Here is a 144179-nt window from a genome sequence, read left to right as displayed (position 1 = left end):
AAGTTTGGTCATTCTGCACCCTTGTATCATCCAGAGGCGGCGGGCCCGATGATACGCGGAGATACCTTACGGTTATCCGTATAAACTTTCTTTTGCTATCTGTAAGACAGAACGCTTGATAGCATGCAGAGGCTGACATAGTCTTCTGCACCTTTTGTTCCTCCGGGAACAACAAGTCATTTACATGCGGAAATTTCATGGTCACCCGCGACTCTCGTCAACCGAGAGGAGCGAAATTAGTGTCATACACTGATTTTCGTCCGGGGACCTTTGCTTGGTGACATGCGACCATTCTTTGGTCCTTGTGAGGTGCTTGGCATCCATCATTAGGCAATTTGTGAAATTCTAGGAATGACAAGTCATGGTCACCCGCGACTCTCGTCAACCGAGAGGAGCGAAATTAGTGTCATACACTGATTTTCGTCCGGGGACCTTTGCTTGATGACATGCAACCATTCTTTGGTCCTTGTGAGGTGCTTGGCACCCATCATTAGGCAATTTGTGAAAATCTGGAAACGACAAGTCATGGTCACCCGCGACTCTCGTCAACCGAGAGGAGCGAAATTAGTGTCGTACACTAATTTTCGTCCGGGTACCTTTGCTTGATGACAAGCGACCTTTCTTTGGTCCTTGTGAGGTGCTTGGCACCCATCATTAGGCAATTTGTGAAATTCTGGGAACAACAAGTCATTTGCATGTGGAGATTTTATGGTCACCCGCGACTCTCGTCAAATCGAGAGGAACGAAATTAGTGTCTTATCTTTACTTCCCTTTTATCTCCAATAAAAGACAAGTAAAGAGGGGCAACTGTCATACCCTAATTTCGTCCGGGGACTTTTGCTTGATGACATGCGACCTTTCTTTGGTCCTTGTGAGGTGCTTGGTACCCATCATTAGGCAATTTGTGAAATTCCAGGACATGCCGAAAAACCAAAAAAAGATATTGATGCACAATCCGTAAGTTTCCGTGACACACCGGAAATCAAATGGAAGCATCGTTGCATAATTAAGTGAGGTTCCGTAACATTCCGTAAGTCAAAAAGGGGATGATTATGTAATCTGCAAGGTTCCGTAACATTACGGAAAGAAAACAAGTATCGTTACGAAATTCGTAAGTTTCCGTAACTTTACGAAAAAAGAATCACCAAAAAACAGCAAAGGGGGGTGTACTTAGTAAAAATGGGGGTGCAAATAGCACCCAGGCTCACTTGGGCCCTCCAGAATATTCCTCCAGAAGGCTGTTGCTTCTGGAGGAAGCAACCTGGCTCGCCTGGGCGAGCTGAGCTCGCCTGGGCGAGCTGGGCGGCAACCACCTCCCCTATTTTGCTATAAATAGGGGAGGAAGTGAAGAAGAAAAGGGTTCAGCCCCTTTGGCACTTCTCTCTCTTTCGAATTTGCTTGGAAAAATCGTTTCCGTGAAGAAAATCTAAGCCGAGGCGCTTCCGAAACGTTTTCGTAACGTTTTCCGTGAAGAATTTCGCGAAGGTTTCGACCGTTCTTCGACGTTCTTCATTCGTTCTTCATCGTTCTTCGATCTTCAACGGGTAAGTACCTCGAACCAAGCTTTTCGATTCATTCTATGTACCCGTAGTGGTCCACATTGTGTTTCGTGCATTTTTATTCTCGTTTTGTTTACTTTTTATACCCCCTGTTGACGTGCTTAAGCCATTTTACTTAAGTCATTTCTCGCTTAACTTAAAAATAAAATAAATTTCCACCGAACGTTTGAATTGTATTATCCATTAACTTCGGTTAAAATAAATTCCGACCGTTCGGTCGTGCCGTAACCACGTTGGAAATCAAAAAGAGGTAAAAAATAATATAATAATCAAAAAGACATCTTTTAGTAAAATAAAGCGGAAAATCAATCGGACGTTTTCTCTTTGGGATTTCTCATTCTTAATCGAATTGATTAATAACTAAAGTGAAACTAAAGGCTAAAATCAATTCGCCTAGTCAAGCTCGTCCATAAAAATAGGCTTTTGAAGTTTGTCATTTCATTTTCTCACTAAGTAAAATGGATCATTTTTAAGGTCCAACGCCTTAAAATGATCACCTCTTAAAGTAAAAAAGAATCACTTGATAAAAAAGAACTACGTAGGTCTGATTTTCTCATCCCAAATTGAGGAATACGTAGGAGCAAAGGGAAACACCCTTGTCGACCACAAAGAGAGAAAATATAAAAAGGGTATAAAGGATATAGAGACATAAAAAGGGAACATAAAAAATCAAAGTCATGTTTGCACATTCGATTAAAGGCTGCCGTCCCTTGGGGCGGACGTATGGGGTGCTAATACCTTCCCCGTGCGTAAATACAACTCCCGAACCTTTCACTTAAAAGTTCGTAGATCGCGTCTTTTCCGGTTTTTCCGACGTTTTCCTCAAATAAACGTTGGTGACGACTCCGCGCGCATTCCTTTCGTGGAACACGCATCCCGCGAGTCACGCGTCGCCCTCCCGCCGAAGGGTAGGTTGCGACACCAAGAAAAAGGCTAACAATGTTTTTAGGCACAAATGAAGGAAATAAAATTCAGAATTTAGGAATTCAAGTAACAATCCTTCATGCAACCAATATATTACCTTAAAGAGATTTTTTTTTTAAGTTCTTCAAGCATGAACCATTCAGCCCAATTTTTTTTTTTTAATTTTGCTTATACGAAATTCTGCTTCTTTTTTTTTTTTTTTTACAACAAAGAGATCAAAAGGCTTAACTTTTGCAATGGTTCAGCCTAAAAATATGAATAAGAAGGTAATATAAATGGCAAAGAGAATAAAGAAGGATGTTACCCAATATTTCCAGCAAAGGAAGTGTTGATCCTAGAACCGGAGCTCTGATTACCAAATGATATGAACCCTCATGGCACAAGGGCTAACTTAGGATCGTCTAGGATTAAACCTTGATGGAAAATGCGGAAATTGATTAAGGAAAGGATGGAAAATAAGGTGGTTAATTTCGTGGGTCTTAATAAGGTGGTTTCTGGCATAAAATGGATGAATGGGATGGTAAAACGTAGGTTAAGTGGTGGCTGGACAGAAATATAGAAATGGCAATAACGGAAGCTACAGGGCTCCAAATGAGGTGATTCCAAAACGAGGTGAAAGGTCTCGTTTTGAAATTCAATTTAGGCTTAAGAATCACTTAATTTGAGTGTGTAAAATGGGAGTTATGGTCACGAGATAATTTTGGGCAGAGGTGGATTTTCTGGAATTGTGGTTTGAAAGAACAAGGGTGGAGATGATAGGAAGGAAAGAATCACTCTTTCCAGCGAGGGCAACACACAAAGGTTGTGAAAGTCCTTTGATACAGCCAGGATGTTCTTGAATCACTCAAGAATTTAGGAGAATCACTCTCACTAAGATAAAAGAGATAAACTCTAATTTTCTAAATAAAACTCAACTTGTGTTTATTGATAAAATGGTTCAGCTTATATAGAAGCTTTACAGCAGATTTTAGTAATGACCCACTAACCTAGAATTAAAATAACTTAATGCCATTAACCTAGGGAATTAAAAAAAAAACTTAATGGCTGAGTGTAACTGAAATTGTGGCAACCAAAAGTCACCCCCAACAGCCAACAAGTCAGCCACCATTTGGTCTCCCAAAAGGCTGATGCCTAGGTTGCCAATTGGGCCCTTATTACAACTTGAACTAAACCTAACTAAAGCCCTTTTAATTGATTAACCCAAAACATATTTTTGGTCAGCCAACTTTACAAGGATTGTGCCATTATTTAGACAAACTAAACACTCTAAAAATTGAGACAAAGTGGTGTCATTTAGTCCTCCTCCATTTGGGCCATGATACAACTCACAACCTTGGACTTTTCTCCTTGAAACTTGGGCTTGTATTCAAATAGTATGGACAACACTTGTTGAAGAGCTTCCTTGGCTTTCCTTGCTCTAGCCCTTGTCATAGGTCCTCCAAGTCCTTCAAGTGGATCCTTGCCCTTGCTCTTGGTCATGTCCTCATCATCCACCCACGAGTTTGGAGCCGTGCGTAGTGATTTCTTAGTGCAATTCTCCATTCTCAACCCTTTTTCGTTCATGCGTCCTCCACCCACGAGTTTGGAGCCATGCGTAGTGATTGCTTAGTGCAATTCTCCATTCTCAACCCTTTTTTGGAGCCCCATGAATTGCGTTTTCGTTCATGCGTCCTCCACCCACGAGCTTGGAGCCATGCGTATTGATTGCTTAGTGCAATTCTCCATTCTCAACCCTTTTCCGGAGCTCCATGAATTGTGTTTTTGTTCATGCGTCCTCCACCCACGAGCTTGGAGCCATGCGTATTGATTGCTTAGTGCAATTCTCCATCCTCAGCCCTTTTTCGGAGCCCCATGAATTGCGTTTTCGTTCATGCGTCCTCCACCCACGAGTTTGGAGCCATGCGTAGTGATTGCTTAGTGCAATTCTCCATTCTCAACCCTTTTTCGGAGCCCTATGAATTGCGTTTTCGTTCATGCGTCCTCCACCCACGAGTTTGGAGCCATGCGTAGTGATTGCTTAGTGCAATTCTCCATTCTCAACCCTTTTTCGGAACCCCATGAATTGCGTTTTCGTTCATGCGTCCTCCACCCACGAGTTTGGAGCCATGCGTAGTGATTGCTTAGTGCAATTCTCCATTCTCAACCCTTTTTCGGAGCCCCATGAATAGCGCTGTTCATGTGTCATCCACCTTCGAGTCTGGAGCCCTGCGAATGTCATTGCCTAGCGGTGTTCGCCAATTCTCCATTCTCCACTTTTATTCGGAGCCCCATGAATGTCATTGTCTAGCACTGTTCATGTGTCCTCCACCTTCGAGTTTGGAGCTATGCTTCATGATTGCCTAAGTGTGGACCCTCTAGTGCAATCCTCCATTCTCCACTTTTTTCGGAGCCCCATGAATGTCATTGCCTAGCGCTGTTTATGTGTCCTCCACCTTCGAGTCTGGAGCCCCGCGAATGTCATTGCCTAGCGCTGTTCGCCAATTCTCCATTCTCCACTTTTATTCGGACACCCACGAATGTCATTGCCTAACGTTGTTCAAGTGTCCTCCATTATTAAGCGCGGAGCCTCTGGTGACTGGGAAATATGTTTTTCTGTTATTTTCCGGATCGGTTCCTTCGCCAAACATATGTATATGTGTATATGTATATTATATTTGTTGTTCTTGTTGTTGTTTGTATTTTGTTTCGTGTTGTGCAGAAGAAAAAAGAAGGAGTAGAGACGAGAGTCGTCATCATGCAAAGGGCAGGACGGACAAAATCAGTGTCTTATCTTTGCTTTCCTCTTATCTCCGATGAGAGGTAAGTAAAGAGGGGCAACTGTCATACCCTAATTTCGTCCGGGGATTATTATTTGATGATATACAACCTTTGATTGGCCGCTTCAAGATACTTGGCACCCTTTGTTGCATAATATGTGAAGTACCGAGACGTGCCGAAAATCAAAAGGAAGTAGGCTTACGCAATCCGTGAAAATTCCGTAATGTGACGGAAATCGAAAGGAGGTGTTTTTCGCAATCCGTGAGTTTTCATAACTTCTTCGAAAGCTAAAAAAGAGTAAATACATAATCTGTAAGGATTCGTAACCTTGCGGAAGGAAAATAAGTATCATTACGAAATTCGTAAAGTTTCGTAACGTTACGGAAAAAGAATTACCAAAAAAAGGTAAATGGGGGTGTATTTAGTAAAATAGGGGGTGCAAATAGTAATTTTCGAATATGGGCCCTTCTAGAGGTTTCTGGGCAATTTCTTGCTTAAGGTTGAAGCAAGGCGAGCTAGGTGGCCACCACACCCCCCGTTTTGTTAAAAAATGGGATTCCGGGACACCCGTAATGCTTCTGTAAAATTCCAATAATCCTAAATAAGCATATTTAACTTAATATGGGTGGGAGGGAAGAGAAAAAAAGAAGAAAATCAAGTCCTATATGCTTCCGTAAGGCTTTCGTAACTTTTCCGTAAATTACGATAGAAGGGGGTGAACTTATCAAAATTGGGGGTGCAAATAGCAATTTTGAAATTTTGAAGTGGGTCTTCCAGAATGTTTTTTTTGAAGCTGGATTGCTTCTGGAGCTGGGCGGCAACCTCCTCCCCCTTTTTCCTATAAATAGGCTGAAGGGGGCTGTTCTAAGGATCCCAGATGCCCCTGGTGAGGTATTTCAGCTGTTTTGGGTGAAAAAAATTGTTTCCGTGAAGAAAATCCAAGCTGAGGTGCTTCCGTAACGCTTCTGAGATGTTTCCATAAGCAAATTCGTGAAGGTTTTCCTCCGTTATTCACCGTTCTTCATCCGTTCTTCGTTCTTCAACGGGTAAGTTTCCAAATCGAGCTTTTCAATTCATTCTATGTACCCGTGGTGGTCCCCATTTGTTTTGTGTATTTTTATTCTCGTTTTCATTCGCTTTCTATACCTCCTTTTGACGTGCTTCAGTCATTTATTTAAGTCATTTCGTGCCTAATCTAAAAATAAAATAAATTTCCACCGATCATTTGAATTGTAGTATTCATTAATTTCTGTTAAAATGAATTCCGACCGTTCGGTCGTGCCGTAACCACGTTGGAAATCAAAAAAGAGGTAAAATAACAATATAATAATCAAAAAAATATCTTTTAGTAAAATGAAGCACAAAAATCAATCGGACGTTTTCTCTTTGGGATTTCTCATTCTTAATTGAATTGACTAATAACTAAAGTGAAACTAAGGCTAAAATCAACTCGCCTAGTCAAGCTCGTCCACAAAAATAGGGTTTTGAAAGTTTATCATTTCAGTTTCTTACCAAGTAAAATGGATCATTTTTAAGGTCCAACGCCTTAAAATGATCACCTTTCAAGTAAAAAGAATCACTTGATTCACGCATAAGAAAGAACTACGTAGGTCTGATTTCCTCTTTGATAGAGGGTACGTAGGAGCAAGAGCCCCGCTTTTGTCGACCTCAAAAAATAAAAAGAAATAAAAGTTAAGGTAACGCAATTTCCACAATTCTAAAAAATAGGCTGTTGTCCTTTGAGACAAACGTGAGAGGTGCTAATACCTTCCTCAAGCGTAAATACAACTCCCGAACTTAGAATTTTCATTTTGACCGGTTTCCTTTGGTTTTCCCGACGTTTTCCACAAATAAACGTTGGTGGCGACTCCGTGCACCTTTCCTCCTTTGGAAAGCGCACCCGTGAGCCTCGCCTTCGCTCGCCCGCAAAAGGGCACGTTGCAACAGATACCTTTACAAATAAGTTAACTTAAAACACCCTCATTCAGCCACAATATAAAACTCGTTCAAGTTACCCATGTCACAAAAATTAAAGGTGTGTGGTTAAACAAAGGTGACAACTATAAGCAATAAGCAGACAAACAAAATATTTTTCATTAATAATCAAGGAACATAAGACAAAGCCATATCGGGCAAACAAAATGGCACTAGTGGCCGAAAATTACATTCATGCTTAATGATCAGTTTCGTTCATGATTAATTGGTGTATGTGTTGCTTAATCACATAATGACAGCCTTATGTTAATTTTTGCTTAGTAATTTAATTTAGGGTTGGATTAAGTGGTTGAACTGATTAAGGATAAATTCTCATAACCTAGTATAAGAGACTTACTTGTGAATCAAGGGGAAACAACATGTTTTAATTCTGTTATTTTCTAATTCAAAATTTCTTGTTGTTTAATTTAGAAAAACAAACAACCCCCCCCCCCCCCAATTCGTTACTGTTTTATTATTACCTGTTATGAACGTTTGGTTGACCATTGCTCGTTGGGAGACGACCTAGGATCACTTCCTAGATACTGCATTTTTAATGTTTATTTGATTTGGGTATGGCCTTGATCAAATTTGGCGCCGTTGCTGGGGAGCAGTTGTGGCGTCCCTAAATAATGACTGGTTTAATAGTAATAAATTAAGTAGCATAAACTGTTAGTGCTTAGCTCTACTGAGTGTTTAAAAGATTGGCTAAGATTTTGTTAAAACATAAGCACTTAGACAATGAAGGAAAGCTGGAGTTGCTGCACATGATGTCCAACGTTATGTCAAGGAATCAGGTCGGGCTGCACAATGCACAAGGCAAGATAAAATGTCAAATGAAGAATTGAAGCTGCAGGATCCACGATGTCGGATACAATGTCCAGGACATCCTGCCCGAGAATACTGGACACATAAATCTGTTATATCTTTAACAGAGTGTGCAGGATCCACGATGTCGGACACGATGTCCTGACATCCGGCCCGAAAATACTGGACACATAAATCTGTTATATCTTTAACAGATTAATGTGCAGTTAGCAACAGATTTGGCGATCTATCTTTAGGAACGAATTAAAAGATAATTAAAGTTCGAATTACAAACTTGAATAGTTCGTTCAGGGATTAAAGATTAAAGATAAAAACTAAAAGATCAAACTGTATCTTTTAGATCTTTAAGTGCAGATTTTCAGGAAAATGATAGATCTCATCCAGCACAAGTAGTTGCAGCCCAGAAACGCACACTGCTATATAAACATGAAGGCTGCACGAGTTTTCAACCAAGTCCGGGATTGAAGAGTTATTTTGTGAGTTTTGGGACTTGAGTGTTTTGTGAGCCACCTTGATGTCATCCTAACATCAAGTGTTGGACCTGAGTGTGTAGAGTTGATCTCTATAGTGTGTGGAGTTGATCTCTATTGTTCAGAGAGCAATCTCTGGTGTGTATTCGATTGAATTGTAAACACGGGAGAGTGATTGAGAGGGAGTGAGAGGGGTTCTCATATCTAAGAGTGGCTCTTAGGTAGAGGTTGCACGGGTAGTGGTTAGGTGAGAAGGTTGTAAACAGTGGCTGTTAGATCTTCGAACTAACACTATTTTAGTGGATTTCCTCCCTGGCTTGGTAGCCCCCAGATGTAGGTGAGGTTGCACCGAACTGGGTTAACAATTCTCTTGTGTTATTTACTTGTTTAATCTGTTCATACAGACAAATATAATCTCCATGTTCTGAAGCGTGATGTCGTGACATCTGGTACGACATCTGTCCCCAGTATCAGAATTTCAATTGGTATCAGAGCAGGCACTCGAAATCACTGAGTGAGATCTAGGGAGATAAATTCTGATGAACATGGAGAAAGAAGGAGGACCAGTGAACAGACCACCAATTCTGGATGGAACCAACTATGAATACTGGAAAGCAAGAATGGTGGCCTTCCTCAAATCGCTGGATAGCAGAACCTGGAAAGCTGTCATCAAAGGCTGGGAACATCCCAAGATGCTGGACACAGAAGGAAAGCCCACTGATGAATTAAAGCCAGAAGAAGACTGGACAAAAGAAGAAGACGAATTGGCACTTGGAAACTCCAAAGCTTTGAATGCTCTATTCAATGGAGTTGACAAGAATATCTTCAGACTGATCAACACATGCACAGTGGCCAAGGATGCATGGGAGATCCTGAAAACCACTCATGAAGGAACCTCCAAAGTGAAGATGTCCAGATTGCAACTATTGGCTACAAAATTCGAAAATCTGAAGATGAAGGAGGAAGAGTGTATTCATGACTTCCACATGAACATTCTTGAAATTGCCAATGCTTGCACTGCCTTGGGAGAAAGGATGACAGATGAAAAACTGGTGAGAAAGATCCTCAGATCTTTGCCTAAGAGATTTGACATGAAAGTCACTGCAATAGAGGAGGCCCAAGACATTTGCAACATGAGAGTAGATGAACTCATTGGTTCCCTTCAAACCTTTGAGCTAGGACTCTCGAATAGGACTGAAAAGAAGAGCAAGAATCTGGCATTCGTGTCCAATGATGAAGGAGAAGAAGATGAGTATGACCTGGATACTGATGAAGGTCTGACCAACGCAGTAGTGCTCCTTGGAAAACAGTTCAACAAAGTGCTGAACAGAATGGACAGGAGGCAGAAACCACATGTCCGGAACATCCCTTTCGACATCAGGAAAGGTAGTGAATACCAGAAAAGGTCAGATGAAAAGCCCAGTCACAGCAAAGGAATTCAATGCCATGGGTGTGAAGGCTATGGACACATCAAAGCTGAATGTCCCACTCATCTCAAGAAGCAGAGGAAAGGACTTTCTGTATGTCGGTCTGATGATACAGAGAGTGAACAAGAAAGTGATTCTGACAGAGATGTGAATGCACTCACTGGGAGATTTGAATCTACTGAAGATTCAAGTGATACAGATAGTGAAATCACTTTTGATGAGCTTGCTATATCCTATAGAGAACTATGCATCAAAAGTGAGAAGATTCTTCAGCAAGAAGCACAACTAAAGAAGGTCATTGCAAATCTGGAGGCTGAGAAGGAGGCACATGAAGAGGAAATCTCTGAGCTTAAAGGAGAAGTTGGTTTTCTGAACTCTAAACTGGAAAACATGAAAAAATCAATAAAGATGTTGAATAAAGGCTCAGATATGCTTGATGAGGTGCTACAGCTTGGGAAGAATGTTGGAAACCAGAGAGGACTTGGGTTTAATCATAAATCTGCTGGCAGAATAACCATGACAGGATTTGTTCCTGCCAAAAATAGCACTGGAGTCACGATGTCACAACATCGGTCTCGACATCATGGATCGCAGCAGAAAAAGAGCAAAAGAAAGAAGAGGAGGTGTCACTACTGTGGCAAGTATGGTCACATAAAGCCCTTTTGCTATCATCTACATGGCCATCCACATCATGGAACTCAAAGTAGCAGCAGCAGAAGGAAGATGATGTGGGTTCCAAAACACAAGATTGTTAGTCTTGTTGTTCATACTTCACTTAGAGCATCAGCTAAGGAAGATTGGTACCTAGATAGCGGCTGTTCCAGACACATGACAGGAGTCAAAGAATTCCTGGTGAACATTGAACCTTGCTCCACTAGCTATGTGACATTTGGAGATGGCTCTAAAGGAAAGATCACTGGAATGGGAAAGCTAGCCCATGATGGACTTCCTAGTCTGGACAAAGTACTGCTGGTGAAGGGACTGACTGCAAACTTGATCAGCATCAGTCAGTTGTGAGATGAAGGATTCAATGTAAACTTCACAAAGTCAGAATGCTTGGTGACAAATGAGAAGAGTGAAGTTCTAATGAAGGGCAGCAGATCAAAGGACAACTGTTACCTATGGACACCTCAAGAAACCAGTTACTCCTCCACATGTCTATCCTCCAAAGAAGATGAAGTCAGAATATGGCATCAAAGATTTGGACATCTGCACTTAAGAGGCATGAAGAAAATCATTGACAAAGGTGCTGTTAGAGGCATTCCCAATCTGAAAATAGAAGAAGGCAGAATTTGTGGTGAATGTCAGATTGGAAAGCAAGTCAAGATGTCCCACCAGAAGCTTCAACATCAGACCACTTCCAGGGTGCTGGAACTACTTCACATGGACTTGATGGGGCCTATGCAAGTTGAAAGCCTTGGAGGAAAGAGGTATGCCTATGTTGTTGTGGATGATTTCTCCAGATTTACCTGGGTCAACTTTATCAGAGAAAAATCAGACACCTTTGAAGTATTCAAGGAGTTGAGTCTAAGACTTCAAAGAGAAAAAGACTGTGTCATCAAGAGAATCAGGAGTGACCATGGCAGAGAATTTGAAAACAGCAAGTTTACTGAATTCTGCACATCTGAAGGCATCACTCATGAGTTCTCTGCAGCCATTACACCACAACAGAATGGCATAGTTGAAAGGAAAAACAGGACTTTGCAAGAGGCTGCTAGGGTCATGCTTCATGCCAAAGAACTTCCCTATAATCTCTGGGCTGAAGCCATGAACACAGCATGCTACATCCACAACAGAGTCACACTGAGAAGAGGGACTCCAACCACACTGTATGAAATCTGGAAAGGGAGGAAGCCAACTGTCAAGCACTTCCACATCTTTGGAAGTCCATGTTACATTTTGGCAGATAGAGAGCAAAGGAGAAAGATGGATCCCAAGAGTGATGCAGGAATATTCCTGGGATACTCTACAAACAGCAGAGCATATAGAGTATTCAATTCCAGAACCAGAACTGTGATGGAATCCATCAATGTGGTTGTTGATGATCTAACTCCAGCAAGAAAGAAGGATGTCGAAGAAGATGTCAGAACATCGGGAGACAATGTAGCAGATACAGCTAAAAGTGCAGAAAATGCAGAAAACTCTGATTCTGCTACAGATGAACCAAACATCAACCAACCTGACAAGAAACCCTCCATTAGAATCCAGAAGATGCACCCCAAGGAGCTGATTATAGGAGATCCAAACAGAGGGGTCACTACAAGATCAAGGGAGATTGAGATTGTCTCCAATTCATGCTTTGTCTCCAAAATTGAGCCCAAGAATGTGAAAGAGGCACTGACTGATGAGTTCTGGATCAATGCTATGCAAGAAGAATTGGGGCAATTCAAAAGGAATGAAGTTTGGGAGCTAGTTCCTAGACCCGAGGGAACTAATGTGATTGGCACCAAGTGGATCTTCAAGAACAAAACCAATGAAGAAGGTGTTATAACCAGAAACAAGGCCAGACTTGTTGCTCAAGGCTACACTCAGATTGAAGGTGTAGACTTTGATGAAACTTTCGCCCCTGTTGCTAGACTTGAGTCCATCAGATTGTTACTTGGTGTAGCTTGCATCCTCAAATTCAAGCTGTACCAGATGGATGTGAAGAGCGCGTTTCTGAATGGATACCTGAATGAAGAAGTCTATGTGGAGCAGCCAAAGGGATTTGTAGATCCAACTCATCCAGATCATGTATACAGGCTCAAGAAGGCTCTCTATGGACTGAAGCAAGCTCCAAGAGCTTGGTATGAAAGGCTAACAGAGTTCCTTACTCAGCAAGGGTATAGGAAGGGAGGAATTGACAAGACTCTCTTTGTCAAACAAGATGCTGAGAACTTGATGATAGCACAGATATATGTTGATGACATTGTGTTTGGAGGGATGTCGAATGAGATGCTTCGACATTTTGTCCAACAGATGCAATCTGAATTTGAGATGAGTCTTGTTGGAGAGCTGACTTATTTTCTGGGACTCCAAGTGAAGCAGATGGAAGACTCCATATTCCTCTCACAAAGCAAGTATGCAAAGAACATTGTCAAGAAGTTTGGGATGGAAAATGCCAGCCATAAAAGAACACCTGCACCTACTCACTTGAAGCTGTCAAAAGATGAAGCTGGCACCAGTGTTGATCAAAGTCTGTACAGAAGCATGATTGGGAGCTTACTATATTTAACAGCTAGCAGACCTGACATCACCTATGCAGTAGGTGTTTGTGCAAGATATCAAGCCAATCCCAAGATAAGTCACTTGAATCAAGTAAAGAGAATTCTGAAATATGTAAATGGCACCAGTGACTATGGGATTATGTACTGTCATTGTTCAGATTCAATGCTGGTTGGGTATTGTGATGCTGATTGGGCTGGAAGTGCAGATGACAGAAAAAGCACTTCTGGTGGATGCTTCTATCTGGGCAACAATCTTATTTCATGGTTCAGCAAGAAGCAGAACTGTGTGTCCCTATCTACTGCAGAAGCAGAGTATATTGCAGCAGGAAGCAGCTGTTCACAACTAGTTTGGATGAAGCAGATGCTCAAGGAGTACAATGTCGAACAAGATGTCATGACATTGTACTGTGACAACATGAGTGCTATTAATATTTCAAAAAATCCTGTTCAACACAGCAGAACCAAGCACATTGACATTAGACATCACTATATTAGAGATCTTGTTGATGATAAAGTGATCACACTGAAGCATGTTGACACTGAGGAACAAATAGCAGATATTTTCACAAAGGCATTGGATGCAAATCAGTTTGAAAAACTGAGGGGCAAGCTGGGCATTTGTCTGCTAGAGGATTTATAGCAATTACTGTTATCTGAACGTGCTCAAACGTTAATAGCGCGTTCTTTACTGGGCCAAGACAAATTCGACCGTTGCTTCACACGTCCCTTTACATTCCTCATTCAAACTTATATTGTCGTGGTAATCCCGTCTTCAGCATTTCCCAACAGCTCTCAGAAATTCACGAAACCATTCCAAAAGCTCTGCTTCTCCATGGCTACCGCACCAAAAGAAACTTCAGCTCCTGGTTCACCCTCTGTACCATCATCTCCATCATCCACCAAAGCACCATCACACCAGGAACGACCTGAATTCACTATCCAACCCATACAAATGATTCCTGGTTCAGCCCCTGTTCCTGAGAAACTGGTCCCCAAAAGACAACAGGGAGTGAAGATTTCTGAAAACCCTAGCCCTGCAACAAGTCCTAGGGAAGTAGACCCGGAGATGGATAAGAAGATCCGCAGTATTGTGAGTAGCATTCTGAAAAATGCGTCTGTCCCTGATGCTGATGAAGATGTTCCAACATCCTCCACCCCGAATGTTTCTGTCCCTGATGCTGACAAAGATGTTCCAACATCTTCCACCCCAAATGCTGAAGTCCCCTCTTTTTCCAGCAAAGAGAGATCAACAGAGGAAGAGGATCAAGCCACAGAGAAGACCCCTGCACCACGGGCACCAGAACCTGCTCCAGAAAGGTTACAAAGCAGAAAAGGGAAAACCCCCATTACTAGGTCTGGACGAATCAAAACTATGGCACAGAAGAAGAGCACACCAATCACTCCTACCACATCCAGATGGAGCAAAGTTGCAATCCCGTCCAAGAAGAGGAAAGAAATTTCCTCATCTGATTCTGATGATGATGTCGAACTAGATGTTCTCGACATCAAGCGGGCCAAGAAATCAGGGAAAAAGGTGCCTGGAAATGTCCCTGATGCTCCATTGGACAACATTTCTTTCCACTCCATTGGCAATGTTGAAAGGTGGAAATTTGTATATCAACGCAGACTTGCTGTTGAAAGAGAACTGGGAAGAGATGCCTTGGCTTGCAAGGAGATCATGGACCTCATCAAGGCTGCTGGACTACTGAAGACAGTCACCAAGTTGGGAGACTGTTATGAAAGCCTAGTCAGGGAATTCATTGTCAACATTCCCTCTGACATAACAAACAGAAAAAGTGATGATTATCAGAAAGTGTTTGTCAGAGGAAAATGTGTTAGATTCTCCCCTGCTGTGATCAACAAATACCTGGGCAGACCAACTGAAGGAGTGGTGGATATTGCTGTTTCTGAGCATCAAATTGCCAAGGAAATCACTGCCAAACAAGTCCAGCATTGGCCGAAGAAAGGGAAGCTTTCTGCAGGGAAGCTAAGTGTGAAGTATGCAATCCTGCACAGGATTGGCGCTGCAAACTGGGTACCCACCAATCATACTTCCACTGTTGCCACAGGTTTGGGTAAATTTCTGTATGCTGTTGGAACCAAGTCCAAATTTAATTTTGGAAACTATATTTTTGATCAAACTGTTAAGCATTCAGAATCTTTTGCTGTCAAATTACCCATTGCCTTCCCAACTGTATTGTGTGGCATTATGTTGAGTCAACATCCCAATATTTTAAACTACACTGACTCTGTGATGAAGAGAGAATCTGCTCTTTCCCTGCATTACAAACTGTTTGAGGGGACACATGTCCCAGACATTGTCTCGACATCAGGGAAAGCTGCTGCTTCAGGTGCTGTATCCAAGGATGCCTTGATTGCTGAACTCAAGGACACATGCAAGGTGCTGGAAGCAACCATCAAAGCCACCACAGAGAAGAAAATGGAGCTGGAACGGCTAATCAAAAGACTCTCAGAAAGTGGCATTGATGATAGTGAAGCAGCTGAAGAAGAAGAAGAAGCTGAGGAAGAAGAAGAAGCAGCTGAGGAAGAGGAAGATGCAGCAGAGGATACAGAATCAGATGATGATGATTCTGAAGCCACCCCATGACCATCAGACCTTTATTTTTGCTTTTTACTCTTACTAGTTATAGGGGCATGTCCCTTTGAACAATTAATTTGCTATTGGTCTGTAATATTTGCATGCATTCTACTTTTGTCAAATTCTGTCTAAAAAGGGGGAGTAATAGTATTATGCATGACTTATAATTTTGAGTAAGTAGGATACGATGCATGCATGATTCATGATTTTGAGGGGGAATTGTATGTATGTGATTTTGAGGGGGAGACTGCTGCTGCTGATGACTGATGTAAGCTACTGTGACTACTAGTAGCTGATAGAAGATGCTACAGTAAGAGCATGGAGACAGGGGGAGCAGAACGCTGATGTCACATGAGTTGTCTTGACATCCTGGAAAAGACTAGTAGCTGATAGAAGATGCTGCAGTGAACTGCTTCACAGCAGTAGGAGCATGGAGACAGGGGGAGCAGAAAGCTGATGTCACGTGAGATGTCTTGACATCCTGGAAACGACTTGCAACTTGCAGAATTTTGCTGTCGCCACTACAGATACCGCTGTGCTTGATTACTCTGATAAAGAAAGTTGCTGATCCCACTTGCATAACTGCTCGTACCTGCTCAGGAAGTGTCTAAGTATGTTTTAGACAAAATTTGCCAAAGGGGGAGATTGTTAGTGCTTAGCTCTACTGAGTGTTTAAAAGATTGGCTAAGATTTTGTTAAAACATAAGCACTTAGACAATGAAGGAAAGCTGGAGTTGCTGCACATGATGTCCAACGTTATGTCAAGGAATCAGGTCGGGCTGCACAATGCACAAGGCAAGATAAAATGTCAAATGAAGAATTGAAGCTGCAGGATCCACGATGTCGGATACAATGTCCAGGACATCCTGTCCGAGAATACTGGACACATAAATCTGTTATATCTTTAACAGAGTGTGCAGGATCCACGATGTCGGACACGATGTCCTGACATCCGGCCCGAAAATACTGGACACATAAATCTGTTATATCTTTAACAGATTAATGTGCAGTTAGCAACAGATTTGGCGATCTATCTTTAGGAACGAATTAAAAGATAATTAAAGTTCGAATTACAAACTTGAATAGTTCGTTCAGGGATTAAAGATTAAAGATAAAAACTAAAAGATCAAACTGTATCTTTTAGATCTTTAAGTGCAGATTTTCAGGAAAATGATAGATCTCATCCAGCACAAGTAGTTGCAGCCCAGAAACGCACACTGCTATATAAACATGAAGGCTGCACGAGTTTTCAACCAAGTCCGGGATTGAAGAGTTATTTTGTGAGTTTTGGGACTTGAGTGTTTTGTGAGCCACCTTGATGTCATCCTAACATCAAGTGTTGGACCTGAGTGTGTAGAGTTGATCTCTATAGTGTGTGGAGTTGATCTCTATTGTTCAGAGAGCAATCTCTGGTGTGTATTCGATTGAATTGTAAACACGGGAGAGTGATTGAGAGGGAGTGAGAGGGGTTCTCATATCTAAGAGTGGCTCTTAGGTAGAGGTTGCACGGGTAGTGGTTAGGTGAGAAGGTTGTAAACAGTGGCTGTTAGATCTTCGAACTAACACTATTTTAGTGGATTTCCTCCCTGGCTTGGTAGCCCCCAGATGTAGGTGAGGTTGCACCGAACTGGGTTAACAATTCTCTTGTGTTATTTACTTGTTTAATCTGTTCATACAGACAAATATAATCTCCATGTTCTGAAGCGTGATGTCGTGACATCTGGTACGACATCTGTCCCCAGTATCAGAATTTCATAAACCATGGGAAATTTTTTTTTTCCTTTTCTTTTTCTCTTTTTTTTCGTACTGTTATTCATTTCACGATAATTAAATTCAGAAGGAAAATTATCACTATAGAGTCCTGAATGGCCAGTTCACAACTCTATTTGGATTCATTTTTTTCTGATCATTCATAACCTCTAAACTATTTTTCTCTTTCAAAAACATACCATTCATCATTTTAGGTCGTCACGTGAAAGATAATAAGATGCGGTCGATAAACTCTTTTCAAATAAAGTTTGTTAACATTTCCTTTTCAAATAACAAGATTAAACATAATTATATTTATCATCTAATACTGTCCAAAATATGGGAGTTTGCAAAATAACATAGTGACATCCAGAGCAAAGGTAACAACTGTGGTGGCTTCAGCCACGATATATACAACCATCAAAATTTCTATACAATAGGTCTACCCACCCAAAAATCAAAAGAGTAAACCTCGCAGTCTGAACTAGATACACCCACCCACAAAAAGTATGTACGCCTAGTCTAAGGAGCCGTCTACTACTATGAAGAGTCGTCACTATTCGCTGTCCCTCCAGGGCCGCTCTCCTCTGTAGAGTCTGCCTCAGATGCTGACATAACATCCTCTGGAGAATCAACATCAGGGAGTGGGTCCTCATCATCCTCTGGGGAGTCAAGGGCATCCATAGCAGGTTCAGGAGGTAACTCCTCTGGGTCCTCTTCAAGATCCTCTTCGGAGGATGACACCTTTATCACTTGAACTGGCTCAACTAGTCGATATGGAGTAGGTGTAGGTAGTATCCACTCCACAGGCTGCTGAAGTGTGCGTACGGGTTCCTCCGGATGTACTAATGAAGTAGCAGTAAGTCGAATTGTGCCACGGAATCGGCACCTCTCATTGCCTTTGAGGGTCTCCCAAACACCCTCTAGGCACTCCATCACATCGCGATCATGGATCAACTGCGCTGCCATCGCGATCTACAAGAGATAAAAGAAAGAGGGTAGACTCTTTCACAAGAAATCTAATTACACAGGTAACATACAATGCATCCCCTAACGGCTACGCATAGTCAGGATGCCTTTTTCAAGGGATTTCCTCTCTGGTAATCGATTACCAAAGTATGTAATCGATTACTAGTGCCCCAAAACGAATTACACAGCTTTTGCACATTGGAAACTAAAAATTACACTGTGTAATCGATTACACCCAATTGGTAATCAATTAGCAGTGCCCTATCACCCTGTGTAATCAATTACACACCCTTGGTAATCGATTACCAGAGGCCATTTAACGTCTTGTCTCCATTTTTAAGCCCTGTAATCGATTAGCTACGAATGGTAATCGATTACTGTAGAAAAAGGATCAAGCTGAATGTTTTGATGATGCCAAAGTTTCACATGCGTCTCAAAGCTTTATTCAAGACAAAGAAATTAAAGATATTCAAGATGGATGATCAAGACAGTCTCTAGAGTCTTAGAAAGGGTATATTAAATAGGAAGGGAATTCCAATTGAATTAGCAAAAAGTTTGGCCAAGAAATTTAAGTTAAAAAGTCTTTTTTCAACAAATTTACTCTCTGGTAATCGATTACCAGAGGATGTAGTCGATTACTAGTGGCCAAAACTGATTTACAACAGCTATTAAAATTTGAATTCAAAATTTGCACTGTGTAATCGATTACACATATATGGTAATCGATTACCAGCAGTTTCTGAACGTTTTAATTCAAATTTTAAAACTTGTAATCGATTACACACATACTGTAATCGATTACCAGAGGAGTTTTTTAGAAAACATTCTCAACAGTCACATCTTTTTATCTAATTCTTAAGTGGCCATCAAAGGCTTATATATATGTGACTAGAGACACGAATTTGATAAGAGTTTTGAAGAACAAAAAGGTCTTATCCTCTTAACAAGAAAAATTGTTTTATCCTCTTACAAATTCCTTGGCCAAAACACTTGTGATTCAATAAGGAATTATTTGAGTGCTCAAATTGTTCAATCTATCTCTTTCAAGAGAGATTTCTTCTTCTCTTCATCTTTATTCTGAAAAGGGATTAAGAGACCGAGGGTCTCTTGTTGTGAAAGGATTCTAAACACAAAGGAAGGATTGTCCTTGTGTTTTTAGAACTTGTAAAAGGAATTTACAAGATAGTGGAACTCTCAAGCGGGTTGTTTGGGGACTGGACGTAGGCACAAGGGTGTGGCCGAACCAGTATAAATCTGAGTTTGCATTTTCTCTTCCCTTAAACTCCTTTATTTATTATTGTTTTATATTCATATTCGAATTGTTTTTTTGAATCATTATTTAAGAAATTCATTATTAAGGGAATATATAACTTGAATAGAAAGTTAAATAGAATTTTTAATTGGGGAAATAATTTGTAATATCTTAATTCAACCCCCCCCCCCTTCTTAAGATATCTGAGGCCACTTGTCCAACAATTACCAGAGGCTAAATTAGCATCCTGTCTCCATTTTTAAGCCCTGTAATCGATTACCCATGAATGGTAATCAATTACCAGAGGCTAAATTCCAGATACCACCAAAGTTACATAGCTGGCCAGCCGCCACACAAGCTTCCTTGCTTCGTGGACTTTGTTCTTTTATTGGTTGACTGCCAGGAGCTCGCCTGTTTAGGTACGTCACAGGTTCTCACTGACTGACTATGCCCGGGTTGGGTCGGGATTAGCCAAGCTTGGTTTTGGGCAATAGCACCCACCTGACATCCCCAAGGTCTCCTGACCCCCGCAACATATCTCCAGGTACCACTCTGTGGTCAACAAACAAAAGTAGGAAGATTGACTCTTCCACGCTTTCTCACATCAAGCTTATTGGATTATGGGGCACCCGTCATATGTGGTACTAGGTGGCGATCGGGCTATGGCGCAAATCAACTCTCCCACTTCCAAAAGTCAAACATAAACACACCATCCCCAGTTGCCCACCTTTCAACTGAGCTCACGCACTCCTACGTAACCCTCATCCTCGTTCCTCTCAGCACCGGGTCCCCATCAACCCCTCCAAGCTTCCACAATATCCAAAAAATTCGATTTCATTTAACATGAAACTAACCTAAACCAAGAAAACAGAGTAGAGGCAGAAAACTCTGTCCAAAACTCATTCAATTACCACAGCTTTCCTTACTCATATACCCCAGTAACATTCTCTTCGTTCTATTTCGTTAACCGTTGGATCGCCTTAAAAATTTTACTGGAGGTTCCTAGTACATAAATCTACATTTTGACCGTTGAGATCTGCTAGAAAATGCTTAGAACACGAGATGTACTACTCTTCCCATGACTAGCAATGCACAACCATTTTTCTGCACTATGTTAAAAAAACTGCTGCACAATTTTGACAGCATTTTTCTGCATAATATGGCAGATTTCGAAATCCAACTTGTCCACATCCAATTTTTCTCAAATTGGATCCTACAAGTCCTAAATCATGTATAAATCATATTTAAACCAAAAGCAAACTTCAGACCAAGGCAAATCAAAATATAGGTATCCAAAACCCACCAATTTAGTGAATTCTCAAGGTTTGAAAAGTGAAAATGAGAATTGGGTAATTTTGGGGTAAACTCTCCTCTCAATCAAGTCTATAACATTGATTTAAACTTGCTCAAACTGGCTTTAAGGTGAAAACTCCACCAATTCAAAATTTGACCTCTCAACACTCAATTTACCCTAGAAATGGCTCTTTTCTTTCACATTTGTCACTCATTTTTCTCATTTGCTCTGCCCAAGCTTTCCTACAAGTCCTAATTGTAATTCTAAACTATAATCAACTCACTTTAGACTCCAATTTCCACTAACCCCAAATTTGGCTTTTCTAACCCTCAGAATCTCACACTTTTCCACTCCCAACACTACCATTCTCACATTTAACCCTAAGTTAACTCTCCCCATCATCTCTACCAGTTTTCTATCAACATTTTCAGCATACAAATATCACAAAGCATCATCATAAAACCCTAAATCAGAATGGGTAGCTTTACTCACATCAAACATGTCAAGTTTAGCATGATTTCAACAAATTCCTTCACAAATAACTACCCTAAGGCAATAACCTAGTAGAACTACCCATCATAGCTCCCAAAAACCCAACACCCACGAATTTCAAGTGAGAAGAAGTCCACCCATACCTGAAATTTGAAGCCCCACAATGTAGAGGTGTGCTCCAAGACTCCGAAAATGGCTTCTCCTTGCAATTTGGAGTAGAAATGAGGAGGAATTTTGGAGCTTTAATGGAGGCTTTGATGGTGGAGAAGAAGAGAAAAGCAACGTGGGAAGGAGGGAGAAGTTTCTGAAATTTGTTGAAGAAAGAGAGAGAAGAGTTGGGCTTTTATAAAAAAATGATTTTCTTTTCTTATTTTTTAAAAAAAAAAAAGCAATGCCACATGTCCCATTCTAAGTGGAGCAAAAAGGGCCCACCTTTTTCCCTTGATTTGACTTCATACTCAGCCACAAAGGAGAGAAAATTTTGACCTTTTGAATGCTGAATTCCTGTCTCGGTTTGCGTGTCGCCTCTCTGGTTCTAGTTCCCCGCGTTTCTCTGCACCCGTCGGGGGCCATTTTCGAAAGTAGGCAATATATATATCAAAACGCTCAGAATGAGACCCTGAGCGTGGTTCAGAGGTTGGTTTTGTTAAATTTTAAGTTGCACCCAAAACGATAATTTTTAGACTAATTAATTGTGAATTACTCTATAACCATTCGGTTATGGGTTACTCTTTGTTAATTAGTCTAACTCGCGTATCATTCCCCCAATGTACATACTTCTACCAAGAATATATATATATATATATATATATATATATATATATATATATATATATATATATATATATATATATATATATATATATATATATATATATACACACTGAATAATACATAGCAGTGGGTCAAAGGTTCATAATAGTGTTTAGTTGTTTTGTTTTGTGTAGCCTTCTGTTTTGCATTTCAATCGCATCCCCTGTTTAGCGACTGTTTTTAGCGAATGTTTTGTGATTGTTTCAGCTTTGTGTTTTGCTATGAACAATGATTAGCGACTGGGAACTAGCAACTGATTTTTCAATTTAATTAGAGATTTTTGTTTTGATAGTTAGAGTTGTTATTTTTGGCTGATTTTTTGTATGGTAGTTTCTTTTGGGTCCATATTTTGTACGGAAAATACCAGAAGCACTTGGTGTGGCTGAATTTGAGAGAGGCAAAAATTTTGGGGACTTGTTTTTAGCAAAACTTAAAATGGCCATAACTTTTACTCCGGTTATCAAAATTGCTCTATTGTCGTTTTAAGCTTGAAAAATCAGTCGTTTACTAAGTTTTTTTATTTTTTAAGTATTATTGTCTTATTTTTCTAAACTTTCCTTAGGCAGTTTTGATAGTTAGACTTGAGTTTTTGTCTGAAAATTTTTGGGCTATCTTTTCATGATTTTAGGGTGTTTCTCACAAAATTTCAGCTCATTTGGATATCATTTGACTATAGTTGTAGTTTTAACCCTCCCTTAGTGCTTGTTGCGAACCACATGATTTGCTACATATAGTGCATGACTAGGGGCAATCCAGGTGATTTACAACCCTTTGATCCTGAAATAGATAGAACCATTCATAGATTAGTTAGGCATAGTGTGCATCCTGATATTTTTGTGCATTTTGACCATTCTGAGTATTCTGTTGCTGGTGACTCTGAATATTCTGATTTTGAGCATTCGACTACTAATTTTCATACTGAGAACATGGCTCAACCTCCACCTCGTGAGACGAATCTTAGGGAAATGGTTGCACCTAATTTCACTTATGAAAGCTTGTGCATTCAATATCCTGATAAGGGTGTTCCATATGTTCTCAAGACTGGACTAATACATTTGCAGCCCAAGTTTCATGGTCTTGCAGGTGAAGATCCTCATAAGCATCTTAAGGAGTTCCATATTGTTTGTTCCACCATGAAGCCCCCTAATGTCCAAGAAGATCATATCTTTCTGTTGCAACCTACCCTTTTGCGGGCGAGTGAGGCGAGGCTCACGGGTGCGTATTCCATGGGAGGAAAATGCACGGAGTCGCCACCAACGTTTATTGAAAGGAAAACATTAGAAAAACCAAAGGAAATCGGTCATAAAGAATATTCCAGATTCGAGAGTTATCTTTACGCTTGAGGAAGGTATTAGCACCTCTCACGTTTGTCCCAAAAAGACAACAGCCTTAGATTAGAGTTGTGTGAAATCATGTATCTAAACTTTTTGTCTCTTTTTATTTTTGAGGTCGACAAAAGCGGGGCTTTTGCTCCTACGTACCCTCCATCGAAGAGGAAATCAGACCTACGTAGTTCTTTTCGAAGGCAGTGAAGTGATGTGTTGATTTTGCGCTTTCGAACGGTCCATGTTAACCGATAAAAGCAAAGAGGATCGTATAAGGCGTTTGACCTTAAAACGGTTTTCAGTGATTTTTGCGGACGAAGCTTGATTTTCTGAGTTGATTTTAGCCTTATTTTCACTTTAGTTATTAGTCAATTCAATTAAGAAAGAAAAATGTCCGATTGATTTTTTTGATTATTTTACTAAAAGATATTTTTTTATTATTATATTATTATTTTGCCTCTTTTTTGGTTTTAAATGTGGTTACAGAATGATCGAACGGTCGTATTTCATTTTAACAGAAATTAAAAGATGTTACAATTCAAATGATCAGTGGAAATATCTTATTTTTTGATTAGGCGAGAAAATGACTTAAATAAATAACCAAAGCACGTCAAAAAGGGGTACGGAAAATAAGTGAAATGAAAAATAAAGCACGCGAAACAAGTGGGGACCACTAAGGGTCCATAGAATTAATTGAAAAGTTCGATTTCGGGAACTTACCGGTTGAAAACCGAAGAACGACGAAGAACGGTGGAAAATCTTCGCGAAATCACCCACGAAAACGTCTCGGAAGCGTGACGGAAGCGCCTCGGCTTGGATTTTCTTCACGGAAACAATATTTCTCACTAATTTAAAGTGATTCTCAGATACCAGGAGGGTTGAACCCTTTTGTTCTGCCCTCCTCCCCCTATTTATAGGGAAAAGAGGGAAAAGCTTGCCACCCAGCTCGCCCAGGCGAGCTAGGTTGCTTCCTCCAGAAGGCACCTCCTTCTGGTGGAACTTCCAGGAAGGCCCATGTGGGCCTGGTTGCTATTTGCACCCCCTGTTTACTAAAAAAAAACCCCTGCCTTTTTTCCTGATTCTTTTTCCGTAACGTTACGGAACTTTATGAATTTCGTAACGATACTTGTTTTCTTTCCGTAATGTCACAGAACCTTACGGATTACGCAATCATCCCTTTTTTTGCTTCCAGAATGTTACAGAACCTCACGAATTGTGCAACAATGCTTCCTTTTGACTTCCGGCATGTTACGGAACCTCATGGATTATGCAACAATGCTTCCTTTTGACTTCCGGCATGTTACGGAACTTCATTGATTGTGCAACAATGGGTTCCAAGTACCTCGAAGCGGTCAAGCAAAGGTTGCATGCCATCAAACAATGGTCCCCGAACGAAATTAGGGTATGACAGTTGCCCCTCTTTGCTTACCTTTTATCGGAGATAGGAGGAAAGCAAAGATAAAACATGGATTTCATCCGTCTTAGCCCTTTTCCGTAATTAATCTATGATGACTCCTGAAGGCCGTCCTTTGCCCATCATGGAGATTTAATTGATCTTAATCACAATAGTTCCAACCAAAACGATTTGAAATAATTGACTCCCGTCTCTCCTTCTTCTTTCTCTGCACAACACAAAACAAAACAAACAAACAAACAAAAAATAACATAATATATACGTATACACATGTTTGGTGAAGGAACCGAATGGGAAAATAAAAAAAACCGTATTTTCCCCTCACCGGAGGCTCCGTACTTGATAACGGAGGATGCATGAACAGCACTAGGCAATCAATTCATAGGGCTCCGAATAAGACTTGATGGTGGAGGATGCACGAACAGAGCTAGGCAATCGATTCGTGGGGCTCCAGACTCGATGGGGAAGGATGCATGAATGGAAATCAATTCATGGGGCTCCGAATAAGATTTGATGGTGGAGGATGCACAAATAGCGCTAGGCAATCAATTCATGGGGCTCCAGACTCGATGGCGAAGGATGCATGAATGGCAATCAATTCATGGGGCTTCAAATAAGATTTGATGGTGGAGGATGCACGAACAGCGCTAGGCAATCAATTCATGGGGCTCCGGACTCAATGGTGGAGGATGCATGAATGGCAATCAATTCATGGGGCTCCGAATAAGATTTGATTTTAGGACCGAATGGTCCACCGGGTTCTTTCACCTAAAAGGCGAACATGTTTTAGCAAGGAAAAATAAATCATTCACGAGAGCACCATATTTTAGAGAAACAATATGCTTATGCCAAAATAGTTTTCCTTGTAACCGAAAATGAAGGGTAGGATGTCAACGTTTAGCTTTTAAATGAACATTCAATGTGTGCAAGCTGCCCTTACCACCAGATTTCTGAGCAACTCCTTCTTCAATATTTCTATGAGGGACTTAGCAACATGGAGAGGAGTATGATTGATGCCGCCAGTGGTGGAGCCCTTGGTGATATGACTCCTGTTGAGGCTAGGAATTTGATTGAGAAGATGGCTTCCAACTCCCAACAATTCAGCGCAAGAAATGATGCTATTGTCCTTAGAGGAGTCCATGAGGTGGCCACGGATTCATCTTCCTCTGCTAAAAATAAAAAGCTTGAGGGAAAACTTGATGCCTTGGTCAACCTAGTAACTCAGCTTGCCATGAATCAGAAATCTACATCTGCCCCTGTTGCAAGAGTCTGTGGTCTATGTTCTTCTGCAGATCACCATGCAGATCTCTATTCTTCTTTACAGCAATCTGGAGTCAATGAGCAACCTGAAGCTTATGCTGCAAACATTTATAATAGACCTCCTCAACAGCAAAACCAACAACAGCAGAATAATTATGACCTTTCAAGCAACAGATACAATCCAGGTTGGAGGAATCATCCAAATCTGAGATGGACAAGTCCTCCATAACAACAACAGCTTGTCCCTCCTTTCCAGAATGTTGTTGGTCCAAGCAAGTCATATGTTCCTCCTTCAATGCAGCAACAGCAGCAGCAATCACAACAAAGACAACAAGCAACTGAGGCTCCTCCTCAACCTTCCTTAGAAGAGTTAGTGAGGCAAATGACCATCTAGAATATGCAATTTCAGCAAGAGACAAGAACCTCCATTCAGAGTTTGACAAATCAGATGGGGCAGATGGCTACTCAATTGAACCAAGCTCAGTCCCAAAATTCTGACAAATTGCCTTCACAGACTGTGCAAAATCCGAAAAATGTGAGTGTCATCACCTTGAGGTATGGCAACCAAATGCAAGTGCCTCCACCAGTAGCAGCACCTGCACCTGAACTTGTCAAGCTTCATTCTAAACCTGAAAAAGAAGATGAGATATTTGCACAAAAGAGGAAGCTTCCTGATCAGGGAGCTAACAAAAATTTTCATGCAGGTGGACCTTCTTCTAGTAGCTCTGACTTGCAGCAGCCCCCTATCCCTCTTCCATTTCCACATAGAGCAATTCCCATCAAAAAATGGAAGAAGTGGAAAAGGAGATCTTGGAGACCTTCAGGAAAGTAGAGGTGAACATACCTTTGCTAGATGCCATCAAGCAGATTCCAAGATATGCCAAGTTTCTAAAGGAGATGTGCACCCACAAAAGGAAGCTCAAAGGCAATGAAAGGATTAGCATAGGCAGAAATGTGTCAGCATTGATAAGTAAATTTGTTCCTCACATTCCTGAGAAATGTAAGGACCCAGGTACTTTCTGTATACCTTGCATTATTAGGAACAGTAAATTTGAGAATGTCATGCTAGATCTAGGAGCATCAGTTAGTGTCATGCCTCTATCCATTTTCTATTCTTTATCTCTTGGACCTTTGCAATCTACAGATGTGGTGATTCATTTGGCAAATAAAAGTGTTGCTTACCCCGCAGGTTTCATAAAGGATGTGCTGGTACAGGTTGGTGAACTTATTTTTCCTGTTGATTTTAATGTTCTTAATATGGAAGAGGGATTTTCCCATGGTTCAGTTCCAATTATTTTAGGTAGGCCATTTATGAAAACAGCCCGAACCAAGATAGATGTTTATGTTGGCACATTGTCTATGGAATTTGGTGATATTGTTGTTCATTTTAACATTCTTGATGCCATGAAACATCCATCTGAGGATCATTTTATTTTTCGTGCTGAGATAATTGATCAGATTGTTGATGATTATATGTTTGATTTTGATTATGTTCTTCATGGTAGGAAACATCCATTTTTATCTGATCTGCATACTTGTCACTCCTTATGCATTGAATCTGAATCTGAGTTTGAATTTGATCCTATATCTGATTTTTATGCTGAGAGTGAATTTGAATTTGAGTCTGGTTCTGATTTTCTAGGTGTTGTACCTCTTGATGTTGATTTTTTAGAGTCAGAATGCACTAACCATGTTGCAGGAAGTACATATACTTCTGACTTGCTTTATGAGGTACAGGTTGAGGAACCTTCCTCTTCTCCTACCCTGGTTCCTCCCACTGTTCAGCCACCACCCACACCAGAGTTGAAGCCCTAACCAGCAACCCTCAAGTATGCTTACTTGGAGGACAAGGAAAAATTTCCAGCGATCATCTATGCATCCCTTGTTGCTGAGCAAGAGGAGAAGTTGTTGCTAGTGCTCAAGAAGCACAAGAAGGACATTGGATGGACTTTAGCAGACATTCCTGGTATTAGCCCATCTACCTGCATGCATAGGATACTTTTAGAGGATGGAGCTAAGCTAGTGAGGCAGCCACAACGGCAACTTAACCCTATCATCCTAGATATGGTGAAAAAGGAAGTGACCAAGCTCTTACAAGCTGGAATCATCTACCCCATTTCTGACAGCCAGTGGGTGAGTCCAGTCCAAGTGGTTCCTAAGAAGACAGGCCTCACAGTAATTAAGAATGAAAGGGATGAGCTTATCCCCCACAAGAGTGCAGAACAGCTGGCGAGTCTGCATTGATTATAGGAGGCTGAACCAGGTAACCAGAAAAGATCATTTTCCCCTGCTATTCATTGATCAAATGCTTAAGCGCTTGGTAGGTAAGTCTCATTACTGTTTTCTTGATGGTTTTTCTGGTTATCTACAAATTCATATTGCTCCTGAGGATCAAGAAAAGGCCATATTCACCTGTCCCTTTGGCACTTTTGCCTATAAAAGGATGCCCTTTGGCCTATGCAACGCCCCTGGTACCTTCCAGCGGTGTATGCTTAGCATTTTCAGTGAATTTTTAGAGAGTTTCATAGAGGTGTTTATGGATGATTTTACTATTTATGGATCCTCTTTTGATGCATGTTTGGATAGTCTGGATAGAGTTCTTAATAGATGCATTGAAACTAACCTTGTGCTGAATTTTGAAAAATGTCACTTCATGGTAGAACAAGGTATAGTTTTAGGGCATATCATATTCAGTAAGGGCATAGAGGTAGACCCTGCAAAAATAGATGTTATTTCACAATTGCCTTACCCCTCTTGCGAGCGAGAGGTTCGTTCTTTTCTTGGTCATGCAGGGTTGTATAGGCGTTTTATCAAGGATTTTAGCAAAGCGGCTCTTCCACTATCCAATCTGCTGCAAAAGGAGGTGGAGTTTATTTTGATGACCGATGCAAAGAGGCTTTTGATTGCCTCAAGCGTGCGGTGACTACCACCCCTATCATTCAGGCACCTGATTGGACAGCCCCATTTTGAGCTAATGTGCGATGCATCCAATTACGCATTGGGGGTTGTCCTTGCTCAAAAGATTGATAGGTTGCATCGGGTGATCTACTAGGCTTCCAGAACTTTGGATGCTGCTCAAGAAAATTACACTACCACAGATAAGGAGCTATTAGCGATAGTTTTTGCTCTTGAGAAATTTCGTTCATATTTACTTGGTACTCGTGTTATTGTTTATACTGACCATGCAGCTCTGAAGTACCTGTTGAAGAAAGCTGAATCAAAGCCTAGATTGATCAGGTGGATGCTTTGGCTCCAAGATTTTGATTAGGAGATCCGTGATCGGAGCGGTACACAGAACCTCGTGGCTGACCATCTGAGTAGGATTGAGCGTGCGTCTAAGGACTCACCCATTCGGGATGATTTTCTGGATGACCATTTGTACATTCTATATAATATTTTTTATTCCTTCCCCACTCCTTGGTTTGCTAATATTGTGAATTATTTGGTTGCTTCTATTTTTCCTCCCTTAGCATCTAAAGCTCAAAATGATAAAATTAAGAGCGATGCTAAGCATTATATTTGGGATGGCCCCTATTTGTGGAAGTTGTGCAGTGACCAGGTTATTAGGAGATGCATTCCAAACCATGAGATCGACTCGGTCCTGTAGAAGCAAAGCTTCATGGTGAATCAAGAGTGATTCAAAGATGTTTTGATGATAACAAAGATGATAACAAAAGATGATGACAAAGGTGATGACAAAAAGCTCAAAGGTCAATCAAAGAATGAGTTCAAGATGTTCAAGATAGAATCAAGAACACTTCAAGATTCAAGAGGAAAGTTGAATTCAAGAATCAAGATTCAAGATTCAAGAGATCGAGGTTCAAGACTCAAGATTCAAGAATCAAGAAAAGGCTATTCAAGAATCAAGAAAAAGCTTAATCAAGATAAGTATGAAAAGGTTTTTTCAAAAACTGAGTAGCACATGGATTTTTCTCAAAACATGTTTACCAAAGAGTTTTTACTCTCTGGTAATCGATTACCAGATTATTGTAATCGATTACCAGTAGCAAAATGGATTTGAAAACGTTTTCAAACTGAATTTACAACGTTTCAATTAATTTCAAAAAGTTGTAATTGATTACAATGTTTTGGTAATCGATTACCAGTGCCTTTGAACATTGAAATTCAAATTCAAATGTGAAGAGTCACATCATTTCACATAAAAGCCTTGTGTAATCGATTACACTGATTTGGTAATCGATTACCAGTGATTGTTTCTGAGTAAATCAAAAGATGTAACTCTTCAAAAGGTTTTTGACTTTTTCAAATTGGTTTTAAGTTTTTCTAAAAGTTATAACTCTTCTAAATGGTCCTCTTGACCAGACATGAAGAGTCTATAAAAGCAAGGCTTTGTTTTGTATTTTAATTCATTCATTCAATCAATCTTTCTAATACTAATCCAATCAATCTTATACAATCCTTTACAAGCCTTGAATCTCTTTGAACTTCTTCTTCTTCTTTGTGCCAAAAGCTTTCCAAATTTTTCTGGTTTTCTGAACCTTGAAAACTTGTGCTATTCATTCTTTTCATCTCTTCTCCCTTTGCCAAAAAGAATTTGCCAAGGACTAACCGCCTGAATTCTTTTTGTGTCTCTCTTCTCCCTTTTCCAAAAGAACGAAGGACTAACCGCCTGAATTCTTTTGTGTCTCCTTTCTCCCTTGTCAAAGAATTCAAAACGACACAGTCTGAGAATTCTTTTGATTCTTCCCTTTCCCTTATACAAAAGTTTTCAAAGGACTAACCGCCTGAGAATTCTTTTGTATCCTAATTCACAAAGTATCAAAGGTTTAACCGCCTGAGATCTTTGTCTTAACACATTGTAGGGTACATCCTTTGTGGTACAAGTAGAGGGTACATCTACTTGGGTTGTTGACTGAGAACAAGAGAGGGTACATCTCTTGTGGATCAGTTCTAGTGGAGGGTACATCCACTAGGTTCAAAGAGAACAAGGGAGGGTACATCCCTTGTGGATCTTTGCTTGTAAAAGGTTTTTTACAAGGTTGAAAAGAAATCTCAAGGACCGCAGGTCGCTTGGGGACTGGATGTAGGCACGGGTTGTTGCCGAACCAATATAAAAACTCTTGTGTGTTTGTCTCCTTATTCCCTACTCTTTTACTTTCCGCTGTGCATTTTAATTTCCACTTTTACTTTTGGTTAAGTTTCTCTTCTACTCCTTATCCTCTTAACAACATAGTAAAAGCCTTAGAAGAGAAAATTTTTAATTAGTAAAGGTTTAGGAATAATTAATTCAACCCCCCCCCCCCTTCTTAATTATTTTGAGGCCACTTGATCCAACAAGTGGTATCAGAGCAGGTATCTTGTAGAAAGTTTAACAACTTCAAGATTCATGGCCTCTTTAAATTCTTTTTTTTTCAAAATCATTTTCTGGAATAGGTCATCTCAAGATTATGATGAAGACCAAGCCAACTTGTGTCTCATGACAAAATCTCATGAGAACAACAAAGAAGAATCTATAAGGAAGAAGTGGTACGTCGACAGTGGTTATTCAAAGCATATAACGGGAGATGTATCCAAATTTACAACCATTTCCCCCAAGAAAAGTGGACATGTTACATACGGTGACAACAATATCAGTAAAATCACAAAAGAGGTAACATTTAAGCCATCTCTATGAATTAAGGTATGATTAGTATTTCCAGTTAAGTTATTTTTGTGGCAAATAGAAAATAATTGTTGAAATTGTTTGATTGTGTTTACAATGTTTAAATAACTATATTTAGTATGTATGATTGATTGAATTTTGTTTGAATTGATTAATGCTTGAATTGCTTATGTTTTGTTTCTAAGACGATTAGATTCTGTTAAAAAATTAAAAAATGTTTTGACATGTTAAGATAATTGAATAATTACCATGATATGTGTTGATGATTGTTATTTGATTATGTTAAAATTTATTATGATTAATTAACTATATTTAGTTTAAAGAATTTCAATATACATGATTGATTATTTTGTCTTTGGTAATTGTGTCCAACTAGTTGGAAGTTTGAAAATTAAAATTTGGAAGTTATTGGAAGTTTTAAAATTAAAATTTGGAAGTAGTTGGAAGTTTGAAAATTAAAATTTGAAAGTTATTGGAAGTTTGAAAATTAAAAGTTGGAAGTTGGAAGTGGAAGTTTGAAAGCTGAAAATGGAAGTTGAAAGTTGAAAAAGGAAGTTACTAGAAGTTGAAATTTAAAATTTAAAATTTAAAATTTGAAATTTGAAATTTTTTTTGAAATAGAAATTTTTGTGCATAGTTAGTTGATTGTTAATTAAATTTAATTAATTCGAAATGTTTGATGATTGATTGTGTTTGAAAGTTATTATGATTTTTATATTTAAAAGTTATGTTGATTATTTTGATAATATATATTTTTTAAAATGATTATGCATGATTTTTGATGTGATATGTGATTAGTCATTTATGAATTGTTATGTATGGTTTTATATCTCTTGTATGATTCTTGCATAACTTTTAATATGACATGTGAATTACTTGCTTAAGGTTCATTCATAAAGTTTTCCAAAATCCATTGTTATATTTATTTATTTTTTCATGTATAAAGTATCTTTTTGATTCTGAAAAATGTGTTATCAAGCATGAGCATGATAAAGATATTGAGCATGTAGGTTTCAAAGAAAATAATGATTACATGATTGATTGAGTTCTTGGAACTTTCTAAGTTTTTAAATTATCTTTAACAAATTTGAATGTTTGATAATGCCTGTGATCTATATCCTTCAATTCTTGTATAATTCTTGTTTGATATGTTTGAATTACTTGATTGATTGTTCAAAATATTTTTTTTATGCTTTTCAAAATTATTATATTGTATTTCAAATAAAATTATTTTGATATGATAGAACCTTCTATGTTAATAAAAATTCATCTTGGTAAGTGTTGATAGTCAATTAGCACTTAGTCTTAGGAAAAATGTGACTGTATTTTTAAAATTTGTAGATACTAAAAACCAACTTGCAGACATCTTCACAAAACCACTAACCAAAGATTCTTTCTACACCATTAGAAAAGAATTAGGACTTCTAGATGCAAGTGACTTAAACAAATGATTTATGTTTTGATGACTTATGACTTATTTGCTATTTATGAACATATGCTTCTATTATAATGTGAGGATAATTTATTATCTTGTTTGATTTCAAGAAGCTTCTCTCTTTTCTTGTTTAAATTATTATATTTTGTTTTTAAGCCTTGTATTTTGCTATGTTTTTATGACATTTGAACATTTAGTATTTCTTTTAAATATTTGTTTAGTATGACTGAACATGATGATCATATTGACTTGCTCTTGGTTGTTTATGATTATGTGTTTTAAACTTAATTACTTTAATAATATATGACTAGTCGTATGTACTTACATTTGATATTGTGTTTTATATTTTTTAATTATTCATATATGTTTTATTTGAATATTATGAATGACTTTCTGGATTATATGACATTCTATGAAGTATTATCTTTCTAAGATTGATGAATGGTTAAGTTATCTTGTTTAATTGTTTTCTATTCTCTTGTATGAATAGTCATTTATGGATGTTTAGTTATATTTGAATACTTTAAATTTGATACGAACTTTGGCTTTTGTTGAAGCCAAAGGGGGAGAGAAATAGGGATTAAATCAAGAACTCACATGAGTAATCAACTTAATTTTAAGAAAAGCATAAATTCAAAAACAAAGGGGGAGAATTTATGTGAGTGATCGACTAGGAAAAAGTGTGTGTGTGTGTGTGTTTCTTGATTTCAGAAGTTGTCATCATCAAAAAGGGGGAGATTGTAGAAGCAAAGCTTCATGGTGAATCAAGAGTAATTCAAAGATGTTTTGATAATAACAAAGATGATGCCAAAGGTGATGACAAAAAGCTCAAAGGTCAATCAAAGAATGAGTTCAAGATGTTCAAGATAGAATCAAGAACACTTCAAGATTCAAGAGGAAAGTTGAATTCAAGAATCAAGATTCAAGATTCAAGAGATCAAGGTTCAAGACTCAAGATTCAAGAATCAAGAAAAGGCTATTCAAGAATCAAGAAAAAGCTTAATCAAGATAAGTATGAAAAGCTTAATCAAGATCAAAGAGTTTTTACTCTCTGGTAATCGATTACCAGATTATTGTAATCGATTACCAGTAGCAAAATGGATTTGAAAAAGTTTTCAAACTGAATTTACAACGTTCCAATTAATTTCAAAAAGCAGTAATCGATTACAATGTTTTGGTAATCAATTACCAGTGCCTTTGAACATTGAAATTCAAATTCAAATGTGAAGAGTCACATCATTTCACATAAAAGCCTTGTGTAATCGATTACACTGATTTGGTAATCGATTACCAGTGATTGTTTCTGAGTAAATCAAAAGATGTAACTCTTCAAAAGGTTTTTGACTTTTTCAAATTGGTTTTAAGTTTTTCTAAAAGTTATAACTCTTCTAAATGGTCTTCTTGACCAGACATGAAGAGTCTATAAAAGCAAGGCTTTGTTTTGTATTTTTATTCATTCATTCAATCAATCTTTCTAATACTAATCCAATCAATCTTATACAATCCTTTACTAACCGCCTGAATTATTTTGTGTCTCTCTTCTCCCTTGTCAAAGAATTCAAAACGACACAGTCTGAGAATTCTTTTGATTCTTCCCTTTCCCTTATACAAAAGTTTTCAAAGGACTAACCGCCTGAGAATTCTTTTGTATCCCCATTCATAAAGTATCAAAGGTTTAACCACCTGAGATCTTTGTCTTAACACATTGGAGGGTACATCCTTTGTGGTACAAGTAGAGGGTACATCTACTTGGGTTGTTGATTGAGAACAAGAGAGGGTACATCTCTTGTGGATCAATTCTAGTGGAGGCTACATCCACTAGGTTCAAAGAGAACAAGGGAGGGTACATCCCTTGTGGATCTTTGCTTGTAAAAGGTTTTTTACAAGGTTGAAAAGAAATCTCAAGGACCGCAGGTCGCTTGGGGACTGGATGTTGGCACGGGTTGTTGCCGAACCAGTATAAAAACTCTTGTGTGTTTGTCTCCTTCTTCCCTACTCTTTTACTTTCCGGTGTGCATTTTAATTTCCGCTTTTACTTTTGGTTAAGTTTCTCTTCTACTCCTTATTCTCTTAACAACATAGTAAAAGCCTTAGAAGAGTAAATTTTTAATTAGTAAAAGTTTAGGAATAATTAATTCAACCCCCCCCCCCTTCTTAATTATTCTGAGGCCACTTGATCCAACAGGTCCTACAATTTTGTCATTCTTCCACACCTGGTGATCATCTTGGCATACAGAGGACAGCTCGCAAGGTGCTTGACTACGGTTTCTATTGGCCCACCATCTTCAAGGATGCGTGGAGAATCTGTAGCACTTGTGAGCCTTGTCAGAGAGCAGACGGCTCACTTTCATGGAGACAGCAAATGCCTCAACAACCCATGTTATTTTGTGAGGTGTTTGATGTCTGGGGTATAGATTTTATGGGGCCTTTCCCTGTCTCTTTTGGTTTTCTTTATATTCTCCTTGTTGTTGATTATGTTTCAAAATGGGTGGAAGTCAAACCCACCAGAACTAACGATGTTAAGGTTGTTGTAGATTTTGTTAGATCTAATTGGTTTTGCAGGTTTGGAGTCCCTAGAGCCAACGTTAGTGATCAAGGCACCCATTTTTGTAACAGATCCATGTATTCCTTGCTCAAAAAGTATGGGGTCGTGCACAGAATTTCCACACCTTACCACCCCCAAACTAATGGGCAGGCTGAGATTTCAAACAGGGAGATAAAAAGTGATGTGAATCTTACAGGGCGGAACGTTTTGATACAGGCTACGGAGAATTGGATGACGCCACTTCCGGTGAAGGAAGATAAGTCAGGGTAGACGCCACAAGGATTACCTTGATAAGTCTGATAATTGGTTCAACAAGGAACCCAGAGAGAAACTCTCACCAAATTTTATGAAAATGCCAAAAGTTTCTTTATTGAAAATAAAAACCAATACTTATGGTGTATCTGAACAGAAAGATAAAAATAGACATGGGCCTTCTAAACAGTTTGGGCCAAAATTACAATAAATAAAAATTATAACTACAAACATATTTAACTTGGGCCTTTAAATTAGTTTGGGCCTTCAGCAACAATTAATAGTCTTGATAGTGTCTCTGCCTCTGGGCCTTCATCCTTCTCCACTTGGGCCTTCATCCTTCTCCACTCGGGAGCTTTATCCTTCTCCACTTGGGCCTTTAGCCTGTATTTGGCCAGTTTTAGGATTCTCATCATTAAAAAGGATCTTGGAGAAGATTGTGCAACTAAACAGAAAGGTTTGGAGCACCAGGCAGGATGATGCTCTTTGGGCGCATAGGACTGCATACAAAGCACTTATAGGAATGTCTCCTTATCGGGTTGTCTTTGGCAAGGCATTTCATCTTCCTGTAGAGATAGAGCACAGAGCCTACTAGGCTGTAAAGACCTGCAACTTCTCTATGGATCAGGCTGGAGAGGAAAGGAAGTTGTAACTAAGTGAGCTAGATGAGATATGTTTAGAAGCCTATGAGAATTCCAAATTCTACAAGGAGAAGACCAAGAAGTTCCATGACAACTTGATAGCTAAGAAGGACTTCATGGTTGGACAGAAAGTTTTATTGTATAACTCTAGGCTCGGACTCATAAGTGGTAAGTTGAGGTCAAAGTGGATTGGTCCTTTTGTGGTGACTAATGTTTTTCCTTGTGGTACAGTTGAAATCAAAAGTGAATCCATAGATAAGAGCTTCAAGGTTAATGGACACCGGCTGAAACCATTCCTCTCAAATCCCTCCTTAGTGGATGTAGTGGTGGAGGAGACCTCCTTACTTCACCCTACTTCTCTTCCGCCATGACTTAGGGAGTTTTCTTTTTCTGTCTCCTTCTTTACTTTTATTGCACTTGTCCAATTTTATTGATTGTTTTGATTGCTCTTGTTCTTGTGATTGTGCTACATTAAGGACAATGTGTTGTTTAAGTGTTGGGGAGGAGATTGTTCTTTAATTTTGTTGATTTTGTTGGGTATTCTAGATTAATTTTGTTGGGTTTTCTAGTTTAATTTTGTTGGGTTTTCTAGTTTAATTTTTTTAGGTTTTCTAGGTTAATTTTGTTATTTTGGTTTTATGTTCTGTGTACAACATTGCATGTTTCTCTTTGAAATATAGGTTATGTACAGGTAATGGGTAATTGTTTTTGAAATAGGAGTTTCTTGGCATTTTGAGAATTGAAATCTTTGTTTTTCTTTGCATGTCAAGTTAGTTTTGAAAGTTTGAATTGGAAGTGATAGATTTACCCTTGGTGAGAATTTGAGCCATCATCATCTATTTTATTCGGTGTGTTTTGCCTCATTGATTGCTTGAACAATAGCCTTGGCTTGACTCTTGTTGATACTTCTTGCTTCACATGCATGTTGGGAGATGATTTAGGCATTTTGTTCTTATAAGCCTCTAGCCAAATGAGTCTACCTTGAATTAATTCCTTTGATAGCCCCTTTGAGCCTATGTTCCCCTTTCTTTGTTTTGAAGCTCATTACAAGCCTTAAGTGAAAAACCATGATCTCACCCTACCCTTAAGGAATTTTGGAGCTTTGAAATTGTTTTGGGAATAAGTGTGGGGGGTATGTTTCATTGGATGATATGTTTTTTGTTGGCCATGCTTGATGATGTATTTTGGCCATGATTGATGTATATACATATATTGCCTAATTGTTGCTTTATTTTTCAAATTCTTTCAAATGCTACTATTCACGTTAAAAAAAACAACAAAAAAGGAAACGAAAAAAAAAACAGAAAAAAAAAAAAGAAGGAAGTTGAATAAATAAGGTCTTGGTTTGAAGACTTGGATTGGTTTGAGGACTTGGTTGATTTTGTTTTGGGTTTACTTTTTATGCTTAATTTTTTATTTTGGTTTTGGGGTTTATTACTTTTTTCTTAGTTCCCACTTATTCCCCATTGCTCCTCTATTCCTTTGGGTTTTAGCTACTTATCCCATACTTTCCTCTACTTTATCCTTGGCCTCATTACAACCTTAAAAGACCTTTTGATCCTCATGTGCATGTGTTTGTGGTGTGGTTTTCAATTTTAGAGTCTTGTCAAGTCTATGTGGTGTTTGTTTTCATAGGTGCTTTGAGAGTAAACAGTAGCCTAGACACTTAAGAGATAGAGTGCATATCTTATGAGGCTTTATCACTTTTCATTCTTGAGCTGATTGACTATCTTGCCATGTTTGAGATGCTTGGATGATTTTCATGACTATCTTGATTCTTTAACTCTCTACATGTTGGATATTGCTCATTCCTTTCATTCCTTGAGATTCATTGAGGAATATGTAATTGTTTTTGTGTTTGTTTGTTTCTCTTTAATGTCTTTGGATTTGTTCCTTGCTTTGCTTTTTGATTTTGCCCAGGAGTGCAAAAGGCTAAGTGTGGGGCGATTTGATGTGTCATTATTTTCTCCTATTTCTTAATCCTTTTTATCACTATTTTAATTACTAATTAGCCTTAATTGTCAAATTAATTATGCAGTTTTATCATTTGGACCTACTTGACTAATTTTGTGTTTTTAATTTAATTTCAGGAGAATTATAAGCAATTGGGCTTGAATCCGGAATTGGGCTTGAATTTGAAGAGAGCAGACAATTTTATTTTATCAAATCTTATCTTATCCAGATTTTATTTCATCTAGATTTTATTTCGTCCAGATTTTATTTTATCCAATCTTATCTTATCTTGTCCAGATTTTATTTTATTTCGTTTATGGATTTGGACTTAAAATAGATTTGTAAGCTTTGGGGCTGAAAACCTATATAACAACACCAGGGTTTTAGTTTTGGCAGTTTTTGGGAGAGGAGAATAATTCTAGGGTTTTAGAATTCCTGTTTTTACTATTCATGCGCACTGTTCACGTAGAATAAAATTCGTTTTCTGCAATTTCGTTTCTGCTTCAATCTACAATTTCGTTTTCTACTGATTAATGGAAGACTAAGTCTCCAGCGTTGTTTTCTCTTGAGGATCAAGCATAGCTCTCTTTGAGGTTTTGTTATTACTATTGAATTCTGATCAGTTTTTCCTCTTCACCAATTACTTTGTATTTGTTGTTATTAATCCATGCATGCTTAGTGCTTGATTAATTGTCTCTGTGCTTAATTTACGTTCATGCTTAAGGGACTTGCTTGTGAATCAAGGGGAAACAACATGTTTTAATTCTATTATTTTCTAATTTAAAATTGCTTGCTATTTAATTTACAAAAACAAACAACCCCCCCCAATTCGTTACTATTTTATTATTATCTGTTATCAACGTTTGGTTGACCATTGCTCGTTGGGAGACGACCTAGGATCACTTCCTAGATACTTCATTTTTAATGTTTATGTGATTCGGGTACGGCCTCGATCAATCACCTTATCCCGAGCACCACACATCAGAATTTGGTATTGCTCTTGCCTGTGTTTAATTTCTCCTTTAGCCTTCATCATAGATTCCTTCAAGGTAGCCACCTCACTCCTTAGGGCAATCACCGAATCATTCTCCTTCTTAAACTTTCGACCCCATGAAGCTTCACGGCCTTCAAAAAATTTCACGTCCGCTACAACCTAAAGTTATCGATAGCCAACTCTATGTTTGCATGAAGGGCTTGGTCCCTTTCCTTAGTCATCCCCTCTAGCTCCTTCTTTAACCTCATTACCTCTCGGTCGGTCGAGGAGTTGGAAAGGATCATTTGTTGAGCGATGGTCATCAACCAAGCCCGCAGATTGAAGTACATCGCCTACATGGACAATGCATCAGCACCTTGCAAAATGTCTCTGCCAAAATTCGACACCACATTATTTGGCATTAAAGCCTATGGATGATAGGTGGAACTAAAGAACTCTTTACCCAACACCATGGGCAAAGCATCCAATGACCCGAAAGGAGAAGGAAATAACTGATGAAGGGTCGGTTGTTGTAGCTTCCTTGGAGGTTGAACCTCATCCTATGTCTCCCTACGGACTCTCTTCTTCTTGTTCTTATCAGTAAAAGGCACAACATCGATAGGCGAAGAGCACGGTGGAGGTAGAGGATCCGTAGGTTGAATCACGAAGGCATTTCCAGCAGTATCACTGACCTCTCGGTAAACATTGGCAAAGTCAAGTCCATGCCAAATGATAGGACTATAGCTGCAAAAAAGAAGACGATGTAAGCAACACAGGTATGTTAACTCAGTATGATAAAGGGAACTGAAAGTATACCTCTCATGCCCTTAAAAAGAACCGAGGACTTAAAAAGTGAAACAAGAGGCTTTGTTAGTAGCATCCTTGGTAGCTTACTTAGAAGGGTCAAGTTGTGTCATTCTTGGAAGGTTAAGAATTCCTCCGGATACTCATCATACCTTCTCGGCACTCGTTGCCAATAAAAGGGGAATAAAGGCCTTTTATTCACATCATAGAAGTGATGGTCACCAACCAGGAAGGATAATCACCATAAAAAAACCCACCTCGCCTGATCTATCGGCCTAGTCATAAAATGGTAGAGGAATAGTCCAATCGTCGACTCCATGCAGAAAAATCTACATGAGGCGCGGAATGCTTGCAAAGTCCCCATCCATTCGGATGTAGTTGCGAAGGAGCCACGTTCAATATACAAAGGATGCTTGTGGTGAAGTCATCAAAAGGGAGCTCCACATTAAGATCACAAAAATGCAATCATAAACATAGAAAAAATCCCTGGTAGGTGGCATGTCGGCAACCAACTCCTTCATTAAGAATACCTAATCCGACCTCTCATAAGCATCTGTCCGGCAACAACAAAGATGGATAGGTTTGTTATCCTCATCCATCAACGAACACACATTGACGTTATTGATGAAATGGAGAAGGTAGACCTTGTCATTATAACGAGAACAATAAGAGCCAACCTCACCATCTACACATGAATACCCTAGGAGGGTAATCGGCGAACACTTTTGTTGAAGCGTTAGTCGTCGCTTCAGCTTTGTAGCAATGCTTGTGTTGTCACTGCAAGACACCTCGGCACTCAACCTATCCTCTAAAGATACCTCTACAGCCTCGTCAGGTTACCCTTGTCGACAATCGGCTACATGGGTTCAGCCTCCTCTACACAATGATAGGATAATTCGGTTGTTTGATTAAAAATTCCTAAATGACACAAAGGGACAAGAACCCTAAAACATCCAAACACTCAATTTAACAATGTAAAACAAAAGTCAACAAGTTTTGGGGTATTTACAATTCATTCAAGATCAAAGGAAGCACAAATGTATGATTAATTGTGATTCAAGAGTAATTCCTCTACTCATCATGCAAGAAAAGATGCCCCGCTCCTCCTTACCTTGAAAATGTGAAAACATTACTAAGAAACACTACTCCTAACTCCGACTCAAGGTTCCGAAAGGTCTCCGTGCAACGATTCCTCGAAAAACTCTATAGTGGCAAGGGTTCCAAGAAGAGAGAAAAAGAAAATGACAAGGGTTTGCTTAGGGAAAGAAAAAGACTCTTTCTTTGTTTTTTTTTTTTTTGTCTATTATGTAAGAGTTAAGCTTATGTTAATGAGTCTTAATAGGAAAATCTACGAACACACACAAGGCCTAAACTCACTTAACACATGTTCAAGAAAACTTATTTAATTTTTTAAAACAAACCAATTTTATCTTTCCATAATAATATTTATTTATTTTTTAATTATTAAAAATATTTTTACAATATATCATATATTAATTTAATATAGAAAAACAGATACCGAGGTGTTATAGGTTGGATTGGAATTTTCAACCCACCAATCTATCTAGTCCAACCCGTTCAATCTACCAATTCAATGTGGCTTGGATTTGGTTCATCCATTCAACCCACCGACCTATTTTTTTTTTCTTAAACTACATTTAACTCAAAACATTCTTTTACGATTAGCTTTTAAGTATATTTTTTTCTAGTTTTAATCACATATTACCACTTTATTAGTTATACTTGATTATTAAATTTGAGAAAATTTTCATAAAACTAAAATAATTATTTTAAAAAATTGGGTTGACGAGTCAACCTAACCCAATCCACAACCCGATTAATTTGTCTAGTCCACAACCCGTTTAATCTACCAATTCAACGTGGCTTGGGTTGGGTTCACCCATTCAATCCATCGACCTATTTTTTTTTCTAAAACTACATTTAACTCCTAACATTCTTTTACGATTAGTTTTTAAGTACATTTTTTTACTAGTTTTAATCACATATTACCACTTTTTTAGTTATACTTGATTATAAAATTTGAGAAAATTTTAGACAACTAGAATAATTGATTTTTAAATAAAAAAAATGGGTTGACAAGTCAACCTAACCCATTTCGCAACCCGACACGGGTTGAGTTGAATTGAAATTTTTAATCGAATAAAAAATATGATTTCAACCCAACACAACCCAGTTTTTAGTGGGTTGGTAACATGTGGGTTAACCCAATTGACACTACTGATATGGGTGGACATTAGAGTTGATAGAAATTTTGCATTAACAAATTTGAATTTGATAGTTGAAAAAATAAATTATCTAGATTACCACCTAAGGCTTGATGTTTAATTTAATCCTCTTATTATTAAAAGATTCAATTAGATCCTCTAATTTTTAAAAATAATACAATGAAGTTCTTTTTTTTTTTTTAATTTCAATTAAGTCCCTTATTTTATAAGATGGGTTCTATTTAATCACATTATAAATTAAATTCAATCTCATTTTTCAAAATTTTCGGACCAAATAAAATATAAAGGAAGTTATCAATTCAAGCCTGATTATCCCTAAGCTCAATGTAAGTTCTTCTATTTGTATACCATGATCGAATAATAATTGAGAATTATCAAAGCAAATAAAATATAAAAAAGATCAAATTGAACTAATTTATTTATAAAAAATAAAGGACCTAATTGAACTTAAAAAATAAATTAGAAGACTAAAACAGTGATTAAACCTAAATTTTATCTACAAAATCAAGGGTCCAATTCCTTAAAGAAATTTTTTTAACAGTAAATAATGATTTTGTGAAAAAGAAAAGTGTCTTGCTAGTATTGAAGGTGAATTTGACCCCTGGGCAGCAAAAAGCCTCAAATATTGTGTATAGACAAAAAAAGAAACGCGAGTAACATTAACATATTCGAAAACTAGGTAAGGAATTTGTAAATCCGGAAACTGAAGTGACTGGTGAATGAGATTAAATCTTTACGATCTAATTATATTATTAGATTTATGCAAACTGAGCTTGCCAGTGATAATATCAGCTACAGCTTTACGATCTTATCTATTCCAAGGGATGACATGGATACAATCCACATAATTGAATAGGCAACACATGATTTACTTACAAGCAGACATCATCTGTGCATAACACCCAGAAATCAAACAATAAAATAAAATAACAAATACAGAGCTAACACATCTACTTGACAATTTATACATGGACTCTACCAGGATTCTTCATTAAAACAACTTTTCCAAATCCCAGTAGTTCCTAGGGTAGAAATTAAACTTGCACATGTCTACAAAGACATAAAATATTCCCTATGCAGCTAGACACTGCTAGATAGCTCCATACTTGCCCAATTTGAAATTCCAAATATGAGAATAACTACCTGGCATGACTGTTACCATCCTCTTCTGATATGTTAAACAAGAACTTTGGAAGAGATGCGATTCTAGGAAGGTGGAGAAGCAAATCACTAAACGAGTCTTTCCTAGACATGCCTAGTGCTTGCTTGCCTCCAGAAGCGTCCTTTGATTCCTCCACAGCAGGCTTGACATCTTTTCCATCATCAGGTCCTTCAACAGTATTATCTTCAGTAAAATGAGAATTCTGAACTGTAACAGGGTCCTTCTGCAGAAGACAGCAGAGAGAATTGACCCTTGACATGAGTGATTTTTCATCAGAAGTTGCTGCAACCTGATTGTCATTAAGAAGATGTTGGGCAATGTCTTCCAGGATCTCCTTGTACTCTGATCCTCCATCAGAAAATGGTGGATTCCCAGAGGTTATTTGCTCTGACAGGCAGAGTTCAATTTGGCCAATAAAATCACTCACTGACATAGAAGGTCGAAGTCCAGGAAGTTTTATCTGATCCCCATTTCTTGGGCCCTTCGAATCAGTTTCAGAGCTTGTACTCCCTTCAATTGAAGTACACTCCATAACTTGTAAGTAAAAACACAGAAAAATGAAACAATTAAGCCAAAAAAACACCACATAAATCATGGAACGGACATACTTTAAAGTAGCTTCAGATATCTAACAATATAGTCAGAATGCCTACTGAGAAAATCCCATTGAAATACAAGGGAGAGATAGATGAGGTAAACCAAAGTCAAATGTTCAGTGATACTAACCAATGTGAACAGTCCACCAATAGCATGTACATGAAACAGAAGGGAACATGAACTAGATCCTTAATATAAGTACCTGAACTGGGTGAAGGTGCATCTCGGGGGAGACTATCCAACATCATTCCAGGAGGATCATTGTGTTCAATCTTAAATGATGATGACAGGGATGCCTGAGGTGATCCACTGTCTTGATAACAAGACGTGGAGGATCCTTTACCACTGACTTGAAGCAGATCATGATCTTTTGGATTGTCTGGGTCCTCAAAAGCAGAAGGTTGTGTGTCAAAATGTGGTGAATCCAAAATTATCTCCGGCTGTTGGCTTAAGAAATTAAGACGCATGTCACACTGGATAAGCTTTTCAAAATGTTTCGCCAACAGCCCTTGTGGGCATTGCAAAAAATGCAGCCTACAAACCATAAGACAAGTTTTCAGACATCACAACCTTGTAAGTAAGACCTAAACATCATAGTAAAACCTCATCAGACTTAAAATTCTGCAAAACTTAGCCTCAGCCATCCTCCCCAAAAAATGATATTTTTTTAAGTTAAAGATTAGAAATGCTTCAAAAGATACATAATGAGGTCTCTGGTGTACACAAAATACTATATCAAATGGCACTAGACCTCCCTTGGAGGATTACTTCAGTATGCTTCACGCTCTTGTGTATTTGCCTTCTCAAATTTCCCATCAGCAATATTTAAGAATGGTTATATATGATGAATGAATAATAAAACCGTCAAACTTTTCAATAGTTAAACTCTGAGCCCACATCCACATATTTGAGGAAAACAGTGAAAGAATATACCTATGTTTACTAGACTGTCCATCAGTAAAATCTGCTGTTGCCTGCCATAGTGTATGCTTTCTAGGCTGAGGATTAGTCTCCCTGAAGTAAAGAGGCTGCCTAGCAAGCTGCAACACAGAAATTAAAAAAAGATACACCAAACTCTAATGCATACATAGACCTATGCATCTTAAAGAACTATTCAGGAGGCTAAAATAGAGAGAGAATTAAATTACCACAACAGTCAATGTGCTAGGCCCATTATCAGGACAATGTGCCTTAAGTGCCATGATATCTGACCACTGAATTTCTATTTTACTCTTTAGACCACCTTCAAGAACTTCCCAAACAAGCTTATGTTTAGCAAAGTAACACTTTGCCACCAAGTCACCCTCGTATCTTGATTTATACTGCCACAAAGAGAACCTTCAGCTAGTAAATAAAAGTTGATAAACGAAAACACATTTCCTAATCATAGCAGCAGCAACACAAAGCATCTGGAATATACCTCCCACGAACCAATCCTCAGAAGCGAAGCCGGGAAGTTTGAAGCTTTGAGCTTGTCAGCGGCACCGGCACCAGACGATGCCGCAGCAGCACTGGCACACCTGCTCTCCCTTTTGGCCTCGGAGCTTAAATCTTCTTTCTGCTGCGCACTTCCTTGAGAAAGCTTCATCTGAATCAAATCCAACAGAGAAGGGCTCTTCCTGAGGCGCAAACCCAAGGGGCTCGGCTCATCGAGTATGTTCAGATGGGAAGGAGAACTGACAGAACCATCATCCGAAGCATTCCATTGCTAAAATGATGGCAAGCACGCACGCAAGCACAGGAAGGAGAAGAATAACAAGTTAAAAAAAACAAACAAGCCACAAAATTTCAACATCTCTCGTGAACAAACAAAGCGCTTCTTCCATGATTCCGAAAAGTAAGAGCTAGGCAATGATGCAGATGACATGTTAATGAATGCGAGAAAAGAACATAAATAAATAAATGTTTTGAAAAGTTAGGTCACTCAAGCAATTGAGATATAAGGTGGGTTGGATGGTCAAGGGAGAAAGAAAGACGGGAAAGGTCCCGGGTCATCCTCTCTGTTAACAAAACTACCATTTGCCCAAAAAAAAAAAAAAAGAAAGGGCTCACTCAAAGAGTGCCTAAAAACGCGATCTAGCGAGCGATTGAAAGGAAGGCTACGAAATACAAAACCTGAGGCTGAGGCAGAGGCGAGGCTGAGGGTTTGCAGCGCTTGTTGAGGGGGGCATGCTCTTCTTCTAGTGAGTCCTCAACGATCTCCAACTTCACGGACGACGCCGTTTCGGGCTTCCGAGAATTCTTCATCAGCTGAACCATCAACAGAAATGAATTGAAATCCAAGACGGAGAAGGAGAAGGTGTTGGAGATTCCGGAAACCCTAATAACAAAGGAAGGAAGAAGACTAGCGATGGATGGGCTGGGGGCTTCGAAATGGTCGTTCCTTCAGGGACAAAAAAGAGACTACCCTATGTCCACGTGTAACCACTTCCATTTATTGCCAAAAACAGATTTATTTAGCTAACTAGTGATATTTATTTTCCGTCATATCTTCATTTTTTTAATTTAATATAATAAATTTATAGTTAATAAATATTTTAAATATATAAGTTACATTATAAATAAAATTCATAATCAATCAATTTTTTTAATATATAGATTATATATTAAGTATATGATAAATAACTTAAATTATGATCCAACATTATTTTAAATAATTGATAATTTGATTAATTTTTAAAAAAAATATTGAAATTTAATTTATAAATAAAGTATATATATATATATATATATATATATATATATATATATATTAAAAGAAATAAGAGGGTGAGCAAAATACCTAAAAACATTCTCAGTGAAGAAAAAATCTTAAAAACAATCACCTTGAAGAATAATACTTAATTCAAAATAATTATTCTAACTCATATAGAGAGAGGATATAGGAGTGTGTGTAATATAATTACTTAATTCTACTATTTTAATTCATGATTGTAGAATTACTAATTGATTAAGTTGCGAAAAACTCTCATTTTTAAAACTCTTTCTCATAAATTAAAAATATGATAAAACTCCAATATTGTTTAATAAAATTTGACAGACGAATAAAATTTATTTTGTAACGCGATTCATGCACGCAATTAATATCAACGTCGTAATTAAAACTAAAACATACCACATATGTGAATATATAAATCCGAACGTCAATGTGGAATGTCGAATGTCAATGCCTCGGTAGCCAACGTATAGATCAAATATAGCCAAATGGTATAAGCAAAAGTATATCAAATGCAGAAATTAGGTTAACTAAAAACATACAAAAGATGACTAAACTACCCTAAAAACTTTTTCATAAACCTTTTTTGCAATACACAATATTGTCTTATAAAAGTAAGTTGTCACGTGCATCGGATAAAAGAGAAACAGATGATAGTTTCGAAGACTTAGTTTTATCAAAAACTTTATTTTTCTGAAAGTAACTTGATAGCAGTATTTAAGGTTAGATAAAACAACTAAGGAAAGAGAAATAACATATAGTTTTTTATATTGATTTATCTTCATTATTAAAATTAAGTTCAGTTCTTCACAAATTTAGTAAGTTTCACAATCTTTTATATAAAATATAAGTTTTATTTCTCAAGATACTTTTAACTGAGTACCTCTTTAGACTAATCACTTAAGTGTTCTTTGATACAAAGTCTCTTCAAACTTCAACAAATTAAACATATTAGTGTTTAAAGATAAGGATTCAATGACTTTTTCTAACATCTTACAAATGAATACAAGTTTAAGCTCATTGTTTGAATTCTCAAGCTGTGTAAGGCGTTTTGAGAAGTGTGATTCTAAACTGAGAATAAATTGTAAAGATTTTCAAATGCTTTGAGCTTGTTCACGCATTAGTTTCTCTAACTTCAACACTTCAAAACATTATTTATTTATAGCCTTCATAAAAAGATAATCATTGGTTAAGATGTTTGTTAGAACATTTAACGCATGTCACCAACTAGTTAAATTGATATGATAAAGAATCTTGCTTATCTTCATTTACACATACTTCATATTTTGTGTGGAAGGTCAAATCACCTTTTGTAGACTCAATTACATTATAACTTGCTCTGCCTTGTCTTTTGATGGAATATGTAACTTTTTCAATTGACTTTTTTCTCTTTCATGCTCTTTGACAAATCTTATGACAGATAAAATAACATTCTTTGCACGGAGGATCAAAACTTAATATTTATTTGTATAAATCAAAAAATTCAAGGGACCTAATTCATCTTATGACTTAACATTAAGGTTATAATGTTCTATTATTCTTCATCACAGTGGCAAATCTAAGATTTGAGGTCAGTGGGACAAAGTATTATAAAAAAAATAATCTAACTCATAAAAATGAGAAAGCGGTTTAAACACTTAAAAATAAGAGGTATAAAATTAAAACTTTAAGATAAATACTTATTGTTTTATTAAAATAAAGGGGTGCATTTTGCTTAATCTCATATGAGAATAAGTAAGGGGGTTCTATGACACAAAATTAGGGATACAAAATATAAAATTTTAATAAAAATACATGTAAATTTATTAAAATAAGGGGGTGGATTTGTCCACTCTCAAACAGCCCAAGTCCGCTACTGCTTCATCTTATAAACTAATATTCTTATTGTTTTAAGATATCATCTCTAATGTTTTGAATTCTAGAACATTGGCAACAAACATAAAAAAAATATCACACTATCCACAATTGAAGAAACCACAATGCTCCAACAATGCTACCCATAGTTTGGTTGTCTTTAAGATTTTCCAAAATTAGGAAAATAGATTTATAACAATATGACATGTAACACCCAAACTTTTAGAATTATTTATTTCCATAATTTTATTATTGAAAAGCTAGAGGGAATATCAAAATTTTGATATACCTAATTGAGATTAGAATTTTGAGAGTTACTTAATTGTGATTTTTAATAATCATTCTGGGTTAGAGCCCAGGTAACTATTAAAACAATGATTACTTACAAGATTGTTTGTAATTGTGGCAAACATTTGGAAAAATCTTAGATTATTTAAATATGATTATGTGAGCTCAAAATCATGTTCTACATAATTAAATATGGTTATAATCATTTTCTCAAAACTTTTAGAAACTTCTAAGAAAAATTAACCGTGTTATAGATTGTCTGTTGAAAATTCAACAATATAGATTTAACCTTAAAAGGTGATAAGAATTACAATTCATTATTTGATTAAGAGCATAAAAATAAAAGTTTTGTAAAATATTCAGAATTTTATGGACTCCAGTGAATATAATATGAATGTTTTCTTAAAAATACCTTAATAATTATCAAATATTCAAAACTAATTTTAATTCATGGTAATTATTTATAATTTTGAAATAAAATTCTCACAAAGTTTCATAAAAAAAATAAATTCACTGTCTATAAAAATTGAAAAATATCAAGTTTTAATGTGCAAATCAATCCCTAATCGACTTACTTACAGAGACATTTGCAACGGGGACCTGACCAAGCATTAGCCACATGTTCCCTTTTGCATGATAAGGGACACTTGTCTCTTTGTATGACAAGGAGGACACTTGTCTCCTAGCCAAAAGTGTGACTCATTTCCTTTTTTTTTTCCTTCACAGTATGACATCATACTCCACTTCAGACAACCCTATAAATAACTATGAGAGACCAACTCTCACCTCACTTCTCCCCATTTTCCAAACATTTCCTCATCTAAATGGCTATCATTTTGAATTTTTTCCCAACTCCATCAAAGCTTCCTTGAAGCACCCAAAAACCACCACTTCTCTCAAATCCTTTTTCTCTAGAAAAGGATCAAGCAATAACAAAGGTCACCTTGTAGGCATTAAAGAGATGCACTAAATACATGATTCCCTAAATTGTGGACTTCTAAGCATTCAAAATGAAGATCCTATGTAGTCTTACAATAAGGTTTTAATATAGACAATGCCAACAAGTTAACACTCTTTCAAAAAGTTAAGCTAAAGACGAAAATAGAAGAAAAAAATAATGGAGTCAAGGTTCAAGACCAAGATTAAAGAGCTAGAGTCTATGGCCTAGGTATGTCTTGTAAACTCTCCAAGTATCACTAGAAATCAATGATCCATCTAGAGCTCTAATAATCAATCTAGGTCACTTAGAAACCCACTACACATAGCCTTACACACTTAACTAGGCTAGAGACCTTGAAAACTCAAATTTGGGTATGGAGGATTTAGAAACTTGAGTATGATATTTAGGACTTGAGTCCCAGTAACCAAAAACTTGACTCCCAGATGGCAAACTGTTTAGCTTGGCAAAGTTGAGTTCCATGAGTCTGGAAGCTCAAATTTGAAGATTTTGTCCTATTTTTCAAAAGCAATATTTCCTTAATTAAATGGACCAATGGGATTTTGAAATTGGGAAGTTTTCTTGTGATAAAATCTATCTACTTCTAAGAAAATATGAGCTTGTTTGTTTAGGAAGAAAATCTTATCTTTGGGATAAATCTAAAAGAGATTTTTCCTAAAATAAGAAACTTTTCAAATAAGCGATAAATCTAAAGAGAATTAAAGATAGATTTGAAATATATTTGAAATAAATCTAATCATAATCTATCTCTTTGAAAAGCCCAGGTTCGTTCCTCACCATAAAGCTCAATGCAAAGAACACAAAGTTCAATAAGAGTTTTTAGAATTCAAGCCTAGAAAAATTATAAAAGGTGCTAAATAGCTTGGATCCTTGATGTGTGTCTAAAGTGAGAAAAAAAAGTGTTAGGTTCTTAAGTGAGTTGTTTTTCCGACTACAGAGAGTTATTGTAAGCAAGTTGTCGCTGACAACACCCTAAAAATATTACAACTTAGTAATTGTGTGTTTGTATGATTTAATTGTTTGTGTTAAATAAGAAATTTATGCTTGTGTAAATAACGATGAAATTAATTTAGTACATGGCCTAATTAAATTAAATTAAGTCTAATATGAGGAGTAGAATAATATTTAATTAAGTGACATATAATGTGGATTAAATAAAAACAATATAGATTAATTAAATAGAAGTATGAGGGACTAAAAACACTCAAAACCCAAAACCTAACCCTACCTAAATGGTTAGAAGGCCCATAATAGTAAAAAAGAAGGACATCCTTTGGCCTTGGAGTGCACATTGGCCCTAATAAAGGGGAAAGAAGAACTTTAGGCTTTTCATTTCCTCTTTCTCTCCAAATACAAAACCTCATTTCTCCAACCTCTCTCTAGAAAATTTCTTCTTCTCTCTAAGATTCAAGCCACGAAATCAAATCTTTTTACTTCCAATTCAAGGGCTACCCAACAACCTCCATTTTCTTCAATTTGAGCATTACCCACCTAAGGTGTGGAGGGGGTTATTCTCTTGCCTTTAGCCTTTGTGATGTTTTATGGAGTTTTTTTTTTCATTTTGATGTGTTGGAGGCCTTATGTGTTCATATCTTGCTTGAAATTGATCTTATTTTATTCATGTGGCAACCACTATTCTTGATTTTCTTTAATTATTTTTGTGACCTTTCCTTGAGAAGTGGGACCATTCCCAAGTGTATTTATCTCTTTGGATTCATTACAAAAAAATTTGGAATTTTCTAAGCACTCTTACAATTTCTAATTTAATTATTTTTGTGGTTTTCTAAATCTACCTTGGACTTAATAAATTGTCCAAGTGATGTTTTTTAGAATTGAAACTACAAAAGCTTTCTATAAATCATTGATGACGTCTTTTATTTTGAATCAAATTTTCCAAGATTTTCTTTATTGTTAAGAAAAAAGCATTCACATCCAAAGACATGAAAGTAAGAGATGTTCGGCTCTCCCCTCCCACAACTTATATGGAATCTTGTTCAGAATGCTTTTGATTGATGCTTTGTTCAAAATGTAGCAAGAAGTATTTATAGCTTCTGTCCAAAAATATTTTCCAATGCTAATCATTCAGAAGTGTTCTGCCCATTTCTTGTAAGGTTTGTTTTTTTTCTTTCTACTAAAATGTTTTGTTGAGGAGTACTAGGATAGGAGAAGTTGTGTGAGATAGCTTGTTTATCAAAGAAAGTTCTGAAATTTAATTTTTGAACTCTCCTCCTTGGTAACTCCTAACAAAAATAATGTTAGAACATTTCTCATTTTGTACCTTTTTATAGAAGCTTATGAAGACATCAAATGTCTCATCTTTGGTAGAGAGATACAAAATCATGTAAATTTGGAGTAATCATCTGCTATTGTAAGACCATATATCTTTCCTCCTAAGCTCAAGGTCTTAGTAGGTCCAAACATATCCATATGTAAAATCTCAAGTGGTCTAGTGGTTGATACTACATTTTTACTATAAAAGCTTGCTTAGGTTTGTTTTCCTATTTTTCTCTAACCCATGCCTCACAGATTTTATATTTTTCAAAATTTATTTTTGCCAAACCTTTAACCAGATCTAATTTAACTAGCTTAGCAATGGTTCTTATATTGACATGACCTACCTTCCTATGCTAGATCCATTGACCATCATTTGATGTCATGAAGCATGTCTGGCTATGAAGTTCTTCCAAGGAGACACTATATAGGTTCTTATCCCCACATCCTGCAAATATGACATTTCCAAATAATGGCTCTCTAATCATACATTAATTAGGTCTGAAAACTACTTCATAACCATTGTCAAACAATTGACTTATGCTAAGTAGATTATGATGTAGACCTTCTACATAATACACATTATCTATGTGAGTAGAGTTAAGGTTACCTGTCTTTCCAATGCCCTTGATTTAAGCTTTTTGTTATCTCCAAAGGTGATGACTCCTCCATCTTTCTTATCGATATTTAGGAATTTACTCACGTCCCCTGTCATTGTGTTTGGAGCAGTTGTTGTCTAAGAACAACTACTTCTTCCTTCTAGTTATCACTAAGCAATCCTCGGTAATTGCTTCTAATGTGTTTGCCATTAAGCAAATACTCGAGTCCTCTTCTCTTAAGCTTCTAGAATCATCAACATGTAGTGTATTTGAATATACTATCTTTTGAAGATAGCATTTAATCTTTTAAACTCGGCTTTTGAGTCTCTTCTTCAGAGGATACTTAATCATTCTCTTATTTTATAGAGTGATTCTTGATCTTCTTTATTCAGTGAGATCTTGCAACTAAAGTGAAGACCTCACAACACTTGTCCTTAGTAACAAGTGTTCATCATTCATGAATGCTTAGCAAATCATTTATCCCATCAATAGGCAAAGTCATTGGAACTCTTTAGAGTTCCTTAATTATGTGTGCTCTTCCTATTGATGGTTGGTGGTGCATAGCTTTTGTTAACTCTTTTTGCTTCTTTGAGATCTTTTCCTCCTCCACTGTTAAGTGCACGCAATCTCAAAGGTTGAGCTATGATACCAACTGAAATGGATTAGAAGGTCACTAGAAGGAGAGTCAAATAGTGACACTTAATTGACTATGACTTTCTCTACAAAAGAACACCCAACTTATGAAGCTCTAAGAATATATCAGAGTTTCAACTTAAAGAAAGTTTGCTAGGATCAATCATTATCCTTTGATAGTACTTTGTATAAAATAGTTTTCTATAAAAAAAATCATATATTCTTTCAAGAAGTCTTTTTAGACTCCCTTGAGTATTATTTCGAAAAGCCTATTCAGGCTCACCCTAGTATTATCTAAGCTTTTGCAGGTTGTCTATCCAAGTATTCTTTCAAAAAGCCTCTCAAGCTTCGAAATCTTAGGAGCACTTGCTACTTGACTCACAAAGCTAAGGGTGTCAAAATGGGTTAGCCCAGTCCACATAGGTTGTCCCACCATGGGTTGAGAGTTAAACGGGTCAAGCCAACCTGACTCACCTTTAAGTGAGTCATGAAAATACCAACCCAACCTGACCCACCATGGGTTGTGGGTTGGCTCACCAAATTGTTAAGAAAAACTAACAAATTAAAATCATTTTTTTCATAAAAAACATTCAAATGATTGAAATACAAATACAACTAATAGGCAATCTCAAATAACCATTCAAGCATCTAATATTATCATTAAAGTAACCATTCAAATATCTCAAATACATAAATATCATTCAAAAGTCTTAAAAGACCATAGTCTTAAAATAAAATCCAATTACCCAAACATTAGTCATAGTTCAACAAATTTAAAGTCTTAAAACTAAAAATACCAAATTGTCAAGCCAACATACATAATTGAAATTACTAAACAACTAGAATATTTAATTTTAAACTCCATCATCCAAATTCCAAAATTCCAAGATGAAATTGTAGTTATTCATGAATGACATTGAAGCCATGAACTGTGAAATCTAGGACAAGTTCCTCTTTTTTCTCAACATCACCATTATCTTTGTCTACAATCACAAAAAGAATAATAATGCCAAGTTTAGCAATAAATGACTTTCTCTTAAGTAAACTATTAATAAAGTATTAACAAATAATATATTAATCAATTCTTCATAGTCAAGGAACAAATTTTGGATTAAAATTAATGCTTGAACATTGGTCAGAAGAAGACAAGAACGATACTTGTCAAGCACACGACCACCAATGTTAAATGCAGAATCATTAGCAATAGTTGTTATTGGAATTCTTAACACATCACATGTCAACCAACAAAGATTTGGATAATATTCTTAGTGGTCCTTTCAATAGCTCAAAACATCCAACTTTGGAAAAAACTTTGGCTCAAGGGGTGTCTTAGCCTAATAAAGATCCAACTCACTCCTACCATTTACATTAACATTTTCACCCACATAACTAATATATTCATATGACATTATAATACAAGAAAAATAAATTAATGAACACAAGATATTAGGTGATTAACAAACACAAGATATAAAAAAATTAACAAAACAATTAACTTACAACAACTAGATCCATGTTTTCCAGCCCTTGTATTTCCTCTAAATTGAAATCTTGTTCAATTAGGGGAACCAATTGACAACTTGATGCAGCCGATGAAGTGGACCTTACATTCACATACTCTTCAAAAAGCTTGTACATATTGATTTTTACAAAAACCAACTTTTTCATCACAAGTAATAGGATCAAGCTTTGAATAATAAAATCGAAGTTCTTAAAGTTCCATCCGTTGGTCCAGAATTATGGCAATTGAGAGAATGACATTATTCACTCCAATACTTGCCATTTTTTTTCCATCATGTTTGTTGTCAAGTTCCCTAGCTCTTAATGTTGGATCGAGTGGCCTCAGAATAATTAAAAAGGGAGGGTTGAATTAATTATTTCTAAACCTTTAATAATTAAAAATTACTCTTCTAAGGCTTTTACTAAATTGTTAAAAGAATGAGGAGTAGAAGAGAAACTTAACAGAAAGTAAAAGCGGAAATTAAATGCACAACGGAAAGTAAAAGAGTAGGGAAGAAGGAAACAAACACACAAGAGTTTTTATACTGGTTCGGTAACAACCTGTGCCTACATCCAGTCCCCAAGCGACCTGCGGTCCTTGAGATTTCTTTCAACCTTGTTGTCGCAACCCACCCTTCGTCGGGAGGGCGATGCGAGACTCGCGGGTGCGTGTTCCAAGGAAGGAATACGCGCGGATTCGCCACCAATGTTTATTTGAGGAAAACGTCAGAAAAACCGAAAAAGACGTGATCTACGAACTTAAAGTGAAAGGTTCGGGAGTTGTATTTACGCGGGGGGAAGGTATTAGCACCCCACGCGTCCGTCACAAGAGACGACAACCTTTAATCAAATGTGCAAGCATGACTTCCATTTTTATGTTCCCTTTTACGTCTTTATTTCTTTTTGTACTTTTTATATTTTTTATTTTTTTGCGGTCGACGAGGGTGTTTCCCTTGCTCCTACGTATTCCTTAATTGCGATAAGGAAATCAGACCTACGTAGTTCTTTGTGAACAAAGTGTTTGGTTAAGTTGTTTTTATCCTTTTTGCAATATATGTTTTTATTAAATGAAAGGTCATTTAAGGCGTTGGACCATTAAACAAACTTTCGATTCTTTTTGAAAAGCGAGAAGACATTAAGGCATTGGACCATTAATGATCTCTTTATTTTTTAAAGAGGTAATAAAGTTACATGTTGGTTTTAGGCTTTTTAGAAATCTACCCTTAACCAATAAAAGCGGGAAAGACCATTTCAAGGCGTTGGACCTTTGAAAATGGCTTTTTTAGACGATGACAAAAGTTTGGTTTATGAATTGATTTTAGCCTTGGTTTCACTTTGGTTATTAGTCGATTCGATTAAGAAAGAAAAATCCCAAAGAGAAATGTCCGATTGATTTATTTTGATTTATTTTACCAAAAGATATTTTTTTATTATTATATTATTATTTTACCTCTTTTTGGTTTCCAACATGGTTACGGCATGACCGAACGGTCGGATTTCATTTTAACAAAAATTAACGGATGTTATAATTCAAATGATCGTTGGAAATTTATTTTATTTTTTTATTAGATGAGAAAATGACTTAAGTAAATGACTAAAACACGTCAAAAGGGGGTACGAAAAGTAAATGAAATAAAAATAAAAGCACGTAAAAACAAATGAGGACCACTAAGGGTACATAGAATGAATTGAAAAGTTCGATTTCGGGAACTTACCGGTTGAAGACCAAAGAACGCGAAGAACGAACGAAAGACGGCGGAAAACCTCCACGGATTTGCTTACGGAAACGTCACGGATGAGTTACGGAAGCGCCTCGGCTTGGATTTTCTTCACAGAAACGATTTTTTTCACTAATTTCAAGTGATTCTCGAATTACCAGGAGGGCTGAACAACTTTCCTCTTCACTTCTCCCCCTATTTATAGGAAAATGGGGGAGATGCTTGCCACCCAGCTCGCCCAGGTGAGCTAGGTTGCTTCCTCCAGAAGCAACCGCCTTCAGGAGGAATTTTCTGGAAGGCCCAAGTGGGCCTGGTTGCTATTTACACCCCCATTTTTACTAAATACACCCCTTTGCTCTTTTTTGGTGATTCTTTTTTCGTAACGTTACGAAACTTTACGAATTCCGTAACGATGCTTGTTTTCTTTCCGTAATGTTACGAAACCTTACGGACTACGTAATCAACCCCTTTTTGGTTTCTGGGATGTCACGGAACTTTACGGATTGCGCACTAACACTTCCTTTTAATTTCCGACATGTCACGGAACTTCACGGATTGTGCTACAACGCTTTCTTTTGACTTCCGGCATGTCACGGAACTTCACGAATTGCCCAACGATGGGTGCCAAGTACCTTGAAGTGGTCAAACGAGGGTCGCATCCCAATGATGGATGGTCCCCGGACGAAATTAGGGTATGACACTTGTAAAAATCCTTTTACAAGCAAAGATCCACAAGGGATGTACCCTCCCTTGTTCTCTTTGAACCTAGTGGATGTACCCTCCACTAGAACTGATCCACAAGAGATTTGTTCTCAGTCAAACCCAAGTAAATGTACCCTCTACTTGTACCACAAAGGATGTACCCTCCAATGTGTTAAGACAAAGATCTCAGGCGGTTAAACCTTTGATACTTTGTGAATGGGGATACAAAAGAATTCTCAGGCGGTTAGTCCTTTGAACACTTTTGGATTAGGGAAAGGGAAGAATCAAAAGAATTCTCAGATTGTGTCATTTTGAATTCTTTGACAAGGGAGAAGGGAGACACAAAAGAATTCAAGCGGTTAGTCCTTTGTTCTTTTGGAAAAGGGAGAAGAGAGACACAAAAAGAATTTAGGCGGTTAGTCCTTGGCGAATTCTTTTTGGCAAAGGAAGAAGGGAATGAAAAGATGAATAGCACAAGTTTTCAAGGTTTAGAAAACCAGAAAAACTTTGGAAAGCTTTTGGCACAAAGAAGAAGAAGAAGTTCAAAGAGATTCAGGGCTTGTAAAAGATTGATTGAATAAGTGTATTGAAAAGCAAATCAAAGTCTTGCTTTTATAGACTGTTCATGTCTGGCCAAGAGGACCATTTAGAAGAGTTATAACTTTTAGAAAAACTTAAAATCAATTTGAAAAAGTCAAAAACCTTTTGAAGAGTTACATCTTTTGATTTATTCAGAAACAATCAATGGTAATCGATTACCAAATCAGTGTAATCGATTACACAAAGCTTTTATGTGAAAGGATGTGACTCTTCACATTTGAATTTGAATTTCAACGTTCAAAGGTATTGGTAATCGATTACCAAAACATTGTAATCGATTACAGCCTTTTGAAATTAATTGGAACGTTGTAAATTCAATTTGAAAACTTTTTCAAAACAGTTTTGCTACTGGTAATCGATTACAGCAATCTGGTAATTGATTACCAGAGAGTAAAAACTCTTTGGTAAACATGTTTTGTGAAAAATCCATGTGCTACTCAGTTTTTGAAAAATCCTTTTCATACTTATCTTGATTAAGTCTTCTCTTGATTCTTGAGTCTTGAATCTTGATCTTGATTCTTGAATCTTGATCCTTGAATCTTGATTCTTGAATTCATCCTTCTTCTTGAATCTTGAAGTGTTCTTCAACTTTTCCTCTTGAGTCTTGAATTGTTCTTGATTCCTTCTTGAACTCATCCTTTGATTGACCTTTGAGCTTTTTGTCATCACCTTTGTCATCATCTTTTGTTATCATCTTTGTTATCATCAAAACATCTTTGAATCACTCTTGATTCATCATGAAGCTTTGCTTCTACACTTAACTTTTCCGAATGATCAATTATCATACAACCTACATCTTGATTTTTAGTGGAAGCACTGCACCTTTTTTTCAAATGATGTATTAGTGTTGAAGTCTCTATTTTACTTCTACCAATTACATACTCTTGTCCACATACATTTCATGTAACCTTTTTTTTTGCCATCTTTCACACCAATTTTAGTAAAAAAGTTTCCAAACTCCAAATGTACTAATCCTAGCTTTCTTACCTTTTGTTTAAGGTTCATCACATTCATCCTCAATTGGATCCTTCTCCATGGGTTCCTCTTTATTGTCTCTTCACTCCTCATCACCATCATTGCAAATTAAATTGAAACTTTTTTTCTTTGATGAATAATTTTTTATTCCATACTGGGAAAATGTAGTGAGCAACCAAATTAAATTTAGAAAGTGCTATAAAATTTAATTTAACAACCATATCCAGTATGAAGCATCATAACAATAATCTGCACAAAAGAGAATTAAGTAACAGAGCAAAACAAAACATTATTAACAATGTTTTTTTTGGACCAATAACAAAATAAAACATTATTAATACAAAAAAATGTATTAATAATGCCCAACTTTTGCAATATAAGCATAATCATGAAAGAATAACACGAAATTCGAGACAAAATAGGAATAACCCGAGCCACATGCAATATTTTCATATGATTGATTAAAGGAGAACACAAAATCATTCTTGTATTCTTTTAACCACAACCATGAAAGAAGAGAGCAAAAACATTCAGATTTATGGTAAATAGCAAAATGTGGAACTAAGGAAAAGGGAGGCCAGCGATATTGATTTGAATCAGGGAGGCCAATGAGTAGCAGTGCATCGTGCGGCCAAGGGAGTGAGGCATGCGACACCAACGATTAACGAAAACACAACATTGAGTGTTGTCGGAGGTAGGTAACGTGTTCCAAAGATGGTGGGTAGCGCCAGAGAACAATACATGGTGATGGTTGGCAGTGCTGCTACTGCTAAGGTTCACTAGTTTAATGTATGTGTTCACGAGAGAGACTAAGAAAGGGATATATTAGAGATGGGAGTATGTTAAACTTAAATGGGCCTTTCTTATTCTTAGTAGTTACCACTTTATTATATTTTAGTAAATATTATTATAGTTTTTTAGTCTAAGTGGATTAAATGGTTCAATCTGGCTTGAACCTGTGGGTTAAGTGAGTTGGGTTGATTTTATGTCAGTATTGTGGACATTAGATTTTTTGAGCTTGGCCCTACCCAAACCCATGGTGAGTCGGTTGGCTCAGCAGGTTCGGGCTCACTTTGACACCTCAAATAATTTGAGGTAACTAATGTATAATTTACACATTCATTCATTTTAAAGGATATCCAATGGTTAAAACTTATTGAAGTTGTAGCATTGTTGGCTCCCAAATTATTGATCCACCGATGGACCATGGACCATTTTGTACACTGGTCCATTGTAGAATGCTTTTGTTTAAAGTGGACATTTCCCTGTACCTACAAAAAATAGAATAGTAAATGTTATTGAATGCACACCCATAGTTGTTGGTTTCTTGATTTATGTTGAGTTACGTAGTAGGATGTTACAACAATTGTCAAATTTAGCACAAATTGTCCCAATGAGTCTAGTTCAGTCGACAACACATGTTGAGTTTGTGTGTGTGTGGGGGGGGGGGGTCTGGATTTGATTCTCATAGAATATAAGGGACCCAAAAAGAAGAAGTATAGTCAAAAGAGGAAAAGGTCTCCTAGTAAGACTCATCAAAAGAGTCCTCCTCCATCGACTCCAGCTTCGTGATGAGGTCTTCCTCATCCATAAACAAGTCCTCCTCGATAGATGTATCCTCCTCCAAATCTTCACCTTCATCCTCAAAAACAAGATTCGCCAAGTCTACCCTGGGTGGTACCCAAGACTCATGTAACACCAATCATGGAGACATCGATGCAAAGAAGGTAGCCTTAGTGTCCTTAGATGAAGAATCAGATCCGACAAAGGACATCACGTCGTCCATAAACAGTGAATGGGACTCAAATGGGATGACGACCTTTAGCATAGGCACGACAAAACGGTAGAAAGATGTGGTGGGCTGGGTCCACTAAACATATAAATCAATTGTGTGGGTCCTATAATCTGGTGCATCCACTGGTTCACTACGGAAGTGGAGGAAACCATAGAAGCGGTCCTTTTAAGAGCTGGACTAAGGGAGGAGGAAAGAACAAGCATAGCTAGATTCCTTGGTGGGCTTAATATAGAAGTAAGGGACAAGGTTGAACTCCTTCCATATAGGGACCTATATGAGCTAGTCCAACTTTTTATAAGAGTGGAGCAATAGCTTAAAAGAAAGTCTTCTTCAAAATATTATGGCTTTCACTCTTATCCAAGTAAGGACCAAGCCCAAGGAATTTTGGGGGCTGCACCTTCAAAACCCAAGGAAGATAAGGGTAAGACCATAGAGAAATCCACCCCTAAGACTAGTTCCCGAGCAAGGACTAGCAAGATTAAATGCTTCAAATGTCTTGGTAGAGGTCACATTGCCTCTCAATGCCCCATAAAGAAAACCATAATTATGAGGGGTCAAGACATTTATAGTAGTCAAGAGGAGACTACTTCATTTCGTTCCTCTAGTGGAAGTGAAGATGAAGTAAGGGATGAAGAGTCTAGTGAGTAAGTCTACCCCTATGAAGAAGGTGACCTCCTAATGGTTAGAAGGCTCCCTGGAGGCCTCCTTGGAGGCCAATCTTGTGATCTATCCCAATCCCAAAGAGAGAACATCTTTCATACAAGATGCAAAATTTTAGATAAAAATTGTTCTCTCATTGTGGATAATGGATCTTGTTGCAATTGTTGTAGCACAAGATTAGTTTCCAAGTTGAACCTCACTACCATTCCCCACCCAAAACCTTATAAACTTCAATGGCTCAATGAGCAAGGGGAAATGATAGTTAACCAACAAGTGAAGGTACCTTTCTCCATTGGGACATATAAGGATGAAGTTAACTATGATATAGTTCCCATGGAGGCAGGGCATATTCTCTTAGGAAGGCCACGGCGATTTGATAGAAAGATCATTTACAATGGCATAACTAATGAGATTACCCTCACCCATCTTGGCACTAAATTTATGTTGCATCCTCAAACACCTTCGCATGTAGCTAAGGATCAAGTACAAATAAAACTCAAATAGGATGAGAAAAAGAATAGAAAAAAAAAGAAGAAGAACAATCTTTAATGGTTAAGGAGGAGTGTAAGGAGGTAAGTGTCTCCTCCAAGATGTTAGCTTAGAAGGAAAGTCATTTTGCAATAAAGACAAACATTAAAAAAACTTTCCTTCTTAGATAACCTCCACATCTTCTCCTTTGTAAAAGGACACTTGGTAGCACTGTCATACCTCTTAAGCTTGAGGTTATTCCTCAAGTAAAGGAGTTGTTGGATGAGGGTTTAGTTCGTAAGAGCTTAAATCCTTGTGCTTTGTTGGTGCCCAAAATAAGTATTATGAGACACCAAATCCCTAAGATAGATGGTATGATGAATGTGTTGAGTGATGCAACCCTCTTTTGTAAAATCATCCATGCATCCAACATCTTCATAATTTGTATACATAGGGACTCATTAGGTAGGTTTGTTCTTATTTTTGGGCTAGGTGCCCATATGGGACGCCTTAGGTTTGTCGTACTTTTTGGTAGGAGTAATCAACATGAAAATACAGAAAAAGGTATGTTTTATTGCATTGCTTTCCTTAATTTTTTAAATAGTGATCAAGGGGTTCTCACGGATCCTAAGAAAAAAAAGGTCATTCATAAGTGGCCCACTTCACCAAGTATAAGGGAAATTTGGGGCTTCCATGATTTAACAAACTTTTACAAAAGGTTTGTCCTATATTTTTCTATACTTGTAGCACTACTCATTGTGTTGGTGAGGAACCATGTTCCCTCATGGGAAGATGCCCAAGAAAGGGGTTTTCAGACCTTACCCTACTCTAACATACCCAACACCACTAATATATATGTTTTTATTCTTTTTACAGGTATTGAGGGAAGAAGCCTAGAGTTTCAAGAATCTCTTTATTTGAGGTCAAATCCTTTTCAAGCCGGAGGGGATGATGCAATCCTACCCCCCAAGGGCCTTGGATAGAAGACTCCAAGAAGATTGGGCTAGAGATGCAGGAGAAGTCATAGGGTTCTCATGAGCGGTAGATTTTGGGTCCATGGACTAAGTATAAGCCCACTTATCTTTGTACATATTAGATTAGGGTTTCATTATTTTTGGACCTTTTATTTAGGGCTCCATAGTGTAGGGAGGATATCCTAGTAATGTAGGATTTTTCAGCCCTTGTATTTTAGGGTACCTAGACTAGTTTTTGTATTAGGGGTATTTTTGTAATTTCACATGCATTAAGTGCACTATTTGATTTGTGTGTTGGGAGAGAAATTTAATTGAATTGGGAGAAGCCCAATCCAATTAAATTTTGGTCCAGCCAGGGGGGAGGTGAGCATTTGCTTGCTACACCCCATTGCCACATCATATAGTCACACTATGTACATGTCCTTTATGCTTTACAAGCTTCATGAAACATAAGTACAGTTAGTGAAGAATCTTGGACTTGATCTTGGATTAGTGGGTTGAACCATAGTTGAAATTCACTAATCATAATTAGTGAAATTTTGGCTCCACAAATTCAAATTCAAATTCAAGTGAAATTTGAATAGAAATTCAAATTTCCCTCCAATTTTGTGTGACACTTAGGCTATAAATAGAGACCTTGTGTGTGCATTTTTTCAACTTTGATCATTTGAAAAATTATAATTCAAAGTTCAGACCTCATTTGAGGCATAAATTTCGTGCCCCCCTCTCTCCCTCTCCCTCCACTCATCTTCTCCTACCTTCAAGCTCTTATCCATGGCTTCCTATGGTGGTGAGTTTGTTCTTGACTCATCTTCTCCTTGAAGTGGCGTCTCCAATCACCTTTCCTCCTTCTCCATTCCGCTTACATTGATCTTCAAGAAGCAAAGGACTCCATTGATGAAGAAAATCCAAGGCCTACAAGCTCTACACGGAGCTACATCAACACTGGTAATGCCTTACCAGACTTCCAGCGACAGACACGTGGTTTCCTCTCATGATAATCTTCAACATCAATAGCCTCAACAACAAAAGGAAAATGCTCATAAATCCAACACTACACATATTTTGAAAACAAAAAATAAAATCAACACAATAGTCAACATCAAAGATCAAAAAAAAAAATCAATTATAATTACCTGTAATAGTGTGATATATCCTGCAAGTTGTCTGACACTGCTTTTAGACGCATCATTCAAACTGTCGTACATATGGACAAGGGTAGTAGTTCCCCATGCGTAACTTCCACTTTGGGTGAGGTCGCGAAACACATTCAAGAACACCACATGCACGTGTATTACAATCTTGTTAGCAAAAAGAGTACAACCTACCAAATGCAATAGATAAGCTTGAGCTGCTATAGTCCAGTGTACGACATCACATTTGCTATGATAAATGTCTCGTAGCAATGATAGTCGAACATATGCTCCATGACATTGCACTGCCTTAGCTCATGCTTCATCAACACTTACCTCAAGTAATTCGACTAACAATAACACCGCTTCATCAATATGAAGAGTCTTGAAGCTATAGAAGACACTTGTGATGGGCAGATGAAGCAAAGATGCCACATCATCGAGGGTGATAGTCACCTCTCCTACAGGAAATGGAAACTATTTGTTTCCTTATGTCATCTCTCTACAAAAGTCGATATAAGTCCCTGATCGCCAGTGTCCAAGGAACATGCGATCAGAAGACTTAATCATGTGGCAACAACTAATCCTTCAATCTCTGCAGCAGGCCTGCCAAATTTCTGAACCTTCCTTCCATGGGAAGGTAGCTTCAACTCAGGACATTCCTAAAAAAAAAATTAATCATTTTAACAATAATAACAAATACTTATTAAAATATAATTTAATTAAAAATGTAGATACCTCTTCATTCCAAATAATGACTACAACATGATCAACATAGCCAGTAAACATTGATGTGTCATGTGGCCCACCAGGAAAACCTCGGCATCAACAACTTCATCATCAACAGCTGCTTCTTCAGGCTGTTCGTGGACCTCATCAGCTACGTGATCCACGTGCTAAACATTCTCAGCAAAAGGGACAACTTCTCATTGCCTACGTGCAAATGTTGTGAGCCTTCGCCGCTGGGGAACTTCATTTGAATCAAGATTTACTTCTCTCCCTAAGGCTCTTCTTATAACTCTACCTAAAAACACAACCCAAACCTTTAGTTCTAACCATAATTTTCACATTTAAACAATCATAACAATTTATGTCAAAATTCAAACAATACCTCAATCAATTACTATTTAATAATTTACAAATAAAAAAACTATTTTTATATATATTTTTAAAATATATTTTTAATTAATTTTATATAATCAAATTAACTTCTTTATTAAAAAGCAACTTCAAAAAAATTATTTAATTAATTAAATAAAATAACAAAAAATCTGTCTCCTTGCCTATTTTTTTACAAAAAAACTAATATATAACAAATATATTAATATATTTATAATTATAAAAACAATACCTATTTAAAAAAAAAAATCAAAATAATAAATTTATAATTAAAAAACAATAAATATTTAAAAAAATAAATCAAAATAATATATTTATAAACAAAAAACATTAAATATTTAAAACAAAAATCAAAGTTATATATTTATAATTAAAAAAATCAACTATTTAAAAACAAAAATCATAATAATATACTTATAATTAAAAAAATAAAAACATTATCTATTTAAAAAGAAACTTAAAAAAACTATAATTAATTAATTAATTAATTAAATATAATAACAAAAAATATGTCTCCTTGCCTATTGTTTTACAAAAAAAAACTAATATATAAGAAATAAATTAATATATTTATAATTTAAAAAAAACAATAACCATTTAAAAACAAAAATCAAAATAATCTATTTATAATTATAAAAACACATACAGATTGGGTAATCCCTGAGTTATATGGATTAACCAATCTGTATAACTCATACGAATTGCCCAATCTATATGACTTATACGAATCTCACAATCCAAAACAACTCACCCACCCATCACTTAAAAACCAAATCAACGACAGGAAGCACTTACAGTAGTAGTGATAATGCGATGATTGTGACAACGAGTGATTCAATGACAACAATGGACTCAAACGGCAGCACGACAAGAAGAAGAAAACAAATACGAACGCGAGGGAGAAGGTAAGGTTTTTTAAAATATAAGTAAATGACATTTTTGCCACTTCACATATTATACTGGATATGCAAACATTTTTGCTAGGTGCACCTAGTAACACCCTTAGTTTTGTAGCCTTCCCCGCTTTCCCTGTGTGTCCAAAACATGGATGCCTTTCTTACTCAACTTAAGTTGAAGAAATGAAAAGTTAGATATTGGGTACAGATTAGGAGACCAAATAACGTTTAATGAGAATGCCTCAATTAACAGAGAAGCCGTTGTAGCATCTATGGAGTACTATTCTCTTGGCTAATTATGCAAAAAGTAGTTTTTGTTAAGGTTTTCTATTTTTCTTTGATCTTCGACATCAAATGTACAATAAAACAATTGGTCGAAAGTATCATTGGTGAAAAAAAAATGACACAATAACACAACTTCATTCTATTATTTTTTTTTCTCGTGTCTCATTTATCTTTGGAAAAAAAGAAGACACCTCAATGTTAATTGATATTTAGATTAAAAAAATAGAAATAAGAGTGTAAATATGATATGACAAGGAAAAGGTGAAATAAAAGCTGTCAAATAAGTGTTGGCTAAATAATTTTTGTCCTTATAAAATAGGAAATTTTTTATTTTATTATTTTAAAGATTTTTTTTTTACTTTAGTCCTTTAATTTATTTTTCTTGTTTTAGTCTTTAGGGGAGATCCTCGGATGAGAGAAGGTCTAACCACGAAAAATAAAATCCATCAAACAATTATATATTATTAATTTTTATACAAAATATTTATAATTTGATATTCCAATATATTAAATTAAATTTAATAATCTATCAAAGCACATAATGTTTTATCATAAAAAAAACACATAACGTCTTCTATGTCACAAAAATAATCAATAATTACCAATTTTTTAACATTTTTTTTCAATGTATACTAACAAATAGTCAACAAAAAATTTATCTTTCATCTTATTATAAAGTGTAATCTTGTTACGAAAATATTAAATATGAATTATGAAAAATTAAAGATACATTTTAGACATGACAATGGGGCGGGGCGGATACGGGTATTGTCTCCCAAATCGCTTACCCTGACTTTTCCACATATTCCAATATCCGTACATGATACCCGACGAGTTTAAGTTTATTGTTCCATCCTCGTACCTGTCGAGTATCGGATATCCCCGACCCCGTCCCATACACGATTCAAATTAGAAAAATATTTTTTTAAAAAAATATTAAAAATTTGATTTTAGAATAAATAAATTGATTGTTAAACATTTATTTTTAACTACTTATATATCAATAAATTTATTATAGCGCGTGTGTCTACAAAAATAGTTAAGAAAATAATATTAAATTATGTAAAAATTCTAAAATAAAATTAACTAGTAATAAAAATTTTATGTCTTTTGATTAAATTGTGCAAAAATTCTAAAGATTTTAAGTGGCGGGGCGAGTTCGGGTTTGGGGTCAGGACAGATCTAGTAATCCCATACCTGTACCCGACTTTTGGTTATCGGGAAAAACCCAAACCCGTTCCTATACCCGGTCAACTCAGGTATTACTTATCAAAGTCGGAACGAATTTGGACGGATACTCACATACACAAATTTTCTTGCCATGTCTAATACATTTCTTTTTTGTGGTGTAGTACAGTCTTTGTCAATCTTGTCAATGTCACAACTTTGACTACAACGACTATTATTATGTTTTTTCATAATTTGAAAGTTATAACAATCTTCAATCTATGTAAAGACACTTGTTTATGAGATTTGAAAAACAAAAACTCCTTCAATTGCAACAAAAAGAGTTTAACAGCTAGACATATGTTAACAAAGCCAAAAAAAAATCTGATTACATAATAACTAAAATTTAATGAAATATAGTATTTAAATCATTTAAAAAAAATTAAATTACTATCAATTTTATAATTTAGAAAAGTTATTAGGAGATAAAAATTGATTATATAATAACTAAATTTTGACAAAATATAATATTGAGATAAGATTACTTAAAAAAGATTATTATTGATTTTATAATTTAAAAAATAAAGTTAAGAGATAAAATAAATTTATATTTTATCAAATATAATATTTAGTTTCAAATCAGATTTTTTTTACTTAATAGTGTCCTCCTCCTAAGGTGCCCTGTTGTTACATAATAACATTAAATAATAAGATGATGTCCAACCAAATGATGAGAAATTTAAAATCATAATTTACCAAACAAAATTATATATTATTGTGATTTCAAACTCTCATGTGGTAAGTTAATGGGCTATCAACATTATTGTTACATCATTAATTAATATTATTACTTGATAGCATAAATTAAAATAACTTTTTTAAATATTTAAAGGATTAAAACTATAAAAACTTTAAAAACTTAAAATGAAAGCACCCTTTGTATGAAGAACAAATGGTTATTTAAACATGAAAATATCTAAAAAAAAATGTTTAGTTCTTAAACTAGCTAGGTTTAGAACAAGCTAGATAAAACATCTAATTAACTTTTGTATCACTTGATACTCATATATAAGAAAAAAAAAAGTTACCATGATGTTGGACTTAAATATAAATAAATTTAATTAATTTTATCCTATTTAATGCTATCATTTTTAAAATATCTTTCATTTAATTTTAATTTTATTTTTAATCATTCTTTTTTATTCATGATACCAAATTACAATAAAAGATATGTTAGAAATAATCTTATTTTTTATTTGAAATTAATAAAATTAAATAATATTAATTTATTTTCTTAATTAATATAAAATTAATTATTTTTACTTGTATATAAGTTAAGAGAGAATTGCAACACTCAAAACTAAAGTTCCATTTTCCACATATGTAGTAATGGCAATTTAGTTTGTGCCGAGAATTCAATTGAAATAACTATTGACAAACTATGAAAACGCCCAAAAATAAAGACTTTTTTCCCTCAAGATTTGTCGGGGTCTCATAGGTTGACACTCAACGGTGGCAGCCCAATCCAAAGAGTCGAAGACGACAAGAAAGCCTCTAATAAGCTTCTTATGCGTGTCAATAATAATAATAATAAGGTTGGTTGGTTCACAGAGGCAGAAGAAGCTTGCTAGAGCGAGAATGTGAGAGAAAGAGAGACGAAGACGATGAGGTGTCAAAGAACAAAAATATGAGGCCCGAAATCGCTAGCCTTACATTCTCTTATTACGTGCGTGTGTACAATGCAAGGCCAGCCCAGGCTTGGCTTACCTTATCCTATCCTAATTCCTAACACTCTTTTTGTTTATCTATCTCTCCCAAATCGCAATCTCTATTCTCTCCCCCTCTTACCTTTTCTCTCTGTGTCCCCCCAATTCACTTGCTTCTTAATTCCTCAACCATCTCTCTCTTTTCTATTCGATTCCCTTCCTTTTACCCTCCAAAAAAGCTCTTAGCTTCAATTCCTTCACTTCCTCACTATCCAATCTTTCTTTTATTTCCCACTAAAATTCTCCAAAAAAAAAGTAATTCTTAATTATATTTGCTTCAATGATAGTTTAATTTCCTTTTTGGGCCTCTAACTCCTCTTGTTAATACATAATATATATATATATATATATATATATATATATATATATATATATTTTTTTTTTTTCCCCCTCTCATTTTGCCAGCTGAAATGGTTGCTGTTTTCTTTGTTTAAAAATAAAGAAAATTCCAGAGTTCCCCAGTTCACATGCAGAGGAAGTTTTTTTGTTTATTTATTAATTCGATGAATTCAACTATTATCTCTTAGTAATTTCCGTCCAAGCAAAGTTATAAATTTCGGGAACATTACCAATTCAACTGATATTTCGTTGGAGTGCAATGGCTCCCAAAACTGGGAAAACCAAGCCGCACAAGGCCAAGGGAGAGAAGAAGAAAAAAGAAGAGAAAGGTTAACTTCATAATCTACCTACCTCCTCTGCTAGCTTCTTATCCGTTCTAATTGTTTTGTTACTTTAAAATACACAACTAGCTTATAACTATAAATATTCCTTTTCCATGGTTTCAATTGAAAACGGAAACAAAATGAGTTTCGTGCTTTGCTCATCAGTAGTTTTAGCAACGAGCACGTGATTTTTTCTCCATTCATTTTTGTTGGTTGCATTGCCATTTACGTGTTTAGAAAATTCAAATTCAAACTCTAACGTACGCCATCTTTGTGGTATATATCCAAATGCCATTGCTTATCTTTAATCTCATTGGTTCTGGAAAATCTCCACCTTATCCTTTGGAAATTGCTCCTAATATAAATAATTACATTACCCTTTGCAGTTTTGCCTACCGTCATCGAGATTACAGTAGAAACACCAGACGAATCACAAGTTACCCTCAAGGTATGGGATACGGAGTAATTCCAATTTTTTTATTTCATTTTTTTGTCGTTTTGCTCGGATAGTAATTATTCCTTTATTATTTTTTGGTGGATGGTAATTATTCCTTTTAATACTACCGTTTAAACTACATATATATAACATTATATATATTATTAGGTGAAAAAAATGTCAAAACCATGTAAAATATGTACCGAGTTTTGTTTTCAAAAGTTTTACGTACCCTATTCGGGTGCCGACCAAATAAAACTAATAAGTTTGAGGAATACGTCTTGCCTACATTATTTTATCAACTTCGTTGTTTAGTTATTTTCCGAGACGTATTTGTGATTTGAGTTCATAAATAATGCTTTATAAATACTAAATTTTGACATTGACACATTCACAATGTCATCACTTAGCTAGGCTTTTAGTGCGTGCAGATTTTACTTTAAAACTTTGCAATAGTTTTGGGAAGTTCTAATTCTAACCATATCCCGTAGTTCACTCTTACATAATAAAATATTTTTTATTAGAAACAAGCTCTTGTAATTGTATTTTTTTCCTAATATGACGTCATGGTTAAAAGACACCTTTTTTGGGTTTTTTTAAATGCAAAATTAATCACATTTATTTGGTTATTAATTTTCTCTCTCAAAATTTGAACTGCTCATATTTTCAAATTGATTAATTTAAATTCACATGTCATTTTTATTTTATTCTAAATTTAAATTCTTTAAATTAAGTGTATATTAATATATATTTCTTATTTTAAAATGGAAATTTTACATAAACTTAAATATATTCATATAATATATGATATACATATTAAGTTATTTAAAAATCTGTATTGTTATTATTTTTTTCAACAACTCTTTGCAGGGCATCTCCACGGACAGGATCCTAGACGTGAGAAAGCTTTTAGCGGTACACATTGAGACTTGTCACTTTACCAACTTCTCTTTATCTCACGAGGTACGCTTCTCCTCTACTTTATTATTTTTCTTTTAATTATGTTCTTAAATTAATTTTCGAAATTGTAAATATTACTTATTTTAATTTCTGAATTTTTAAACTTTTATTTAGCAAAAAATTATCCACTTTAATGAATGATGTTCAGAATAAAAGTAATTTTTTTTATTCTGAATGATTATACAACCATGTTTACTTTTTAGGCCTTAGTGTTCATTCTTACAGTAAATCTTGTCATGGCTTACGAACAAATATAAATGGTGTGTGCGCATAAAAGAATAACCATGTACTAATAATGCAAGACTTTTACGTTATCTTTCAATTACAAATAGATATACGAGGACAAATTTTTTAATTTTGTAATTTAAATGATATCTAATTTTCCTAATTTTTTTAATTGATTGATAATCTAAATTTGTTTGCACTTATGTATATCAAAATTAAATTCATTTATTACTATCAAAGAAAATTTAGGTATTTTAGCTTAAATATTTTATTGAAAAAGGTAAGATATTGAATGGACGACGACGACGTGCAGTTGCATTAATTGGTGCCTTACCATACTCCAACTAGCTATTGGCCAGTCAAGGCAGTGGTGCGGGGCATAGTTTTGTTAATGGTTTGCATAAATTCCTCGTGCTTCATGTCTCATAAATCTTAATGACGATTTTTACTCTTTTTTTTTTTTTTTGCTTTTTTATAAGCAACGACGACGATGATTTTTACTTATAAAAAGTCATTTGTATCACGACTTTCAATCTAGAACAATATCTTTACAAGGTATTATTAAGAAAATATTTTATCTAACAAGGTGTTAAGATATCTTTAAAAAGGTATTTAGAAAAAAATGGAATGAATTTTGCTATTTGTATTTTTTTATTCATAAGAATAAAAAATAATATGAGAAATTTATAATAATTTACCCATTCTATTCAATCAAAATTATATCCTTGACATGTTGCTATTTGTTTTACTAAAGAAATTACTAGATCAATGAAACAAGCATGTTAATAACTAATTATTTTGTGTAACAACTAATGTTTTTGCAACAAAAACAAAAATAACCATTATTTGGTATACCGTCTAAAAGAAATTATGGTATACAGTACATTTTGTACATACATCAGTTGGACGGCGCGCGAATAGCGAGCTACCCGCCACCTAAACAAATTAACGACCTATAATTAAAAACGAAAAAAAAAATGCGATGCAATTATTGAAAAATTGTAAATGAATCGTTTAACGTTAAATAACTTTAACAATACTAATATTTAAATATTTTTTAAGCTACTAATAATACATAAATATTTTTTATTTTTTGAAAACTGAACAATATCTCAATGATTTACAGAGCTATCAATATAGAAAATAATAAAAACAGGATTATCTTAAAGTAAAAATACTTGCGGCAATATAGAAAATAATAAAAACAGGATTATCTTAAAGTAAAAATACTTGCGGCGGATAAAATAAAAAGGATAAATAATCACTCTTATTTTTATAATATAAGAAGGTGTCAATTTAAGTGTCAATTTAATCCTTCAAAAATATGTAAAATTATAACTTAATAACAAGATAAATCCCAAAGTTTTTGGGGGCAAAACATAATTATACGTATCTAGAGGCTGAGTCAGAATTGCTGGTTGTTTAGGAACTAAATTGTCACTTATTAAAATATGATGGACCAAAATGAGCATTTAAACAAAAAAAAAAAATAACGGAAAAACGGCTAACAGAATGACTTGAACAGGTGCGAGGCACGAGGCTGAAAGACACGGTGGAAATCGTATCCTTGAAACCCTGCCATCTGACCATCGTCCAAGGTAACGAACACCGCTAAACCTGAACCTTCTGTAGACGATCACTGCTCACTCACTCACTCACTGATTTTGGTGTTTCTTTTATCAGAGGACTACACGGAAGAGCTCGCTGTCGCACACATTCGGCGACTCCTTGACATCGTGGCCTGCAACACCTCCTTCGCCTCCGCAAAACCCCCCGCCGGCAAGTCCAAAGACCCTACCGAACCCGGTTCAGAAAATGGATCCGAAACTAACCCGAAATCCAAACCCGTGGATCCGAATTCGGATCCGGCCAATGCCAAAAGCGACAAAGCTGACGCTGACATCTCTATGTGTCCACCTCCCAGGCTCGGACAGTTCTACGATTTCTTTTCCTTTTCGCACCTTACGCCGCCGTTTCAATGTGAGTTATTTATTTATTTATTTTTAAATATCTATTCTACCGTGTTTTTCTTTAGTTTGTTGCTTTTTCATCTTATTCCAACCCAATGCAATTAGCTTGGGGAAAATGTATGCATTTTGCAATGCTGAAACGGTAAAACGGTACCTATCAAGTTCTACAGTTTCAAGTGCTGTAGGAAGTTTAAGTTGAGTTTAGTTTTGATGCATTGTTAGTGTAATTTCTTGTCTTTTTCTTGTTTTTCTTTCTTCTGTCCAAATCACTTTGAGAAATGCTAGGCCAGACTCTCTAACACACTCTTGTGGACACACCCTCTTTCATTAGTTGAAATTTGTTGGAGATCACAAAATTTAGTGGGTCCCACATCTTATTTAATGACTCTCTCTTCTGATTTTGTAATTTTCAATATATTTTAATTAATAAGAGAGAGTTTGTATGGAGGAGTGTGTTACTAGCACTCCTAAAGTGACTTTTGAACTAGTTGTTTTGAGTGATAGAGTAAATTATATGTGCATTTAAATCAAATCTATTTTTTTGTGGTTATTTTCCTTTGCTTTGGTGAAATCATCTACTTCTGTGAAAACAATTGGGTAAAATTCCTACTTCTAACTCTATGCGTGCCGTTATAAATATTTTTCTTTTATTTTGTTTTAGAGATGAATGATCTTTTGTTCAACATGGTGTTGTTCCAAGCTGCAAGCTTCAACCACTTTACTAAAGCGTAAATTTTGTGTTTAATTCTGCTTCCTCTTTCATGAATAACGATTTGTGCCTGTGGATTTTACTTAGGTTGGATATTATTCAGATTATTAAAGCATTATGAATATGCTTGGTTTTAAGTTGAATTGTTGAACTGGAAACCTTGTTTTCATTAATGTTCTTTTGGTTTTGATGCAGACATACGGAGATCGAATCGTCCTTTCCTTGAGGATAAAACAGAAGATGATTTCTTTCAAATTGATGTGAGATTTATTGTTTTACTGATTTATGTCTCCTATATTCTAATTTTTTGAAACCAAAAAGAATTTCTACACCCAGTGGTGGTGAATGGTGATATACCTTGGGAGGGAAGAGAGAGATATATAAATAGATGTGCTAGTGTGAAAAAACAAGGTTGATGCCACATACTGTTTTTGATCATTTCTCTTGAACAAGCTTTGGCAGAATAATCTTTCTTTGATGTTGGATTGTTCCGCATATGCAGATTAGGGTTTGTAGTGGAAAACCTACTACAATTGTTGCTTCTAGAATAGGATTCTACCCCGCTGGAAAACGTCCGCTCGTGACTCATACTTTGGTGGGTCTCCTTCAGCAGATAAGCAGGGTGTTTGATGCAGTAAGTTTAAACTCATACCGTTGCTTCTGTAAATAATTTCAGCAAATATATTATGTTGTATATAATTGCCATTACTTGATAACATCATGTTGATATTGCATTGTAGAATTGGGCCAAATAAGAATCTTTTCTTTTATCGAAAATAATAAATAATAATCCTTCTTGCAGGCCTACAAGGCACTAATGAAGACATTCACAGAACACAATAAAGTAAGTACTTCTCATTATGATTTTTCGCATTACTTTGCTAATTGTGCAGGATGTTTTTACCATTATAGTGGTGTCATTTCAGTTTGGCAATCTTCCTTACGGTTTTCGTGCAAACACATGGGTTGTCCCTCCAGTTGTTTCTGACAATCCATCAGTCTTTCCGCCACTTCCCATGGAAGATGAAACATGGGGAGGAAATGGGGGTGGACAAGGCAGAGATGGTAAGCATGAAAATAGACAGTGGGCCAGAGATTTTGCAATTCTAGCTGCAATGCCTTGTCAAACTGCAGAGGAGAGACAAATTCGAGATAGGAAAGCTTTTCTACTTCATAGTTTATTTGTTGATGTATCAGTCTTCAAAGCAGTTTCTGCAATAAAGCATTTAGTAGATATTAAGCAAAACTCTTTCAGTAATTCAGCTTTGCCAACTTCATATGAAGAAAGAATTGGAGATTTAACTATTAAAGTGACAAGAGATGTATCTGATGCAAGTTTGAAGTTGGACTGCAAAAATGATGGAAATCGAGTTCTTGGATTGTCTGATGAAGAACTAGCTCAGAGAAACTTGCTGAAAGGCATAACTGCTGATGAGAGTGCAACTGTTCATGTGAGTTAAATAAGTTCATGAACCTATTGTAGCACTTAGTGGTTTTTGTTTTTGATGAATTGTGCTCGCCTTTGGTTGTAGGATACTCCTACTTTAGGTGCAGTGCTTATAAGACATTGTGGCTACACAGCTGTGGTAAAGGTCTCAGGTGACAGAGATTTGGAGGGGAGTCCTAATTCCTTGGAAATTGATATTGAGGAGCAGCCTGAAGGAGGTGCAAACGCATTGAATGTTAACAGGTCATTTATTGCACTAGCTTAACCTATTTTAGTAATTGAGGATCATCATGAGTTGTTACTTCAAACTTAATTCTTGCATTATTTTATAATAAACTTTTGCACCATAAATGTTATAAAATCCATACACCAATAGGGGGGAAAACTTGTTGCCTTTGCAACTTATAATGCAGTAGTGCCAGTATGTTTTAGTAATTGTTTGGGCTAATTTGGGGTGCTTTAGCTTGAGGGTGCTTTTACATTTTGTCTTATGGTGTAAATTTGGTTTTATAAGCTCCTGATACAATTTTCTTTTCTAATTGTCCCAGCTTAAGGATGCTGTTGCATAGGCCATCTACACCCCAATCATCTAATGCAATTCAACGAATCCAAAGCACAGATATTGAATGTTCACATTCTACTCGGTCATTGGTAAGGAAAGTCCTAGAGGAAAGTTTACTGAAATTGAAGGAAGAAACCACTAGACACAGTAAGTCTATCAGATGGGAGCTTGGGGCATGTTGGGTACAACATTTACAAAATCAAGCTACTGGGAAAACTGAGCCGAAAAAGGCAGAAGAGGGTAAAGTTGAACCAGCTGTTAAAGGTCTTGGGAAGCAAGGTGGATTACTAAAGGAATTAAAGAAAAAGATTGATATCAGAAACTCCAAAGCTGAAGTAGGAAAGGATATTTCCCCATGTAATGGCAATGACATAAACAAGCCAGAAGCCACTAAACAGGAATTAGAGAGACAAGATGAAGAAAAGGCAACTATATGGAAAAAACTGCTATCTGATGCTGCATATACACGCCTTAAAGAATCTAAAACTGATCTTCATCTGAAGGTTCATCTCTTCTTTTTTACACAAATGATGCTTCATTTTTCCGATGCCTGTAATTGTAATGTGGTTCTCAATAAGAATATATCAATTTATGATTTCTACTAAGCCATGTGCTCATTAACCTATTTACTTAATCTTATCGATATACTTTGATTCAATACCTTCTCCATCTTTGCAGTCACCTGATGAATTGATGGAAATGGCACATAAATATTATGTTGAAACTGCACTTCCAAAGCTGGTTAGTTTCTTAATGTTGAATTTGTTTATATTAAAACCAAGTTATTTTGTAATGTGTTCAGTTATTGTTACTTGAAATTCATAGGTGGCAGATTTTGGGTCCCTTGAACTCTCACCTGTTGATGGAAGGACGTTGACTGATTTCATGCATACCAGGGGCTTGCAAATGTCTTCCTTAGGACGAGTGGTACGATTTTTAGGAGAATGCTAACCAGTGCCCTTAGGGCATTGGTCAAGGAATCAAAAGTTGAAAGTTTCTATAGGAAAGTGTAATGTTTTATGCTACAAATGCACCCCCCAACTTAATTTCCAATGGAAAACCTATTTATTCCTTAACCAGTTCCTTAGGATACTGGTGAATAATACTTTTTATTTTTAATTATTTATCTTTTTCTGCACCCTTAGGTTCATAATATAACAAACACATCATGTATTCTCTCACACATATGTAATGTGTTTTGAAGTCTAGGATGAATGTTTTTAGAAGTACATAGGTGTAATATGGTTTAATTCTGTGTCTAGAACAGAAGACACAGCTGTATTTATATTTACCATATGCTGATAAAAAAAGAATCAAATCACAAATGCTAGTACTATCAAATCCCTAACTATTAGCAACTCATAATCTCATATCAACATGTTCTAATATTACCATAAATGTGCCTTATAACCGAAGGCAACTTCACAAATAGTCCTATACTATTTTTCATTCAAATTCTATCTGCCAGGTTGAGCTTGCAGATAAACTTCCTCATGTGCAATCTCTATGTATACATGAGATGGTTGTTCGAGCCTACAAGCATATCTTGCAAGCAGTTGTTGCAGCAGTTGATAATGTTTCTGAGTTGGCTTCAACTATAGCATCATGCTTAAATATATTATTGGGAATGCCATCACCTGAAACTAATGATGAAGATATTACTAGTTGTGACGAACTGAAATGGAGATGGGTAGAAAACTTCCTTCTGAAGAGGTTTGGGTGTCAGTGGAAGGATGAAAATGGTCAAGATTTAAGAAAGTTTGCCATTCTTCGTGGACTCTGTCATAAGGTAAATGAAAGGCCCACTCTGTAATACATTGATATTGATCACTTTATGCCACTGTTAATTCAATTAAGAGAATCCTTTAACAGGTGGGGCTTGAGCTGGTTCCTAGGGACTATGAAATGGATACAGCATCTCCTTTTAGAAAGACAGATATTGTAAGCATGGTCCCCATATATAAGGTAAAATACATAATAACTTGACTCTTATGCCGGAAATTAATACTATTTTTCTCAAGCCCTAATGACTAAATTACAATTTCAATGATTTTCACAGCATGTAGCTTGTTCATCTGCTGATGGCCGCACACTTTTGGAATCATCTAAGACTTCCTTGGATAAAGGTAAATTGGAGGATGCTGTCAACTATGGCACAAAGGTATGGATAATTTCTTCCATCTCGGTGTTCGGTTTGTTCCTGAAGCCAACAACCAAATTTACCAACATTTTGCATTGAATCTTGAAGGCACTCTCAAAATTAGTGTCAGTTTGTGGGCCTTACCATAGAATGACAGCAGGAGCATATAGTCTCTTGGCTGTAGTGTTGTACCATACTGGAGATTTCAACCAGGTGTGTGTTTTAATATATCTTTAAGTGCTCTCTTTTTATTCATCAATACTAGTGACATATGTGTGAAAATTATAAGTGCTTTGTATGCATTATAGTAGACTAAAACTGTATTATGTACCAGGTGTAACAAAACTAAAACTTTGTGTGTTTTAATATATCTTTAAGTGCTCTCTGTTTATTCAATACTAGTGATATATGCTGTGAAAATTATAAGCGCTTTGTATGCGTTATATTAGACTAAAACTGTATTATGTACCAGGTGTAACAAAACTAAAACTTCATTAAATGAGCCATTAATTCTAATTTACCAAATTGTCTACTTGATAAATTGGTTAAATTTTCTAAAATATAACATTTATCCATTTAACTTATTTATTTTGAGTTGAAGGATAATTTTTCCTCATAAATCTTTTGCCTTCTCCTTGTTATTAAAAAATATACCTTTATATCTAAAATATAACTTTATACCTTGTTATTAAAAAATCGAAACAACTTGAACTAAATTTTGCTATGTTATCTTACGCATTCAGATGACACAAGATCACTGAATTGTGTGTAACTTCACAGTATCATGTACAGGATATCATTATTTAATTTTATCCGTATTCCAAACCCTTGAATTGAAAAATCTTTTTGGCTTTAGTTTAAAGTATAGTTACTACAAGACTTTCAAGTTATTGTTTTCCTTCTCTTAATCACGATAAAATAAAAGTGTTTAAGAAGTTTTGTAAAATATGTCTGCTATATCTTGAATTTTTTTCTTCTAGTTATTTTGCTTAGTTTAGATTGAACATATCATTAGTGGAGAATCCATTGGGAATGGCATCAATTTTCTAATGTACATTTTGAGTAATTGCAACCACTTTCAATCAATAATAGAGACTCGATATAGAGACCTACTATTTAAGTAACATTTTTGAATAAGGTACCCAGTTAATTCCATCCAGTACCATTGTAATAACTTTAGCTGTGGTTTTGCTAGGCAACTATCTATCAGCAAAAGGCACTAGACATTAATGAAAGAGAGCTTGGACTGGACCATCCTGATACGATGAAAAGTTATGGGGATCTTGCTGTTTTCTATTATCGACTCCAACATACAGAGTTGGCTTTAAAGTATGCTTCCATATACCATATTCTTAAGATAAATTGTTTTTTATAATGACAATGGGTTTCATGGTTCTTCGTGTGAGAATCCACTGTCCCAGTGGACCCTTTCTAACTCTGTTAATAGAAGTTTGGTTACAATTAATATGAAGATGAGGCTTTGATGTTATGGATTATTTTAGTGGTTTTACAGAGATCATAATTGATTGAAGAATTCTATGTATTTCAGCAATGCCTGAAAGCTTTACCATGAAAATGCTTTCCTCAAAATTACAGCACAAATGTAAATTAACATTAGTAAAAAGCATCAAAACTTTTATCATTGGAAAAAGTTGAGCACCCTTAATTGTAAACTTTGTACCTCTGGTACTCAATTAATACAAATATATACTTTTGCCGAGCAAAAAAAAAAAAAAATTGGAAAAAGTTGAGCATCTTGGCAAACATTCTGGAAAAGTGAAGTCATCAGAACTGGGCCAATCCCATATGTTTTATTGTCTCATGAAATAATATTAAGAAAATACCCAGTGTAACTGGCAATTTTTAATGGTGTTCATCTTAGATCATTACAGGGATGTATTAAGGTACAGGCACATGTATTTGGGTGTCATCCATTATGAATTTGTTGGCTAACACTTACTGTACTGTTCAAGTTTTGTAATATTTTTCATTTTTCTAGTTATTGTAACGCATTAGAAAAATCCTGTGAATAATTACATTAATCTTTTTACCTTATTTGTATCTAGGTATGTTAATCGTGCTTTGTATCTTCTGCACTTAACCTGTGGACCTTCACATCCAAACACTGCTGCCACCTATATTAATGTTGCAATGATGGAAGAAGGATTGGGGAATGTCCATGTTGCTCTCAGATACCTTCATGAGGCTTTAAAATGTAACAAAAGATTACTTGGAGCTGATCATATACAGGTTCCCTCTCATACCTGGCATGAACCTTACATGTTACTATTGCACAAGACTTCATGTTCTTAAGCTGGTCTGGTACAATGCTATGCACTTCAAATTTGAGACTTCTGAAACTGAGCAGCATTCTCAGTTATATACAACTATTTTTTGACTTGCTATGTTAACTATAACTTTTGACTAAACCATAAAGGATAAAAGAAAATTTAAAATCATTTGGTGACTGAATTGGGATTCTAAGCTAATACTTACCTATCCATTTCTTGTCATGAATCGTGACAGTTTAAATTTATACAACAACAACAACAACAACGCCTTATCCCACTAGGTGGGGTCGGCTACATGGATCAACTTCCGCCATAATGTTCTATCAAGTACCATACTTCTATCCAAACCATTAATTTCGAGATCCTTTTTGATAACCTCTCTTATAGTCTTTTTGGGTCTTCCTCTGCCTCGAATTGTTTGTCTTCTCTTATAGTTTAAATTTATATTTTACTTAATTATTATTTCTTGGGAACAAATCACTGTTTTAACTTTCCGCTTGACCTGAACTCTTGGGCTGGTTGAACAACACCTGGCTTGAATTGTGGTTCAGTTAACCCATGCACTATTACAAGGTTTAAATGTCTTTCGAGCAGTATGAACTTGTCAAAAGTCAAAACTATAAGACCCAAAAAACCTAGTGGCGGTGGTGGTTTTACAAAACCAACCAGGATTCTGATATTTGGCCATTCTTTTGTGGGGCCTTTATAGGCTAAATCAGTAAGTAGTAGTACTAATAGTAGCAATAGCAGACTAGCAATACAACCGCCACAATAACAATGATGATGAATAGATTTAGACTGAAGGATGGAGCCACCTAACATGTCTATTACATGCCCTCTTCTGCTTCAAAGAGCCATTGGGGAGAGGCCTGCTCCTGTTTTAGTGAGCTTGCGTCCAGAAACCATTGGGCAAGCAATAAGTTGGGCCTCAGCCATTCTAGTTTTCTGTAGGAGATCTCTTATATATTTGCCTTGAGTTAGAAGAATAGAACCATCAGTTAGGGTCTTGACTTCAATTCCCCAAAAATAATCCAGTTTCCCAAGTTGTTTAAGGGAAAAATTAGAATGAAGTTTGACAGGAAATTGCTGGACTAAGTTGACAGAACTGTCAGTGATTATAATATCATCAACATACACCAAAAGATAGATGATATGAGAGGTATCTTTGAAAACAAAGAGAGATGGATCACTTGCTTGCAAAAAAACCAAGATGCAAGAGTGTAGATTTTAGTCTATCAAACCACTGTCTTGGTGCTTGCTTAAGCCCATATAGAGCCTTATTCAATTTACAAACAAGAGAAGTATTGGGGTTTTCAAATCCAGGGGGTTGCTGCATATAGATGGTTTCCTCTAGAAAACCATTTAAGAAGGCATTGTTAACATCAAGTTGAAAGAGTTCCCACTTATTGGTTAGAGCCAAGGTGAGAATCAACCTTACCGTAACAGGTATGATAACAGGGGAAAAAGTTTCATTGAAATTAGAACCAGCCACTTGATGAAATCCTTTTGCTACTAGTCTAGCTTTGTATTTATTGACAGTCCCATCTGCACTTTCTTTGACTCTGAACACCCATTTGAAACCCACTGCTTTTCTATTGGGTGGAAGAGAAACCAAATCCCAGGTCTTGTTATTCATCAGTGCCTCATATTCTTGTTGCATTGCATTAAACCATTTTGAATCAGCCAAAGCTTGTTCTACTGACTTGTGTTCACAGTGAGCAAGTAACAAGGTTGGATTAAGTCTTGGTAAATGAATTCCAGACCTTGATCTGGTCTGCATAGGATGGGAATTAACTGTAGGAACATGCTCCATTGCTGCACTGTGAGTACTTCAGAGGGAGACAAATCTGATGACTGAGCAGAATTGTCTTGCACAGAAGTGGATCCAGCTTCAAAGATAGGACTAGGAATCTCAGATGCAATAGCAGGACTAGAATCCGCATTGACAGAAGGACTATAATTGGAATTTGAATCAGCTGTAGGATCAACAGAAGTAGGAGTAGCAACAGAATTGCTATAGAGGGAAAGAGAAGAAATTGATTGAGGAACAATAGGTATGGAGGGAATGAAAGAGATGGGGTTAATAGGGGGTAAATCAGACTTGGAGGAAGACAAAAACAGATCTGAATAAGGAAATTTGACTTCATTGAAAACAACATCCTTAGAGATGAAAAGTTTTCCAATAGGAGAAAGACATTTGTAACCCTTATTGAGATGTGGAATACCCCAGAAAAACATACCCATGAGACCTAAATTCAAGCTTGTCATGATTGTAAGGTCTAAGGAAAGAAAAACAGGAGCAACCAAAGGCTTTAAGGAAGTTATAATCTAGATTTTTGTTGAAAGGGACAGTATAGGGAACATTAAAATTCAGAGAGGCAGCAGGCAATCTATTTATCAAGTATACTGCTGTAGTGCAAGCAAAATCCTAGAACATTTTGGTGATGAGTGTGAGGACAGATCAATCTCTGAGTAATACCTTGGTTTGCTAAAAAATTGGTTAGAGGTCTGAACTGCCCTCCCCAGTCTGTTTGAACTCTTTTAATTTTGGAATCAAACTGAAGTTCAGCCATTAGCTTGAACTGTTGGAAAACAGTGAAGGTTTCTGATTTATTTTAAGCAAATAGATCCATGTAATAGTAAAAACCATTTTTTGAAGGAATGTATGCAGGACTCCATAGATCACTATGTATTAATTCCAAAGGTTGATTATAGACTGTTTCAGATAATGAGGCAGGTAATCTGTGAGATTTACCAACACAGCAAGCAGTACAAAATTCGAAGACATTTTTATTAGAGATTGGTATCTTACAATGATTAAGAACAAGTCTCAAAACATTAGAACTAGGGTGGCCCAACCTAAGGTGCCAAAGAGTTTGAGAGCATGTGCTAGTACATTCACTTGCAACAGAAGTGGTTTTTACATCAGAATTGAGATTATTTACATCAGAACAGACATTGGTTACAGAATTTGAAACAAAGCAAGAAGCTGAACTGGCAGGAATTGAGCCTTGGAGATGAAGATTTGGGAAGACATATAAACCATCAGGGTCCAGGTGAGGCTTTAAGCAAGATCTCATTGGCTCCCTATGATTTCACAAGACAATGATTAGGATGAAATTCAAAATATACACCATTATCTAGAGCAAATTTACTGACACTGATAAGATTTTTTGTTGTAGTAGGCACATGAAGCAGCTGATTCAAGGATAGAGACACTTAAGAATTAATAGGAGAAATGAAAGTGGAAGAACCAGTGGAATGAATAGGCAAACCTTGTCCATTACCAATATAAATATGGTCTGGACCTTCAAAGGGACTGAGTTGCTGTATGTTCTGTGATTCCCTGTTACATGAAATGAGGCACCTGAATCTGGTATTCAAGTTGTAGGAATACTAGTCTGAAAGTTAGAATTAGAGTTTGCCATCACTGCACTTGGAGGCTGTTGATTCTGATTGATTTGTATTGATCTGTTCTAATTGGTACCTTGACTCCACGAATTTGATGATTTGAACCCATTGTTCTGTCCATAGTTATTTTGACCAGAACCATTTCCTTGACTAGAATAATTAGAAATATTTCCTTGATTTGAAGGATCACGGAGAGTGAATGAAGGATTAGATTGATAGCCCTGATCAAACCTATAGTGACAGACATATGCAGTAGGACCATACTTGTAACATACTTGACATTGAAAATTTGCAAAGCGTCCTCCCCCACGGCCAGGACCACCACCACCACCACCATGACAGCCGCCGCGATTAAAATTTCCATGGCCAGACGAATCTTACTATTGTGAGGACTTGTCCAACGCTGCATAAGAGTCAGAACCAAACGATGAAGAGGAGTTAGGGTTCGCCTGAGTAAGGTTAATTGAAAGCGATTCAGAAGTGTGTTTTCGAAACTTCAGCAATCAAGCTTTGTGAGCTAGCAATAATGCTTCAACTTCTTCAATAGGTAGCGGTTGAAATTTATTCTCTATAACTGAGATTACTGAATGATAGTCTTGTGGAAGTCCTTCAAGAATAGCATCAATGTGTTCTTGAAGAGAAATTGGACTTCCAACAGAAGCAAGTGCATCAGAAATAGCTTTGATCCTAAGCAGAAACTCGCGCATCGACTTATCTTCAAGAATCATCTGGCTTGCGTCTGTTTGTGGAAATAATCATGGATCTGTTCCCAAACTTCGTAGGAATGAATGCATCCAATGATCCGAGATAAGATCGATGTGGATAGAGTTGATTGCAACCAGGCAAGAAGAACCTGGTCTTGCTGTTCCCATGCCTCGTATGCAGGATTCTCAATTCCTGCATCACAATCCGCTTCAGTAAGGAATCGTAAGGGAATTTGCGGATTCCCGACGAACCTTCGAAGTTTGTGCAACTTGATGACAAGTTCAATTTGCTGTTGTCAAAGAAGGAAATTTGAATCATCAAGCTTCTACGAGATCGAATACGGAAAAGTGAAAGTGGAAGAAGAAGAGATAGAGTTTGTCGCCATTGATGATCGACTAAGCTCTGGATACCATCATAGAGTTTTTAGTCTAAGAGAATTGTGAGAGAGAGAGAGAGAGATTGAAGAAGTAAAATATCATTTACTAACTCAATGAACTTCAGGTTTAAAAATAGTATATATAGACAATTCTGTTAGAGAGTCGAACAGAATTTGCTAACTAACTACTTACAACTAACTAGCTTCTACTAGAAGCTAGATGTGACTGCAGTTGAATAACTGTAGCTCCTTATAATACACTAATATCTCATGTTCAGTTTCTTCACAAATATGCATCAGATCAGGGTAGTTGGCATTTTTAACTTGTTTTATAATTATTTACTTTTTCAGACTGCTGCAAGCTATCATGCAATAGCTATTGCTCTTTCTTTGATGGAAGCATACTCTCTAAGTGTTCAGCATGAACAGACCACCCTCCAAATCCTGCAGGCTAAACTTGGTTCTGATGATCTAAGGACACAGGTAGTCTTACCTTTGGTTTTTCTATGATAGATTAAAATACATAAATAGTAATGCTTGTTCCTTATGCACATATATGAATGTATTACAGGATGCAGCTGCATGGCTAGAATACTTTGAATCAAAGGCTCTGGAGCAACAGGAGGCTGCACGGAATGGTACACCTAAGCCGGATGCCTCAATCTCCAGCAAAGGTCATTTAAGGTGGTTATTACAATTAGAACCAGTTCCACTTATGTCAGTCTATCTGGTTCAATTGATGGCTTTTCAGCTCATTTGAACACAATCATTTTTTCTCTGCATTCGATTGAATTGGAAGGTGTTTAGACCTCCTGTTGAGTTTTCTTCCGTTGAATTAAAACAAAATACTTCCTGTTGAGTAAGCATGTAAACATATTAGTATAACAGGCCAAAGAAAAAGGTTAATAAGTTGGCTGAACAATATGCAAACCTGTTTGTTTATCATTTAAAAAAGAGATGTGGAGTACTTCATAATTCAAATGATTAAAGATTGAGCTATGCATAAAATGAGCATGTCACTTTCGAATTCCGTGTTTCTAATCTAGTAAATCAAGTAATAGGACAAAACAGTTCAATCACAGTTTCTCCTATGTTGTGATTTCTTACAACAAAATTTTTATTTGAAAATTGAATTACTGGATTATATTACATTGTGAATACATGCTTTTTATAGCTTTAACATTGTTGTTTCTTCATATTATTTTTCTTTATTCTTTTGACTGAAATTATGTTATTATTACATGAAAAATGTCAAGGATCAACTTTCCAAAAGCTTACTGCACCGACTGAGGAATGCTTTATATGTTTAATATAGTCCTGCAAGACTTTTATTTTTATGAAATCTGTTTATTTTTTCCTTCAAGTTCCATTTAAATTTTTGACAATAAAAAATGCCTTCTATCAGTGTGTCAGACCTCTTGGATTACATAACACCGGATGCTGATCAGAAAGTGCGGGAAGCACAGAAAAAGGCCCGTGCCAAGGTAATACATAGCTTCTTCTTACCACCCCGGATATACCTGTGAATACACTCACATTTTTCTTTATTACTTAATACTTGTAACATTCTTTTCCTATCTCTTATTGAAAGAAACTAAATTATCATCTATTTTACAGTTAAAGGGAAAACCAGGCCAAAACTGGGAAACAGCTTCAGATGAAAATCAGAAGGATGAAGACATGTGTCAAGGTTATTTAATTACAGAGACTACTAGTGATAAAGAAAATAAATCTGAAGCTCAAATTAAAGACCACGGGATTGATAAAGTTGAGTCCACTCACTTAGACCAAACAATGCTCAATGAAAGTAATAACCTGGCACAGGATGACAGCTCAGATGAAGGATGGCAGGAGGCTGTTCCCAAAGGTCGTTCACTCACTGGGCGCAAGTCATCTTCATCAAGGAGGCCCACCTTAGCAAAACTGAATACTAACTTCATGAATGTTTCCCAATCATCAAGATATCGAGGAAAGCCTTCTAATTTTTCTTCTCCAAGAACAAATTTAAACGAGACTATTGCTGGGCCATCCCCTTCTGTTCCAAACAAGTTTGTTAAGAGTGCAAGCTTCAGGCCAAAGCTGAATAACGGTAATGCCCCTGATGCTGGAGCAGAGAAGTTAGCAGACTCAAAGTCAGCTCCAGCCAGCCCAGCTTCAAGTGATCAAATTGCTAAACCAGCTCCTTCTAGCAGTGGCATCAGTGTTCAGCCAGCAGGTAAACTTTATTCTTACAAAGAAGTAGCCCTAGCCAAACCTGGGACAATTGTGAAGGTGGTGGCTGAACAGTCGCCAAAAGGAACTCCTATTCAACAAAATTCTGAGGTGAGTGCCATGATAGTTACAACAAAGGAAACTCAAAATATCATCATGGCAACAACAAATGATGTGGAAGATTATTCTCAGAAATCAATTGATGAGAAACAGCAAAGCCCTGTCCATCAAGAACAAGAAGAAAAGGAAACCACTGTGGTGAAAGATAATACAGAAACAGTAAATAGTAAGGCCAAAGATGAGGCTTTTGAAGTTAAACTCCAGGAAGCTAACAATGTTGCCATACTAGAGAAGAAAAGTGAAGTTGGAAACATTACACTCATGGAGGTTGAGAATTCTGGTTGCTTAGACAATATAAACAACAGTGCCTCTAAAGGTGCCTCAGAGATACTAGTGCAAGAAAGTTGTCAAGCAACTTCCCACGATTTAAATCCCCTAACCATTTTAGTTGAAGGTGAAAAACAGTTACTTGACAATGATGCCTCTATGTCGAAAGATACAATTACGGAGGGAGATGAGAAACATGAACCATCCAGTGACAATGCAGTCAGTAATCCACAACCATCAGAAGGAGAAAGGCAAGAAACAGAAACAGGAAAGGAACCAACCAAGAAACTTTCTGCAGCTGCACCACCGTTTAATCCATCGACAGTTCCAGTTTTTGGCTCTGTTACTGTTCCAGGTTTCAAAGATCATGGTGGTATTTTGCCTCCACCAGTAAATATTTCTCCTTTGCTTCCAGTCAGTCCCCGAAGATCTCCACATCAGTCTGCTACTGCTAGGGTTCCATATGGTCCACGAATATCTGGTGGCTATAACAGATATGGGAACCGTGTTCCACGGAATAAAACTGTATTCCTCTCAGGTGAACCTTCCCCTGATGGAAACCCCAATAGCCCTCCTAGAATAATGAACCCACATGCCACAGAGTTCGTACCTGGCCAACATTGGGTACCTAATGGCTATGTTGTGCCTCCTAATGGATATATGGCTTCTCCAAATGGAATTCCAGCCTCTCCTAATAGTTTTCCCCCAGTGTCTCACAATGGTATGCCTGTGTCACCCAGTGGATATCCTGCTTCACTAAATGGTATCCAAGTGAATCAAAATGGGTTTGCAACATCTCCAACCAGTTCAACTGATTCAGCACAAGTTGTATATGTTGAAACTGATCTTGAAAACAAAAGTCCAACTCTGGATGAGGAAAATAAAGATGCATTTTCAACAGATGTAAGTTCTGAAAAGAAGCATGTTGACCAAAATCCTAAAGAATTATCTGCCAGCAGTGAAAATCCTGAAGTAGAAGAAAAGCAGGAAGATCTCAGCCTCCCATCTGGTTGTAGTAAAGATGATAAAGTAACCAACAAGGATGCAGTAGATGAGAAAAAGCCAAGCAAGTGTTGGGGAGATTACAGTGACAGTGAAGCTGATATGATTGAAGTCACGAGTTAAGGAATGATAAATTTTTCTTATTAAAATGATTAAAAAAAAAGATAGGAACTGGTTCCTTGCAAGATGCCTGTCGAGATACCTAAAAGTGATGCCAAGGATTGACTGGACTGAGGAGGTCTTTGAGGCAGAACTGATTACTTATGAGGATTTCTGAAAGGTTTCACACAGCTTGGTACATACTTTTCTATGGGGGTTCAAATTTATAGCGTGTTTCGTGAAGGAGGCTCCATGGCCACAGAAGGAGAAGGCTTTGTTGCGTAGCTAATTGGCAATGTCTTAAATTGTTTATGTTTTCCTGCTACTTTTCTTTTGCTTATTCAAAATGGAATTCTAGCTTTGAGGTCAAAATACTCTTACTCTTACGGCTGATAACTAGGTTGCAATTGCAGGACAATAAGGCCTCATTTGTCAGGCCAGTGTTTGTTTTTTCAAGTTTAGAAGCAGCCCTTACATCTTACGAATTTATTCATATTTTTATTTTCATATGGTAACAATGTTTGGCAGTAAACATTCTTCGTTAATCAGTGAGTAGTTTTAGATGGAGGGATGATTTACTTCAAATCACGTCTTGTTGATTCCTCAAATTTTCAATTTTATTTTTCTTTCAAATGAATTTTATTTAGTTATCCAAAGGAGTTAAGAGAGGCTGTTTTTCATTTTCTTTTTTCCGGTAGAGTAAGGGTGCAAAATATAGCTGTGTAGTATTAATTAAACTTGTCTGCTTCTAGTATATAAATAATAATTAATATACACATGAACTGGTGTGGCGGCTCATAATTAGCTAGCCATTTCTTCCATGAATGACAATCCAATAGGAAACAACCAACAAGAATAGAATGTTGACAACTATTGACAATGTTGAGTGTTACAGGTGGGTGATCCCTGTCGAAATTCCATTACAAGTAGTGTGGCTAGAGTGTGTGCAAGCGCCCCAAGAACAACAAAAACATGAAAAATCTGATGACTGTGGCCTGCAATATCAAATGCCCCAGGCTTCCATCGCTCTGGTATTCTAGTAACATAGAACACAGCTCCGGTAGTGTATAGAATTGCCATTAGAAGCTCATACCCGAGCGCAACAACAACATGCGGGTGGTCGTAATGGGTTGCTAGAGTGTGAACAGCAGGAATGACACCTGAAAACCCCATGCAAAGAAATAAAGATGCTCTATAGGGTCGTAAGTGACGGGAAGAGAGTGAAGGGGCAAGAAGGGTGATGATGGCTAGGACTCCAAGCACAGATATTGAGGTCAAATAGAAAGTCCTTATGTAGGGATTGCAGTAAAAGACATAGTAAATTGGAGCATAGAAGGAGCACACTATCATAAGAGAGATTCCTGCATAATCTAGACGCCAAAAAAACAGGTTGAAGGGTTTTGAGTGGCAGGCCAGAAGATGGGAAAGAGTACTAGAAGCCAAACAGCCCATTCCTCCAGCTAAGAAAACGAACCATGGCCATATAGGAATTGTCTTTGCACCATCATCTCTCAGCTCATGAATGATGGGTTGTACCAATATGTGTCTCAAATGTGAATCCTGAAATAAATAAATAAATAGATAAATCAACATGGAATGAATTACTAGTGAGTTTGTTTCATGTTTAGAGCTCCCATAATAATAAGGAGAAAAGAGACACTCCGGGCCTCTATAATTTTTTAAAAAGAAAACGAAAAAAAAATAGAAGTTAAATAATAATAAGCGGTTTGCAAGATATAACCGTTGATATGAATTGCGTGAATTGTATAGTTACAATTATAAAAAGGATAACGTGTTCAAACCTTCTTTATGAGTAGTTTTAGGTTATATTATAAAACTACCCGATAAGTTAATTTATTGAATTGGAAATATTCAATGAAATTACTTTTTGAAGTAGTTGATAAATATAAAAATATATATTTATGAAGTTTTTATTTTAAAAAATATTTTCATAATTATTATAGTTTTATAATTTTTTATTAATTTTAAAAATAAAATATTTTATTAATTTTAAAAATAAAATATTTTATTAAAATTAAAACAGTAAGGAACTGTTTTCAAAAAGTTAGAGAAGATTGATAATGTAAAAGCAAGTAAGGAAATCATTGTGCTGTAAAAAAATTTATAATAACTTTATTATTGATTTAAGTTTAATTAAAAACTATAAAATTATGAATAAGAGTTTGTTAAATAAAAAGAGTGAAACTCACATTTTTATAATTTTCAATAACCTTCAGGAAATAATAAAAGGTATATTTAAAAAAATATATTAAATAGTATATTATTTACATTTCTCTTAAAAATAAAATATTAAACGGTAAGGAATTTTTAAAAAAAATATATAAACATATAAGGTATAAAGTAATTTATAGCTTATATAGTATAAGTTAGTAAAATAAATTCTTTTACCGAACCTCTTAATTTAATCAAACAAAATTTGTGAAAAATAGAAATGAAGTAAATTCTTTTTCTTAGGCATGACAAACGCGTTCTTAAAAAATAAAAATGGGAGACTTTCGTTTCATCCCCAACATCTCTAGCGCGCCTTATTTTAAACCTCATGCCACCGTCCCTGTTGTAGTTTTCAGAATCAGAGAATCATAAATAAATAAGAACGAACAACAAACAAACAAACCAAGAATCCCGTGGTGGCAGGACGAGAACCGTTGATTTCCTTCCCCATCGTGAGCAACTTCATCGCCGGTGCCTTGAACTTGTTCGACAGACAACCTCCAAGCACCATCATCGCCGCAAAAATAAAAAATCCGACCAAATGCCTGCCCAAAAAAACACATGTTGTGTTCGCATAAGAAAACAAATGAACAAAGAACATACCAAGCGGTCTAGCTCATTTGGTCGAACAGGATAGTGAGTTGTGGTAAACTCTGATACCTATGCTTAAAATAACGAACAAGAGCATAACATAAATAACTTAAAATTCTCACGTCCAAATGTTTAAGGTTTCGTTGTGCCACATGAAGACGCTCCACAATGCCTCCTTCACCGGCCATTCCGACCGGTAATGGTCTAAGATGAATTCGTTGTCTTTCAGGTATGCCGGCAACTCCTCGTACTTCACCAATCGCCGCCCCCTCTTGTTCCCTCTCCGCCGATGACTGTTCATGATCTTATGCTCGCCGGAAAATCCCCTCCCCTTTCGTTTTCCGGCGAGAGTCACTCGGTCTTTGTTTTCTCTTTCTCACCCCTCACACCTTAATCGTTTTCTTGGTCCTTCTATTTATACGCAATGGACAAATGATAATGCCTTCTGAAGTGTGAACCATTTTTTATTTCGTTTTCTTAAAAGAAATTATTGGTAGCAATAGAACTAGGGGCAAATTGTTTGCGTGGCAGGGATTGATTGGGGTTTGAGGGAGGTTAATTAAGTTGAGAAGTGAAAACTAAGATTGAAGTTAAATTAATAGTAAATGTGTTTTTTGTTGGGTCTTTAATTCAAATGTAGTGACTCTGTATGATTTAGATTAAGGAAAAGGGGAATCACGTTTTGTGAGAAGGTGGAGAATGAGGTTTTTGTGAACGAAGAAAATGGTATGAAGCAAAGTTAAATTAAACGGTTGGTTTCAAAAGCATGACGAATATATATAGTCATGAGTCATGCAAAGTCACTTTTGATGTGACCCGGCCCCAAAAAATAGTGGCTTTTACTTTGTGCACCCAGAAAATAGTCAGTGCATCCCAATATATTAAGTGAAGTGATCAAAATGTCCTTTACTTCCAATTTTAAAAAGCACTTCCACTCGCTCTTTCTCACGTGTACTGTTCACTCATCTTCTTCCTCCTCTGTGCTGTTTTTGCAATTTTGAGTGTCCGTGCCACCACTCCTTGCCCCGTTGTTGACGTCATTTTCTGCCACCGTAAGTGCTCTGGATTCCCTCTTATTATTTCTATATTTGCGTGAATAAGGATTGAGAATCTGAATAATTTATATGGCTTGTTAATTCGTATAATTTATTTTTATTTTTTATATCAATATTTAATTAAATAATAATTGATTTAATTTTTTATAATTAAAAATAAATTAATATTTTTGTTGTAAAAATATTTTTTTAATAAAAAATATTGTTGTATTTTTTTATGTGTTTATATTTAATTAATTATATTTTTTTGAAGTTGGTTTTTAATAAATAATTTTAGAATTTTGTATATTTATAGATGAATGTATAAATATTATTGTTATAAGTAATTTATTTATATTTTTTATTTAAGTAAAACGATTTAAGTATAAAAATGAATGTATAAATATGCATTTATTTTTAAAATATAAGTAATTTATTTATATTTTCTATTTAAGTAATTTAATTTTTTATTGATATAGTGGTATATATATTATTACGCTGATAGTATTAAATATTTATATAAATAGTGTTTGGAAGTATAAAATTCAAATTTCTTCATTTGTTTGAAAATATTTAAAGGTATTGAAATACTAATTTGTTAAAAAAATGAAATAGTTATTTATTAGAAATAAAAACCAAAAATGTACTTAGATTTTGGTCATTAATTTAAGTTTACTAGAATTAGTGGTGTTGTGTCTATAAATTTGAAAAAAGAAATTTTATATTTATTTGTGAATATATAAAAGTAATAAAAAAGTTATTTAAAAAATAATAAATAATTTTTTATTTATGAATGATTAAATAGAATTGATTGAAGTATTATTTGAACGATGACATTAATTGTTATGACTATTTAAATGTACAGATTATGGTTTGGGCCAGGCTTTAAGCAGGATTATAAAAAATGCCTTAGGGAGAGAAGTTAGTCGTGATGCAGATGAAGCCCCCCAGTGGCAAAAGCCCATAGGATCTACACGTAGACAACGAGAAGCTACACCTGTTGCTGAGGGTGTTCAGCATGTGGATCATGCAGCTGATGAGATCTACGAACAACTTGAAGAGGTAGTTGCTGCTGATGTAGTTAATGATGCTGAGGGTTTCTAAGCGGGCCCTACGACACATCAGTTTTGATGGACTATGTTCATCATATGATAGTGACAGTTTGGAATAGAGAGGTATTTATATTTTTAAGTAAATAATATTTTGATAACTATTTCTTATTATTGTTCAAATGATTTTAAATTTTTATTTTTAGGAAAGTCCTGAGTTGAAGTTGTCCTCCCATGGAAGGAAGGTAGAGAATTTTGGTAGGCTTGTTCCAGAGATTGAAGGCTTAGTGGTTGCGACAAGATTAAGTCCTCTAATCGCATGTTCCTTTGACACTGGTGATCGGGGAATTATATATGCTTTTGCGGAGAGGTGGCATAAGAAAACTAGTAGTTTCCATATTCCAGTAAGAGAGGTGACTATCATCCTAGATGATGTGGCATCGTTGCTACATCTGCCCATTACAGGCACCTTTCATAGATTTGAGGCTCTTCATGTGGACGAAGTCGTCTTCCTATTAGTTGAATTGCTTGAAGTTAGTTCAAAAGAAGCAAGAGTTGATACAGTACAATGCCATTGAGCATATGTTTGACTATCTTGGTTGCGAGACATTTATCGTAGCAAATGTGACGCAACATAGTGGACTGTAGTAACTCGAGCATATCTCTTGCATCTAGTAGGTTGCACACTCTTTGCTAATAAGAGTGTCACTCACATGCATGTGATATTCTTGGATGCCTTTCGTGACCTCAGCCAAACTGGAAGTTATGCATGGGGAGCTATCGCATTGGTCCATATGTATGAAAATTTGAATGATACGTCAAAGAGCAGCGCCAGGCAACTTGCAAGATATATCACACTTTTATAGGTAATTACAATTTATTTTAAATTTTATTTTTAGTTTTGTGGTTTTTATTGAGTATTGTTTTGATTTTTTTTCTTGTTTTTAAAATATGTGCAGTGTTGGATCTACAAGCATTTTCCTTTTGTTGCTTCTTTTATTGTTGTTGAGGATTATCATGAGAAGAAACCAAGTGCTTGTTGTTGGAAGTCTGGGAAGGCATTACTAGTGTCGACGTATCATAAACATTTGGATAAATTGATGTCTGATGTTGTGTGTTGGATTCTGTATGGTGACCACCATGCATTAAGAGAGTTTGAGCTAATCTCTTTATTTTCCAGACATATCAGATGGGGTCCATCTATTGTCATACACCGACTAGAGAAGGTTGCACAACAATTTGGGTATGTGCAGGCCATTCCTCCACACCCTGTTGGACCATCTCTATGTATAGAAGATATTGATGGTAGATGGATTCGGTTTTCTGAATACCTTGCATTGGTGAGTCAGATATGTGTTGCGCTTGGATAGTGTACAACAAACTACATAGAGTGGTTTTATATGATATCTTATCCTTTCATGAGTTTGGCACTGCCCGGGGATCCTCCTAGACATCCACCTGTGGTACACAATGACGCATTTATTGAACCAGATCTTCCTTAGCAGCCGATGGCCGTAGTGGCTATGGATGAACCACCTGCAGATGCACCTACTGATGTAGATCAGCCTCGACATGCAGTGGTAAAATATATTTTCAATTGTGTCTGTTACTCATTTTATCTGAACATGCATTAAGTGTAAACTTTTTTCCTTGTTGTCAATGTCCTAGGAGGCTTGCCAAACAATAGCTGAAAAGTTGGAACGGTTGATCAACCTAAGGATAGTCACTAAAGGAACAAAAACATACATTGTCACTGAAGACTGCCTAAGGATCGCAAGAGGTGTGACTGTGCAAGAAAATGTATATGTTCGATCGAGACGAAAGTAACGTATGGAAGACACATGAAGACTTTTAGGATATTTTAGGTTTTATATCAATTATGTATGCAATATGACTAAACAATGTTTATTATTTAATGTTATTTGATAAGCTTTTTATTAATTTTCATTTATGTTGTATGTGAATTTTAAAATTAATCACCAAATTACATTATTATGTTAAACCTTAAATAACCCTAAACCCTAATTAGTCACGTAATAGTAAACCCTAATTAATGAAGTAACCCTACACCATAGTTAGTCACGTAACATTATACCCTAATTAGTGAATCCTAAGTGGTCAGGTAACCCTAAACCCTAATTAGTTAGGTAATCCTAACCCCTAGCTAGTGAGGTAACCCTAAACCCTCATTACTCAAGTAAACATAAACCCAAGGTAGTCAAGTAACACTAAACCTTCATTAGTCACGTAACACTAGACCCTAGGTAATCAAGTAACCCTGAACCCTAATTAGTCAAGTAACCTTAAACCCTCATTAGTCACATAACTTTGTCATAAAAAACACTAAAACATAAATAATTATATACCATTTGAAACTTAAGTAAAATAGATAATTATATGAATGTTGAATGAAACAAACGTATATTATGGTATTACATGACAACCCCATAAGTAACTAAATGTTCAATCTTCCCCTAAATCAACAAAGTTTGTTTTCAACCTAGAAAAATTTGTATACTACTACATTCTACTAATATATGGTGTAGGTCACTGCTTTGACTGATGATGACAATGAATAGACCATAACAAAGTTACTGGTAGTAAGGGACAACGGTTTCTCAGAAATACCTGTTACATAGGGACATACACATTCAAATTATCATAACATATTTTTTTACATGAATTACACAAACATGATTATCATGCTTTTACCTAAATAAAATGATTGTCATACACATGACCGATACATACAACGCGATGCACAGAACAATCTCTTGGTGGTTGACTTCTAAGATAAAAAAAATGTCATGCGTTGTTGAAGAGAAAGAGAAACAAGGATGACATTATACCTTGATGCAATCACATAACCCATGTCGGTTATATTCATTCACTTATCCATGGTAACCTACATGTAACAGTTATAAATACATTTATTTAAAGCAAATTTAATCCATCAAAATGTCACAAAAAAACTTATATACCATGGATAATCCATCAACAAGTAGGGACCGCTTTAATTCCTTAAATTTGTCTATTAGTCGTCTTATACGACTAACTTTTGTATAGAAAACATTTTCCAAAACTTTTATAGTTTCCCCAATTTATAGTTATTTTGTAGGGATTTGTAAATAAATCTTGTTTTATTGTTATAGCTGTCTAGAGTATCTCCCATGTGATTTAATGATAAAATTTACACAATTTTAGGTCAAAAGAGGCTAAAATCTTGAAGTGCTAAAGGGAGCAGTTGCGCTCACCTCACCATTTGGGCTCAGCGTGCATCCACTGCTAAGTGCAACTTCAGCGTGCTTAGCATGATAAGGGAATCTAGAAGAGCAAAAGGATCAAGGCCATGCGCTAAGTGTGAGATCAGCTCGCTAAGCGAGACGTTTGTCTCTTGCCAGGCTCAGCGCACGACTGGCGCCAAGCCCAAATCCACTTACTCACACTAAGCGCGAGGGTGGCGCTAAGCACGATGTCACAATTTTAGAGCCTATTTAAAGCCTGAATTGTCAGAATTAGGGTACAATTTTGAGAGACCAGAGCTGCATATTTTGGCACAAATTTCGAGATAGAAGCTTTGGAGGCAGCAAGAGGAGCAGCTTTGCAGAGAAGCCTTGGGTTCTTTAATTAGAGAGAGATTAGTGAGTTGTAGAGTGATTGTGAGATGTTGAGAAGAGGAGGAGGGAACCCCCTTCTTGTGTAAGGAACAATTATTTTGTACTCTCAATCTCATTTGTGTTAGGGTTTTTCTGTAATGGCTGGCTAAACACCCTTGTTGGGGATTTCTAAGGAACAACTGATGTAATTACTTTAATATCTAATTAATTGTGTTTTATGTGTTCAATGCTTCTTTCAATGCTTAATTTCTGCATGCTCTTGGTCTGATCACCCATTTGTGTGTACAATTAGGTGACTTTAGCATTGGGAAATGTATTGTTGCCTTACAACTTGATAGAAGTAAGACTGAATAACCACATTACCAGGGATGGATTGTTGGGGTTTTGGTTTTCTGAATATGCTATTACGACAATGCTGTTTAAGTTAAGCCTAGTCTTACAAGAGGGATCTGCGGATGAAGCTTAGGTTAAATTAGTCTAAACTTATGAGGGATCGAGGTTTAGTATTTTAGGCTACAACATAGAACACAAAAGCATGATTGATTAGAGAAATATCTTCATATGCATTAGCTTGTTTATTAGAAAGACCTAACGCTTTTTACCTATTACTGTCAACTTTTACTTACTTGCATTTACTGTTTTTATCAAAGAAGTAGTTTATTTCTATTTTTAACCATCATTTATCAATGTTGTTCCAACAATGCCTTACTTCTGAATAAAACTCTGTCTAATAAGCAAGTTCCCTGAGTTTGATACTCGGATCATTCCGTTTCAATTTTAAATACTTGACGACCAGGTGCGCTTTCCAGTGTTTCATTTCCCTTGATTATATTTGTTGAAAATTGGAGAAAAAGGAACCATATGGGAGAGTGAACAAAGTATTTATGGCGCCGTTGCCGGGGAACTTAATTCATTAGAAGAGTTCAGTTCAGTTTTACGGCATTGCTTTATATTTTTCTCTTTGATTCATTGATTCTTTTTGTTCATATTTTAGTTACTATACATTCATTGTTCTTTTTAACTGGATAATTGTTGTTCTGTTTCTTTTGTATGCAAAGAAGATCTACTGCAGGTGATTTGATCCCCATTGATTTGGAAATTAATGCTACTTGCAGGAGGCGCAACGTAGAAAGAATTAGAAATTTTTTGTAGGACTTAGAAGCAGCGGTAACTCCAAAAGAAGAACCTCGATCTTCCGAGTCATCTTCTAGCTATCCTATTACAGGGCAATCTTATACAAATTTAATTGAAGAAGTTATTATGGCTGAAGAGGCAAGGAGAGTGACCCTTGAAGATTACTCAAGTTCAAGTGTGTCGTAATTTTTCACCAGCATTGTACTACCAGGGGTTCAGGCACAAACAATTACATATCCTCCTTCTTTGATACAACTGATTCAAAATAATCTGTTTCATGGTCTACCAAATGAAGACCCATACGCACACCTGGCCACTTACATTGAAATATGCAATTCTATTTGATTGGCTGGTGTGCCTAAAGATACTATTCGATTGAGCTTGTTTTCATTCTCATTGTCTGGAGAAGCTAAGAGGTGGCTTCACTCGTTCAAAGGCAACACTCTTAAGACTTAGGATGAAGTGGTTGAGAAATTTCTGAAGAAGTATTTCCCAGAGTTTAAGACTGCAGAAGGAAAAACAACCATCTCTTCTTTTCACCAATTTCTAGATGAATCCCTGAGCGAGGCCTTAGAAAGATTCTGTGGTCTATTGAGAAAGACACCCACTCACGGATTCTCAGAACCTATTCAGCTCAATATTTTTATTGATGGGTTAAGGCCATAGTCCAAGCAGCTATTAGACGCTTCTGCTGGGGGAAAGATAAAGTTGAAAACCCCTGAAGAAGCCATGGATCTTATTGAAAATATGGCTGCAAGTGACATTGCTATTCTCAGAGATAGAGCCCACATACCAACAAAGAAAAGTCTTATGGAACTTACATCGCAAGATGCGTTGTTGGCACAGAACAAGTTGTTGTCCAAGCAATTGAAGGCATTGACCGAAACACTAAGTAAGTTGCCAACTCAAATACATTCTGCGCAATCTTTACCATCTAATGTTTTGCAGGTTGCAGGGTGTGCCATCTGTGGTGGAGCTCACAATTCTGGCTGTTGTATCCCCAATGAAGAACCAGCTCATGAAGTCAATTATATGGGGAACCAGCCAAGACAAAATTTCAATGTAGGTGGATATTCCAGATTTCAGCATGGCCAACCATATAATTCACAGCAGAGACAATGGCAAAATCACCCTAGTAACCAATTCAACAAAGACCAGGATGGTCCATCTACAAGGCCACAATAGCAAGGGCCTAGTCTCTATGATCGAACAACGAAGCTGGAAGAGACTCTAGCTCAATTTATGCAGGTATCTATGTCAAACCAGAAGAGCACAAAGTCTGCCATTAAGAATCTGGAGGTCCAAGTGGGCCAGCTCTCAAAGCAATTGGCGGATAGGCCAACAAGCAACTTTACTGCAAATACTAAGAAGAATCTGAAGGAAGAATTGTTGGATCAAGTGGCCTCAGAATGATTAAGAAGGGGGGGTTGAATTAATTATGAACGTGTCTTGACTAATTAAAAATTTATACTAAATTCAATTAGGCTTTACTACTAAGTTATTAGAAAGTAAAGAACAGAAACAATAACTTAGACAAAAGTAAAGTGGAAATAAAAAGTACATAACAGAAAAGTAAAGAGTCTAGGGAAGAAGAAAACAAACACAAGATTTATACTGGTTCGGCAACAACCCGTGCCTACATCCAGTCCCCAAGCAACCACCGGTTCTTAAGATTTCCAATAACCTTGTAAAAACCTTTACAAGCAAAGATCCACAAGGGATGTACCCTCCCTTGTTCTCTTTGAACAACCAAGTGGATGTACACTCCACTTGAACTGATCCACAAGAGATGTACCCTTTCTTGTTCTCAGTATTACAACCCAAGTAGATGCACGCTCTACTTGTACCACAAAGGATGTATCCTCCAATGTGTTAAGACAAAGAATTCTTAGGCGGTTAGTCCCTTGAATCTTTGTAAGGGAAAACAAAAGATATCTCAGGCGGTTAGTCCTTTGAAATCTTTTGTTTAAAGGGAAGAGGAAGAATCAAAAGAATTCTCAGGCGGTTAGTCCTTTGAATCTTTTGGCAAGAGTGAGAAGGAAGAAACAAAAGAATTCTCAGGCGGTTAGTCCTTTGAATCTTTTGGCAAGAGGAAGAAGGAAAGAAGAAGAAGAATAGAAAAAGTTTTTGGCCAATGAACTTTTCATGAATAAAGAAAGTATTGAACAAAAACTCTAAGAAGAATGCTTTGAATGAATGAAAGAAATTTGAAAGTTATCACTTTAAAATTCATGCCATGGTCACATATTTATATTCATTTGATGACTCAAGTTAAAAGTTTATGACTCTTGGAAATTTCTTCAAAACTAGTCACTTTTTAAAAGTTGTGACTCTTTTGAAAACTAGACTTTAAAAGTTGTGACTCTTTTGAAAACTAGTCACTTTAAAGGTTGTAACTTTTGAAAAATCTTCAGAAACTAGTCACCTTAAGAATTGTGACTTTTGGTAATTTAATTTTCAAAATAAGTCACTGGTAATCGATTACCATTGTAGTGTAATCGGTTACACATCAACAGATGTGACTCTTCATGTTTAAATTTGAAAACCAACATTTAGAAACACTAGTAATCGATTACAAGTATTGAGTAATCGATTACACAAGTTTGAAATGATTTGAAAATGTTTTATCACAAGTTGTGACTCTTTAAATTTGAAATCTAACGTTTTAAAACATTGGTAATCGATTACATATTGATTACAGCTTTGTAAATCAGTTTGAAAAGAAAGTTGGCTACTGGTAATCGATTACTGCCTTCTGGTAATCGATTACCAGAGAGTAAAACTCTTTGGTAAAAGATTTTTCTTTTTGAAAAATTCTCTTGAAAAAAATTGTGCTATTCAATATTTTGAAAAACTCTTTTAATACTTATCTTAATGGTTCTTGCATATCTTGAGTCTTTTCTTGATTCTTTTCTTGAATCTTGATTCTTGATTGAATAACTCTTTGATTCTTTGAAACTTGTTTGACTCTTGATTCTTGGCTTGAATCTTTGGCATCATCAAAATAAACTTGGAAAGCTTTGCTTCCGCAAGAATGTAAAGCTGTAATGACAAGGAGCAGAATGGCAACTCAGGCTGATGAAGGTAGAGCTGAAGAGAAAGTGGAGGGATATAAACAACAGCTGGCAACTGAGCCGGCACTGGAACCAGTTTCTGATCTTATTGAACTTGAGGAAGTTGTGGAAGATAAAGATGACCAACAGGAGAGAGAGACACAAATAAAAGAAAGTGAAATAAAAATAAAGATGAAGGAAGAACAAGAAAAAGAAAAACAAAAAGAAAAAGAAAAAGAAGAAATAGAAAAAGAAAAAAATCAAAAAAATGAAAAAGAAAAAGAGAAGGTTGATGAAGAGAAAAAGAAGAGCAAGAGTGAGGTTTCAAGAGAGAAAAAGAGAGAGATTACTTCAGTTGAAGGCAAGGAAGTACCATATCCATTGGTACCTTCCAAGAAGGATAAAGAGCGACACTTAGCCAGATTTCTTGACATCTTCAAGAAACTGGAGATCACTTTGCCTTTTGGAGAAGCTCTCCAACAGATGCCACTCTATGCCAAATTTTTAAAAGACATGTTGACAAGGAACAACCGGTACATACACAGTGACACAATAGTTGTGGAAGGAAATGGTAGTGCTGTCATTCAACGCATCCTTCCCCCGAAGCACAAAGATCCTGGAAGTGTCACTATACCGTGTTCCATTGGCGAGGTTGCTGTGGGTAAAGCTCTCATAGACTTGGGAGCTAGTATCAATTTAATGCCTCTCTCCATGTGTCGACAACTTGGAGAGATAGAGATAATGCCCACACGCATGATCCTCTAGTTGGCTAATCGCTTCATTACTAGACCATATAGAGTGATTGAGGTTGGGTTGATTCAGGTCAAGCAACTTGTATTTCCTGTAGATTTCGTGGTTATGGATATAGAGGAGGATCCTGACATTCCCATAATCTTAGGACGTCCTTTCATGTCCATGGCCAACTGTATAGTAGATATGGGGAAAGGCAAGTTAGAATTGGGTGTGGAAGATCAGAAAGTCTCATTCGACTTATTTGAAGCAATGAAGCATCCAAATGATATGAAAGCTTGCTTTGATCTGGACAAGGTAGAACAGGAAATAGAATTAGCTACTATATCCATGGCACTGCACTCTCCTTTGGAAAAAGCATTGATTAATCATGTAGAATGTCTTACTAAAGAGGAGGAACATGGAGTGAAAACTTGTATTAAAGAGTTGGATGGTGCAGGAGAAAATTCTGAGGGACATACTACATTTGAAGAATTGAAGAACGGTGGGCAAATAGAAAAACCAAAAGTAGAATTGAAGACCTTGCCTGCACATTTGAAGTATGTATTTTTGAATAGCTCCAAACCAGTGATTATTAGCAACTCATTGAAGAAAACAAACGAAGATCAGTTGGTGCAGATTTTGAAGAGGCACAAAGCTGCAATTGGTTGGCACATATTTTACTTGAAAGGAATTAGTCCATCTTATTGCATGCACAAAATCAATATGGAAGCTGATTATAAACCAGTGAGACAGCCCTAGAGAAGACTGAACCCAATCATGAAAGAAGAGGTGCGTAAGGAGGTGCTTAAGTTGTTGGAAGCAGGCCTTATTTACCCCATCTCGGATAGTGCATGGGTTAGCCCTGTGCAGGTTGTCCCCAAGAAAGGAGGTATGACAGTCATAAAAAATGATAAAGATGAGTTAATATCCACAAGGACTGTCACCGGGTGGAGAATGTGCATTGACTATCGGAAGCTAAATGATGCCACTCGGAAGGACCATTATCCACTTCCCTTCATGGACCAGATGCTTGAAAGACTCGCAGGGCAATCCTATTATTGTTTTCTGGATGGGTATTCTGGCTATAATCAGATTGTTGTAGATCCCAAAGATCAAGAGAAGACTGCTTTCTCCTGCCCTTTTGGTGTATTCGCAAATCGGCGCATGCCTTTTGGTCTGTGAAATGCCCCAACTACATTTCAGAGGTGTATGATGGCAATATTTTCTTATATGGTGGAAAAATGCATTGAAGTTTTCATGGACGATTTCTTTGTTTTAGGGCCATCTTTTGAGGGGTGCCTATCAAATCTTGAAAGAGTATTATAGAGATGTGAAGAGTCTAATCTAGTTCTCAATTGGGAGAAATGTCATTTCATGGTTCAAGAAGGAATAGTGTTGGGGCATAAAATTTCAGTGAGGGGAATAGAGGTGGACAAGGCAAAGATTGATGTAATTGAGAAACTTCCTCCTCCAATGAATGTCAAGGGAGTGAAAAGTTTCTTAGGACATGCAGGGTTCTACAGGCGATTCATAAAAGATTTCTCAAAATTCGCCAAACCACTTAGCAATCTGTTGAATAAAGATGTTGCTTTTGTATTCAATGAAGAGTGCATGGAAGAATTTAATGATCTGAAAACCAGATTAGTGTCTGCTCCAGTAATTACAACACCAGATTGGGGACAAGAATTTGAGTTGATGTGTGATGCGAGTGACTATGTCGTAGGTGTAGTGCTTGGACAATGGAAGGGAAAAAATTTTCATGCTATATACTACGCTAGCAAGGTTCTAAATGATGCACAGGTGAACTATGCTACCACAGAAAAAGAAATGCTGGCAATTGTCTATGCACTTGAAAAGTTCAGATCTTATTTGGTAGGCTCAAGAGTTATCATCTACACCGATCACACAGCTATTAAATATTTGCTCAATAAGGCTGACTCCAAACCCAGATTGATAAGATGGATCTTGCTGTTGCAAGAATTTGATTTGGTGATTCAGGATAAAAAGGGATCGGAAAACGTTGTAGCTGACCATCTGTCTAGATTGGTGAATGAGGAAGTCACATCAAAAGAAGCTGAAGTGAGAGAAGAATTCCCTGATGAATCATTATTCTTGGTGAGTGAGAGACCTTGGTTTGTCGATATGGCCAACTTCAAAGCTGTAGGAATGCCAACGAAGATAGGAAATTTAATCCATCAAAATGTCACAAAAAAACTTATATACTATGGATAATCCATCAACAAGTAGGGACCGCTTTAATTCCTTAAATTTGTCTGTTAGTCGTCTTATACGACTAACTTTTGTATAGAAAACATTTTCCAAAACTTGTATAGTTTCCCCAATTTATAATTATTTTGTAGGGATTTGTAAATAAATCTTGTTTTATTGTTATAGTTGTCTCTAGAGTATCTCCCAAGTGATTTAATGATAAAATTTACACAATTTCAGGTCAAAAGAGGCTAAAATCTTGAAGTGCTAAAGGGAGCAGTTGCGCTCAACTCACCATTTGGGCTCAGTGCGCATCCACTACTAAGCGCAGCTTCAGCGTGCTTAGCGTGATAAGGGAATCTAGAAGAGCACAAGGATCAAGGCCGCGTGCTAAACGCGAGATCAGTTTGCTAAGCGAGGCATTTGTCTCTTGCCAGGCTTTGCGCACGACTGGCGCCAAGCCCAAATCCACTTACTCGCACTAAGAGTGAGGGTGGCACTAAGCGCGATGTCGCAATTTTAGAGCCTATTTAAAGCTTGAATTGTCAGAATTAGGGTACAATTTTGAGAGACCAGAGCTACATATTTTGGCACAAATTTCGAGATAGATGCTTTAGAGGCAGCAAGAGGAGCAGCTTTGTAGAGAAGCCTAGGGTTCTTCAATTAGAGAGAGATTAGTGAGTTGTGGAGTGATTGTGAGATGTTGAGAAGAGGAGGAGGGATCCCCCTTCTTGTGTAAGGAACAATTATTTTGTACTCTCAATCTCATTTGTGTTAGGGTTTTTCTGTAATGGCTGGCTAAACACCCTTGTTGTGGATTTCTAAGAAACAACTGATGTAATTACTTTAATATCTAATTAATTGTGTTTTATGTGTTCAATGCTTCTTTCAATGCTTAATTTCTGCATGCTCTTGGTCTGATCACCCATTTGTGTGTATAGTTAGGTGACTTTAGCATTGGGAAATGTATTGTTGCCTTAGAACTTGATAGAAGCAGGATTGAATAACCACATTACCAGGGATGGATTGTTAGGGTTTTGGTTTTCTGAATATGTTGTTACGATAATGCTGTTTAAGTTAAGCCTAGTCTTACAAGAGGGATCTGCGGACGAAGCTTAGGTTAAATTAGTTTAAACTTATGAGGGATCGAGGTTTAGTATTTTAGGCTACAACATAGAACACAAAAGCATGAATGATTAGAGAAATATCTTCATATGCATCAACTTGTTTGTTAGAAAGACCCAACGCTTTTTACCTATTGCTATCAACTTTTACTTACTTGCATTTACTGTATTTACCATAGAAGTAGTTTATTTCTGTTTTTAACCATCATTTATCAATGTTGTTCCAACAATGCCTTACTTCTAAATAAAACTCTGTCTAATAAGCAAGTTCCCTGAGTTCGATACTCGGATCATTCCGTTTTAATTTTAAATACTTGACGACTCGGTGCGCTTTCCGGTGTTTCATTTCCCTTGAATATATTTGTTGAAAATTGGAGAAAAAGGAACCATAAGGGAGAGTGAACATCGTCTTTGCCACAAACTAGGTTCATATACTCATTAGGCCATTTTGCAAGTTCTTTAAGCAAATGGTTGTGAACCAAAGACCATGAATCTTCAACCATACCTAATAAGACAACATTACACGATATCCACAGTTACCATCAGCTTTGACATCAACAATGTTTTCAATGAAATCATGAATGCATGGATGAAATTGATCCAACATCGGCATGGTCCTTCTTGGTTTTGGTTGCTTAGATGATGATGCACTACATTTGACTAAAAAATTACTATTTTGCACAAAATGTAATGCATCAACATACTCCCAGTAAGACAGATCATGTTTTGTTGATCTTTGATGTTTAGTCATCGATTTCTTCTGAGCACCTTTTGTTTTGACCTTTTTTGGAAGAGCACACATAGAGTTTAGATCAAGGTAGGCAATTTCCCAAAGTTTACTCTGTAGAGTAACTTTGCCACTAACATCAAGCTCTTCAACCGCTTGAATATGGTTTCCATCTCTTCGGTTATGCTGACTTTGGGCTCAGATAACCCTTGGTATGAAAAACTTAGCCTCCGCCAAAACATATGGATTACACTGAGAGGTATGCTACCAACAACATATCCAGCTAACTCGTATGCACAAGAAAGATCATAAGTAGTTCTCATTACACATCCGCAACGAGAACTATCAATACCATCATAACTTACACACTCAAACTCAACAACAATTTGGTTTAAAGCATACATTGATACCATGCCAAGTAGTTTTTTTGTATAAGGTAACTTTAAAAACATGTCCAACCACATGTGTACTTGTCTCAAATGATGCCTTAATTTTGGTGTGTTGCAGCGTGATCATGTTGTTCATGGCTTCCCAAACACTGCACAGGTCTCATGTGGCATCCCTAAATAATGTATGGTTTAATAATAATAAATTAAATAACAGAAACCATGGGACATTTTTTTTTCTTTTCTCTCTCTCCTTTTTTTCGCATTGTTATTCATTTCTCGATAATTAAATTCAAAAGGAAAATTATTACTATAGAGTCCTGAATGTCCAGTTCACAACTCTATTCGGATTCATTTCTTTCTGATCACTCATAACCTCCAAACTATTTTTCTCTTTCAAAAATATATCAGCCATCATTTTAGGTCGTCACGTGAGAAATAATAAGATGCGGTCGGTAAACTCTTTTCAAATAAAGTTCGTTAACATTTCCTTTTCAAATAACAAGATCAAACATAATTGTTTTTATCATCTAAAACTGTCCAAAATATGAGAGTTTGCAAAATAACATAGTGACATCCAGAGCAAAGGTAACAACTGTGGTGGCTTCAGCCACAATATATACAATCATCAAAATTTCTATACAATAGGTCTACCCACCCAAAAATCAAAAGAGTAAACCTAGCAGTCTGAACTAGATACACCCATCCATAAAAAGTATGTACGCCTAGTCTAAGGAACCGTCTGCTATGATGAAGAGTCGTTACTATTCGTTGTCCCTCCAAGGCCACTCTCCTCTGTAGAGTCTGCCTCAGATGCTGACATAATATCCTCTGGAGAATTGACATCAAGGAGTGGGTCCTCATCATCCTCTGGGAAGTCAGGGGCTTCCACAGCAAGTTCAGGAGGAAACTCCTCTAGGTCCTCTTCAAGATCCTCTTCAGAGGATGACACCTCTATCACTTAAACCAGCTCAACTAGTCGATATGGAGTAGGTGTAGGTAGTATCCACTCCACAGGCTGCTGAAGTGTGCATGCGGGTTCCTCCAGATGTACTAATGAAGTAGCAGTGAGTCGAATTGTGCCACGGAATCGGCACCTCTCAATGCCTTCAAGGGTCTCCCAAACACCCTCTAGGCACTCCATCACAACGCGATCATGGATCAACTGCGTTGCCATCGCGATCTACAAGAGATGAAAGAAAGAGGGTAGACTCTTTCACAAGAAATCTAACTACATAGGTAACAATACAATGCGTCCCCTAACGGCTACGCATAGTCAAAATGTCTTGTTCAAGGGATTTCCTCTCTGGTAATCGATTACCAAAGTATGAAATCGATTACCAGTGCCCAAAAACGAATTACTCAGCCTTTGCACATTGAAATCTACAAGTTACACTGTGTAATCGATTACACATAAATGGTAATCGATTAACAGTAGCAGGTAGCACTATGTAATCGATTACATGCAACTGGTAATCGATTACCAGTGCCCAATCATACTGTGTAATCGATTACACACAATTGGTAATCGATTACCAGAAGTCATTTAACATCCTGTCTCCATTTTTAAACCCTGTAATCGATTACCCATGAATGATAATCGATTACCAGAGGCTAATTTTCAGATACCACCCAAGATACATAGCTGGCCAGCCGCCACACAAGCCTCCTTGCTTCGTGGTCTTTGTTCTTTTATTGGTTGACTGTCAAGAGCTCGCCTGCTTAGGTACGTCACAGGTTCTCACTGACTGACTATGCCCGGGTTGGGTCGGGATTAGTCAAGCTTGGTTTTGGGCAATAGCGCCCCACCTGACGTCCCCAAGGTCTCCTGACCCCCGCGACATATCTCCAGGTACCACTCTGTGGTCAACAAACAAAAGTAGGAAGACTGACTCTTCCACGCTTCCTCATATCAAGCTTATTGGATTATGGGGCACCCGTCATATGTGGTACTAGGTGGCGATCAGGTGATGATGCAAGTCAACTATCTCATTTCCATAAGTCAGGCATAAGCACACCATCCCCAGTTGCCCACCTTTAAATTGAGCTCACGCACTCCTACGTAGCCCTTATCCTCATTCCTCTCAGCACCAGGTCCCCATCAACCCCTCCAAGCTTTCACAATATCCAAACAATTCAATTCCATTTGTCATGAAACTACCCTAAACCAAGAAAAACAAAGTGGAGGCAGAAAACTCTGCACAAAACTCATTCAAATTCCACAGTTTTTCCTACTCACATGCCCCAGTAACATTCTCTTCGTTCCGATTCGTTAACCATTGGATCACCTTGAAAGTTTTACCGAAGGTTCCTAATACAGAAATCTAAATTTTGACCGTTGGGATCTGGTAGAGAATGCCTAGAACACAAGATGTACTACCTTTCCCGTGACTAGCACTGCACAACCATTTTTCTGCACATTTGGTAAAATTTGTTGCACAATTTGACAGCTTTTGCTGCATAATTTGGCAGATTTCGAATTCTAGCTTGCTCGTATCCAATTTCACTCAAATTGGATCCTACAAGTCCTAAACCATGTCTAAATCATGTTTAAACCAAAAATAAACTTCAAACCAAGGTAAATCAAAATATAGGTATCCAAAACCCACCAATTTAGTGAATTCTCAAGGTTTGAAAGGTGAAAATGAGAATTGGGTAATTTTGGGGTAAAATCTCATCTTCATCAAGTCTATAACATTGATTTAGACTTACTCAAACTGGTTTTAAGGTAAAATCTCCACCTATTCCAAAATTTGGCCTCTCAACACCCAATTTACCCTAGAAATGGCTCATTCCTTTCACATTTGTCACTCATTTTTCTCATTTTCTCTGCCCAAGCTTTCCTACAAGTCCTAATTGACATTCTAAACTAGAATCAACTCACCTTAGACTCCAATTTCCACTAACCCCAAATTTGACTTTTCTAATCCTCAAAATCTCACACTTTTCCACTTACAACACTACCATTCTCTCATTTAACCCTAAGTTAACTCTCCCCATCCTCTCTACCAGTTTTCTATCAACATTTTAAGCATACATATATCACAAAGCATCATTATTAAACCCTAAATCAGCATGGGTAGTTTTGCTCACATCAAACATGTCAAGTTTAGCATAATTTCAACAAATTCCTTCACAAATAACTACCCTAAGGCAATAACCTAGTAGAACTACCCATTAACCCAACACCCACACATTTCAAGTGAGAAGAAGTCCACCCTTACCTGAAATTTAAAGCCCCACGAAGTAGAGGTATGCTCCAAGACTCCGAAAATGGCTTTTCCTTGCAATTTGGGGTAGAAAGGAAGAGGAATTTGGAGCTTCAATGGAGGCAACAATGGTGGAGAAGAAGAAGAGAAAAAGCAACGTGGAAGGGAGGAAGAAGCTGCTGAAATTTCTGAAGGAAGAGAGAGAAGATTTGGGCTTTTTATAAAAAAAAAATGATTTTCTTTTCTTTTTCATTTTCTTTTCTAAAAGCAATTGCCACATGTCCTATTTTAAGTGGAGCAAAAGGACCCACCTTTTTCCTTTGATTTGACATCATACTCAGCCATAAGGAAGAAAAAAATTGAACCTTTCTGGATGCTGAAATCGTACCTTGATTTGCGTGCCACTTCTGTGGTTCCAGTTCCTCGCGTTTCTCTGCACCCGTCAGGGCCCGTTTTCGAAAGTAGGCAATATATATATATCAAAATGCTCAGAATGAGACCCTGAGCGTGGTTCAGAGGTTGGTTTTGTTAAATTTTAAGTTGCACGCAAAACAATAATTTTTAGACTAATTAATTGCGAATTAATCTATAACCGTTCGGTTATGGGTTACTCTTTGTTAATTAGTCTAACCCGCGTATCTTTTCCCCAATGGACATACTTCTACCAAGAATATATATATATATATATATATATATATATATATATATATATATATATATAATTATTTAAATGTAACACTTACAAAATTTCAGGTAGAAATTCTAGGATGTCACATCTCCAAGGCTATTTTGTAGTAGTTTCTTTAAGGCCCAATGAGTAGACTCAACCCTGCATATGAAATATGCAAACAAGTAAACAAAGACAATTATTTTTATCCATTTATTCCTAAACCCTAACAACAACAAAATTTACAATTTTCATACCTATTAGTTGTGTTTCCTAAATGCATCACCTTATTTGTCTAGGCTTTAACAAATCTTTCTTTGTGGGGAATCAACCTTGTTTGCTTGACATAGTCAACAAACATTGACCATGGTGAGCAAACAATTTCAAACTTCATAAGACACTCATCGAATTTTTGCTCAAAAGGATAATCCACCAAACTCCCCCAGACTTCCATGACATAATCTCATGCATTTTTTTTACCAATCAGGGCTTTACACTTTGCCTTCATATTTTTATCAATGTGAAACTGACACAACAAATTGGTAGACTCAGGGAATACAGTTTTCACTGCATTCGTCAATGCTAGATCTCAGTCGGTAACAATAACTCTAAGGAGTTCATCACGTTTGAGAAAAGTACCTCGAAATTGTTCTAGAGCCCAAACAACATTATTTAGACGTTCTCTCTTCAAATAGGAAAAAGTAACAAAGAATGTCATCCTTGTTGGTGTCACACCAACAATGTCAAGTAATGACAGTTTGTACCTATTTGTTTTGTAGGTACTATCTATCAAAAATACCAAATTACAGTCATTTGATAATTTCACTGCATCAGATGACTCCAAAAAATATCATGTACAACATCTTCATCCTTCAATCTATGCCAATGAATATATTAATCTCGTTCATGAAACTTTATTAGTTGTTGCATTTCAGTATTATTACCTCTTATGGAAGAACGATATGCATTTCTTGCATTCTATACTTGCTTGATTGTTCTATAACTATTGACATTGTGCTCCTTCAACGTGAGAAGAATATTTCTTTGTTTCACCATTGACTTTGTCATAGCAACAATAATAATCTTCCCATCCTTAGTCAATCAACCAGTATATGGATGTCCAACTAATAGCTTAGTCAATTCATGATTGTGACTCCTACACATTAACTTCACCATCCATCCTTCGCCTCCAACCACTAGTTTCACATGTAGCCTAAAGAGACACTCACATTTTCTATTGTTAGTAACTGTTTTTACTAATTCTTTCTTTCTGGTCCTATACTGACCACTCATTTCACAACCAATTAAAACAAATGATGTCCTTCCTCTAATACCAGTATTTGTGTCTGACCTCATTATCACCGCCTCAAAACCAATTTCATAAACAACAGATTGAGCCTAATGCAAAACATCATCGTGGGAAGCAAACACCTACAATGCAATCCATATTGTAACAACCCACCTTGTCGCTATGATATCACAACTCTAAACTGCAAAAATTTCAATTTTTAATTGAAAACTCCGTTAATTTGCTTATGAAAAATGAAAGTAAATTTTTCACGATATACATTCACCAAACAATGCACCATTACTTAAATGAATACACACACACACACACACTCACACACACACACACACACACACACACACACACACACACACACACACACACACACACACACACACACACACACACACACACACACATATATATATATAGTAACTCAGTACACATCATTCATATAATGGAAAGTAAATTAGTTCATACATATAATTAAATCTTTGATTTACATCCTCGATTTAAAAAAAGAATTACGGAACCAGCTACGAAGGAGTTGATTAACAAAACACAACTCTCTCCCAAAATAATCCCAACGTCATCACGTCGGCATGACGACTCCACAAAAGAATCTCACTTCACGTACTCTACTGCTGTCATTCTGCTCCCACGAACAAAGGTTCGCGATCATCACAGGTACCTACCAGAAGCATACACAAACATCCATTAGTCCAACATACACTCAACAAGTAGTCATCATTCATCCATAATTCCAATCAATCATGCTCAGTATGATGCATACACCTGACCTCAACTCTCAAATGCAATGTGGTACCATTCATCAAGGAAATAGCCTAAGTGTGTCCACACGACACTCTCACTTAGGAAAACTAGGCAGCAAGTGTTAAGGTCACCATGTCGTGCATAGGCAACTGCCTGCCCCCCCTCCCCCACGGGGATCAGCCCGAGTCTCAAGGGAGTTCCAAACTGAGTGACATGCCCCCAAGTACAAGTATTTCTCCTCATGAGAAACTACAAGTACTTACTGACAAAGTTTATACTATTTCCATACAATATGAAGTATGAAACATGGGCACCATCAATGCACTGACCGTGGATAATTAAACATTATGAGACATCCCTCTCTACAGATGCTTAAAACTCTTTAACCACTCTATTTCCCCCACTAGGGATATCCAACATGGTCGCTGCACCCCCATGTACATACACAACATACTTCATCACAATGACATTTTCAACTTCATCTCAATGTCATTATCAACATCAACATTATCTCATCTCAATATTATTCTCAACATCAACATAATCTCATCTCAATATCATTCTTAACATCATCGTCATCATCTCATATCAATGACATTATCAACAATAACAACATCATCTCATATCAACATAATCACCAATAACAACATCACCTCATATCAATATTATCATCAATAACAATATCATCTCATATCAACATAATCATCAATAACAACATCATCTCGTATCAACATAATCATCAATAACAACATCATTTCATATCAATATTATCATCAATAACAACATCATCTTGTATCAACATAATCATCAATAACAACATCATTTCATATTAATATTACCACCAATAACAACATCATCTCATATCAACATAATCATCAATAACAACATCATATCATATCAACATAATCATCAATAAAAACATCATCTCATATCAACATAATCATCAATAACAACATCACCCATATCAGTTAATATCATCAATAACAATATCATCAGTAAATCGCATTCCACATATACATACATATACAGTTCATGCTTGAGATTCAAACTCCCCAGGTCTTTAGACAACACAAGTCTAATAAAAACAATAATGTCATTTATCAATAACAGACATATCGCATCCCATTAGTCAAAACATTGTTTTTCTTGAAAACTAGCCTGCAACAGGGACAGACATACATCCTCATAGTTAGGTTCCCTAACCCCAACTATGGTATAAAAAGTCGTAAATTATAATAAACTCCTTTCACCTATCGTGAGTTCTCCATCAGTTCCTCTTTGCGTCGCTCAGAGACCTCTCTCGTTCACATCTGTCAGTCCAAATGCAAGGTTCTATATACCAAATTGAAGGAAATTTAGTATAGATTTCAAAAATAAGGTTAATAACAACATTCAGGGTCAATTACCCCTGTGAAAGCATACAAGGCTAAGGGGTGTTTTGGATTCTACTAAAAGGAAACGTCATTTTGAAATTTTGATCATGCCAATGTGACCGGGGTTCAGTGAAGGTCATGAAAATAACATCAATTTTATAAAAAGATAACTTTTACAACATCTCATTTTCAGGGGGGGTTTTTTAAAGGAAGTGTAAAAACACCCTATTACAGTACCCAAAACACAAGAGGCACTAAGAGAAACTCAAACTAACTAAGAGAAAGGCTTAGAAGTCAAGATTACCTCAGAGAAGCTACGAAAGAAAGTATTGAGGGATTTTTTTCTCCACCGAATCCTTGAGGTGGATTTTGAGGATTCCACTCTGATTAAAACGTTTCTCTTGGTGTGATGGTTCAGCGGCAAGCAACGGCGGCTCGTGGTGGCCACCAGTGGTCGTGGGTGGTGGAAAAGAAGGTGTTAGGGTGAAATTTGAAATCTCATAATTTCAACTTAGGTCAATAAAACTCGACATAAATCAACATCCACATCAAGCAAATCACACATGACTAATTTACACCATACCTCAACTCATTCAAGTCAATCATATAATCAAATAACACGATAAATACAATTAAACATCAATTTATAATTAGCGATATTTGAGGGTGTTACACATACATCTTTAGTCTTCAAGGGACATTCATTTACTTACTTTAACAACAAAAAATCATATTAATTCCTAAGAGATATTGAAGGCATCAGAACAATCAACATGTTCTTCATTCACACCAGTTTCGTCTTTATTTTGTTCATTCACATCAACTTCTTTAGACATTATATTGTCAAGCATCCACTGATTTTCGTCCATCTTAACAAAACATTGAAAAATTTCAATGACAAACAAACAGCCCCTAACCACACCATACATATACTATCACACAATTTTTTTAATTTTTTTTACTGCATTTAATAATATAATGCATTAAAATTGATAGCCATATATATTAAAGAACCAAGAAAATCAAGTTTTTGTACATAAAATTGATAACCATATAATACATTAAAATTGATAACCATATATATTAAAAATGATAATATTTTTGTACTTAATTGTAATTCATAAAACTATAAGCATTAAAAAAACCAAGTTGAAAATTAAAACGACTCAAATAAATTATAGGTCTAAATTATTTTAAAATAAATATCACCTCCAAACTATAAAAACAAAAACTTACGAATGAATTATGAAACTATACCTATTTAAAAATATTTTAAATAATAATACTAATTATATTTAAACAATATTTTAAAAAAATTAACTTACAAATTGTTTTGGAAAGAATATTACGGATTGACAATCCATAAGTTTATGATTGACGATCCATAAGTTATATAAAACTTATGGATTATCAATCCGTAAATTTTATATAACTTAAGAATTATGAATTCATAAGTTTTATATGCAAAAAAAACTAGATCTAACAGAAGTTGCAGCTTACCTCCACCGTTAACATCCACACCAACCACCACCACAACCACCACTTGCCGACGTACCACCGTAAGACTTGCAGCTTGACCAAAGCAGACACAAAGGACCTTTCCTCTCACGAGAATGAATGAAAATGAAGAAAAAAAACAAAATGAATGAGTGCAGAAGGTAAAAGGAAGAAGAAGTAACAGGGGTATTTCCGAAATATAAAAAAATTGTTGGGTGCACAAGCAGATTGTTGGGTGCATAAAGCAAAAGCAAAAAATAGTTCTCTTGCTTTATATCGATTTAAATTTGGGGGATAATATTAATTTAAATAATTATAATACTTTAAAATTGATGTTATTATATAATTTAGTAATTTATAAAATTAGGACAAATTATAGGATGGACCACAAACATAATTGGTCTCCCATGCACAAATATTTTGACTTAGATTAATCTAAGGCACATGTTCTTATTATACACCTCCCATACCAAAATTGTAGTTTCCCTCCCTCACCATTGTTTTTAGTGACTCCCCACAACCTCTGACAACTTCATGAAGAAGGAATCGACTATGATGAAACCAAGAAGAAGGAATCGACTATGATGAAACCTACGCTTCAATTGCAAGGTTAGAAGACATAAGACAATATTTGCTTGTATCATGGATTTCAAACTTTTGCAGATGGATGTGAAGAGTACCTTCCTCAATGGTCTCATTGAAGAAGAAGCGTATGTAGATCAACCACCAGGTTTCATGGACTACAAACATCCTAACCATGTGAAGAAGTGTATGTAGATCAATCACCAGGTTTCATGTAGCCTTATCGTTATCGATTACATAGTTGTTTTTGAGAAAATGACTGATTTATTCAGGAGTCTCTGCTTTAATTAATTACCATGTGATATAATCAATTACTTCTCTTTCTATAAGTGCTTCAGATGTGAACAAGAACACTTTAATCAATTACTTTGAGTATCTAATCAATTAGATTGTTCTTGAGCTGTTTCCAAGTTTTGGGAAGAACGCTTTAATCGATTAAAAAGATAATCTAATTGATTACTTCATTAAATTGATCAATTACCTTGTAGATTTAATCGATTATAGATGGTTATAATTGTTTTCTCTATAAATAACCAGCTTGTGTTTTCTTCAGTATTGATTGAGTTCAGTTTATGGAAGATTTGTGATACGATTCGTTCAAAAGAAGTTTTGTGATACGATTCGTTCAAAAGAAGTTTTTGCAACTCTGCACACACACACACACACACACACACACACACACACACACACACACACACACCCACCCACACACACACACACACACACTGTGTATTTAGTCTTTTTTGAGTAATTTCCGGTGATTGAATTGATGGTAGACTGTGATTCAATTAAAAATCACAGTGTTAAGTTATTTTACTGTGAGTGGAATGTATTTAAATCATGATTTCTTTGTCATTAATTGTCTGAGTGTTTGCTCGCAAATCATTTTGCATGTGATGTTTTGTTGTTGATTTAATTATTTTTAAGAGAAAGAATATATATATATATATATATATATATATGATAATTAGGATTTATTTAATTACACAAAAATATCTCAAGTATTAAGTTTTATAAAAGTTTAATTGGTTTATTTTAATTCCTAAAGCTAGTAGAAAATTATTTTTCATCGCAAGAAAATATTTTCGCATTACGAGGTTACACTGTGTAAATTAATTACAATGTAAGTCCCATTTGGTCATCATTCCAAAAAACCCACCCACCAATGAGGAAAGGGGTTGAGCAAAGCCCATCCCCAATCCCTCATTACCCAAATCAACACTCAATCTCTCTCTCTCTCTCTACGATAAACCCCACGGCCCACACCCTCCCACACTCACTCTCCACTCATTTCTTTTTATCTACTTAGTGAGCAAGTTAGGAGAAGCTCTCTTCTCTCACCTCACCCTTATGACCCAAATGAAAGAGAAAACTCTATTCCTCCCCTTCAAACACACCAAACTGTGAGCAACAAAGAGGGAAGGAAGAGCCAATTCTAAAATTCTGCACTTGCTCCTTGTGGTGTGTTTTAGAAAGCTTGGGAGTATGCTTTCCTCTCCTCTCCTATTTTTGTGTGAACTGAGCTTGTTGGTAAGTCAGGAGTTCTTTTTTATGAACTCAGCTCCATGGTTTCCTTTTGTAGGAGGCAACCATGGCGCATTGATCCTCCATTTCATTGCATGCATCAAAATAGAAAAATGCTTTCTTTAAGTTTTTCTCACTAGCTTACAAAGCTGAGACCTTTTCCCTTGCATGCATGACTTCTCCTCTTCTTTTTGTTCATTTTCATGCTTTGAAAGAGCTCCTAGTACAAAGGAGACTATTCAATTTTTTTAGATTTTATAAAGCAATTTTGGATTTTCAAAATTGGGCTATGAGAAGGGAGAGGCTGGCTGGAAGGCTTTGTCCTCTAGACCAATCGTGGGGTTTGGAGCCTAGAATAAAATTTAACTGTTGGATTTTCATGAAACATGTTTTGTTTTACTCCAGACAAAATTTTCAACAACTTATATGTTGAAGCCCTTGAGAGATGAGGTCATTTTATGGGCCATCTATGACATGCAAGGTTATTATCTTGTGCAATGAGTGTCTGGTAGTGCTAGGCTTTTTCTAAATTTTGACTTATGTGGTTGTCACCTTAAAAAAGGTTTACTTTTTATGAAACTAGAGGAAAAAATATTTTCACCCATATAAATTATAAAAATTATGGATTATATCTTCATTTTCTAAAGCCCAAACAAAACAAAGTTTCTACAGGAAAGACAATTTTGAAGTCTGGGAAAAATGTTAGAAATAAAATTTTACTGGGAACAACATAAGATGAGTTTTTGTGTAATTTCTAGGTTGTTGACAAGAGGGTTCTATTAGCTTCACGTAAAAAATAGAAGTCTTTTTGGTTTTGGGAAGAGGTAGGAATTTATAAATCTTTAAACTATGTCAAAACTGAAGTGCTCTCCATTTTGTTGCCTTGTAGAATTTTTATGTTTTTTTTGTAGATTTTTGCTAATGATATATTATACCATTTTGGAAAGATAAGAAGATTTTATTTAAGCCTATGTAAAAAACATTTCATTAATAAAATTGTTTGTGAAATTTTACAGAGGCTTGAATTTGCCATGTTACTAAAAGATAGGGTTTTTAATGTATGTTTACTTGATGTATTGAATTATTAAATTTTGATTAAGCGTTGATATGCTGCATTTTTCATTTTTGTCTAAAGTGTTGTGTGATGAATTTGATGATTTCCATGAGTTATTATTTGCTTGTTTATGATTGAAAGATCTAAGGAATGTGAATCCCGAACAATTATAACTGTGAAATGTGTTGCTTTATTTGGAGATCAGGAGTTGTGACCTCAAGGAACTGTTGCATGAAATGTTTTGCGTGTGACCTGATTGATTGAAAATCGGGAACTATAAAGATTTGTGTGTTATACCTGTGTGTGTGGTAGTTACAGGGACTCGAGCACAAGTTCCGGTGTGAACTAGAACCCTATTCTAGTGGACATTATATGTCTCGAATGATGTGCAATATTGTGTGATGGCTCAATAAAACTCGGGCATGAGTACCCTTGTGGCTAGGATTCTTTCTGAAGAGAGTAATGCGCTTTAGAGATGTGAAAACAAGTGCAAGTACGTGGTGGACTACAAAATGTGCAACTTGAAGAGAGTTGTGTGGGGCATTTTGACTATGTCGATGTTGATGAAGCAACATTGATGAAAGCGGAGGTCGAATGGTAGTATCACCTAGAGTGATGAAGGAGATATGGGTCCTTAAGACTATATGATTGTGGAGCTAGTCCATGCGCTAGTTCGACATCACGTGGTGCCAAAAGAAGTAAAGCCTCATTGCGAAAGCAAAGACGCTCCAAATATGGAGGTTCATTGAGGAGACCTTCCTCAAAGTTGTTGGATGACCACGATTGGTACCTAGGAAATTATCGTAGGATATTAATTGTCCTTGGGGTGAGGTGTTGAGTTGTGACTGATGTCACTGAGCCAACTTGGCAACCTTGACTAACTACAAGCAATTTTTAGTTGGTAAGAACCTGCCATTGTACCATGGTGTAAAGGTGTATTCCCAACAGTCATCCGAAACTAAATTGTGTAAAACCATTGAGTCTTGGGAGTTCCAATGACAACTAGCCACTTAAAAATATATGTTGAGATATTAAGAGAAATGATTTACGATGCAAGTGAAATCTGGTAGATAACCATGCCATTGTGATTGATAGATTGTATGTGTTTGTTCTTGTTAAGTCCTTTTGTGTCTGGCTAGCGAAATAGGAAGACTCGCCCCTTATGTTTTTCTTTTATTATTTTAGGACCAGATGGCGAGCTAGGAATCAACGCTCCATCTCAAGGATGAGTGCACTTGGAGGCCATGGATACCTGACGTGATCAGAGGCGAGGATCACTTCCTGGGGTATCCCAATTATGCGTAGACGTCTGATGACTTATACTTTTGTGTAGTTTCCACACTAGGTTAGGTGCTAGAGATGACTGCTTTGAATTTAAGGCCCTTTATTTTATATGTATTTGATATCGGTGGCCTAGGCTTTAATACTTTTTCTCATGTGTATATTAAGTCATCCACTCTGTTCTCATATAGAATTGTACCCTAAGGTTGTGCTTGTTACTTTACTCAAGGAAAATAGTTATGCATATTTATATATATTTTATGAACTTTGGGTGTGTTTTTGTTTCTTTCTACTTTAATTATTTGAGAAGTAAGTTTTTAAGTAAAATTGTTTTATACTTCTTTTCAAACACGTGAATAAGTTGTACTTTATTGATTACATGAGGTTGATATTAGAAGTGAGTAATGAAAATTTTTAAAATTCACATTCACGTTTTATCGGTTTTAATTGATTGTAAAAATTAAATAGATTAACACGTTTAAAAAATAAAAAATAATAATTAATTAAAGTAAAATCACAATCTTAAAATTTATGGTATCACATTTTTCTTTCATTTTTTATTTTTATAAATTAATTATTTAAAACTTTTATTTTATACTAAAATATTCCAATAATTCGTATCTTCTAATTTATTTCTTTTCTAATACTATTTATTAATTATAATAAATAATTAAACACATATCAATAACTTTTTAATATATGCCGAGACTATATATACACATACACACTAAATTTCAATTCTTTTCTAGTTTTAATGAAAATTATTTATTTGTACTCTTCTATTAATAATACTTACATATATTTTACAGCAAAATCATTTATCTTACTTTATACATATCAAACTTCAACTTTTTTTTTCAATCCAGTTTTAATATTATAAAATATATATTTTCTGTAAAAGAAACTTCAAACTATTATAACTGAATATCTATAGATATATATACGTATTAAATTTCGCTTTTCTACCTCTTTAACCTATTTTTATTATTACTATAATAATAATAGTAATAATAATAATAATAATAATAATAATTTTTTATAAAATATAAATTTTAGAATAACAAGACCGAAACTTATTTAGACAAAAACTTTAGTTTTCTTCTAAACCTGCTACTCATATTAAATTCATTACAGAAATATTTAATAAATAATATTATCAACAATAAATTAATATTAACACTATGTTTTACCAATTTATTGCCTTAGAGCCATATAATCCAGTAACAAAATTTTATTACTTTTCCCTCCCATGGGGATTAGCTTGAGTTTCAAAGAAGTTTCAAATTGACTAACATGGTTCCAAGTACAAATATTTTTCCTTGCAAAAAAACTACAAATACTTATTAACAAAATTTATACTATTTTCATGTAGCATGAAATATGAAACATGAGCACTATTAATACAATGACCGTGGATAATTAAAGATTTTAAGTCATCCCCTTTCTTTTCAGGGATGCTTAAAACTCTTTAACTACTCTATTTCACCTACCAGGGATATCCATCATGGTCACTGTATCCCCGATATACATACACATCATACATCATCATGATGACATCATCAACATCAACATCATCTCATCTAAATGTCATTATCCTACATCAACATTATCATCATCTCATATCAACATTAACATCATATCATCTCAATATCATCATTATCATAACCATCAACATCATCTCATATCATTATTATCACAAACATCTACATCATCTCATCTCTATGTTATCAATGCCATTCATAATCACATTTCACATATATACATAATAAATTTCTTGTCTGAGATTTACACTCTTGAGTTCTTCAGACAACACAAGTCTCAAACAACAACCATCCATAATGTCACGAGACTAGTATTTTAGGAAAAAAAATTCTAAATTAAAGAGGAGAACTATGGTTTACAAAACAAACTCTTATGCCCATTTAAAATTTAATAAAGAAGTAAATAGAAGAAAAAATATAAAATTTTGGGCAGAGTCTCCTTTGTAATTAAAACTTTTCACAAAATTTTCAATTGTTACAACAACAACATCATTCACAATTTCATTCATCAATAACAAATATATCACATCCAGACACCTGGCGAATCAATCAAATACAAATATCTTTTTCTGGCTATTTCTATATTCAATTTACTCGCTTTCAGTCTTATTGCTTTCAAATTTATTTATGTTTTATCTTGTTTATCTCGAAAGTCTTGTTACAATTCACCTTCAATCAAGTGTTTTCCAAAGTAACTTGAAAACCCATACTTATTGAAAGACAAGTTTTCCCTTTTGACACAAATTGTTTGATGTAAAATCTCAAATTTTGGAATTATTTGGAGCAAAAGTTAGATGAATTGTATTCGACTAGCCTTGTTTATTCACAAACAACACTTCCCCTCCATTTCCCTCCAACCAAACACTATATAAAAGTAAAAAAAAAAATTGGGAATTAAAAAAATAGGAGTGCAAGAGTGTCTTTTTGCATATTTTTGAAGAGAGGGGGGAAGAGCATTAATGATGGTGGGAATAGTAGTCCCATTGATGCTGGATCTGCTGGCCACCCAAGGAAACTAGCCCAGAACACATTAGAAAGAAATAAAAAAAAAAAAAAACACATACACACATCAACGGCTAAGCGGCTAAGCCTAAATGGTAAATAAATAAACCCCAAAAAAATACTCGAAGAAAGAGTTGGTTGTGAAAAACTAGAACTAGAAGAACTGCCACCAGAAGACGCCGATCTCGTTCGCCCGAAGAACTACCTAATTTATTTACACTCCCGCTGACGCCGACACCAAACTCATTTAATTCAGTGTTTGATTTGACCTACATGATCCTTAAACTACCCGAATCATCAGCTGTTTTGCGATTGCGGGATTGATTTGTGGTTGCAGTGAATGTGATGGAACACTTATTTGGTACCGGAAGAAAAGAAGGACAAGTTAGGTAAAGAGAATAAAAGCATGGCATTAGGTGTTTCAAAGCTCCCTATGAATATGATCATGAAAGTATTGCTGCTGATATTTCTGAGCTACTCTGTAGCATACTCCTCATCTGCGTTTGAGTCTACAATGCACACTAATAATTGGGCTGTTTTGGTCTGCACGTCTCGCTTCTGGTACATCAACCTTTCTTATTCTTAAGATTGATTTTTTTTAGGTTTAAATATGTTTTTGTCCCTTGTGACATATTTAGACTCTCAAATAAAAATATGCATTTTTTAATCCCTCAAATCTGGGAAACGCTTTTTTAACAAATTGTACATCCAAACAGAAAAAAATCAGTCAGGAGGCACTGAAAACATTTGTGCTATTATTTTTTTTGGCCTTTTACTTTTTAGTTTTTGCCTAATTCTTTGTTGAGTATCTTGGGCAGCAATGCTTGGTGAAAATGAAATTTTGTTGTTTATTTAGTACTATGGCAACTCGCTATGTGTCTTACAGAGGTATTTTGAATTATATTTTACCTTTAGGTTTCTTGTTGTATGGCATGGATAGTATACTAAATGTGCTGCTTCCCTTGTTCAGGTTTAATTATCGGCATATGGCCAATACCCTGTCATTGTATAGGTACGTATACAACTTTAGCCTTTTTTTCTTTTTTAAATTGTTTGAATTATGCTTGACAATGATCTATTATTGGTCTTTAACTTCTTTCTCATTCAGGACAGTTAAACGGCTAGGAATACCGGATGAGAGGATTATACTCATGCTAGCAGATGACATGGCATGTAATGCTAGAAACAAGTACCCTGCCCAAGTTTTTAATAATGAAAACCATATACTTAATCTGTATGGGGATAATGTTGAGGTGAGTTTTTGGTGTGCATTTTTATGTCTGAATCTTTTATAGACTATTATAGAGAAGATCTTTATTGTTAAGCTTATCTCTGCCTCGTGGCTCTCTGTGCAAACCTAGGATTTTTTGTTTTACAATCGCAAACACTAAGCTAAACAATTTGTATAGTTGGTACTTTTTCATTTAATCATTACATTTCCAAAATGTGGTTTATCATTGTTTGTAAGAACTTTGGGTTCCAAAGCTATAGATTAGCTGGATGAAACTTATCCTGAACTCATCTCTTGCATGTGTTCTTTACTTATTGTTTATGGTTTTGCTGTAGAAGTAGATCTCTTGCATGTGTTCTTTACTTTTTGTTTATGGTTTTGTTGTAGAAGTAGAACAGAGACTCCTTTGGAAATGTACTGCATCCTAATGATCCTACAATAGACAAATTTGTAAGCATGTGTGTAGTTATGAGGGCCAAGGCAGGTTGAGGCTGCAACCCAAAAAATCTGCCTCACTTTGAGGCAATTTGGTGGCCAAATTAAAAACAAAATAAAAACCTACATCATGACAATAAGATTTAATACAAAAGCAATAATTTTTGTGCTTGATGGATGTCTCTTTCCAATTAAAAGTTCCTCAGGTTGTCTAAAATGATGCAATCAAATTCTGCCATCCTTGCTGAGGGCAACTGGCTTGACTAGTCGACTATCTTTGATAGCACTCTGTTGTCAATATATTGGGCTCTATCTTGAGGCTTTTATTATATATAAAAATCCCATGATATCTCTGAACCTATCTCAAGAACTTTATCTGGGATATGGGGAGTTCTCTATTAGTTGGGCAAAGGCTTCTCTAGCTTTGCTTCATTGACTGTATTCATATGCTTGTGGTATAAATATCTAAAATTCTAAATAAGCTTTGAGATTCCTTTAAAAACATATACATTATATTTAATTATTCATACATTTTGCTATGGTGGCACATGTGGTACGATCGTGTAATTAATGAAATTGTTACAAAATGTAAGTGTTGCTATCAAGACTTTGCTTCATAATGAGCCGAACAGAGCTAAGCTGCACCTGGTAGAGAACTTTCTGAGTAAGGTTTGAATCTACCTTATAATAGTTTAGTTCATCTATTTGGCAGTTGCACATTAATAATTAATGGATTATATAAAGCCCATAAAGTTGCACATTGATAATTAATGGATTATATAAAGCCCATAACTTCTCTGATAGTTACCTAAGTTTGTCTCTCTTGTAAAAAGTCTGCTTACCTCTAGAAATTATCTTTTACTTTCATGTAATTAATATGGCCACAAATTAGGACTATCATATCTAAATGTTGAATTATTTAGTTTATCTTGTTTCTTTATTTTTTCTGAGTTCAAATTCTTATTTTATTAATCAGGGTAATTTTTAGATAAGATCTTATTAATTAGGGATCTCTTATTTTTATTTTATAAATTAGGATCAATTGTTAGTTACATGGTTATCAAACTTGAGTGTTAATTCGTTAACAATCTCACGAGTTCACATAAACCTTCCGAGTTAACTTGTTAACAAACTCGCTTTTTGGTAGACTCGGAGTAAACTCGGTAAACTCGTGATTTAAGTCTGAGTTTATTGAATTAAAAAATTAAACCCAAACGTTCATGTATTGTACTGCATTGTATTGATGTTGATTGTTGGACGATGTATGATAGAGATAGGGTGGACAGCAGTGGTCGTCTGATCCAGTACTCTTGTCTTCCGCATAGGTCATCCAATCCTCTATAATATGGTGGAGCGTCCAGTCTAATGGTTCATTAACATAGGTTGTGTTGTGACTATAACTATTTTCTGTTGTAATTGTTTTTAGTTAGACAGTTAATTGTTGTCTTCTTTATAAGAAGCTCTGTATTTTGGTTTCAGAGAGCTTGAGAGTGCTTTGAACACTTTCATTGTAAATTCTGTTATCGCAATAAATTTAACAATTTTGGGCGATATCTCTCTTCTCCTTCCATCATCTGTGCTTCCTTATCTAGATAAAATTTCTTGAATTTTTCCAAGAATTGATTTAAGTTATTTTATGGATTATCTAAGTGGCATTGTCCTTTTTTAGTTATGTAAGTGTTATCAGTGTAAGAACTTATGTTTTGTAATTGTGTGAACTTATTATTTGTTTTATTTGGTGTAAGATTGGACTTAAGTAGTAGTGATGTACTACTAGACTTGGTTATTTTAGTATTTTGGAATTTGTGGATTACTATTTTGCTTTATTAAGGTATTGAAATGTTGAATTAGTAATTTAGTATGCTATTTATAGGTATTTTATCATTTTTTTTTATATGAAGCAGGTTCTTACAAGTCTACGAGTCAAGTTTACGGAGCTCCCACGAGTCTACGTAAACTCTTGAGTTTGATAACTTTGGTTAGTTATGATCCTATCAATTAGGATTATTAGGAATATGTCTGTGCCTATTTAAAGGGGTAGACTTGATTGAAATTTAATCAATGAGAAATATTCAGAAAAACTTGTGTTACTTTAGGAGAGGCTCAGTCAAGGACGAGTTTGCTTCTTGCTTTCACTATAGATCGAAAGAAGTCTTCCGTGTCTAGGCACATTACTTGATCCTACGCAAAAGTTCATAACTGTTATGTTTATATGTTCATCTTCATTCCAAATGTTATATTCTCTAGTGGAGAAGGTACTAGTGATATAATGTTCAATGGCTAAACTTGAAAAAGCCCCATGTTCATTTTCTTCTCTCATTTAATTGTTTCTCAATCTCTTGTAGTATTTAGAAGAGAGAATAATTGTCTCTTTCTACTTTTTAGGGCTCATGATATGTAGTATGTTTTAGAAGATGATCATTTGCCCGCAATCATTCAGGTAGACTATCGTGGCTATGAAGTGACAGTGGAAAACTTTTTACGGGTACTTACTGGACGTCATGAGACATCTGTTCCAAGGTCCAAACGACTTCTTAGTGATGAGGGAAGTCATATTCTTCTGTATATGACAGGGCATGGAGGTGATGAGTTTTTGAAGTTTCAGGATTCGGAAGAGCTTCAAAGTCACGATTTAGCTGATGCTGTGAAGCAAATGAAAGAGAAGCGCAGGTATTCTTTCTTATTCAACTCTTTATTTGTGACCTATGAATTGTAAATTGATTACATGAAATGAAAATGAATTTTTTATTAATGAAGTATTATTTGTTGGGGTGGTGATTTTTCTTACAAAGAGGAGGATAATGAGTCCTCCTTATGCTTATGCATTGGAAGAGGAAATCACTGGAACAAAGCTAATCGTGTCCTTGACAAATAGACTCACGAACAAGGACTCTGATTTCTTATGCTTATGTATTGGACTAAGAACTCATTTTTGGCTCATACTCATAATGGGAATTGTTAGGTTTAAGGAGCTTCTGATAATGGTGGACACCTGCCAAGCCTCTACTCTTTTTTCCCAGGTCTCGTTGATTTTGCATTTTTATCATTCTTTAAAAATCCTATGCCGATTCTTATGAAATAACAGTTTGTGATCTTGATTCTTGAGTGTTCATTGTCCAGAATTAATCAACATTGAAGTGCATATTGGAGTACAGTTCTACTCTGTACATATTTTTTTCTGTTACCTTTACAGCAGTAGTACAGCAGTAGTTCAGTACATACTCTGAAATTCAATTGTGCAAAATGTTAGTTTTAGAGTTGATATCTGTCCAAGTTTAATGCATACTGTGTTCCTCATTAGATTTATTTTCTTAAATGATGTTCTTGCCCTTGATGGAATGGTCATATTTTCTATCATTGGTAAAACAGTGCCTGGGTAATCAGGGGCGGAGCTACTTGTGTTCTAAGGGGGCCAAAATTTTTAGATTTCATTATTTTATATCTATAATTTTTATTCAAAAAAAAAATTATGAAAGAGTTTTATTAAAAAAAAATTCAGTCAATTTTCCTTCTGAATTATTGTCCTTCTGTATAAATGATGGTTACTTTGCTTTCTGTCATGAGCATTTTTGTGGCAATTACATAATTTTGATGAAAGGAGATTTACAACTTTCTATACTGAGGGTTGTGATTTTTGCTTCATCCCCATGCTATAACATATACCTTCATAACTAATTGTATAACATATTTTTCTTCCAATTAAACATCATATCTCGAACTACAAAGAATATGAGTTTGAACAGTCTGCTTTTTGTTTTTTGTTACTTCCCCTTCCCTAGGTCATGCCAAGCCAGTCTGTTTCAATTTCCACCTGGAATTTATAATTGCTTATTATGTGATAATAAGAAATTATTTTTTTCTGTCTAGCTGATTATTCTTCCCTAAGTTTTGTTACTGATTGCTCTTTTTCCGAGCATTGGCAGCTTCATTCACCAGGTGTTTTGGCAATTGGAAGTAGTATGAAAGGAGAAAATTCATATTCACATCATTTGGATTCAGATGTATGTATGAATTTAATAGTCCTTCACACAATTATTTGACATAATTTGCTACAGTTTATCCATTGGGTTTCTTCTTGTTTAAGTCCATGTTCTGCACAAATAAATTTCTTTGGTAATTGTTCTTTAAAATATTCAGGTTGGCGTTTCAGTTGTTGATCGTTTTACATTTTACACTCTTGCTTTCTTTGAGAGGCTGAATATGTATGACAATGCTTCGTTGAGCAGGTACTAAAAATTTTATCAGCCTTTTCACGTCAAGGATTTTGTCCTTGCTATCAAGTGTCTATAGAGTATGCTTGTTCTTTTCTTTTGTTTTTTTAATTGAATTTTACTTTCCGAACATTTGTTGCAGCTCTATTTCTTAATCTTTGTTTGAAACAATCCTCTTTAAAATCCAATTGGTGAATAAAACTTAATTGACCCATTTTTGGTAAAACAACTTTCATGTTTCCTATCATTTGTAAACGCTCGAAATCATTATCCTCTCTTATTTGTAAAGCAAAATCATTAATTAGACTTAAAAGCAGCTGGAATGATTTTTGCAGCATGCCAATGAAGGCTAAATTGTCTACTCAGTTTTTTTGGGTGTTTGTTTTGCAGCCTTTTCAATTCATATAATCCAAATTTGTTGATGTCGACTGCATATTACAGAATGGATATATACCAACGCTATTTAAAGGAGGTAATAAAATTATGGACATATTTTTAATCTTTTGCTCCTTTTTCTTTCGTAAATTTATTGTTTGTGTTAAGGAATCTAGTTTTCTTTTTTTTGTTTGGTGAATAAGGAATCTACTTTTCTAAGGTTAAATTAATCTGTTAGTTCTTGAACTATTTGAGAATTTTTAAATTGGTCCCTAAACCTTCAGAAGTTTGTAATAGGCTCTCTGAACTTTTAAATTATTTTTAATTGGATCCCTAGGCTAGGTTTCTGTTAATTAAATTGACCAGACTAAGTTTGATCCCGGCATAACACTGCCTTATAATAACATATAATTGGTTTGTTTCAAAATATAAATCCAATCCAATCCTCAATCTAAATAGATCTTTTTTATATATACATGTATGACTATCCAAATTCATGAAATACAGTCAAAATTAATTATCAATCTTACAGCATATATACAAATTCAATCAAGGAAATTAAATTTGGCAAACAGCATGATAGGAAAATTCTTAAATATGTACAAAATAGAGAACTTCGCTCGCACTTTTAGTTTAGTTTGGATTGAATTGATTTTTAAATTTGGTTTTGATTTTTATCTTTTAGCTCAATTTTTAGTTTTTAATTGGATAGGTTCAATGATTTATTTAGTTTGATATCTGCCACTTTTGATGCTTTGTTTGATTAAAGTAATGTTCTTGTCTTGTCTCTTCTTTCTAGGTACCTGTGACAAACTTCTTTGGTTCTGTAATGAAAACGATACATACTGATTCAGCCTACAGATCCCGGTCAAATAAAAAAATTGAGGAAGCTAAAAGCAATATGTCTTTGGATGAATCAATCTCTGACAGTGACTCGGATGACGAGGATCAATTTAATAATTTAACTGCTGAGGTGAATTTAATTTATGCCTCATTCAGATTGCTTTTACAATTTAAACTGTTTCATGTAAAGCTGAAAATCATGGACACTGGATTCGTTATGCAGAAATATCTCTGGTATAGTGTTGGACCACTATGGAGTGCTATTCTCAGCAATGCCAATACTTCTGAAAGCATCGATACTTTGGTGTGCTATGGACTGCTTTTAATGCTTCCTTTGCTGATATTTTCCACATGGCTGTCAAAGTAAAGATTGGGGAAATATTCCGTAAGTTTGTTAGCAGAGCAGACACATTTCTTTGATGCTGCTAGATGGCACCGTTGCTTGAAATGCAATTTCACCCGAAAAAGCAGATTATTTGGCTGCATAATATGTGGGACGCAAACTACTGGTAGAGCAGCTTCATAGTTGTTGCCTATCAGCTGTATTCTGTTAGCTATTGCTTTTGCCTTGGTGCAGTTTATTCTGGTAGCCATTGGTGATGTTGGCTTGCTGCTGCTGTCATGTTTCGCCTTGTATTTTGATGATGATTATGATTATGATTGCAAACTGTAAAATTTTTGTAAAACCTCGCTCTATTTTTAGATATTATGTTGATGTCCAACATTAGAACACTGCTCTTTTAAGAACTCGGAAATGAAAATGCTTGATCATTTTATCTACTTGTATACTAAAGGTTTAAATATATTTTTTCTTGAAATTTAGCATTTTTGTTTTTCATCCTTATAAAATTTCTTCTTTCTTTTCTTGTTTTAATCTTGAAATTTGTATTTGTTTTATATTTGTTTTGTTTTTTGTTCTGATTATGAGTTTCTCTTACCAAATTGATGACATAACAAATGAAATAATGATATCATATCACCATTTAATAACATTATCATATCACATCAGCATGAGACATTACATCATCATTAATTTACATATACTAACACAAAAATAAATATAATTTATTGGGACTAAAAAAAAACATTTCTAGGGTCAAAGAAAGTATTAAAGCATAAAATATCAAAAATAAAACCTCATTAAATATTAAAATTTGTGCATTTAATAATGGGTTAAATTATTTTTTGGTCCCTTAATTAATTTATTAGATTTAATTCAATCATTTTATTTTTTAAAGTTTTAATTAAGTCTATTTTTTAAAAAAAGGATTCAATTTGATCCTTTTATTTTTAGATGTTTTAATTAGGTTCCGTGTTTCTTAAATATGTCCAATTTTATCCCATTTTAAACCAAATTTTGACCCATTTTTTTAAAAAATGTTCAAAGCTAAGAAAAAGAAAATAGAACTTTATCATACATATCCAAAATAAAGGGATTAAATTGAACCCATTTCAATAAAAATAAGGGATTTAAATGACCCTTTAAAAAATAAAAATACTTAAACCTACTAAATAAATTGTGGGGCTAAAAACTTACTAAACCTTTAATAATCTGACACACACTGGCGGATGCACCTTATATGTTGTGGGTCGCATTGCTACTACCAGATTTTTTTTATATAAAAAAAGTTTTGCCCCCATAAAAAATTAGAGTGTTGCTAGGTGCACCTAGCATTATTGCTGGTGCACCCAACATTCTAAGAAAATGGTAAAATTGCCCTTGTTTGGTTTTCCTCTTATGGATCAAGTTGATCTGCCGAATCAACTTGATCCGTAAGAGGTAAAAAAATTTTTTTTGTTAATTATACAATATATTTAAAAATATTTATTTTGCTAATCAATCAATCATAATCATAATTCATGCTAATCAATCAATCATAATCATAATTCATGCTAATCAATCAATCATAATCATAATTCATGTTAATCAATCAATCATGATAATCAATCATAATTTCTTAAAAGAGGATATATCTATATATAATTATAATTCATTCTAATCAATCAATCATGCTAATCAATTATAATTTCTAAAAGAGGATATATCTATATATAATCATAATTCATGTTAATCAATCAATCATGTCAATCAATCATAATTCCCTAAAAGAGGATATATCTGAGAAAACTGAATCTAATTCAATCATAATTAGCATAAATTATGATTATATATAGATATATCCTCTTTTAGGGAATTATGATTGATTAACATGATTGATTGATTAGCATGAATTATGATTATGATTGATTGATTAGCAAAATAAATATCTTTAAATATCTTGTATAATTAACAAAATTTTTATTTTTCCTCTTACGGATCAAGTTGATCTGAAAGTTACGGATCAACTTGATCCGTAAAAGAAAAACCAAACAAGGGCAATTTTGTCATTTTTTTAGAATGCTGGGTGCACCAGCAATAATGCTGGATGCACCTAGCAACACTCAAAAAATTATATATTGTTCTTATTGGATTTTTTTGAACCTAAAGTCCAAATGAACATAAGACATTCAATACAAAAACTATAAGCTCAAACCCAAACCATTTAGTCCAATTGTCATTATTGTTACCGTAACAAAAAAAAACACACACCACACACTACATAGAACACATCGTTTCATATAACATCCCAAAATAATATAATAATTATTTAAATAAAGATTATCAAAATATATCTTTTCGTAAAGGAAAAGATAGATTAAATTATTTTAATATAATAGATTGTTATTTTTTTTAAAAAAAAGTATTAGTATAATAATATATTAGATTGGATAAAAGTAATAAAAATAAGAGATAAAGAAAGATTGATTAAACAAATTTCAACAGATAATTTCAAATTACGTACAACGCTTATATAAGGATAGACAATTTTTTTCCTAAGATCACACAAATAAATTGTCTCTCTTGACATTAGTGGGTTGCTCAAGGATTGATAAGAATGAAGAATGCAAAAAAATTTTTTGAGACAAAGTTAATGAAAAACTCGAATTATTTACTTCAAGAGGTGAGTAAAGCGCATACCTTTCCAAATTTCCATGGTATAATTCTTTTAGGAGCATTTTTATTTTACTGTGTTCTTGATATAAAGAAATAAGGATTAATGGTGTTTTAGTGTTGATTATTTTAACGAAGGGTGTTACATTTCTCACACTAAATTAGTAACTTATCACACACGTTTAATTACAATGTGAATCGTCCCTCACTCCCTTTGGCCCTCCCATTTCTCAAAATGGCTAAACACCACCGTCTCTCACCCTAAATCACTCTATCACTCACTTACACTTTTTATTCATTTTCCATAAATCTAATTAGATTTAATTCCTAAAATTATTCAATTATTCACGTTCACGAAATTATAGTGGACTTTCATGGATGTGTGTGTTGTGTGAATTGGTAGCATTGCAGTCTTTGCAGAGTTGCGATTTTTGTAAAATTGCGATAATACTTTTATAAAAAAATAGTCTTTTACTCTTTTCAAATTTTTAATATAAATTATTGATGAGGCTTAACATAGTGTAGGGTTTTATTTGTAAGCAATAAGGAGATTGGATTTATTCTGTTCTTTTTTTTTCTTACCTTAATTAGCTTCTTCTTTTTGTAGTGTGCTAAAAATGAAGAAATTTTTAAAAAGGGATTCCTCAACACCATTAGAGTCATTTGCATTTTGTAAGGAAAAGTTGATTTGTTTGACTAAGTTTTATCCATCAAAATTTTCTTATATGGAACTTATGGGACTTCAAAGTCAACTTGAAACTTTTATTAGAGATGTTCGGTTTGATAATCAGTTTTTAAAGTTAAAAAGGATTGTTGATCTTTCTCAAATGTTGGTGAAAACTAAAAATTAAATTGTGTATCCAATGGTATACTTGCTTGTGAAGTTAGTTTTATTTTGCCTATGGCAACCGCAACAATTGAAAGATGCTTCTCCACAATGAATTTCGTGAAGAATATAATGCGGAATAACACAGGAGATGAATGATTGAATGATTGTTTGGTTACATACATAGAGATAGATATTTTTGATAGTATTGACAATGAAAAAATCATAGAAAATTTTCAAAGTATGAAAATACATAGAGAACAATTGTAATTTGTACAAGCTTAAGTACTTTAGATTTCTTTTATCGTGATATGTTAGAACAAATGAAAGTTTGAAAAAAAAAGAAAGGAAAAAAAAAGAAAAAAAAAGCTTCAGTCCCACATCGCTCAGGATAAACACTTGAATAGTGTTTCACTCCCTATATATAGAGAGCTCATTTCTTCTTTTTTCCTTGCCCCAGTTGAGAAGCATTTCCTCAACTTTTCTTTCTCCCTCCCATATTTCAGCCGATGCATTTTCGGCAAACTTATCCCTTTTTCTTTTTGTCACTCTAAAATTTCGGTTGCCTTTAAGAGTGACTTTGTAAGTCATATTTTTCGGTTACCTTTAAGAGTGACTTTGTAAGTCATATTTTTCGGTTGCCTTTAAGAGTGACTTTGTAAGTCATATTTTTCGGTTGGTTTTAAGAGTGACTTTTTAAGTCACATTTCTCGGTTGCCTTTTAGAGTGACTTTTCAAGTCATACAAGAGGGTGTAATTCTAGAAAAGGTTCCCTCAGTGCAGTGGGAATCTTATACAGTGATTTGGGCTATTTTATCCTGGGGACATCGTGGTTGATAGTATGCTTGCACAATTTTTGGCAGTGCCATGAAACATCTTAAAGAAAGCGACATTGTCCGTGACTCAGGCAGTAATTTTTTCGGTTTTCCATAAACTATTGTTACAACAATTTTAAGACGTTTTCGGTTCTGCTATGGCTACCATAGATATTACTGGCTCGAACAGCAATGACCTCAACAAACCTCTTAGGTTTGAAGGGTATCATTTCAAACGTTGGCAACAAAAGATGATGTTTTATTTAACTATGAGAAAAGTTGTCTATATTTTGAACACTGATATTCCGGTGGTACTTGAGGATGCTGAGAAGGAAGTGAAGGATAAAATGACTATGGAATTAGCTCTCTGGAATGAAAATGATTACCTATGCAAGAATTTCATTCTGAATGGGTTAGCTGATGATCTCTATAATTATTATAGCCCATATAAGTCTGCCAAATTATTTTGGCTAGCTTTGGAAAAGAAGTATGATACTGAGGAAGCTGGGACTAAAAAGTATGCTGTTAGCTGCTACCTCAAGTATCAAATGACTGATGATAAATCAGTAGAGTCTTAATCCCATGAGATACAAAAAATTGCTCATGATATCATATCAGAGGGTATGACATTGGATGAGCAATTTTAGGTTGCTGTCATCATAGACAAATTGCCTCCTGGCTGGAAGGATTTCAAAAACCTTCTCAGACACAAGACCAAAGAATTCTCTTTGGAGTCTCTGATCACACGTCTGTGCATTGAGGAAGAGGCACGCAGACAAGATCAGAAAGATGAAGTGTTGGTTGTGTCTCACAACAACACTAAAAGGAAGAACACAGGTGCAGTTCTGAAGCCTATTGGCAAAAACTTTAAGAATCAGAACCGCAATTTGAGCAATACCTCCAACCGCAACAAGAACCCCCCAAGGGTCCAACATGCTAGACAACATCCACCTGCCAAGAATAATCCCGGAGAGCCATTCCTCTGCTACAATTGTGGCAAACCGGGACATATGGCACGTAAATGCAAAAATCCTTCAATGACAGGTGCTCCCCAGGCTAACATGACTCAAGAGCAATACATAGTTGTGATAACAAAAATCAATATGATTGGAGGATCAGATGGATGGTGGGTAGACACTGGCGCCTCCCGCCATGTCTGCTATGATCGTGCTATGTTTAAAACATACACGAATGTTGAAAATAAGAAAGTGTTGCTGGGTGATTCCCACACCACTACTGTTGCTGGAATTGGAGATGTTGAACTGAAGTTTACCTCTGGAAAGACTTTGATTCTCAAAGATGTGATGCATACTCCAGAGATGAGAAAGAATCTGGTTTCTAGTTTTCTTAAACAAGGCTGGGTTTACTCAGACCATAGGTGCAGATTTATTTACTTTGACCAAGAATGGGGTATTTGTAGGGAAAGGGTACGCCACTGATGGCATGTTCAAATTGAATCTTGATATTAATAAAGTTTCTCCTTCTGCTTACATGTTGTGTGATTTTAATATCTGGCATTCTAGACTTTGTCATATAAATAGTCGTTGCATATCTAATATGAGTAACTTAGGTTTTATTCCAAAGCTATCTTCAAATCACTTTGAAAAATGTGTTTTTTGTAGTCAATCTAAAATAACTAAGAAATCACATAAATCAGTAGTTAAAGAATCTGAGCCATTGGATTTAATACATTCTAATATATGTGAATTTGATGGAACGTTGACCAGAAATGGAAAACGATATTTTATCACTTTTATTGATGACTGCTCTGATTATACATATGTATATCTTATGAAAAATAAAAGTGAAGCGCTTGACATGTTTAAGTTATTTGTAACAGAAATTGAAAATCAATTCAATAAGAAAATTAAGAAACTTCGAAGTGATAGAGGCACAGAGTATGATTCCAGTTTGTTTAATGAGTTTTATAATTTGCATGGAATCATACATGAAGCGACTACTCCATATTCACCTGAAATTAACGGTAAAGCTGAAAGAAAGAACATAACTTTTACAGAATTAGTTGTAGCTACTATGTTGAGTTCTAGTGCAACATCTTTTTGGTGGGGCGAAATTTTGTTAACCATTTGTTATGTGCTAAATAGAATCCCCAAATCAAAAAGCAAGACATCTTCCTATGAGATATTAAAGAAAAGACAACCAAATTTGTCTTATTTGAGAACTTGGGGATGTATGGCCTATGTAAGGATCCCAGATCCTAAGAGGGTTAAACTTGCAAGTAGAGCCTATGAATGTGTGTTCATTGGTTATGCTATTAATAGCAAAGCGTATAGGTTTTATGACCTAAATGCAAAAGTGATCATAGAGTCAAATGATGCTGATTTTTATGAAAATAAATTTCCTTTTAAATTAAGGGATAGTAGGGGTACTTCATCCAATTATCTTCCTGCTATTAGTAGTGAAAATCTTGCACAACCAGAACCAAATATAGAGCCTCGAAGAGGTAAGAGAGCAAGAATTGCTAAAGATTATGGGCCTAATTATATGGCTTATACATTAGAGGAGGATCCATCAAACCTCCAAGAAGCTTTGTCTTCTTTGGATGCTGACTTGTGGCAAGAAGCCATTAATGATGAGATGGATTCTTTAGAATCTAACAAGACATGGCATTTAGTAGACTTGCCTCCTGGTTGCAAACCAATTGGTTGTAAATGGATCTTGAAAAAGAAACTAAAACTTGATGGTACTGTGGATAAATACAAGGCTCGCCTTGTAGCCAAGGGTTTTAGGCAAAGAGAGAATGTGGATTTCTTCGACACCTTTTCACCAGTCACTAGAATAACATCTATTCGGGTGCTAATATCTCTTGTTGCTATTCACAGTCTAGTGGTACATCAAATGGATGTTAAAACTGCTTTTTTAAATGGTGAATTGGAAGAGGAAATCTATATGGAACAACCTGAAGGGTTTGTGATTCATGGACAAGAAGATAAAGTCTGCAAGTTAGATAAATCTTTGTATGGCCTAAAACAAGCACCTAAGCAGTGGCATGAAAATTTTGATAACTTAATAGTCTCGAATGGGTTTAAGGTGAATGAAAGTGACAAATGCATTTACTACAAATCTGTAAATAATATTTGCACTATCATATGTGTATATGTCGATGACCTTCTCATATTTGATTCAAATATTCATGTAGTGAACAATGTGAAATCATTGTTGTGTAACAACTTTGATATGAAAGACCTCGGAGAAGCAAGTGTAATCCTTGGTATTAAGATTACTAGGTCAAAAGAGGGAATTTCTCTGGATCAATCTCACTACATTGAGAAGATCTTAAAGAAATATGACTACTTTGACTGTAAATCTGCTAGTACACCATATGATCCAAGTGTAAAACTGTTTAAGAACACTGGTGAAGGTATACGACAAACTGAGTATGCAAGTATCATTGGCAGCCTTAGGTATGCCACTGATTGTACTAGACCCGACATAGCCTATGTTGTGGGATTATTATGTAGGTTTACCAGTAGACCTAGTATGGAGCACTGGCACGCTATTGAAAGGGTAATGAGGTACCTTAAAAGAACCATAAATCTTGGATTACATTATAAAAGGTTTCCCGCTGTACTTGAAGGATACAACGATGCAGATTGGAACACTCTTTCAGATGATTCCAAAGCAACCAACGGCTATATATTTAGCATAGCTGGTGGGGCTGTTTCTTGGAAGTCAAAGAAACAGACTATCTTAGCTCAGTCCACTATGGAATCTGAAGGGTTTGTACTATTGTTGTCGCTAGTACACGCAAGGTGGTTAAGGGTCAAGGAAGAGTGGAACTTGAAGGAAGAAAGGAGAGAAAATAGGAAAAAGAAAAAAGAGTTTGAAGGCAGAGGGGTATAGAGATGGTGATGTGGAATATTAATATTTAAACATTTATTTTATTTTAATATGTAATTTAAGAGTAAAATATTTTTTGTACCTACAAATATGCAATTTTTAAAATTTTATTTCTTGTAAATTATGTTTGTTTTGATGTTCATCCTTGTAAAATAATGATAATGTGACACCTTAATGTGATATAATGATGTCATCAATTCATTTGCCACGACATCATTTTTTGTAACGGAGACTAACGATGGAGATGAAAATCAAACCAACATATAATTTGTAAGGACTAAAACAAACAAAATCACAAGTACAAAAAAATGTTAAATTGCAAGGATGAAAAATATATTTAAGCCTATAATAAAATCTAAATTTCATCAATCACTATAGTAGTAGTTACAATGCATGTTATAGTAGTGAAAGTTTCATTCATCAAATTCCACATGTGCACACACATATGCAACCCCCCACCCATCTTCACAAGCTTTCAAAAAATACACAAACTAGAATGACTCCAATCTTATTTTCATAAGCGACTTGAAGCAACTTATGAAAATATGTTAGCTTATAAGCTGTTTTTTCCCCTTAATTTTATCCCTAATAATTTATTTGAATTCCATTTTATCTTTTTTTTTTCTTAAAAAACACACTACAAGTCTTTTTGCCTATTTTATCAACGCACACAACAATCAAATTAAATATGTTATTATGAATTTTTATTTTTATTTTTCATATTTTGTATAATGAAAAACTATTTATTTTAATTAATTATTAAAAAATTTTATTTTTTAATTAAATATTTGATCACTAATCAATAATTAATAAAAAGCAAATTATAAAGAAAAAATTTAATTTTTGTTTTTATTTTTTTTAAATATTATTAAAAAATTAAATAGTAATTTTTAATAATATAAGTTATTAAGAAATTAATCTTAATAAATATAAGTAAAATCATTATATCTTTATCATTCTTTTATAACACAATATTAAAAATGAATTATTGTCCTACTTTTTAAAATGACAAATTATTATTATTATTATTATTATTATTATAACTAAAGATGTTTTTAAGTCATTTAACATTTATCAACTAATTTATTATCTAATCTTGTCAAATACTTTTAATTAAATCAACTAGTTTATAAGTTAGTTTTACTAGACATTTAAAAGTAGGGTTTGCAACTACATGCTTTTGTTGCATAACTAACACAATTAAGGTTCAAATTTTATTCAATTCAAAAATTCTCCCATTAATCTACTTATGAAAATACCGTGTGAATTTTTTATATTTTTTTAATTCCCAAAACAAACAAATTAAAGTCCACCCTTAACATATTACCCGTGCATTTACAACTTAATTCCTTAGGGCACTTCACCTACTAATTAAAAGAAGATAAAACTTTAATTACATACAAATCTTTGAAATTATACTTAATACAAACCTAAGTTGGTCATCTCTATACATGAAACTAAAACCCCGAAAAAGAAAGAGAAGAACACAGCTTCAAGCTCCATGCTGATTTATCTTATATTCCTTTAAGAACAAGATCCACCCTAGAAGCCATCTACTCCCCAAGTACATCGAGTACGAGATTATCACAGACACGAACCACAAGTGCAACATGCAAGAGTAAGCTCACCAGAACAAACATACAAATACAAATAATCCAAAACAATTTATTGAAGAAAAGGAGAACACTAAATTTTATATATGTTGCAAATACTTTTCGAACCAAATAAAGATTTATGATAAAACCCAATTCATACGCTTATCTCGAAATCCATTTCATATAACAAACAATTTATTCTTCATCAATAAACGTTAATATACATCCACATTAGATCATCTCGCTTTATATATATAACATATCCTTAAATCATCAACAACAACATAGTTCCATCACCATTCATCATCATGAGTCATAAACATAATAAATCACATAAAATCATAGTTGACATCAACGATCACAAATTCTCATCATACTCGATCATCACAACTAACAACACTAACAACCAACCAGACCAAGGTCATCACTATTGACATACACTAGCAACCAACTAGGCCACCCCAATCTCAGGCATCAACACTAACTCTACTCCATGGAGTTTCAACACAATATGAGCAATCTCCCATGAGTCTCATCCCCTTACATAGTACTTACACTCTGACAATTCATGGAGTCTTTTGGGCTAACCCTATGAAGGAAGTATGGTTTTATTGAATATAGACAAATGTAGGTATTGATTTACCTCTATGGGTTTGCAAGACCATACATCTATAGGGATTTGCCCACTTGTCTATTCTATAAGTCTATTCTCATTAGCCACCACGAAAACCTCCAGCACTAGGTTGAGATCCCACCTAATACTCTCAACTTATGTGGCTACTCATATGTTCGTGCGCCAATTGTGCTCCTGCCATATACCAATGACAAAAATACATTTTTATGCACCCAACGTGTACTAGCGACAACAACAGTACATTTATGTGCACCCACCGTATACTAACGACAACAATAATACATTTCTCTTCACACACTGTACACCAATGATAACAACAAACCATTCTTTATACATAAAAAAAGCCAACTAAATCTCTTGTGAAGTAGTTCCAACCATCCTGACATGTCATTCAAAGTTAAAACATTGGGGTGATACTTGGAAAGATACCCCATTAGGCGAGACCCCCATGTCGCTTTAGTGAGGAAGAGTTTTGGCATGAAACTCACTCTCCTAAGCATACCATTTTCAACAACAAAAATATTCCCAGCTAACTCATCTCCACATAGGGACAATTCTCATACATGAATAACAAGTATCACCATCATCTCAAAAACATAGACATCTCAACCACAACACAATATATTTCATCAATAACATGATACATTTAGATAATTCATTTATAGAACTTGCAATTCATTCAAGTTTGCCTTCTCAGGATATGACATTTCAAAATCACCTAATCATCTCAACAATAAAGTACTTATCTTATAAATAAACCTACCACATTTATTTCAACATTTATAAGATTCATAAATTATCTACATTCATCTTTTTAAGGTAATATCTCAAAAATAATAATAATCCTCATAAAAGTAACTTTATTCCTTCTATATAGTTCATAAAATAATTATATACACATTTGAAATTGATTTGGAAAATCTCTCAAGAAAACATTCAAGGTAAAATGAAAAATGATGTCTTAATTCAGCTTAAGCTAGAAAATTTAGCTCAACCACAAATTAGCATAGCTAAAAATTTTAGCTCAGTCACTATTTAGCTTAGCCAAAATTTTTAGCTTGGTTTAAATACATGTAGACCCAAATCTAACGAAATTAGCTGAAACTAAAAATTTTAGCTTAGCTAAAACTGCATAATCTGCATAATCCAAGTTTTTTACTCCATAATGGCTACCCAAGCATCCAAACTCATAGTAAACATATCAATAATCAATATTTCAGCTTCTAAACACTAAACCCCAATAAAAGAACTCAAGATTCAAGCCACTAGGAATAAACCAAAGAAGCTATGAAGAAGGAAAAAGGGTTTCTAACGGTGTAAAAATCCAAAACTCGCATATGGTATGAAGGAGGTTTTCTTGAGAAGAAAAAGAATGAAGGGAATAAAAGGGGAAATGGAGCTTCTCATGTTTTTGAAGCTTGGGGTTGTCTTGGGTTTTTCTTTTTGCTCCTATGTTTTCTCATAACTACACCCCATTTACAACTAAAATTCACAAAACCCAACTATCTCTCAACCCACAAATTAAGCCAATCATGAAAATCTATTAATAACACTATGGCACATAACAAAAAAAATATTTATTAATTCATTTATAATTATCAATAATTTAAATTTAAATTTCTCTTACGGTATTTATCGAGCCTGTAATCGTACATTATGAAAATCATAGTGATACAAGGTTAACTAAGTTTTTAGTCCCTAAACCTTTTCAAATTTTGGGTTGTTAAGTCATAAGACATTAATGTCTTAAGACAAATCAGGACCCTTAATTATTTTGACTAGATGCAAATAAATACAAAGGTTAAAAGCTACATCTTATGCATACCGGACTATATATCTTGAATATGTATCTTAAGATGAAAGCATATATACTTTACAGTCTAATACAACATTTAAGGAAACATTTAAGAACTTCATTTAATACTTTCTGTCTGAGATTCATTTTGCAGGAACTATCTTACATGACATTCTCCTAGGATCTGTTAAATCCTAAGAAGTATAAAGGAACATTTCCAACACTTTGAAGTTCAAACAGTATCAACAAACGTGCCTTACTATGATGTAAAGCAAGTGGTTTTTTGCTAAAGTTTTCTTCAAAGAAGCTATATATAGTGGTTTTCCAGCATGAAGAAGGACATACATTTAATGCATTAAATGGTCCAATGACCAAAATCTTCAAACATGAGCTCAAGTGATGATTTTAATCCATTTAGAGACAACAAACACTTGAAGAAGAAGACCTATGAATAATAGAAGCTTTGAAGAAATGGGTTACAAACCTACGTGATAACATTTCAAATTCTTATTGTAAAGCTTTCTGTAAATTCTTTGTAAAGTTGAAAATCTCTTAAAACACTTTGAACATCTTGAGAGAAAAGACTCAATGCTTAGATTGTAAATCTGTTTGTGAGATGATTAAGAACTAGTCAAGGAGCCAACTAAATAACATCTTATTTAATTGTTTTAGAGCCAGAAATGGCTTAATAGGACAAAGAATACCGTGTTGTTCAAGCTTGGTTTGTAAGAGTTAGAAGTGGCAATGAAAAATACTTGTAACTTTGTGAAATTAGTGGAACTTGGCGATTTTCCAAGAACTGAACATAGTTTAGTGGTAGAGATGAACTAGTATAAAACTTTCCGCATATGATATTTATCTCTTCCTATGTTTATTTGACCTTGGGATTGAATTTGATTTTGTAATTTTAAAATACGTTTTTATAAAGTCTGTTTCAATAGTTTGACTATGTCTGTTTGTGAAAATTTGTTATTTGTCTTTTAAAGTCATTTTCAGATGATAAGCTTTGTGTTTTTGAAAAAGGTTTAGAAAATTTCTAAGAGTCACAGTTTACCCCCTTCCACCCTTCTTGTAACATTTGTCTTTACATGGTTTTAGTCTTTAAACAAAAGTTTGACTGGTCAAGGTGCTAAAATGTAACAGCCGTGCCTTTTGGGTTTTTCATTTAAATAAATAAATAAATAAATAAAATTAATTAGGCCATCAGTTCCCTCACTATATAAAAGAACTTTTACAAAACACCTTCTTTTTTTTACCTTAACGCTAACAAGCTTTTTAGCATTGCTAACAAAGTAAGATTGTTTGGTTCTAATTTTTCCGACTCAAGAATAGTTGAGAATATACTGGTGACTGTCCCTGAGAGATTTGAGGTTACTATTACATCCTTGGAGAATACTAAAGATCTGTCAAAACTTACCTTGGCAGAACTTGTAAATGCTTTACAGGCCAAAGAGCAAAGAAGAAAAATGAAGGCTGAGGGTTCTGTGAAAGAAGCATTGCAAGATAAATTGCAAACTAACCAAGGAGAGAAAAGCAAGTGGAAGAAATACAAGAAGAAAAATTTCAACACCTAAGAAGCAGCAGCTAACACTAGCAACAATAATGGAGACAATAAAGGATTTCCTCCTTGCAAGCACTGTGGCAGAATGGGTCATCCTCCTTTCAAATGCTGGA

The 144179-nt window shown here is 35.5% G+C and overlaps 4 protein-coding genes across 5 annotated transcripts; 2 read left to right on the top strand and 2 right to left on the bottom strand.

Annotated features, from left to right (window-relative positions):
- Positions 1 to 43493: 43493 nt before the first annotated feature.
- LOC114409627 lies at positions 43494 to 46950 on the bottom strand. Its single transcript, XM_028373144.1, has 6 exons — positions 46659 to 46950; positions 45964 to 46251; positions 45692 to 45865; positions 45477 to 45583; positions 44746 to 45077; positions 43494 to 44480 (listed from the first exon to the last, which is right to left on the bottom strand). The coding sequence occupies exons 1-6, from the start codon at positions 46800 to 46802 to the stop codon at positions 43924 to 43926; spliced, it is 1602 nt and encodes a 533-aa protein (XP_028228945.1). The 5' UTR covers positions 46803 to 46950; the 3' UTR covers positions 43494 to 43923.
- Positions 46951 to 70218: 23268 nt separating this feature from the next.
- On the top strand, positions 70219 to 89791 carry LOC114409626 (protein TSS-like). The gene is made up of 23 exons (XM_028373143.1): positions 70219 to 70288; positions 70669 to 70730; positions 71589 to 71681; positions 73429 to 73501; positions 73587 to 73883; positions 74778 to 74842; positions 75085 to 75216; positions 75385 to 75426; positions 75509 to 76033; positions 76115 to 76272; positions 76578 to 77094; positions 77270 to 77332; positions 77417 to 77518; positions 78060 to 78380; positions 78464 to 78556; positions 78651 to 78752; positions 78840 to 78944; positions 79927 to 80060; positions 80798 to 80981; positions 85866 to 85997; positions 86086 to 86198; positions 86920 to 86998; positions 87132 to 89791. Exons 1-23 carry the CDS (start codon positions 70219 to 70221, stop codon positions 89235 to 89237), a joined length of 5568 nt encoding a protein of 1855 aa, XP_028228944.1. The 3' UTR covers positions 89238 to 89791.
- A 278-nt stretch (positions 89792 to 90069) lies between these two features.
- LOC114410767 (heptahelical transmembrane protein 2-like) lies at positions 90070 to 91959 on the bottom strand. The gene is made up of 2 exons (XM_028374697.1): positions 91849 to 91959; positions 90070 to 90773 (listed from the first exon to the last, which is right to left on the bottom strand). The coding sequence occupies exons 1-2, from the start codon at positions 91957 to 91959 to the stop codon at positions 90084 to 90086; spliced, it is 801 nt and encodes a 266-aa protein (XP_028230498.1). The 3' UTR covers positions 90070 to 90083.
- A 31047-nt stretch (positions 91960 to 123006) lies between these two features.
- LOC114409625 (putative GPI-anchor transamidase) lies at positions 123007 to 130773 on the top strand. 2 transcript variants are annotated; one of them, XM_028373142.1, is made up of 11 exons: positions 123007 to 123281; positions 123378 to 123453; positions 123863 to 123904; positions 124001 to 124145; positions 126999 to 127228; positions 127521 to 127578; positions 128482 to 128559; positions 128696 to 128784; positions 129160 to 129241; positions 129944 to 130117; positions 130211 to 130773. In XM_028373142.1, the coding sequence occupies exons 2-11, from the start codon at positions 123407 to 123409 to the stop codon at positions 130352 to 130354; spliced, it is 1089 nt and encodes a 362-aa protein (XP_028228943.1). In that variant the 5' UTR covers positions 123007 to 123281; positions 123378 to 123406; the 3' UTR covers positions 130355 to 130773. The 2 variants fall into 2 exon arrangements, with proteins under 2 accessions (XP_028228943.1, XP_028228942.1); XM_028373141.1 differs by having other exon boundaries at positions 123007 to 123453.
- Positions 130774 to 144179: the final 13406 nt, after the last annotated feature.

This window comes from Glycine soja, chromosome 4 (assembly GCF_004193775.1).
Source record: "Glycine soja cultivar W05 chromosome 4, ASM419377v2, whole genome shotgun sequence".
NCBI lineage: Eukaryota > Viridiplantae > Streptophyta > Magnoliopsida > Fabales > Fabaceae > Glycine > Glycine soja.
The sequence above is the reverse complement of the archived record's forward strand: the minus strand, read 5'-3'. Positions and strand labels throughout refer to the sequence as shown.

Bases quoted from the DNA above. Each gene is read 5' to 3' on its own strand.
- LOC114409627 (XM_028373144.1), bottom strand. From the start codon at position 46,802: ATGGTTCAGCTGATGAAGAATTCTCGGAAGCCCGAAACGGCGTCGTCC. The intron at 45,866-45,963 runs GTATATTCCAGA...TCTTTGTGGCAG, and splicing joins TGAGGATTGGTTCGTGGGAG to TATAAATCAAGATACGAGGG. The intron at 45,584-45,691 runs GTAATTTAATTC...TCTGTGTTGCAG, and splicing joins CTAGCACATTGACTGTTGTG to CTTGCTAGGCAGCCTCTTTA.
- LOC114409626 (XM_028373143.1), top strand. From the start codon at position 70,219: ATGGCTCCCAAAACTGGGAAAACCAAGCCGCACAAGGCCAAGGGAGAG. The intron at 71,682-73,428 runs GTACGCTTCTCC...TGACTTGAACAG, and splicing joins ACTTCTCTTTATCTCACGAG to GTGCGAGGCACGAGGCTGAA. The intron at 78,381-78,463 runs GTAAATGAAAGG...ATCCTTTAACAG, and splicing joins TTCGTGGACTCTGTCATAAG to GTGGGGCTTGAGCTGGTTCC.
- LOC114410767 (XM_028374697.1), bottom strand. From the start codon at position 91,959: ATGATGGTGCTTGGAGGTTGTCTGTCGAACAAGTTCAAGGCACCGGCG. The intron at 90,774-91,848 runs GTTTGTTTGTTT...TATTTATTTCAG, and splicing joins CTGCCACCACGGGATTCTTG to GATTCACATTTGAGACACAT.
- LOC114409625 (XM_028373141.1), top strand. From the start codon at position 123,299: ATGGCATTAGGTGTTTCAAAGCTCCCTATGAATATGATCATGAAAGTA. The intron at 127,579-128,481 runs GTCTCGTTGATT...GAGCATTGGCAG, and splicing joins CCTCTACTCTTTTTTCCCAG to CTTCATTCACCAGGTGTTTT. The intron at 128,785-129,159 runs GTACTAAAAATT...TTTGTTTTGCAG, and splicing joins GACAATGCTTCGTTGAGCAG to CCTTTTCAATTCATATAATC.